At 43.1% G+C, this 142,345-nt stretch overlaps 8 protein-coding genes and 2 long non-coding RNA genes across 10 annotated transcripts in view; 5 read left to right on the top strand and 5 right to left on the bottom strand.

Moving 5' to 3' along the window:
* Positions 1–38,222, top strand: part of LOC115797221 (insulin receptor substrate 1-B) — a 51,755-nt gene extending 13,533 nt beyond the window's left edge. Inside the window, exons 2-4 of the mRNA XM_030753744.1 lie at positions 454–755; positions 1,107–4,290; positions 37,282–38,222. Coding sequence (XP_030609604.1) covers positions 454–755; positions 1,107–4,290; positions 37,282–37,289 — 3,494 coding nt within the window. The 3' untranslated portion in view covers positions 37,290–38,222. The remainder of the gene's footprint in view (positions 1–453; positions 756–1,106; positions 4,291–37,281) is intronic.
* A 509-nt stretch (positions 38,223–38,731) lies between these two features.
* Positions 38,732–41,301, top strand: LOC115797547 (uncharacterized). Its single transcript, XR_004021431.1, has 2 exons — positions 38,732–38,956; positions 40,901–41,301. It is a non-coding gene; the product is annotated as an uncharacterized LOC115797547 (long non-coding RNA).
* A 13,007-nt stretch (positions 41,302–54,308) lies between these two features.
* On the bottom strand, positions 54,309–55,893 carry LOC115796720 (uncharacterized). Its single transcript, XR_004021329.1, has 3 exons — positions 55,775–55,893; positions 55,579–55,640; positions 54,309–54,775 (listed from the first exon to the last, which is right to left on the bottom strand). It is a non-coding gene; the product is annotated as an uncharacterized LOC115796720 (long non-coding RNA).
* Positions 55,894–56,195: 302 nt separating this feature from the next.
* Positions 56,196–57,692, bottom strand: si:ch73-335l21.4 (RING finger protein 227). The gene is made up of 2 exons (XM_030753858.1): positions 57,013–57,692; positions 56,196–56,564 (listed from the first exon to the last, which is right to left on the bottom strand). Exons 1-2 carry the CDS (start codon positions 57,470–57,472, stop codon positions 56,503–56,505), a joined length of 522 nt encoding a protein of 173 aa, XP_030609718.1. The 5' UTR covers positions 57,473–57,692; the 3' UTR covers positions 56,196–56,502.
* Positions 57,693–61,682: 3,990 nt separating this feature from the next.
* LOC115796744 (RING finger protein 224) lies at positions 61,683–62,382 on the top strand. The gene has a single exon (XM_030753164.1). It carries the CDS (start codon positions 61,738–61,740, stop codon positions 62,380–62,382), a length of 645 nt encoding a protein of 214 aa, XP_030609024.1. The 5' UTR covers positions 61,683–61,737.
* Positions 62,383–64,508: 2,126 nt separating this feature from the next.
* Positions 64,509–88,739, top strand: dvl2 (dishevelled segment polarity protein 2). The gene is made up of 15 exons (XM_030754069.1): positions 64,509–64,669; positions 71,980–72,049; positions 76,149–76,303; positions 79,571–79,680; positions 79,930–80,059; positions 80,293–80,383; positions 80,501–80,570; positions 80,738–80,877; positions 81,297–81,373; positions 82,417–82,484; positions 82,571–82,705; positions 83,159–83,290; positions 85,159–85,335; positions 85,686–85,910; positions 87,074–88,739. The coding sequence occupies exons 1-15, from the start codon at positions 64,509–64,511 to the stop codon at positions 87,628–87,630; spliced, it is 2,298 nt and encodes a 765-aa protein (XP_030609929.1). The 3' UTR covers positions 87,631–88,739.
* A 2,556-nt stretch (positions 88,740–91,295) lies between these two features.
* acadvl (acyl-CoA dehydrogenase very long chain) lies at positions 91,296–109,494 on the top strand. Its single transcript, XM_030753743.1, has 21 exons — positions 91,296–91,438; positions 91,680–91,767; positions 91,847–91,916; positions 94,212–94,283; positions 95,643–95,715; positions 95,824–95,888; positions 95,985–96,119; positions 96,219–96,363; positions 96,583–96,712; positions 97,392–97,517; positions 98,011–98,209; positions 100,042–100,146; positions 100,371–100,457; positions 100,716–100,778; positions 103,358–103,459; positions 103,719–103,816; positions 105,242–105,314; positions 105,575–105,647; positions 105,819–105,891; positions 106,114–106,189; positions 108,534–109,494. The coding sequence occupies exons 2-21, from the start codon at positions 91,694–91,696 to the stop codon at positions 108,669–108,671; spliced, it is 1,977 nt and encodes a 658-aa protein (XP_030609603.1). The 5' UTR covers positions 91,296–91,438; positions 91,680–91,693; the 3' UTR covers positions 108,672–109,494.
* Positions 109,495–111,428: 1,934 nt separating this feature from the next.
* On the bottom strand, positions 111,429–115,062 carry LOC115797393 (odorant receptor 131-2). Its single transcript, XM_030753961.1, has 2 exons — positions 114,037–115,062; positions 111,429–111,981 (listed from the first exon to the last, which is right to left on the bottom strand). The coding sequence occupies exons 1-2, from the start codon at positions 114,966–114,968 to the stop codon at positions 111,837–111,839; spliced, it is 1,077 nt and encodes a 358-aa protein (XP_030609821.1). The 5' UTR covers positions 114,969–115,062; the 3' UTR covers positions 111,429–111,836.
* Positions 115,063–118,925: 3,863 nt separating this feature from the next.
* Positions 118,926–133,247, bottom strand: LOC115797562 (cornifelin homolog B-like). Its single transcript, XM_030754162.1, has 4 exons — positions 132,996–133,247; positions 120,894–120,992; positions 120,413–120,561; positions 118,926–119,470 (listed from the first exon to the last, which is right to left on the bottom strand). The coding sequence occupies exons 2-4, from the start codon at positions 120,988–120,990 to the stop codon at positions 119,330–119,332; spliced, it is 387 nt and encodes a 128-aa protein (XP_030610022.1). The 5' UTR covers positions 120,991–120,992; positions 132,996–133,247; the 3' UTR covers positions 118,926–119,329.
* Positions 133,248–137,595: 4,348 nt separating this feature from the next.
* On the bottom strand, positions 137,596–141,546 carry LOC115797475 (cornifelin homolog B-like). Its single transcript, XM_030754055.1, has 3 exons — positions 141,477–141,546; positions 141,172–141,317; positions 137,596–138,122 (listed from the first exon to the last, which is right to left on the bottom strand). The coding sequence occupies exons 1-3, from the start codon at positions 141,544–141,546 to the stop codon at positions 137,982–137,984; spliced, it is 357 nt and encodes a 118-aa protein (XP_030609915.1). The 3' UTR covers positions 137,596–137,981.
* Between the last annotated feature and the right edge of the window lie 799 nt (positions 141,547–142,345).

Below are 142,345 nucleotides of genomic sequence, written 5' to 3'. Positions count from 1 at the left end.
TCCTTTCATAGTCATCATTTTTGTGTTTGGTGTCAGTTGTCGGGAGTTCATTTTTTCCACTCTGGTAGTATGTGAGTGTTGGGATACCTGTGTGGTTGATAAATGAGACCACAGGTATGGAGCCTGCAGGTACAATGATCCGGTCTCACAAGCCGGTGCGTGCTCAGTTTAAACTCAGATCTGTTTCAGAAATCCGGGAAAAGTTTGATATCGGCACAGCTTACGTAACACAAGCAGCTTGCCCTCCACTAACAGCCCTATAATGGAGATTTCATCAGGTGCTTCTTTTATTTACAGTTGCATGAAAGTTATGTCAGTTCTGTGTTGCAACAGCTGTACTTACTAGTGCTCTTCATAAATCCTTACTTTAATAGTTTATTTAATCTCTTATTTTCCTTTTTTTCTATCTCTGCAACCTTTTAATCTCACTCTGTTCCTGCTCTGTCCCTTAAGGTAAGAATCCCTCTGAGGGCAGCACTTCAGGGGACTATGGAGTGCCTAATCCTGGACCTGCATTCAAAGAGGTGTGGCAGGTGAAGGTATGGCCCAAAGGCCTGGGTCAGGCCAAGAACCTGGTTGGCATCTACCGCCTTTGCCTGACCGACAAGACGGTGAACTTTGTGAAGCTCAACTCTGATGCCGCTGCGGTGGTGCTGCAGCTGATGAACGTGAGGCGCTGCGGCCATTCAGAAAACTTCTTCTTCGTGGAGGTGGGACGCTCTGCGGTGACAGGCCCAGGCGAGTTCTGGATGCAGGTGAGCCTGTAATCTACAGTCCCATTTATGTTGATGCTTAATTTCAGTCTCCAAGCCTGCTTATACCTTAGGAGCCAATGATCAACAGAGTGAAAGAAACTGCAAAGTTTGTCAGAATAACGCTTGGTGTAACTGTGTATTATACACTGATTTTGAAAAAGACTGTCATAAATGAAAGAAAAGGAGATTAAACAGGGTTTCCATGAAAATCTTAGATTCAAATGCAGATAATATTGTCTTTAAGGTGTTTAATGTGTAGTACTTCATAACCTTTAATAAATTAAATAAATATAGACGCTACCATATTATGATTTGATTTACTTTATCCAAAGTTTTTTTCTTGTGTCCTAGGTGGATGATTCAGTAGTTGCCCAGAACATGCACGAAACCTTATTAGAGGCCATGAAGGCATTGAGCGAGGAGTTTCGCCAACGCAGCAAGTCTCAGTCCAACTCCGGCCCTGGAGGAGGTGCTACTGCTTCTAATCCCATCAGTGTTCCCTCACGGCGCCACCATCAAAACCCTCCTCCTAGCCAGGTTGGCTTCACCCGCCGGCCCCGAACCGAGCCTCCTGGAGGAGCTAACAGTGGCGCACCGGTCAACTGTGCCAATGCTTCTCCCACGCCAAGGCATAGCTTCCTGAGGTCTCGCACCGCAAGTGATGGGGGGAAAGGGGAGGATGGGACAGCAAGTGTCACACCAGTACATGGCGTGAACTCCAGCCCCTCCACCAATGGCTCCCGCTCCACTACCCCAATCCTCAGATCAAAATCAGCTCGTTCAGCCCCCACCACAACTGCTAAAACTCCTCTAGGGTTGATGCGCTCCATCTCGACTCCAGCTCCTTCCCCAGCCCCAAGTCTCTCTTCTAGCTCTGGTCATGGCTCTGAGTTTGGAGGTGTAGCATCTTGTGCTGGTGCTGGTCCGGGATCTGGAGCCTATAGTCATATCCCCTCTCATCGCGCCTCTGTCTCAGGCTCACCCAGTGACTATGGTTCCTCAGACGAGTATGATTCTAGTCCTGGAGATCACACGCTCTTGCCCTCTCCGAATCTCCCTGCAAGCTCTGTTGGTAGTGTCAGCAGCCAGTCCCTCAGTGAGGATGGAGCCAACTATATCCTAATGCGCCAACGTTGTGGTAGTGGTGCTGGCAACAGTAATCAAGGAAGTGTGACCCCCAGCTCCCAGCCTGCACCAGGAACACCAACCTGTGGCTCCCAGCCCCAAACCAAAAGAGTTCTACGCCGCTCCTCCAGCCGTGAATGTGAAGCTGACCGCAGGCTGCTGAGCAAGCGGGCCTCCTTACCACCTATGGCCCTGGAAAGGCTGGCCCCGCGTCAGCGCAGAGCCGAGGAACCAGCAGATGAAGACTCAGCCGATTATGCGATCATGTCGAGAAGCACCAGCCGAGAGTCTTTTACTTCCACCTGCTCTTCCACACAGAAGGAATCTGGCATGAGTGCTGGGTCAGCAGGGGGAGGAGGAGGGTACTTGGATGTGGCAGGGGAGTTTAAAACAGAAGGCAATGGAGGAGCAGGTGGAAGTTTAGATTTAGGGGTGGACAATGGGTACATGTCCATGCTACCTGGAGTTACTCAGCCTCCAACATCCCTTTCCCAGTCATTGGCTGTTTCGGTTCCCGACTCAGATTCCAAACCTGCTGATGATTACATGGCCATGACTCCTAATAACAGCGTGTCACCTCCACAGCAAATTCGACCTCCACCAACTTCTGATGGGTATATGATAATGTCCCCTAATAGCAGCTGCTCCCCTGACCAGCGTGGAGGTCTCTCTGGTGGGGCTTGGGTAGGCAGTGGCAGTGCAGACAGCAGGGCAGGCAGTGACTATATGAACATGTCACCAATTAGTGCACGGTCTGTAAATGGCAGTCCCCCACCTCCTGAGCACACCTCACATTTGGAGACCAGTCCACAACAACATGGTCCCAAGATGGTGTACTCTTACTATTCTCTCCCCAGATCATACAAGCATAGCCCCTCTGCTGGACACTTTGACGATGGGCCTGGACGAGGCGTGAGGCCCAGTGGGAGTTCTAGGAGGGGAATGGGTGGTGGTAAACCTATCAGAGGGCTTCAGGAGCAACCAGCAGGGGGCAATGCAGTGGTTGGACGCCACCTGTCTCTCTCCTCTTCCTCGTACTCCTCCAGCTCAGCTAGCAGTGAAAGCCTCGGTGAGAGCGAGGACCGAAATACCCAAGCACTGAGTAAACTGACCGGGGGAGCTCAGTCCAAGGATGGGAGTAAGCTCCAGCAGAGACGGGGCTCTGGTGGGTTGTCCAAGCAGGGTAGCTATACTAGAAGCAGACCTGTGAGCCTGTTTGTTGATGTATCCAAAGCTAACACCCTTCCTAGGGTTCGCGAGAACCCTCTGCCACCAGAACCTAAGAGCCCTGGGGAGTATGTAAGCATTGAATTCAAGGGGGAGAAGTGCAATCCGACTGGGGTAGGAGGAGGTCGTGGCAGGGGTCTAAGGCATGGCTTATCACTGCCTCATGGCTCAAGCAGCCAGCAGACTCAACACAAGCCATCCTCTTCTTTAGGGAACTTTATACCCCTTTCCCATAGCCCATCTACCCCCATCAGTCCCCCAACTGCCTCTGAATATGTCAATATGGACCTAGGCCCTTCTCCGTCACCCTCACCCCTCTCTCTTACCCCACTAGTTTTCCCTTCTTTCCACACGCCTCCCACACCCCCAACGCTTGCTCATGCCCCTAAACCCTGTAATGAGGGTAATACTGGACCTCGTGAAGAGGAGGTTGAAGTAGCTGAGGCCTCACTTAGGAAGAGCAGAGAAAGCGTTCCATCAGTGACTGAGTCCGAGTCCCCTACATCCTGCGGAGACTATACAGAGATGGCCTTCAGCTTGAATAACAACACTGTCCCACGGTCATCATCCAGTGTCTCTCCCAAAGTCCCTTCTCCCAGTAGGGGTGATTCTTCTGTGCTGTCACGGGGTCTAGACTTTCCCCTAGCCAAAATCGGGCCCAACCCAGACCAGGGGGCTAAAGTTATCCGGGCCGACCCCCAAGGACGCAGACGGCACTGCTCAGAAACCTTTCTTGCCTCAACTTCCCTCTCCACCTCTACCTCGACTTCTTCCTCAACTGTGTCTCTCTTTCCAGAACACCAATCCGTGGCCCGCCGGCTGGGCTTTGACAGCATGCTTTGGGGGAATGGTGCTGTGTCTGATTCCCCCGCTCAATTTGCCCTTCCTGGACAGCAGTCTCTTCCCACAAACAGTCAAACTTCATCCACAGAGCAAGGCCTTAACTACATAGACTTGGACTTGGCCAACAAGGAGAGCCCCCATCTGGGACTGGACGGGCCCTCGGGAAACCAGGCGCCATCTCGCCTTTTCTCTGTACTGGGTTCTGGTTCTGGGGTGGGGCCAGTGGGTGCATCAGTCAGCAGCAGCAGCAGCAGCTCTAGCCTGAACACGTACGCCAGCATTGACTTCTACAAATCAGAGGAGCTGCGGACGCACCAAAATGGAAACAAGGAGGGAACTGGTAAGCGATGCATTTTTTTTTCTTCTCTCTTCTCTTCTCTCTGTCACCACTTTGTGCATTTTTTCCATCTTCCTTTCTCTTCCTGCAATCACTTAGCTCAGAATGAGAAAGAATATGCTTTCAAGATAATCCAATGGAGCACAGCCTCCCTTTTCATCAATGTTTGTATTCAAACTTTACCTGGCGCCAGATTAAAATGTAGAGACTTGTTTATTTGTGTGTCTGTCTGCATAATCCACAGTGAGAGCTAAAGCTTAGCTGTTCTGACAAATCATGAATTGATTTACATCTCTGGGCCCTGGCGTACACACACTCTTTACCTGACAGGATTAGTTGAGGTGTTAAAGGTCAAACAGCCTACTGGAATATCAATAAATATCGATATCCTGGAAATTGCTATTGACCCCTTAGAGATTTCTTGAATATTGTGCAAGCATGCTCAGTGCTGTTTTTCCCATTAGAGTGTGAGAGCAGACTCAAGAACCGTTTGCTACACGTTTACAGCAAACGTCAGAATCATTCTGCTCCGATTGAGCCATTGTTTCTGGAAGAGGAGAGCTGTCTGAGACATCTCGCTGCAGTGCCACTCTTAGCAAAGGAAAGCATTCATAACTGCCGCTGAAGCGTTCTGCTTCGAGCTCAATAAAGACAAACTTTGACCCTGTTTTCTGTTGACCCGTCAAATTAAAATCCTCCATTATGACACTAGAGGAGATGGCCATGGAGGAAAGAAATTTTGATTTTAATTTAGATTTAAAATGTATGCAGGAAACGTATGCAAAGAGTCAAATGAAGGTTTGTAGATTTGGCTCTGAAATGATTGCATGCTGCAATTTGTATATTACTTAAGCCAAGCTGAAAGCTTTGGATGTTTAAGCTGAGCCCGCTGCAGAGTTAACAAAAATGTTTTGTGACTGTTTCCCTGTAACCACATGCACTTAGAGTGTAGAGTTCCTGCTGTATTTAAAGTCAGCATTTTTCTCTGTATGTTCAATGAGGTCAGTGAGGCTGGATAATTGATTTTCATTGTATTTACATTTTTTCCTCCTGCATAGAGCAATTTTCTAGCTGTGGGGGGACTACCGCAGCTAAACAATGCCTTAACTAACTCCCCGTGAGACGTTTCCTCATAGAAAAACATTCTCTTTGAACCTCTGTCTGCACTAAATTGGCCCGTTAAGCAATGGACGCCTGCAGTTTAAGCAGATAGAGCGGCATTTAAATGGAGATAGGAGATTTATGTGCATCAGTAAAACACTCAGTAGTCTTGTTTAAGCTTCCACAGTGGGTCTCTTGTGATGCATGCATCCTGCCAAGCCTCGCTGCTTATGAAGCCCTGCTCGTTTCCACGGGATTTGTACCGTAGGCTGTGCTGGACTTGAAACCTCTCGGGTTTTTGCGGTAGACATTTCAGAGCTCGGCTCCACCGTTGGATTTGATGAAGAATTTGAGGCATTAGCAGAAATTCATCATGGGATCTTGTGGCGAGCGGAGCTCAGCAGTTGGTTTTTCATAGATTCCGCAGATGGAAACGAACAGTCAGCCTGCATCCATACATCACTGCACTGGTTTTATTGGGAAGACCGTGCTTGTGGAAGATGGTCGTGTTTTCTGTGCATTTTTAGATCAAAATGCTGCAGGCTGCTGCGTCGGGACCTTATGGGATCTGGCTGCTGAGAATGTCAGCGGTGCGGCGTGGGGGAGAAGGTTACACACTGGCTGTGAATGTTGAGATGGGGCCAGTGTTTCGCTCACAGAGCTCTCAAATGCTTCTGTACAGTGTTCCCCCTCCTTTCATCCCTCCCCCCTCTTTCCTCCTCCTCCTCCAATAAATGATCCTTTTGTTTGAGTGTTTTTGCCACGGTGGGCTGGCAGGCCTCAGCAGGACCAAACCCCAAGACTACTGGGCTCTCCTGAAACTTTTTTTTTTTTCCTCTCGCAGTCTATGATTTGCACCCTCCAGCCTACTTTCTTTTCTTATTTTACTCTTTATTCTTGTGTTCGTCTTTCCTTTAGACTGCTTGTCTTCATCCCTTCTATACACTGCTTGTCCTTGTCCCTCATCTTGCTTGATGGATTTTTGAAATTCCTTCCCTCCCTTCTGTTTGCTACACATACTATTGTTCAACAATTTTTTTTTTTTTTTCTGAAGACGTCTCTTGCCTCTCTGCCTCTCTTCTCATTGTGTTTCAGCCCATCTTTTAAAGGCGTGCAGACACGTTTCGAGCTGAGATGTTATTCTTTTGCAGCAGCAGTGTGAGGAGACAGAGAAACAAAAATGAAACGCAGACACAGAGATGATACATAATGTCCAATCTGTCGGGTTCTGCACACAAAAATGCAGTTTTGAAAGGATTAATTATCTTGTCTGTGTCTATCTAATGTGTGTCTGTGTGCATGTGTTTTTAAGGAGTTCAGATCTGCTGTAATTACAGGGCTTCTTTTTTTTTTTTTTTTTTTTTGCTGCAGGCATCAGCTTGTATAGGAAGAGACTGCATATGTCTCAAGGGTGCATTCTTTTGGCTCTGAGGGGCAAAGGCTAAAATTGAACATCAGTAGTGAGACGAGTGCCAGAAACACTCCTTTTGGACTCCAGTTATGTAATATGTAGTGTGTAAAAATAACCCTTCACGGCTGGGGTAATGAGGAAAAGCAGGGTGAGCTACTTCAAACCAAATTCTGTTTCTTAGAAGAAAAAATATAAAAATGAATCAGTTACAGCAAGTTTCCGTGCATTTTATACAGACACGTTGACCATCTGTGCTGCATTTTATGAACTTCAAGCCGCCGTGGTTGAGACGTTGATTTTTGTCGCGCTTAACTGAGGAGTTTTGTAACCTTCAGCAGAACAGAAACATTAGATTAAAAAGCATTAGAAACATTAGATTTTTCTTTTGGGGAAAAATTAAATCAGTGATCGCTCCCACTACTTCCTGCAGGAAAACCATGTGAAAGAATTTTATTATCTGTGCTTCCTCAGAGGCTAATTATTTTATTTCTTAACCATCTGGAGGGGATCTCTGTTCCAGTCCCAAAATAACCCATATAGCTCCTTAAATTCTTGCTCCTTAAGGATGCTGTTTCTTATGGGAATTTCTATGCAGAAATATCTGTAGGATACTGTTTAGCCTAGATATACACTATAATACACTAGGTGAGTAACACAAAGCCTGCCACATTTTGATTTAGTCACCAGGTATTCTGCTCATATTATCCTGAACTCTGAATGAAGATGTCTTGCTGTCTGAGTCACATTAACACTGCTGTTGACAGATCCTACAGGCGAGGCCATTCACATTTGCTGTGGCCTAACTGACCAGCCAAATTAATCAGCCTTGTGAGAAGTAAACTCCTGATGAATGTGTTTCTCTTTCACCTGTGTGTTTTTGTTTTTTTGTTTTTTTTTTGGGTACACTTTGTGCGTTATGGAGGGTGGATAGTTATATCATAATGTGGTGCACTTTAACCTTCTCTGCCAGCCGGCGGTGATGCTGTCAGTCATCGGCGATGTCAGGGGGATGATAGGACGACTGGACCATGGAGTAACTCGCCCAAGCCTAGCACGTGCACACCTTTCACAGTGCATGTGCACAATACGCACAGTAGTATTAGCACGAAATGAGCTTGTATAGCAGAGTTGCTAAATAATCCAAATGAAGCTCACCATATATTTGCCACTGGGTTTGATGAAATCACCGGGAACTATACATGGTGTCATATGTGGTGGAACCAAATTTTACGGCAGTATTTCCTGTGGTTTCAGAATGTATTTCTGGTGGTGGGTGGTTTGGCTAAAGGATTTACAGATGTTTCCTTAATGCTTCACTGGCAGGCAATCTGTAGTTTTCAGAGTCTAGCAGAAAGCATCTTAAATATTCAAACAGCTGTTCCAAACCGCACCTTGCCTTTACACTGTATTTAATTGCTTCTTCAATAATACTCCCACCAAGTTTAAAGTGGATTGGATGGACGGTTGTTGAGAAAAGAGCAAACACAAACACATACAGAGATTTCTTGCATTGCACTGATTAACTTCTCTGTGCTCACCTTTAGTCTGAGATTACACACTAGATAATTTTGCCATGTCAGGACTGGTTTGGAACCAATCATGTTCCAATACTGCCAAAATCATTCACTCATCTGCCTTCACACACATATGAACTTGAGTGACATCCCATTCTTAATCCATCCATCCATCCATGTTGGATGAGAAGGCCTGGTTGGCAGCCTCCGCTCTAATTCATCCCAAAGGTGTTCTATCAGGTTGAGGTGCAGGCCAGTCAAGTTCTCCCACACCAACCTCACTCAGCCATGTCTTCATGGCTGAGTGAGGTTCTGATCTTCACAAAGGTTCTGATCTTCACCAAACCTCACATATATCAATTCCTTCCTGAGTCAGATAGGTTTGTCATGCTGGGTGTGTAATCCAAGCCAGCGCCAGGTTAGACTGACAGCACTAGTAGTGTTATGTAAAACAGACCCACGTGGCCGGGACCACAACCCCCAAAGAGGGTGAAGCTCAGGGCACGGCGTGTATATGTGCGTTTGTGCACTAAGTTGTTTATCAGTTGTGATTTGTATTTGTGCTGGAGGCAGACCGAGCTCCAGCCTGTTCCGAAGAGTTAGTCTCTGAGCACGGTGACACACAGCTCGCCTCATATTTATGCAGCGTGTAACTGCACACAGATGTGCAGCGGGACAAAACATGTGGCGCCTGAATCCAAGCATGATATGTGACTGCAATTCTTAGCAGTTCATCGGGATGATGTTAAGAATGTGAGTGCTACCATTGTTACTTGCTGTGATGTTAGTTAGTTACAGAAATTTCATAATCTCAGATTTATCTACCTCTTAGCCTTCCAGATTCTCCTCTTTGGCATTCCTCTGTTGTTCGGTCAGCTGTGTGAAAAACAGGACTGGGTGGGAGGTTCGCCCGTGCTTCTTATGATTGCATAATGCATATTAAGCTGCAAATTAGCTTGAATTTTTCCACACAGCAAACCCAGCTTTCGTTCATTAGCCTAATTACAGGATAACACAACTGATTTGCCCCCAGGAGAAAATGCAGAGGGGAAAAAAAGCTGTGGAGCTGCACGAGGACATCAAAGAGTCTCCTCTTCAGTTTGAGTGAATAAACACCTTCTTTCTGTGGTTTTTTCAAAATATGTTATTTCTCACACAGTTATTTAGAGTCTTTGGATAACGTCTGGATTTGAAAGGGGTTTTAGTTTGTTTTTGTTTAAGTCAAGGTTGTGTCCTTCTGTGAAGTCCGGTGTTCTTTGTTTGGGTGGTCTGTTCAGGGAGTTGCCGAACTTACACTGCACATAGCAACAAGGCTCCGCTGTTTGGGTTTTTGGAGGCTTGTTGAAGGTTGCGTATGCGTGTGTGTGTGTGTGTGTGTGTGTGTCTGTCCCACTGCACATGTGGATGTTGGAGAACTCCCTCCTCCTCCCTCACTGACTTCAGTCACATTATGATGTCATCTGCGTGCATCGCCATGGTCCAGTTAGGTGAATCCAAAAGCTCGAGGGGTAATTTGGGTTGATTACTAACACATATACTCTCACACAGCTTTGTGACCACCCCTACTCACTATGCAGAATCCAGTGCAATGCGGTAATAGCTAGTGACAATCAGCAGTGTGAGTCTGACAGTAGAAATCTCCAGACTAGCAACAGCGCTCCTTATTTCTCTTAAAAATGTTCCCCTTGGCCTTCTGTGTTATTCATACATTGTTAAATACACTGCTTACAAAAAGTGACTGATGGTGAGAGAAGACTGCAGACCAACTGATGGTGAGGAGTAGCAAATCTAGACATTTGATTGTGAAAGCATTTGGGCTACGTATCCAGATGTTTGCTCTATAGTGAACACAAAGCTTACAGTTTGTATACATAAGTTGTTGGAGGCGCGCACACAGACCAATTTGCAGGTTATTAAAGAGACTCGTTAATAATCAGGGTTTGATAAACCTAGGTAGGATTTGAACTTGTGCTTTTTGTTTCCAGCTGTTTGTAGAAGTCTTTCTGGTCAGTTCATTAAATGCATGCTGCTTTACAGAGATTCCTAGAGAAGCATGATGCACCAATTTGATATTTAGATTGGATATCAGTGGGATCCTGACTCAGGAAGCTGGATCTATCTGCGCCTATGAAAGTAGGTCGATATATAGGGCCGGTGTATTTGATTCAGTTCTGCTGTATGTCATTGCAGCTTATTAATTTAACCCTGGTGTTGGAGTGGTACTGAGTACTGTCAGATAACCCTAAGCCAAGGTATCTGTATCAAATCTCAACTGGAAAAAGCTGGATCAGTCCTGCTCAGAATGATTGTTAACACCGCTTGCGTTGGGTCTAAATTCTAGTGCATCTTGGGAATCAAAAGCCCTGAGACTGAAAGACAATTAGTGATCAATTAGGCTATCTCATCAGATTAAATCAGTCTTTTTTCCTGATATAAGAAGGGCAACATTAAAATAGTATAAATTAAGAGGCGTTACATAAGCTCACTTTTGCCTTCACAGGGGAATGGTGGCAGGACTTTACATTTTGTGTGTTTGTGTGTGCGTGTGTGTGTTGTTTCAGATGTTGCCCGCTGTCCTCCCCGCCACAGACTAATCTTCCACTGAGGTTGGTGTGAGAGAGAGAAGAGGAAATGGGGGGATTTGGTTCTGCAGAATGAATACAGACTAAATCTCTGGTGTATGTGTTGGATATTGTTGTGTGTGTGTGTGTGTGTGTGAGACCATGCAGCCTCTCTCCACACATGTTAAACCTTCATAAAACCCTCAAGTTATTAAACTGAATAACACAGTGCAGTATTTAGAGTGCAGGCCGATCATGAGTTGACCTGCGCTGTAAATACTGCTTTTGAGTGGATTTTTTTTTCTATTTGCAGATTGCGTACATGAGTGCGTAATATTTACAGTCTCTCCTACATATTTGCTTTCATACTATTTCTATTTACCTCGTTTTGACAGACATTAAATAGCCTTTTCAGAAAGCGCTGTTGACTCTCAAAGACGCGAGCCTGGAAAGCCGGCAGGCGTGGAGAATCGATGAGGATGCTTTTCAGGGTGCTTTTAGAGCGATGATGATTAATCCGGAGGGACTCGCGAGCGATAATGAGTTAATTTATTTGGATGACGATGAAATAAGATGAGAAAAATAAGAGATTATGCAATGAAAACAGTTTGAATGGAGCTCAGCTGTTTGCTGCTTTGGTGATTAACAGTAAAGAAAATTAATTGCTCGACTCCTCACCAACACATTATCTCACAGCTGCTTTTGTTTTCAGTAACTCCTCTTCCCAAGACCTTGACCAGGCTGCTGCACACACACACATGCATGCCTGGATCCTGCTCAGTGCGATCTTGCTGATGGAGGCGAAAAAAAAAATGATGTGTGGGTTATAAATGAGTGTGACTTTGAAAGTGTAGCATCAGGAGGTCAGCTGCAGACCTGAGCGGCTTCATTCTTGAGCTCGTCACATGAAGATGAAGTGAGACAGATCACAAGACATGCGTCTCCTTGTGTATGTGTGTAATTCCAGTAATTCCACACGCCCTGTTGGGCTCGTATCGCATTTCCGGGCCTTAATGTAATGGATGCATCCTTGATTACACTTCACGTGTATCAGTTACATACTCTAGTACACGCACCGGTGACTACTGTGTCAATATATACAACTGCAGTACGGCACTAAAGTTAAACACAGATGTACACACTTGATGTGATTTCATTAATTGTGCAAGTGGGTTCACCAAAGGTTGAGAAGGTATTCAGGAAGTCATCTGACTACTCATGGAGGTATTTTGCAAACATGTCAGTCATGCATGACCTACAGTTTGGAGATTATCAGCCAATACTATCACTAGCTAACCAGCTTGGTTAACAAGGTGCATCAGTTTCTCACTGTTTTGGGTAGTAAAGGGAAGGTTTTAAAGAAGTTTGCTTACTGAAAAAAGTGAGCAGGTGATTGGAGTGTCTACTAGTGAACGTGTGAGGGGGGATTCGACTACGATCGGGGGACATCTCACATTTACAGTAGCGGGGTAAAATGAGTATTGGGCCTCAGTTACACAGACCTACAGACTGGTCGGCGACCCCCTGGCAACCTCTAGTTGCAAGGGAAAAATGTCTATTGCCCAACCAGTTGGGAAATATTTTCTAGAGGCTGCTGGCAGTCTCTAGGTCAAATTGGTTGCACAGAGGCTACTGCACCACAAACCTCTTTGTGATTTTAAATGGTAACTCACCAACTACTCGCTGAGTGGTAATGAAGCAGAGAACAGTCGCCTCGTGAAGTAAAAATTGTGCTTTACTGCTGCAACCAACAAGTTTCAAAGGACACCACTTTTTCTCTGACGGTGAATGAGCTCTGACTCCGGTTTGTGTTGCATTTTTCACAGATTCACTACTGCTCAGTGAGCAGTTGGTGAGTGTTTGCAGACAAGTTGGCATCTTCAAAATGACTGAAGCAATGAGCGAGGAGGTTGCGGTGCAGAACCTTCTGTGCGGCCAGTTTTACCTAGCAACAGCCAGCAAACACTAACTTGTTGGGGAATGCACATTTTTGTCTAACAGCCAGTGATTGCCAAGGGGGGTTGCCGATTAATCTCCAGGTCTGTGTGACTGAAGATGTAGTGAAGGAAAACATGCAGAGGGTTGGTGCAACAGAGGAGGATGCTGGGGAGAGAGTGAGATGTCGCTGTGGTGACCCCTAAAGGGAGAAGCACAGATACATTTTAAGCTTAAATGAACAGCATCTGATAATAGCAACAAATTATAGCAAACAAAAAGATCATTTAAAAGTCTGCAAAAATGCAGCATCACAAATCAAACCAGACATCATCTACAATGAGATAGTGTGTGAGGAGAGCATTGTGGCACTAAAATATAAAAATACACAAAAAGCAGCAAGCAAATAACAATTTAAATAATGAAGTATATGCACCAGAAGGACCTAACTGAGATCTGCATTTATAGCAGAGGTTTGAAGTGTTTTCTGGAGGAAAACTGAAAGAAAATGTTCTGTAAAGAAATTTTGAGTAATTGCGTTACTTTTAGGGGGGAAAAAAAAATCCCTCCGATTCCTCATCAATCCAGTCAAAGGCTTAAAGAAAAACTGAAAACTGTATGACACAATAATTTCTCCAGTCCTGCTTAGTAGAAGCGTGTGTTCTTTTTATTCCTGGCTTTCAGAAATCCTGTGGCTCTATGAAATGCTACAAATTAGGGGGAAAAAACATGCTGTTTTTTTAAATATCTAACCGGAGTGGCTAATGAATCTCCTAATTTCACTCATCCACGGAAAGGCTCAGCTTGAGGTTAAATGATTTGCTCAAGAGCAGGGGCAGTTCTAGGGGCGGGGCCACAGGGGCATTAACCCCATCTGAGATCTGATTGGCCCCCTGTCCTGTCACTCATCTGTCCTTTGTCCGAGAGCAAGGATCAAATTATAGGTGGGTGCAATTCCATGCTGAAACACCAAATAGAGCCAAATAGGAATGTCCAGCGTGAATAAAGCTTACAGAAGAAAAAGAAGATTTGAACGATCTCGCGGAGAAAGTTTTTTTTAAGCGACAATTGATGCCAGTCTACATTTTGAGGAGTTTGCTGGTAATAATAAGTCATAAATCCCTTTTTACTCACAGCTGTCACACAGCATAAGTCTGACAAACATTAAGAAGCAAAGTTAGTTAAGAGTAATGTTAACTGAGGCCATTCTTGTGTTTGGATATGGACGTTAGCATTTCACTAATTCATGTAACCCAAATTCATGTACTTCTTTGTAATTTGCATTTGTGTGTTAACATTAACTATAATGTCTGGCAGTGATAGAGAAGAAAAGAAAGGGTCGGTCTCAGGTGGGAATTCAGCAGTTTTTGAGCAAAAGAGTGAGTCTGCCAGCTGAAAATGAGCAGGGTGAGAGGAGGGAGAGAGCAGCAGAACACAATAGACCAGAGGCTGGTCAGGAGCAGGGCACCTCCAGACCCTCTTCATCAGGTCAGAAATCATTTAGGGGGAGCAACAACAGTTAATGCTGTAATGTATGAAATGTCTGATATTGTTATTTAGTGTAATGGCACATAAGTTCACTGAATTCTTACACCTCATGGTGATAAGATTTAACATAACTTTAATGTAATGGCTTTAATTTTTTCTGGTCCGTATATCACCACATCTACCACAAATACTTGGCCCCTCTATGAATACTGTGGCCCCATGATGGCCCCTTACTCAGAAAAATACTAGATCCGCCACTGCTCAAGAGCCCCTTGACAGGACCTTAATTGTGCTCCTTTTTGTTTTGTGTGTGTGTGTGTTATTGGTGAGCTGCCCAGGCTTCGAATGATAATTAGGTAGTAAAATCTTGGCTAATAGCTCAGTACTGTAGTCATGTTTTGACTAACTAGTGCCTTATTCACATGCATTTGGAGCACAGAGGCAGCAGAGTGAATTGTATTGGCAGCGTGGTCAGTCAAAGAGGCGCCGCTGGACAGAGTAAGTGTGTGTGTGTGTGTGTGTGTGTGTGTGTGTGTGTGTGTGTGTGTGTGTGTGTGTGTGTGTGTGTGTGTGTGTGTGTGTGTGTGTGTGTGAGAGCATGGTCTGAGGTCTTCCACCATTGAACCTGTCACTGGATTTGACTGAAGAGCATTTGGTTGCTACACCTGCACTTGCTTGCTTTTCACTTTTAAGCTCTTTAGATACATTAAAAAGTCTCGGTTTGTTTGGTTTACACACATGATTGAAAAGACACACACACAGACACACACAGTTCTCAGGGCGGCCTGCTTTTAATAGGAAAGGCTCAAAACAGATCATCCAAGCCAATCACCTTTCAGGAAGCAGGGATCAGCCAAAATCTCCTCAATTAATAGCTAAAGTAACCTTCACTGACCTGACTGCGATCTATCTCACACATACACACACACACACACACACACACACACTCTCTCTCTCTCTCTCTTTTGTCAATACAGTTTTTGCTCATTCTTTTTTGAACAAAGCCCTTTGGCCCACCATTCCTACCTCTTGTGCGCTCCAGACTTCTTTCTTCTTCTCCTCTTCCTGTCTTTTCTCTCTTTCCCAGCAGATTCTTTGTTTTGGGCTCTCCTTTTATTTTCACACCAGACTTTTATTTTTCTTTCTCACAATCATGTTCCACTTGGGCGTGCGAGTGGCATTTGTGTACAAGGTGTTTAAACAAATGAATGAAATCACCTCTCGCTGAGTCACTGTGGACCCAAGCTATCCATCAGATACAATAGAGTACATGATTTCATTTATTTGGATCAGAGGGGGGATTTCAGTTGGCTTGCAGAGCAGGTCTGCAATGATAAATCTTTTCCAAGTGTCTTTTCTTTTTTCTTTTTTTTTTCCTTTTAGAAAGTTCATGTGAGGATTGTGTTTGTTTGTTTTGTCTCTTGCATATTTTTCATGTGCATCATCAGCAGCCTCCTGAGGCCGACAGAGAAGTTCCCAAAACTGTAAAGTGGCCACTTGAGGCTGGCTCCAAAAAGTGCGTCAATCCCCATAGACCCCCCCTGCTGAAATCTCCAACTTCAGTGGGGAAATTAACTTGTTTATAGCCTGGTACAAAAACATATTTCACTCTGTGTCTCTAATTTCCCCTTCATTACAAGGATGGAGATGTTTTGGTTTTTTTGGGTTTTTTTTAAAAAAGGCTCACTCTATAAAGGCTTAAAGTTGTACATTACACATAGGTCTGGAAAACTTTTAAGGTTTTTTTTTAATAAAGATTTGACTGGTTATTCTTAGACCTTGTGGCCACTAAATTTGAAGTTATTACGCTGCACTCTCCACTACACTGTCTAATTTGAGAATTTTACTTAATATTTGTATTTTACTTTAGGCCAAACAAATCAAATTAAAATCTAAAGTCTAACTTAAATTAATCTAGATAACGCTTCAAAGTCTCTTACATATAGTCTGTGATGCATCACTGCATACTTAAATGGGCTAAATATAAAATTTACTGCTTTGTAAATTGTTTGTATCGGTCAAGTGGTGTTGGAGCAGTGGGGGTGGGGGTGAGGGGGGGTTGTAAACTGTTTTTTATGGTCTGGTTTCTTTTTACACAGAGGAAACTCCAAGCTAGCCAAACTGCGTCAATGCAACCCGCGTCAGAACGCTGAATCTGCTTTTTTGGCCAGATGTGTCCGAGGCGCGAGCAGCAAGAGTAAATACGGGAAGAAGGTGCTGCGTTCTAGACTAGTGGACAACATGAGGAATTTACTCCAAACCTGGGCGTCATTTCAGGCAATGCTGCGCAATAACAAGTGTGTTTATCTGGCCTAATAAGGCAATAAGCGCTTGTCCAGTTGAGCCCCTCAGTTCATTTTATGGCTTTTAGCTTCACATTGTGCGCTCTGCACATCTGTGGCAATCTGCCGCATCCCCAGAACGCAAAAAAGACCTGGCTCAAACTTGCATTTGGAACTGGCGGATGTGAACACAGAGACCATTTTGAGGAGGTGGTCTTGGTGCGGTTGCGATTACTGTGTTCACATCTGCACAAATGAATCCGTCAAAGGGGGGAAATGAACCCAGGGCTAGATTTAAATGGACTAAACAGCTCAGGTGTGAAAACACCCAAAGCGAGCCATCGCCTTGTTCCATCTTAATGTTTCAGAGACAGCTATAAGTGACATCTGCTTATCCAACCTTCAGTAACGTGCATGTACTAACTTGGCAGTTGTTATAAGGAATCCAAAGAGGGTCAAAAATATTTGAACCAAATTTCTGTCAAGCAGTTGTTGAGATGCTTCAGTTTGAAGAGGGGACAAACCGAGGCGGCTATCGTTGGCTTGAAAAATGTGGTTTTAAGCTTAAATTTTAAAAAAGTGGGAAAAAAAAGAAAGAGCACGTAATGCTCTGGAAATTTGCTTCTGGCAGTTTACTATTTTTGATCTTATAGCCAAAATTATACATTAGTCCTGTGATTCTTTTCAGGTTACACTGAGCCTCCTTCACTGTGCAGCTCCTGTTTGTGTGTGCGTTTGCTTGGCGGCGTGCCAGCTCCGTGTATGAGCATGATCCTGGCTACAGAGCGCCGATTGTGTGCTGTGGTATGGGATGTATGCTGAGCTGGGAGAGCGTCGGGCACTGCCTAAAAGAACGAAGCTGCCACCCACCAACCCACTGGGGTTACTGAGTGCAGAGGAGGAGGAGGAGGAGGAGGAGGAGGGAGTGTTTCCCTCCGTTCACACACACTCATTCTTGTTTGCCCCCCCCCCCCCAATACACTCTCCCAGGAAAGCTTCCCTTGGTGCTTTCTTTGAGTTTTTGTGTGGCATTTTCTGCGTTCTTCTCACTCTCGCTGTGTTTCCTGGTCTCTCTTATTTTCTCCGTCTGTCTCCTCCTGCTGTATAAATGTCTTTTCTTCCCTCCGCACAAACATCTCTCTTCTAGCACAGGTAATTGTCTTGATGTCAGCACCTCCACAATGTTTCTCCCCACGTCGCCTCTATGATCTGTATGTGTCTGACTCTGTGTGTGTGTGTGTGTGTGTGTGTGTGTGTGTGTTTTGTTGGATTTGAGGCTGCGGCATCGCTCAGCTGCTACTTCTCTAACTGGGTTTGTCTGTAAAGAGCTTAGTGCCGGTGGGTGCTGGAGAGCACTAAGCTGATTACCCTCTACTAACAAGCCACTTCTCACATGGAGACCATGATTGTACTCCTGTCTGGATGTATTACTGTTTATTTACGTGATTTCAGTGCATGTTTGTGCGTCTGTTGTGAGTCGAGCTGTACTGTGGCCGGATGGATTTAGGGGATGAGGGTTCAGGGGGATGAGAGGAGGTCAGCCGAAGTGCTAACGGTGATAACAGAGAGAGTTTAGTCTCATGCAGAAGAGGTCAAGTTATTCTCAGAGGAGAGCGATTAAATCTTTTTTTTTTTTTTTTTACTCCTCACTTGTTTGGGCTTTGACCAGACTGTTTGAACTGGACCCAACTAAGCCATTTTTCACTAAGTGACTGTTAATCTGTCTGGACAGTGCAGTTAATACAATACCAGACACTTCAGGCTACCACTTGATTTTACTATGTACTTGTATTACTTGAGTTATGGCCATGGTATTAATGGTATATTATTCACACTCTCTGCACAGTTGCACCACAACTGAGTGCACCTGCCCACGCCGCATGTCAAGTTTCATTTGTCAGCAAGTCAAATGTCAAAATATCAGCATTTGAGAACTAACCCTGCAAAATACTTGCAAGTAGTTCTTCTGGAGACGATGAGAGAGGCTTCCTGAGTTAAAATCTGTGGAAGAATTCAGCAATGGCAAATTTCCACGTGTTTTTTTAGCACTTTTTATCAGAGTTGACTGATTCTGCAATTATTATGCCCCAGTGGCCACGGAAGATAAAGATAATCTAGGTAGTGCCTTAAAATAAGTACATAATTTTTTTCTAAAGTGCCCAGAGTGGTTTCAAGATATCAGGTTTTCTTGCACACATCTATTATTTTCAGTTATTCTTTTAAAGTCAACAGGATATATACAGGCTTTATTTACTCTTGAAAAATAAGACACTGGAACCTGCTGCTGTCTATGAGTAACAGTATAGAAAAAAATTCTATGCAAACTAACAGTGACTGTGGGAATCTGCAATTGTAAGGAGGTTTTTGGTGCAGCACCGTATGCCTCTATGTGACCAATTTTATCTAGTGACTATGAGCAACTTTCAGCAAGTACTCAGCTGGTCAGAGAATGCAAATTTTTTCCAAGCAGCTAGTGGTCGTGGTGTCCTTAGCCTCTCAGTCATGTCTCAAAAAAACCAACATCAAAAAGCCAAAAATCCTAAACTGGAAGCTTTAAAATGGAAGTCTTTGAGCCACTTTGAGTCATCTTGGTGGCTGCTTCGGCTCTGATGTCTAAAAATAGTAGATCTTCAAATCCTTACCATAAAGTCATCTTATTGAGGCACAGTGGAGTTAGCCTATGACCTTTGTGGAATCAACTCATAAAGTCATCTGTTCTGAGTTAAATTTAGATATCTCAGAATGAGTAGAGTTGACTGGAGAAATACGTTTCAGCCACCGATGAGGGTGAAAACAATGAAAGAGAGTGAGATCTTGAACCAGCTGACTTTTAAGTAGAGTTAAAAGCAGCAGAAGTTCGCGTGCAGCTGGTCGCAGTTAGGTGTCAGAGTCAGAGACGTTTCTAGTTTATGACAGCAGACACCGGAAACCCAAATGCAGTTCCTTCCTTGTTTCCTAAAGTTAGTAAACTGTGTTGTTCTTGAGAGGAAACTGGCATTGAGCGTAATACTGCAGTTTGTTGCAATGCATAAAGAACACTGAAAAAGACCTAAAATCATGTTAAAGCTTAACGGGAACACCATAAAAAATTAAGGAGGCATCTCTATAAACCCATATAGAAAGAGAAGGAAAGTAAAATCCAGCTTATTGCTGGTAGTTTCAGCTTCGTGATCTTGCCACATGAAGCCTCAAAAGCTTTTTGCAAAGTACACACAATGAACTGAGGATCTCAGTACCAGTTAAGCCAGCCTTTAAACATCATATAGGTCGCTCAAACTAGGCTGCCTATAGGGGAACTGGCTAAACAGCCATCCACACTTGAATTGCGTAATCGAGTTCAATGAACTCAGCAGCTCTGTTCACTGAGATCAGGAAACCAAACTGCGAAAGAGTTCAGCATCTGCTGTCAGCTCAGAGAAACGATATTTCCCAATGTCAACTTATGGACATTGGGAAATGTCGTCCCCCCCCACCCCCCCACCCCCCAGCTGTTCCCCTTACACACACAAACACACACTTCCTCCAACTCTCGGACTCCATCTGCATAGGAAGATGAATTAAACTCCACATGCGGAGGAACAAACAGTCCTTCGACCTGCCTTATGTAACTCCTCGGTGCAGACCGAGTGAAGGAGCAGATTTGTTTGCTTATCACTGCCATTATTGGCTTGAAAGCGGTCGTTAACCTTTAGAGAGCAGTCTCACCTCTACGTCACCTCACCGTCAGCGCCATAACCGGGACTCGGTGGTAGAACTAACAGCTTCCTGTGCTTTGCAGGGGCTTTTTTTGTATTAAATTGCCCAAATTACTGCTGGGAACAGAACGTGTGTGTGTGTGTGTGTGTGTGTGTGTGTGTGTGTGTGTGTGTGTGTGTGTGTGTGTGTGTGTGTGTGTGTGTGTGTGTTTATAGAGGCAGTTAGGTATATGGGTTTTCTGACTGTAGTTAAGTTTATACCTTTCATTTGAAGTCAAGTTTTGCCTTATTGTACTGAACCTTTAACTCATTCAATCAACAGCTGTTTAATTAACGTGTGTTTAAAAGGTACACGAAGTTCAAATTTTTAGCATGTGGTAAAACATCCTCACCCTACCTTACGGGGCCACCAGCAACCTGTTAAGAGGTTGAAGCGTTGATAAATGTGTGTGCATTCCAGTCCTTGCACTTTGGATCGTGAAAACAAAAGCCTCCGAGCTCCTCAAAGGCCAAACATTGCTATTTCTAGAGAGCCGTACATGCTTTAGTGTTACGCAGCTAAATCTAAAGCTTGACGAGCCTGCTGGGACCTGTCACAGTGGTGATTAGGTAGGTTTAGTGAACTGTTGACAAGTTAATTAAAATAATATTTATGTGCTTTCTATTTCTTTTTCTGCCCTTTTGGCTCATGTTAATTTGGTACCTCTAGTTGGGAGAGGGAGCGGATCTTCTGGGTCCCATGAGTTGCAGGGTCTGAGGATTATCGCCCTGTGATGTTAGCGATAACCGATACCTTCACCACAGCGTTTCTGCAAAGACGCAGTTACACTGAGCTCTAATTTACCCATGCACCCAGACACTTCCTTGTTGCAGGTGTAGATTACATGTGGAGATGACCATGTTATACTACAGGCAAGGCACAAGGCAGATTAGATTTAACATTTATCTAAAAATAAAATTAATAATAAAAATTTATTACATTAATGGCTGTGCTTAGCAAGCTTATCTGGACATAATCAGATCTTGAGGTCATCGTCCACTAGCACAACCCTGCTGTGACCTGAGCTTGTTTAGGCACTTCTCGTGGCTGCAGAGTCAGGTTGGGACCTGGGAAGTTTGAGACCAGGTTAACCCATTGAACTCTTTGTTGTGTTCCTCAGGTCATACCTGAGTGATCTTTGCAATGTGGCAGGACATGTCTTGAAATGTCTGGGAAGGGATCTCAAGACTGCTGATAGCTGGTGTCATAGGCCACCACCTCTGTTGTTCACAGTGGATGTAGATGCCCTCCTGGATGAGAGGCAAAACATCTTCAAGAAGTCTTTGAGTTGCCTTTGAGCACTCAAGACTACCATGTCCTGGAAGACTGAGAACCTCCATGGACATCTCAGGAGGCAGTAAATCAGAGAGAGAAATGGACATGATGGATATTTGAGTTTTGTCAGGTCTTAATAATGAAAACTGTGTTAGCCGCAGGGGTTAACACTGAATCACAGACAGGTAGTTCAAGTGAAGACCTGTAGAGTGGATGCAGGTAGGTGAATGACAGGTGAGACACGATAAAACATGATACACTGTCGTCACTGGTTGCATTTAGTTCAGATCCATCAAAGGACAAATTGTGAGTGATGGTGCAGTGAAAACACGTTCATTTGAATTCAGCAGCTCAGCCAGGCTTAAGTCCGGATGTTTACCAGGATTTGTTTTCTTGCCACTCAAGCAGCATGTGCCCTTTTGTGTGCCAAATTTAAATGATGTGGAAACCGCACCCATCCAGCACAAGCTGGCACTGCATCAGTCTGGAAGTTGGTATTTGGCGTTAGAGATTTGAGATCGTCTCCACATGTGCTCATACCGCTCCGCTTGTGCATTAAATGGAGCATCATCCATGTGTTCTTGGTGCGTGTGCGTGCGTGCACGTGTATGTGTGTGCGTGCGTGCGTGTGTGTGTGTGTGTGTGCTTGAGTGGATTGTGAAAATTGAATGTTTTTGTCTTCAGTGAAACTTCTGCTTCTGTCAGTCTGACAAACACCATCTATGGAATCTATAAACCAGACACACACACACACACACACACACACACACACACACACACACACACACACACACACACACACACACACACACACACACACACAGCTGTTAACACAATGTTCTTCTCCACTGCGGGCGTCACAGCACCCAACCAGAGCAGTTAAAGCCTCGATTTGGCAGTGGAGAGGAAATGAAAGGCGCTTAACTCTCCTGTTTACTCATTAGTCATACCTGGCCGAGAACAAACAAGTGCACATGGAAGAGATGGATGTTGAGGAGAGGGGTGAATGAGGGAGGGGATGATGATGGAGAGGTGGCACACGCTCTTTGCGTGCAGTGTTTACTGTTGATGTTCTTGCTGACTTTCATTTGCCATTAATGAAACTGTTCGTATTCATTACCAGTTGTCAGCCACGTGTGCCCCTTCGTACGTGGCTGGTTGATGATGTCTGCCGATGTGTAAGCACGGTCGTCATCAGCGCTTGCGTGTGTTTGCTGTGAGGCAGTTGCTTTCCGCTGTGAGCTGACGATGGTGGATTTTTTTTGAGTTAAGCAGAGTCTGAATATGAATCATCATCACCAACTGTCCAAAACAACACAGGGACACACACACAGAGCTGGTGATCGGCCGTGCGTCATGACGCAGCTCGTTTACATGACATGAGGACTAAATATCCACAGTGATCTTACTTTATACAGGTGGGAGAGAGGGCAAAGAAACACATGAATGCAAAGGCAGCTGCTTCACAATCCTCCAGCCTTATTATTGATTGATTGGGTTGCTTGATTGTGGCAAAACCAGAAAGTACCCAGCATGATTAAAAAAATCAGTTATTTAAAGTCTGTTATTTATTGTTGCCATCCACACCTAGCTTAGATTGGGGTAGTCCTTCTACACAGTGTCGAACCTGAAACCCACCGTCCGTCAGCCCAGTGGCTCATCGCTGGGAGGCTTCCACCGTCTTTGACCCCCAAACGTTGGAGTTTCTGGTGCAAACTGGATTCACACAATCATATTTCACTGGGCTGCCTTTAGCTTTGATGACGGCACCCATTTGTGGTGGCATCGTTGCAGTAAGCTTGTGCAGCATCACATTTGTTTCATTTTTTGCCAAGATCCTGTGTTGATGTTGGGAGAGTCGGACCGCTGTGTGGAGACTTAATGTGGGACATAATGTGACCTAAAACTAGACCTGATCAACTGAAGTGACCCCAGATCATAACACTGCTTCCACGGGTCTGTGCAGGAGGCACCAGGCATGCTGGGTGCATCACTTCATCCACTTCTCTTCTCACTGAGCTGCTTCCATCACTCTGGATCAGGGTACATCTGGACTCATCAGACACATTACCATTTTCCATCGCTCCAGAGTCCAATCTTTGTGCTCTCTAGCAAACTAAAGCCCCTTTCTCCCATTAGCCTCACTGATACATGATTTTCTTGAGGGTTTAATTTAATTCATTTCTTTTTTTTTTAAAGATTTGAGTTCACAAAACATTTACGTGATCTCTGATCGTGATAATTCCAGATTCTTTTTTTCAGACCACTTTTTGTCCTCGAATATGATGGCTCACCACTATCCTTCCAGGTTTTAATAATATGTTAGAGAGTTATTAACCCCTTTTTTTTTTTTAGCAGTTTTCTTTGCTTGGTGCCCCCTTGAATCTTCTGAAGCAGAGTAACGTCTTTTCCACGACTTCTGACTTCTTCTGACATGATTATTTAAGAAATGAGAAGCTACTCACTGCATCAGTTAGAGTTAGATAAGCATCTTTTCCTTTGTACGGCCTTTGTCAGACTGTGACTCCCAGCATGCATCTGCAAGTGCTCACACCAAACTTTAAAAACACTTTAAGTGTTGATTTCACTACATGTTATATATGATTGAGCAATGCAAATGCAAAACAGTGAGGTGGTGATGATTTGCCCAGACTAGTGGGTGTTTTTCTTACAGGGTTACCACAGATCTTCTGCTTGGACGCACCTAGGTTGACCTGCATGTGTCGGTAATGTTGTTTTTCTACTTGTTAGAAGTCAAATCTTCACTGAAAATAAAATCCCATGGATCCCTGAGGTAGTGCTTACGTGGTGGTTAAATTTACACACTGAGAACTGGACATTCAAACAAACGGGCAGTCAGTGAATGCAGAGCACTGTGTAGTATATAAATAGTCGTTTTAAAACACGTCTTTTTTTTTATGAACCGTGTTTCTTGTCCAGTCGGTGGTTGTAATAATGTGCATGTACAGGCACGACTCAAGCCAGCCACCGCAGCTGCATGGCTGCCCAACTCTACCACACACACACACACACACACACACACAGTCTCGCATATGATCACAGACTCATTTCCCAAAACGCTGCAGCTCATTGATTCATACATTACACCCACTTCTGTTACTATGTCATTTGACACTTGCATCCATGTCGACAGTTAGGTCGCTTTAGCTGCTCTCATTTTCTTGTTTCAAGCTGTCTGCCTCAGTCCAAACAGAACAGACTTCTGAGGTGACCGGTCCAGTGGTTTTGCATGTTTCAGCCTCAGCAAAGCATTGTGTAAACCAAGCCGGTGTGACCGGAGTGATTGGTAGGGAGTTGAGGTTTAATTTTGGGGTGTTTACATCCATTGTGGCTCAGCAGTGCATGAGTCCTGTCATTGTCTTCCTGCCGTCCTCAGTCAGATTTGGCATAAACTGACAGGAAACTACACAAGACACCATGTATGCAATTACCCTGAAACAGCGTTCGAGTTGCATAAACTGGCTACTTTGGCTACCTGTTTGCAAGCCAACAAACACATGCCCAAACATAATATCGCTTTATAATTTTTTTAGGGCTAATTTGTCAGCAAGCGGTGGCTTATTTACACATCCAGCAGACACAGAGGAACATAAATTTCAAGTTTCTGGTCAGCTGTTGAATATTAGTCCTTTTAACTCTGTTCTGATCTCCTTTCCTGTGTTAGCAAGTGCAAGGCAGGCCTCAGGATGAGTGTAGCTTATGTTGAGGGGGTGGTTCAAACTATAATGGAGGTGTAGCGCGGAAGGAGAGGATACTTTTACAAAAACGTTTCCTCCTGTGAAGATGAGGAGAAGACAAGAAGTCTCAGTAGCAGACAGTCCAGAAGGTTCTTAGGTAAATATTTGCTGTGCATGCTGGCCAAGTCTGCTGTGTACCCACCGTCACACACACACACACACACACACACACACACACACACACACACACACACACACACACACACACACACACACAGACTCTGATCCACACCTACACTCACATGTGTATCCCTGCACATTCAGTCACACTCGTCTTTGGTTTTTGCACATGCACGCACACACACACACACACACACACACACACATATGCAGTCGCACAGAGCTGCATTCTCTCAATAAAGTTGCATGAAGTAACTTAAAACTGTCGGGGGCTGTTGCCGTACGAAACAGCAGAGGCATCTCTATTAATAATTACACAATTCATCATCAGAGTGGCGCAGCGACCAGGAGCTGTCACGTGCACACACACACACACACACACACACACACACACGGACGCACTGTGAAGCAGAGACTGGCATCGTTCTCTGAACACACGGGACGTGATTTCCAAATGCACTCCAGATTCCACACTGTCAGCCCCTTTTTGTCGTTTTAATGATCCAAAGGTTTATGAGTTCTTCTCTGGGACCTCTGTCACTGCAAAACACTCCTCCTCTTCATCGGGTGATGAAGACATATAGAAGAACTGACTGTAACGGCACCGGGGGATCGAATTTTTAATTTGGAGTCATCTGACACTTGTTTTTTGTGGGGTTTTTTTTTTTTCTTTCAAATTTATAGGGGTCATTTTTGATTTACATCATTTTCAAAATTAATAATGACTCCAAGCCAACTGCAGTGAATTTCTCAGGGGGGGTGGAACATTTTATAAACACCACACCTGAGCTGATATGGCTAACTTATTAGGAAGCATTAAGTTGCAGAATGGAAAACCAAAACAATTAACTTGCATTCATGGGTGAATGTGTTCAAATATCACGGGCTGCTGCAGCAGAAGACCACGCCGGGTGCAACTCCAGCTGAGAAAAGGAAACCGAGGCTACAATTCACACAGGCTCATCAAAACTGGACAACAGAAGGTCGGAGAAATGATCCCTGATCAGTTGGTGGGGTCAGAATTTGGAGTAAACAACATGGAAGCATGGATCCATCCTGCCTTGTATCAGCAGGTTCAGCCTGGTGGTGGTGTGATGGTGTTTGGATATTTTCTTGGCACACTTTGGGCTTTTTAGTACCACTTTAGTTTTATTTAAGCAATACGGCCCACTTGAGTTTCACCACAGTGTACCCCATCTTCTGATGGCTGCTTCCAGCAGGATAACACACAGTGTCACAAAACTCAGATGATCTCAAATTGGTTCATTGAACATGACAGTGAGTTCACTGCACTCAAATGACCTCCACAGTCACTCAACCTTTGGGATGTAGCAGAATGGGAGATTAACATCCTGGATGTGCAGGGGTGTAACCCCGTACTAGCAAGGTGTACCTAATAAAGTGGCTGGCAAGTGTATTTGTTTATTATTTTCTTTTTGCTTTTTCTGTTTCCCTACACATCTGCTTTAGAATGCAGATGTGGGCTGTGGAAACGTGTCCCAACATCAGTACAAATGAATGTCGAGATTTAGAGATTTATCTCTTCTTGATTGTGGCAGTTTTGGCTCAACAATAACTGTCAGCTGTCGTCAGCATTAATTGTGAATTTCTAGGTACAGAGTGGTGTTGGCGGTGATTGACTTGAAGACTAATAAAGACGTCTCTCGCTGAATTCACTCATGTGCGAAACAAAGCAACCGTGCTGGCTGAATTTTGCCGTTTCGACATAGTGAAGCAAGAAAAGACACACATGTGTCAACAGCAGCTCCACAGCGCGGCAGCTTCTCTTTAAGATGGTGCAACAGCTTCTTGTGTTTCACTTTGTTTGTGCGTCCGCATCAGAGAGCCGTCTGCTGGCATTCGGGGAAAAGCCTCACTCAGAAGAGAGGGACCCCCCCCACCTGCTTATGCTATCAGTCAGTATATCAGTTCGCTCAGGATGCCACCACCGTGTGTGTGTGTGTTTGCCTGTCAACGCTCAGTGGGGCCAGGCGGCATTAGCAGAAAGTGGCAGAACTGGCGGAGCGGCACGACACAAAGCCGGAGAGAAATCGCTGGTCTGAATCAGCAGACAGTGGCTGTGTGTGTCTGTGAGAATGAATGAGATAACGCTCACAAAAACCCTTTGGTCCCGTTGGCTTTAGCTGTGCCCGCACTGTCCAGGGACTGGACGTCCCATGTCAGATTTCACTACGGTTGCCAGTTTCTGTTGCACAATTTACACGCTGCATTTAGAGGAACTGAAAGAAGTTTATTCTCAGCCCGGGTTCAGCTTTCTCGGCAATGACTGCTTTTAAATAGCTTACTCCAAAACTCAGAAAACTCTTTTCATCCCCTGAGGTGAATCTGACTTTTGGACCTGCAGTGGGATCATCTGGTTACAACACACTGATGTTTGCAGCATGAGCCGTTTGGAAAAATTAATGGACATTTTATCTTTTACAAGTTGGTCAAAGGTTAAGAAGCAGCTTGTACAGGCCCAGACAAGTTTGCTGTTGCAATAAAAAAGCCTAATTGCTATCTTTGATGACAGGTCCTATTTATGGCTAAACCACATGGATATAAAAAGTAAGGCAGCAGCTTTTTTTCTCTTTGCAGTTGCTCAGAGTTCAAGATGACATCTTTAGAGGCAGGCTTTCTTAATGAAAAAGACTTGAAACAGAGAAAAAGTGGGGCTGTGGTTAGCACTGTCGCTTCACAGAAAGAAGGTCCTGGGTTTGAATCCAGCAGCCGGCTGGGGCCTTTCTGTGTGGAGTCCCACCCTGCAGGTCTGCTGCATAGGCAGTGCAGGCTGGGCTCACTGGTTGGGTAAAGGTGGCCGTAGGTGAGCGTGAATGGTTGGCAACAGACTGGCGCTCTGTCCAGGGTGTACCCCCACCTTTCTAGCTGTGATTGCTGGGATAGACCCACTGTGACCCTGGGACGGACGGATGGATGGATGAACGGATGGATGGATGGATGGAGAAATAGTGGAGCAAACTAAAATTGGAGAAGCTTAATCAGAGGTATCCTGTTTTTAGTAATTGTCTTTGTTCCTCTGCAGATTGGGAACCATTTTAGCTGGTGCATGCATACAGATACAAACTGCAAGTTACATTTAATCAGAGTGATGATTTTTAAAAATTGAAAAAGTGATGAATACGTGAAACATTCATCTTCCTTAATGGCTCTTTTACCTCTTTGGCGCTCGTCCATTCACTGTAGAAGTTGCTGCTATTGTATTTCTCTTAATTCTTCAATACTTTATTAACATTGGCCTTAATGCAGAGGACCACTTTGAGCGGACAGCCTCAAGCATTTAGATCAGGACGAAAGCAGCCAGAAAGTAATCAGCTTTTACTTCTTTACACAGTGCTTTTTTTTTCTCTTCTGATTGGTCTATGAAAAGGTTTAAGCCACCCCTGTGAAACAGAGGCTCGAGTAGCCTCACTGAGGTGTTCGGGCTGCAGATGCTGACTCTGCTGACCTGATTTCCTCAGGCATCTCCTTCCATAGTTTCTGGACCGTCAATGCTGCACCTTGCTTCAGGCTACACACAGGCTTCTGTGCGACTAAAAAGATCATAGAGATCCTACACCGGGGGCAGAGGCTATGACGAGCTTTAAAGGTCAAAAGTGAGATCTTAAAATTCAGAATCATTCAGGCAACAAGTCGTCACCAGCTTAAAATAATGGCCTAAGTTGTTTTTGTTTTGTTTTTTTTCAAGACAAAAAAAAAAAAAACTGAACCAAACACAGAAAATATGATGATTTAAGCAAAAATAAAACTTTCGTTGAAAAAATGACTTGGGCCATTATTTTAAGAGAGATTTTGGATCCTGAGCCTGAGCGCTGAGCTCAGAAGCTGATGATTGTATTTGTCTGAGGCGCAAAGAAGCAGCAGTTGAAATAACGAAGGTGTGATGAAATACACAATTTTTTTTTTTTCTCCCCCAGAATATTTGTTGGATCATAAGAAAGCTGTAGTACGTAAAGGCCGGCATGTTTTCCTGGCAGTGTAACAAACTACTTGTTCGGATATTGTTCAAGGATGAGCTAAAAATACTCCGATGGGCACACGGGGACAGTGGATGTTCCTCTCCCCCTGACTCTGCAGTGCTGCTCTGTCCCTGTCCGTCTCTTCCTGTCCCCACACATTCCTCTGCTGTAACACGCCCACTCAGGCTTTCCCACTGTGCTGCTCCATAATGGAAACTCTCTGGAGCCTCCTTACTTGAATTACACAATCGGGTCAATAAACCCCTCCGAATACAGACACGAATAATAAGCATTTAACTTTTTGAAGCCTTTTGCACTCTCGTCGTCACCTCTGTGTGTGTTTTGCATGTGTTTGGTGTTATTTCCCATGTAATCCTTGCAACTTTACACCACTGGACACATATGTTATGTATATATACATAACACGTGTACATACCTGGTTAAATAGCTTGTTGCATGGCTGCTGTAGCTGCTGGAAGCGTGATTGACGGCGGCAGAGTTAAAGAAGCGGTAGGCGTGAAAATGTAATAAGCGCACACATCAACTTGTCTTTCAGCACCACGCGGTCTGCTCTCCGCTGTCAGCTGCGTGGCGTAATGTATGGAAATTTATAGCTGAGCATAAAAGGGAAATGTTGTGCATTCACGGTGTGGATAAAGGGGATGTTTTGAGGTGATAAAAAGCTTTGACTGGGTGTTCAATGATCCTGATGTTTGCTCAGCACCTTAATTTTCATTAGTTTTAAAGTGGCCACGTGCCCGTCCTGCACTGCATGCACAGCCACGCCGGCAGCATCGTGTGGAGGTGCTCATCCTCGAGCATCGTGTGATGATCCCAAACAATCGCTCCTCGTGTTCCTGTGAACACACGCGGCCGTCTGCGTCCCAGAAGACCTTTTTCCTAGAAACGCCTCTGTTTGTATACAGCAGCAAATGTAGAAAATGTAACTTTTTTTTTGCTGTAAATCTGTCAGCCACAACATTAAAACTGGTTAATGCGGATGTTGCTTTGACGCCTTAAAGTACAACCCCCCACCCCCACGATACACTGCAACAGATTCCCCCGCATCAACTTCACAAACACGGATCTCAATATCCCAGTATAGTCGGGTAGTCATGGGATGCACCAGAAAGCCAGGACCACTCCTAAAGGTCCAATATCCACAATACAGAGAGCATTTTAATGTAGCGGCCTACTGATGACAATGAGTGTGAGGGGCACTCAGTGGAGTGCATACCTCACCCACCCCAAATTTTATAGATCATGATCCAGATCACCACCAAAATTTAATACATTGTTCCTTGCACCACCCCCAATAACTCCAGAAATTTTTTTTATTGAACAGACTGAAAACACAACCTCTCCACCTCTATCAGTGTGCGCGGTGATTATTGTCCTACCTTGTTTGATTTGCCTTTTCTAAGTTCATGAAGCCTATTGAGTCCAGTGGGGACGAGTTTTAGATCTGTACTGGGCGTAAAATCCAGGAAATAAAGAAATGTTTTTTTGCCTTCTAACTTTCTACAAATTTCTTCTCCCAGTTTTGTGATTGTTGGCAGTGGCTCAGTGGATTCTTTGAGACAGTATCATTTACAGTCAAAAGCCGGCGTGAACACTCAACAGCAATCTCAATCTCATATGTTTCCTGTAGACTCAGAAAGAGGCTTTGCACATGTCTTCCTGTAGTTAGCGTGGCTTTAAATCCACACACTGTAATGTAGTGTTTGAACTACTTGTTCATGTTTAACAGCTATTTCTGCCACTAAACCGTCCTCAGTTTGAACAGTTGTCATGTCTCGACTCCTGAAATGCGGCTGTTTGGAGCAGGTTTTAACACTTCTGCCTTTGCACATGTTGACTTCAAACAAAGGAGTTATTTTCTGGGGGAAAGTTTGCCCTTACTCCATGTATTTGCTTCTCCTGTTTCTATTTATTTTTTAATTTCATCTTTCATTTTATTTATTCATTTATTATTTCAAATCATGAATGTTTATTCATTTATTGTATCTATGTTATTAAGTTGTGTGTGCCCGCGCTACAGTATTGCTGTATAATGTTTTGTGGATATAAATCATGTCACTGTGGTAAAATGAAAATGATACAGTGCTTTAATACATGTTATAAACACTTAGCCTGGTGCTTATATGTGACATGGATAAGAAATTTCAGCTGCTTAACCCCAAACCTTTTGTTTCTGTATTGTTTTCCACATTTCTTTCTTTTTTTTTTTTTTTTTTTTTTTCTTTTTCATTTTTATTTATTTTTGATTTGGGCGGTTTTGGTCTTCCGTACCACATTTGGTTTGTTCTTTTCTGTGCAAAAATGACCACAGCACGCTTGCATTGGATACTTAAGATGGTAACACAATTCTTCTCGCAGAAGTCTGAAATAGGGCACGATGAGCTGACTGCAGTTGCCACCCACCATGAAGAAGCAATTTTCAGATTTTCTTTTTCACAACCACCTCTGAAGCCCCCGTGAGCCGAGTGTTAGATACTCGCAAGGACGATTTGGGGTGGAGTATTACTTTTACCAAACTGTCACCCACACGTATGCCAGATTCATGACTAACAAATAAGTACGGTGAAATCAGAAACCGTGGTCAGAGTTCAAACATTAAATCCTTATAACTGACAGACTTTATGGCGTCGGTGGAAGAAATAAAATGAGGTGACACAGGAGCTGTCCTGCTGCTTCAGCCTGCCAGTTTTCGTCTATCCGTCTATATGCAGCTGTCTTTGACGCTGGATCCCGGCTCATGTTGCTCCGTTTCTCCTCTTAGCCGCTCGCCTGCCTGCAGGATAGATGATTTATTAGAATCAAGTATAATAACAGTGCAGAAGGATTTCAAGAGCTCAAGTCGCTGGCTTGAAAAATTGCAGCCATTGTGGAAAAAAAAAAAAAACTTGCATGAGATTTTTCTCATTTTCAAATTCTCTAATGATCTCCAGAAGAATATTCTTGGCTCCCCGTAATGTGTAGGTCAAAGGTCGTGGCTACTTGGCTACTTTTGGAGGTGGAAGGAATTTGCTATCTTGCACAAAGATGTCGCAGCATGCTGGAGGCACGCAGTATGAGCAAACTGGCACATTTTCTGCCCTGAGGCTGATGAGATGCAGCGATAAACGATGGCGGTTTCTGGTGATTTTCAGTCGGCTTTTCTTATGCGATGTTCGAAAGATCCTACCACTGCACATGCTTTTTGCCCCCATGAAGACTTTCATCCACTGATATCCAATATTACTGCTTTTGTTTTGTTCTCCTTTGGTTGTTTTTCCAGTTTTGTACAGTTTGTTTTTCATCCAGCATCTCTTTCCATTGATTGCAAACACATGATGGCATCTTAATACCTCTGGTGTGGGTCTGGCCAATTTCCTTTAACATAAAATATGATTTAAACCAAACCAACTGACCGGTGGACTCAGTGACTCACATCACGTTGCTTGGAGCAGCCCCGTGTCTTGTGGGAGCCTGGGCGGCACAAAAATGACAGACTGACACACTCGATTTACGACAGGAGAACAGGGTGGCTTTCAATTTTAGGCAGCCCTCGATTGAGACATCACGTTGACCCAGACTCTCCTAATTACACACACACACACACACACACACACACACACACACACACACACACACACAGGCGGCTAGAGACCAGTTATTGGCTAGACATGTACTCTGGAGGCAGATAGCCTTGTATAACCTCTTGATTTAAACAGTCTGGGAGAGAAAAGGGGGAAAGAGACACACACACGCACTCACACAATCGCTACTGTGGTCATTATAATATCGATAAGCCAACAGATGGAGAAACGATGCAAGGAAGCGGATGAGATCGATTAACAGAACGCCAAGGGAGGTCCAGGCCGACGGATGGGCCAGCCTGGGGAAAATAAGATATCTGATTAGTGCCACCAGGGAAGGAAACACTTCCCATGTAGCCGCATATAAGAGGCTGTATGTGTAGACAGCTGTTTCCCATTTTTTCCTGTATAATTTGCCGTGTCTGTGCTGAGGAAAGGTCGTTATTAAGTGAATGTCATCCACGCAATTATAGCAGTTTGCGTGCGCGTATCCATGGCAGAGCAGCAGCCACCTCCTCTGGATTCTTCCTTACGCTGCATGGCTCAGTTTTGTTGCTGTTTTTTTTTTTTTTTTTTTTGCTTTTCCCGAGCTGCTCCGCTCTGATTTAGGCAGTCACGGCTTGGCCGGCTGGCGGGCACCGTCTGTGCTGAGGCGCACTAAATATAGCTCACTGCACCAGGAAGAAGACAAACTGGGCGAGAGAGGGAGGGGCGTAAATACAGAGCACCCTCAATTCCAATTAGAGACTCAAGCAATACTGGGAATGTTTTTTTTTTTTAATGTATTTATTTTTTTTTTTTGGAAACAAGACGGGGAACTCTCTCTGAGCCCGTTCTCTTTACTAGCTTCGTGCTTTGGTTATTTTGGCACACAGTGGCCTGAGTGCCTTTAGTGTGAGTCACCTCGTTTGACTGAACCACTTTAGAGGGCACTTACTAACCTTTATGGTCGGCATAATTGTGTTTCCAGTACAAGGTGCAGAAGCTGTGTTTTGCATTTTGCGATCATTCTTTATTTACAACACGCAAGACCTTTTAAAGCAGCCATCCTGTATTCAGGGATTACAGTGCAACAACCTGACATCTGGCTTAGAGGTCCACACACACACTAGAGAAAAACTGCAGTCTTGAAGGTATAATTGCATGTCAATCCGAGTTATCTGTCTAATGCAATCTGTGTCAGATTGTACAACATCAGTCCTGAGGCCTGTCAGACTGCACACTGTTGAGTCAGCCGGTGTTTTCTGCTTCTTTTCATCCCACAGTCTGACTGGTTGGTCCATTTTCTCCATTGATGTTTCTTTATATAAAGAGCTTTAAGCCTTGAATCGAGCCAACCGGCTACAAGGTGACTCATGACCATAAAAAGATTTGATCTGGATAAAACAAACAAGGGTAAACAAAAAGACTGTGTACATAATTACTTTTAACAGTGAAGGAACTGTTCATCCTGTAATGCGTTGCAAGTCCCAGATACTACAGCAAACAACTTCCTTTTCATTATCGTAGATTTTATAATAATAGTTTTGAATATATGTTGTAGTTTGTGTTCATTTCACAGTGTCATAGCTTGTAGTTGGTCTGCTTTGTATGTTCACAACATTGTGGTTCATAATCCAAATCCTCATGGAGAATATGGAATGGGATTTTCACTTAAGGATCCTCACTGCTGAGCTCTTTTGGAGATCATGGTGATCACAGGGTGCTGCTCCGTGGACCGACTGAGGACGCTGTCTTTGACATCACTCCCCAAATTGAGCGTGCTTCAGTAGTAAAGCTGGAAAAGCAAGGAAAACCAGGATTTGTTTTGCTCCTTAGCTTCGTAGACTCATTTATGAACCACTAGCAATACAGCACAGGGCTTGTTTGTTTTGTTTTTTGCGCTCAAAAATAATCAGGGTTGGCGGGGCGGAAGAAGAGCGACTTGAGGGAGCGTTCCAATTGAAAATTCCCGTTGGGAACCCAGAAATTCTTCAATGACTTTAAATGAAACACACTGTATGGCTACATTATGAGAGATCACCTGTGAGCATGCGCGTAATTTCCGGGGGGGATGGGGGGTTATGACTCCCCCACCCCCAATAATCTGATCCAATCACTATAACCCCCCCTCCCAATATAGGCACATCTTTTTGATTTACAAAAAAAACATCTTACACAAATAACATGTTAATTTTCTTTATTCATTATCAATTTTGGGTAAAATACTAGCATGTTTAATCATTTAGTAATGTAACCCCCCCCCTCTCCCCGGAGTGAGTGTAGTTCGAAAAAATGAAAAGAGGACAAAAAGCGGACAACCAACAATTTTTCATTGTTGGTCGACAACACCCCCTTGTAAATGAATGCTTTGAAGCTACCACAGTCTTATATAAATTAAGTCTACAGCTGCAGCTCTCTTGCTGTCTTTAGGTAATTTTGACCTGATTTCAAAATTTACAATGTCATATATGTACATTTAAGCATAATTGCTGAAAATGACATGAAGGGTTTTAGTCTGCTCTTGTTTAATTACTAATGGCTATACTTGTGGAATTGTGTTGTAATTTCTCCTAGCCAAATTATAGTGCGCCAGGTAAATACATACATTTGGAAAATTGAGAAATTTAGGTGTGTCATATAATAGATTCTAAAAGTGTAAAATATTTGTTACTGCTGGAAGAAATGTGAAAAATGTAAGCCTTTTCTTAATTGTTGAAGGTGCAGAGTAAATACAAAGAAAGTTAAATAAATACACAGTAAAAGCATTACAATGTATTTTTTAATACGGTTAACCCAAAATCTCCTGAATCCTTTTAGAAAAGTAAATGATTTAATAAATAAATAAATGGGCAGAGAGCTTAACCCCCCCAATGTTGGACCCAAAGTTACGCCCTTGCCTGTGAGAACAGCATTGGTACCGCTGAGCTGCGTACGTACCAGAAGCTCGACGCTTTGACGCTTACGGCAGGCTCCAGTTGCCTAGCTAACCTTCTAATGAATTTACCAGGTCGTATGTCAATCAGCGGTGTTCTTCACTCTCATTGGTGGCCGCTTCAGTTGCGCTCTTGGGAATTGAGAAACATTTATCTCTGGTCCCGCCCACTTCCTGTCACCAGAGGTTATTTCGTCCGGAGTCGTTTGAAGTTGCCTAATATCAAAATCACTTTTGGCGTCCTCCGGGCGTCATGTCGCTGCCAGTGTGGGCGCAGCTTTAGTGGTTATTTGAATGATGTAAATATATATATTAATAAATAATAATTTCAAATGTAATGTACTTACATTTAAACTACACATAACATTTTAACCATATACTCACACAGTACATCTTCAGTCTATACACTTGAAGCACTTTCTCTACCTCACATTCACAGCCAGTTCACCAGTTAACGTAGCCTTTAAGTATCTGGACTGTGAAAACCCCAGCAGGGGTTGGGAGAACATAAAAACTACACACAGAAAGGCCCAAACCAACCCAGGGATTCAAACCATGAACCTTCCTGATACGAGGCAACGGTGCTAACCACTGCAGCACCCGATGTGCCACAGTCTTATCAGTTTCTTTTGCACCAGAGATAGCATTTACTGGCGTAAATGGATATAGGCTGCAGACTCCCACTTGTATAAAATCAGTTTGAACTCACCCCTGCATTGCAGCCATCATTGTAGACTGACTACAAAAGCTGTGACCACAGTGACCTAACATGACACGGCACACAGAGGGCCCAAGACTGACAGATGGCTTTGGATGCCATGTGATTCTGCTGCTGTCTCTGCTGTGGAGCAGAATTATGCAGCTAATCCTTTCTAACGATCCAAAAACCAGCCACGACTACTGTTCAGATGTGACATTTTGAATAATTGCCGCAGTGACATTTTCCCACATACCTGTGTGCTCACATGTTGGGCATGTGCTCGGAAAAATGTAACAAGGTCTCTGGATTTCTGTTTTCCCTCGTGTGGGCTCACTCTTTCTCTCACACACACACACTTTTTGCCTGTAGCCATAGGTGTCCTCACTTTCTCCCTCCCTGCTGTTCCCTTTATCTCGCGCTTCCTGTCTGAGTCTTTCTTTTAGCCCGTTTAGCCGCACTGTATATTCCATCTGTTCGTTTTAGGGTCAGGATGTTCCAGAGCTGATATCTCGCATTACATATTAACCAGATAAGAAGGAGACACTTTGTTTACATAGCATAATATTTATTTCTTCTCCATATCTGAGGTGTTGTTTATACAATTTGTAACCAAACCTTTTTTTCCTCTGGCTTTTCTTCTAGAGTGCTGATGTCAGTGCATCGTCCCCGGGGAAAACACAAAGCTCCGCCTGTTCATTTTGTGGCAACCTATCGCATCAAGAGAGCAGCTGGATCCGAAGCGGTCTTCAAGCACTTTGACAGAGACTGATGGAAAACTTTCTTTTTTTTTTTTTTCCCCTTTCTTTCCTCTTCGCTTTCATCTGGTTGGTTGTGGAAACCAACAGGGACGTGTGCCAAATGACATTCTTAAAAAGCTATTTGCTGCTCTCATTCCTTGAGTGAAACCGAGTCCGAGAAGGGTACAAAAATGGAGAACAGTGTTTTCTTTTTCTTTTTTTTCTAATTGGAAAAGTTCTAATCCTAAAGAGTGTAACGGTTGATGAAAATGAAAATGTGTAGAATTACACATCTGCTCTAAAAGTGCCTCATTTTCAGATTGCAGCCATTTTACAAAGAACTTCAATGAAGCTTTGTGGGGTGTTTTTTTTTTGTTGTTGTTGTTAGTTTTTTGTGCTTGATTTTAATGTAGTTACAAAAAAAAAAAAAAGCGGGGAGCACTCGTGTGAGCTTTTACTGCATTCATGTCATAAAGGATAAGATTTAAAGGTTTGCTGTGTGTTCACAGCAACTGTGTAGTTTATGATTACAGAGGTGCTCATATGTGGCTGAAAAACATCACATGTTTGGGCTCATATTCCCTGATGTGAGTCTTCTAAGTTGTATAAAATAAATAAAAACATATTGACAGTTCTGTGACGCTGAAATGAAACACAGAAAAAAATTGTGCACAGTAAATCTGATGTGACATGAACGCAGCAATTTCACTAAGGTCGCAGTCACACAAGCCTAGTTAGGGAAAAATGAGTATTCCACAACCATCCATCCATCCATCCATTTTCTTCCGCTTATCCGGGGCCGGGTCGCGGGGGCAGAAGCCTAAGCAGAGAAGCCCAGGCTTCCCTCTCCCCAGCCACCTCCTCCAGCTCATCCGGAGGGACCCCAAGGCGTTCCCAGGCCAGCCGAGATACATAATCTCTCCAGCGTGTCCTGGGTCTACCACGGGGCCTCTTCCCGGTGGGACATGCCCGGAACACCTCACCCAGGAGGCGGCCAGGAGGCATCCTAATCAGATGCCCGAGCCACCTCAACTGGCTCCTTTCGATGTGGAGGAGCAGCGGCTCTACTCTGAGCCCCTCCCGGATGGCCGCACTCCTCACCTTATCTCTAAGGGAGAGGCCAGCCACCCTTCGAAGGAAACTCATTTCTGCCGCTTGTATTCGCGATCTTATTCTTTCGGTCACTACCCAAAGCTCGTGACCATAGGTGAGGGTAGGAACGTAGATCGACCGGTAAATCGAGAGCTTCGCTTTTACGCTAAGCTCCCTCTTCACCACGACGGACCGGTGCAGCGTCCGCATCACTGCAGAAGCAGCCCCGATCCGCCTGTCGATCTCCCGTTCCCTTCTCCCATCACTCGTGAACAAGACCCCGAGATACTTAAACTCCTCCACTTGAGGCAAGAACTCGTTCCTGAGCCGGAGATGGCACTCCACCCTTTTCCGGCTGAGGACCATGGCCTCAGACTTAGAGGTGCTGTATTCCACAACCATTTGGCAAATAGTTGCTGGAGGTTGCTGGCTTTTGCCAGATGAAATCAGTCACAATAAAGGTACTACACCAAAACAGGGGGAAAAAAGTGAGATGCAAACCGAGACTATTTGCCTTCAAAGTAACTGCTGCAGCCAACACGTTTCAAAAGGTTTAACTTTGAAGGCCAGTGTTCTCCATTTCCACTTTGCATTCCGCTTCTTACTGTTTCACTACTGCTTGGCCATCTTTAGTGCCAGCTATGGGCAAATGTGGGATTTACTCTAGTGATTGCTAGCTAACAAAGCAATGGCTAGGATGGTTTTGGTGCTGCACCAATTTCACGGTCACTAAATACTACATTTTTTCCTAGCAACCACTGGTTACCACTGGGGCCACCAACCAATCTCCAAGCCTGTATGAATGGGGCTTTAGCAGTCGATTTCACAGCAACTCCCAGCAACCACTTGCAACCAGTTGAGGAAAAACACATTTTTCCCTAGTGACCGGTGGTTGCCAGATGGTCTCTAGGCCTGTGTGACTGAGGCCTAACGTTAATAATGATAATGGTACTAGCAATCTGCTAGCCTTCCTTTCTACTGTGAGAATTATTAGCGTAGCTGCTGTTAGCTTACTGTTGAATATTTTGTGTTGCTTTTACTCTTTAAAAATATTTCTCCTCCTCCTGACTTTCTTCACTGCTTACTTTCGCTATCCGGTGAGCCATAAATGAAAGTATTGAGCGCACAGGCTTGAAACAAAAGGCACCTACAGCAGGGAGTACGGTAGCCTGCTAGCTAGTTAAAACCGGCTAGATCAGATTAACATATTAGCATCGCGCCAGGACGTAAATTCGCTGTTCTGCTGACCACAACTCAGGGTTAGACACACCCCCCCCCCTCATATAGAGCTAAGCAATCCCATTAGTACTATTGGCTCCAGACACTTGTGTCTCACTTAATCCCCTTCATCTCAGGATGCTGAATAACATACAGTACACAGCTGAGGACAGAGGCCCTATCAATAGCAACGCTGCTTTTAGCAGCTGAGCAGGGATCAGTTCTCACTTCAGTGTTATCAGTATGAAATAAACTGATTCGTTCACATTTTAAGGGGTATTTTCATTTTCTTCCATTTTAAAGTGGTTCAAGTTCTTCGGCCCTGAATCCTTCTTTTCTGCCTCGCCTCTTGCTTTAATCTCTGCTATGCATTAGAACTTAAGTGCCTGTCTGTCCTGTCTCTTCTCTTAGCAGCTAACACTAATATAGATATCCTATCAGAAAAGTATACCGACTATTTTTGTGTCTTGGTTTTATTTTGGTTTGTCTCTTTTGGCTGTACAGTTCTCATGAAAAAAGTTGTTCTGTTTGTGCGGCGTGGCAGTGATCTATCAGAGGATGACTGATGGCCGTGGCTCCAGTTCGAGAAGTTTTGGGTCGTTTCTCTTTGCCGGTAATGGAGGACTTCAACGCTGCAGTGCCAAAACACACACACACACACACACACACACACACACACACACACACACACACAGACAAAAAAAAACTCATCAGTTCTCCTCTCTGATAGTACCTCATGACCTTGGGGGGCTCAAGTCTGGACACATTGCTTTGTTTTTGTTTTAAAAAATGTTAAAAATGTAACCTTTCATCTTCATCCCCCGCTGTTGTTTTCTTTTGCAGTGGGGGTGTGGAGCTGTGACATATCTCACCTCACTGTCTGCTCATTGGGAAGACTTGCATTTGCTTTAACCTTGAATTTGTGAAGGACTCTGACCGAAGGTTTAAAAAAAAAAAAGAAGTGCATGAAGAGGAAGAAAAGGCCACCACACTAAAACAACAGCAAAACAAAACTTAACGTCTAATTCCACAAATTTGGACTCGTGTGTTTGTCCACCTGCCTCAGGATGTTCCTGAACTTTTTCCCTCTGGTCACATGACTTTCAAGGTTTAGCGCACACCAATGTTGCTTTTTTTTTTTTTTTTTTCCTTTTTTGAGTGGTAGGAAACTGCTGGTGATAGAGGATACTCATTCAGAATTGTGGGGGAAAAAGAGAATAATTAAAACCAGCCTCAACGCATGAATCTCAGATGTTTGCTTTCCCCCAACCCCCCCCCCAGACTCGCAGGCAAACACATGGTAATGAGCTGAAATGTTTCTAATGGTATTTTGGAGATGTTCTCATAATGTAACTCAGCAGTTTTCAGCCAAAACTCAAATGCTTGATGATACTTGGAGTTTAGAGAAAAAAAAAAAGCGCACAAACAGAATTGCTTTCAATCTTGACATCATCATCCTGCCATAAAGAGCCCCCACCCCTCAAGGCTGTGAGCATCTGATTATTTCTTTTCTTTTTTTTTTTTTATGTTCTCAATGAACATTTTTATCTTGTCAAACTGCCCGCAGTCAAAATTTCAGCTGCCTGTGGCGACTTACTCAATTGTCACATCCACATATCATGAACTGAACTCCTTTGGGGAAAGCTCAGGCAAACGGGGGAGGGGGTTCAACAGTTTGATTTCACTCGTTGCATTGTTAGCGGACTTAGACGTGTTTATAAAATGTGCAGGAAGGTGCTGCTGCTGTTGCTGCTGCTGTTCTGAATTGTATGTATTCCTCCTGTTCCCCTGAGGGATGGTACTGAATGGGAATATTGTGAGATTTGCCATTGATGTAGGCAGTTTTACTTCTATTGCTTGAAGAAATATAAAATCTGACTAAAAGGAGAAAAAAAAAAGTCAAACAACAAAAAGACTTGTGGTTTCTTTTCTTTCTGAAGCTGGCTGCTGGCTTTTTTTGATTGATGTAATGGGGATAATTTGGTAAAAAAAAAAAAAAAAAGTGACAGAAAAACAGAGCTACCGAGCTGCCGAGGGGAAGACGCTTTAATTTACTGTCTGAAGCAAGTGTGAACATCTGCGAGAAATGCCACAGACGCAGGCGGGCTCATGCCCTTCTCACACTCTTTGACTCACACGCTCACTCGATGAGGCTGCGACCACAGCGCAGATGTCACACTGTTATGTGGAAAAGAAAATGGCCTGATTTTCTTTTCTTTTTTTTAACTGCCTTAGTCACATTCGCCACTTCCATTGATAAGATCGTTTGCACTCAATTTTTGGATGCTTTCCAGTGAAGTTAATCACTCTTCTGACCGGGAATTTAACCAACACCGTGTTTGCTGGGCGAGCTCAAAGGCCTCCCTCTGTCTCATTCAGTGCGACCCTCTCACTCAGCACTCCGGTTAATTAAATAAGCTTTCCTCGGCCCGATAAATCCGTGCTTCTCCCTCTTCTTACTGTTAACGCGTATGGGATCTTGTATCGTCTTCATCCACAGATGGCCAAGTGACTCAGCCCAGCCCAGGTGTGATTGTGGGCTGACAGCAGGAATTAATAGAAATGAGAACACACAGAGAGAAGGCATGCACCTGCACACACTCTCACTTTCCTCACTGAATAAAAATAAGGTTAGTTTGGACAATACAAAGCCTCTAAGGCACAAGGAAGGCAGCGAAACCACACCTGAGGATACTGAAACCTGCTCTGGTGTTTTTTTCTGACACTTTAGTTCTCTTTGGCTCGAGTTCCCTTTACTTTCGTTCATATGAATCTTAAACAAAGTGAGTCCTTAAAATCTAAAACCCTGCTTCTGCACTTTTATTTATTTATTTTTCAGAGCCAAGTTAAAATTTTACTTAACATGAAATTTTGGCTTGTGGATAGCAAAAATGTTCTGTGGCTACATTTCTGCTGTAAATCAGGGGATTTTAACAGGTAAATCTAGGGCCCAGACTAATGCTGCGTACCATCTGAACTCAGAAGTCGGATATCTCGACTTGTGTGTCAGACTTTTGAAGCGGAACCCCCCTCGAGTCAGATTTCCAGCTGGGAAAAACTGCCGAGGTAAATGCAACGCAGCAAAAAGACTGTATATAAAAGATGGGCTATAATTTGGGGGTCAAACCTGAAGCGAAGTTTTGTCGCATTTGTGTGTTGGATTCATTTTTCAGCCCAGAAGCTGATGTTTGAGCGAGTTCTTCAAGGTACTTCAAGCCCTACTTCAGATTTCTAAAGCTACGTCCACGCATACGCAGGTGTCGTTTAAAAACGGACATTTCCCGCTTCTGATGTGAGAAGCATCTGTCCACATAAAAACAGAGGAAGTGTTGTCAAGAGCATGCCACAGCAGCAGGTGGCGCTATAACCCTGAAAATGCTACATTTACCAAAATATCCGCGTACATGTGGACAGTTTAGTTTCTCTCTGTTGTTGTTCTGTGCTTAGACTAACAATCCTACTGGTTTAGTGAACGACCTTGAACATTATCGCAAAGAATGTTCCTGTTTCTCTAGAAAGCCATGACGAGTGAAATCAAGAATGAACAAGTAAGCCATGTTTGTGATGCGCTCACATTTGTTCTCTGCTCGTGAAGAGGCAAATGAGGTAAGACGGAAATCCAGAGCACCATCCGGAGAGAACGGGCGTAGGGGCCATCTGGTTGTTGTGGCAACAGCCGGCGTTGGTGCCGGCCTCGGCTACGATGACGACACCCGTGGTGAAGAAGAACGACTGAAAGAGAGCAGAGGACGGATGCTGGATGGGAGCCAAGGCAAGAGGACACAGAGTTCAGTCACAGGGAGGTGTGCTGGCCAGAAGCCAGTCTGAGTGGCAACAAGCTCGTCGCTGTATGCGTGTATATATACAGGATACTGTATCTTTGTTACAGTTACACAAACACTCCTACATGCACCTGCAGGCACACGGCGGCACAAATAGCCTCAATAACCCTGCTTGTTTAAACAGTGTAGGAATACCTGTGGAGTATCATGTGAATTAATCCAACACAATAACCACAAGAGTCCCTGTGTGGCAGTTCCTCTGGAGCTTTGGATCACATCTCATGAGCTTTATGTCTGGATTTCCCAGTGGTATCAGATTTTTAACATCCTTTACAGGGTTCTAGCCAGAAACAAACTGCAGCCCGGGGCAGGTGGGGGGGGCCGCGCTTGATGGTGAACAGTTAGATCGATAGAGCGATAATTCTTTTTGCATATAAACGAGAAGAGTTACATTTGCATATCACCCAATCAACGTGTCACAGAGCGCCTTTTCCTTCCACTAATGGGTTTGCAGATATCACATAAAAAGCCTCAAACAACAAAAACATTTTAATCCAGATTTTTTTATCGATCCGATCAGCTGCTAACAGCACTTCCTACATTATACGTTAGAATATCTGTTGTCAGCGTGAACTATCACTTTTTTAATGCAAGCCACTAACTACGATAACAGGAAGTGTCATCATTTTGCTGGGAACTGTAGTTTTTCTCCAAGTCCTCTCCCAGCTCCTGGGATTTTATGTTTAATATGAAGCCTGAAATTGTCCCTTTGAGCTCCCTTTTTCCTCTTCTTCCCGCTCACGTTCACACTGGTCACCATTTTGCTTTCTGTAGCCTCAGAAAATCAAGAGTGAACATGACCGTCGCCACATGGCACGTGCACATTGTGAACGGCATGGGCCCTGCTCGGTGGTAGATTGCAAAATTGCGGTGAAATAATACTATAGTGCATTGATTTAGCGAGCAAACCGGTTTGAATTCTCAGCCCAGTGCAAGACGACCTCAGCATGGCGCAGCGCCGGGTGAACAGCCGCTGGCTAGAACCCTGCTTTAAAGTGCTCAACATAAATGTTAAGATTAGCTCCTACAGTGACAGAAACAAGCTACTTAAAGGTGCTTGCAGTGAGATTGTATTGTCAGCTGCTGTTTCTGAGGTCAACAATCAATTTTGAACCGCCATATATGCTCAGTTTTGTTGAAGATATGATTTGGAAGCTTCAGTTTGTTGTAGGTTAATAGTTCCTTCAATTTTAGGCATAAAAATCGATAAAACGACATTATTGATGCCACATATTAAGACAACGGTAGCAGCTGGTATCCTGTACTAGACTGCAGTCTGTTTCTGTAGAATCAAGCGTGATGTAGTTAGTATTATAACGCATAAGGAAAAGGTGTGGAATCTGATGTTCGTGAGATGGGCCCACTGTGACTGGAAAAAGCTCTAGTCAATGTGTAAATGATTTCATAAAATAACTTGCTTTCAAATCTGCTTTAGAGCCTTAACACATCTGCTCAGCACAATAAAAACAAGTCTCAAAGGCATAAATCTCCCATCAGATGGACGTCTTGGTCCCTTTGATAAGGCTAGGAGATCTATTTTTATAGCTTTACACCACTGGTCCCTTGCCTTGCACATCACATACAGTTCGTACTGCTTATTGCTGGCAACAATACAGGAAGTCTTCCGGTCTTTATGACTTCCTCCATGGCGCAGGCTACAGGAAACTTGTTGAATGTAGGACATGACTGAAGTTTTTGTTCCCATAGCACATGTGGGAATGGTAACGTGGGCATTGCTCCATGCTTCAGGATTGCTTCCTCGACATCATTCACGCTTATTTTACTACAGCACTGTGCAAAAGTCTTGAGCCACCCCTCATTTCATTGTTTTGCTTCCAAGGAGTCTGACTTTCTTTGGCTGCTTTTTGCACTCGTTTCAAATCAATTCAATTCAATTCTGTTTTATTTATATTGAACCAAATCACCATAACAGTTGCAGTCCAGTCCTTATTTATTTTTTAAAGACCATTAACATTGAACTATGAATCATTTAAGCATAAAAAAGGCAACCAGCCCAACGGATGAACCAGTTTTATATCTGACATAACAAATGATTTGGCAAAGAATCTGTTTTAAAATGCCTCTTTAGGCACTTTGTTACTAGCAGCCTGTCACAGAAGTACAAAAAAGACCTAAAAACTATCTACAGCAGATCAACAGTATCTGAAAGTCATGTTCTTAAGAAATAGGAAAAATCCAGCAAAGACCTGACACAGGATCCTGAGAGGTCCAATCCAAACCTGAAAATTTCAGTTCAATAAAGGCAGGAGGAGGTCCAACAGTGAGCGTCTGTAGCCACCTGCAAAACACGGTGGAGGCTCTGTCATGGTTTGGGGCTGCATTTCAGCCAGTGATGTTGGAGAGCTTGTCAAAATTGATGGAATTATGAATGCAGAAATGTACCATCAGATTTTGATCCACCATGTAATACCATCTGGAAAGCATTTGATTGTCTGTAGCTTAATTTTTCAGCATGGCAATAATCTGCAACACACTGTCAGTGCAGTAAAAGCATATCAGGACAGAAAAACACACAGTGGAACACTATCAGTCATGGATTGGCCTCCTCAGAGACCGGACCTCAACATTATTAAAGCAGTGTGGGATCATCCTGACAGAGAACAGAACAAAAGGCAGCCAACATCCAAAGAAGAGCTCTGAATGTGCTTCAAGAAGCCTGGAGAACTATTCCTGAAGACTATTTAAAGAAATGACAAGCTGCCTCAGAGAGTTCAGACTGTGATGAAGAATAAAGTTGGTTAGAATTGTACAAACTCTGTTCTTGCCTTTATGCTGTATTTACATGTATGTTTGCAATAGTCTCAAATCACCTCTCCTTTCTTTATTCTGTGAGGAAAATGGGGAATAGGTGCAGTGACGTATTGAGACATATGCACAGTACTATATGTGTCAGAGGTTCTTTTTTCATTACCCCTCCCCCCTTACAATTGAACATAATAAACCATAAATAAGTCATTAAACTCTTTGACTGTAGCCAGAAACCACTGCAAGCTGCTTCTGCTAATCATCCCAACTTTCCTTTATTTTTCCCCGTATATATGGGCTTTATGGCAAAGTTAATCACTGTAGACTCTGTAAAGTAAGCTTACACACAGTCATGGTGTCCATGTTTGTGGGTCCATCCACTTTATGACATCTGAAGTCATCTGAGCCACAAATACCACAGCCGACGCAACCATTTTCTAATGTATTTCCAGTTCTCTTTTCCTCACCGCCCCCTCTTTCACATAGTGTACTTAGCCAAACAAAAAGCCTTTCTCTGTCTTTCCCTCCCTCCCCTTCCTACTCTCAACATCACCCAACGCTTGCTCTCCCTCTCAGCCGCCTCATGAGAGTCTGTTTGCTGTGATTATGGATTTGTCTGGGTTATAGGATGCGTATGAAATTAGCTCTGTCACTCAGTAGCTGGCTGGCTGATCTGAGAAACTGTAAAAAACAAAAAGTGCCACATGGAGGGAGTGAGTGAGGGGAAACGAGGGGAAGAAGAAGAAAAGAGGAGGGAAGTAAGGAGGGGCTGTGAGGCCTCTGTGCTTTCTTTTCTTTGAAAGCTCCCTAAAAACCCACAGACACATGGTACAGAATTCCCCTCACAGTAAGAGTGGGAGGGAGGGCCGGCCTTTGCAAGAAAACACCACACACACACACACACACACACACACACACACACACACATTGATAGAGAATATTATAGGCGAGCATGCAAACTTGGAATTGTGTGAGCCCGACACACAACACTCAGTTAACACAAAAGGCAGCACAGAAAGAGGGAGACTTTGAAGGAGCCGACAGGCCCACGCCTTGACATGCCAGCACATGGAAACCTCCTAACATCAGACAACATATCACCTTAATACCTCTCAGCTCTATGGGAAAGCGGACAGTCCCACTTTCCACGGGTATTGGTAGAAAGGTGGAGGGAGGGGGTGTTAATCCAATATACAATGTGTTTTACTTTGACTGGCAGGTCCCCTCAAAAAAACCCTCCCCACCTTCTGGCTTTGGGGCCCATTCTAGCTTGTAGACGGAGGACAAGTGTAGAACTGGTATTTGGGTGGAGTACTGAGAGAAGGTGAAGGGTCAGGGTCAGGTGGTGCGAATGGACTTGTGAGGAGCTGTGATCTGGATTTAGTGTGGGGCGCAGCGCCTCTGAAACTGAACACTTGATTGGCTTTTTGATAAAGGCAAGGAATAGACTCATAATGACAAATATCTGTGGCAATAATTATATAAAAGTGATCTTTGTAAATTCATTTTACTTAAAAGTCATGCAGTAGGGCATCAGGAAACCCCCAGGATCAGTGCAAAGTCCCTGACTTTAACACTTTAGATAACACAGTGGATGAGCCACGCCATCTAGTGGAACATCTGTGCTCTTGTCGCAAAACCAGATCAGGTCACTCAGTTTGTGCCGTCCATAGATTCGACTATAACTAACAACACAGATAAAATTAGCAGCAGGGTGATGAGAACAGCCGTTTGACCGGAGCAAACAAACATATACCATTACATCTGCATTTCCTTTATGGCTCAATTGAAGACAAACAGACCAAATAATGACGTGCTTTCATGAATCTCACTGTGTACATTTATGAAACGGGTTGGTGGAGTCAGAAGAAGCCCCTCTCGTGCAAAGGAGGATCAAGATTTTTCCATGTTAGAGACCAGACTTCTGAAAGCGTGATTGTAAGCTCAAAAAACAGGAGATGGAAAATCTGTGTCAGCACGCTGAGCGGCCTCTGCCTGCATGGGAATGAGGACACAAGGAATACAGTCCATTTATAAAAAGCCTCAATAATGACCTTGCTTTGTTTTCCCTCTTTCTGCTCCACATTATAGTATGCAAATCATTCGCCAGATGACTCAACACTGACACTCAAAAAAGCCACAATTCACGTCTTCACGGTCAGAGTTGGATCAATTTAATGAAAGTGCTGCGTTCCCATACGTTCCCGGCATGCTGCGCTTTCCAAATCATCCAGCATTCCAGTAAGCATTCTGCTAGTCATCACAAATGACTGGTTTAAATGATACTGAAAAAGCAGGAATGTGGGAGAGCTGATGCAGCATTGGGACAATATGTTAAAGTCAGCCAGTTCATTTAAATATCTGGACAGGAAATCATACATTTCAATTCATCAGTAATAATAGGAACCGATTACAGGGCTGTAACAAATTATCATTTTCTGATGAGATTACTTCATTTTCTTTATTAAAATTAGGCTGGGCAGCATGTTTTTGGCATCGGCCATATCGCAACATCAACATATTGCAATCCAGTGTGATCTGAGTGGGCACTAGACTCCTGCAACTCTGGTCTGGAGTGGTGGCCTAGGGGAGAAGAAGAGGGTTCATCACTGAGAGGACCCTGGTTCAACTCCTCGGGCTGGCATCACTGTGGGTCCCTGAGCAAGCCCACCCCCCCAGGTTGCTCCCCGGGCGCCCTTTGGCTGCCCCCTGCTCAATGCTGTGCTGTGTGTACTACATACTCCATGTGTGTGATGGGTTAAATACAGAGAATGAATTTCACTGCATGTATATGTATGTGACAAATAAAGCTCCTTCTTCTTCTTTCTCTTTCTCATGCACTGCAGCAATCAGTTCAGCTTTGGAGACAAAGTCTGTTTAGTGAGGCTCGGGCTCAATTAGCTTTAGTAACCAGCCAGAGCTTTGACGCTGTAGCAGCTCACACGGCTTACAATCCATCACAATTCACAGGTTACTGTAACGTGTGAAGTACACAAAGAAAGTGATAAGTTTGTCACTGGTGGGCTGTGTATTGGACAAACTAATGAGAATTAAAGTCCACTGAGAAGTCAGGGAGGCTCACAAACTCATGTCCAGGACAAATTAATCTCATTCACCGCCAAATCAAAGTGTTACTGCCAGTATTGGTGACAGGAGGACCCCAACCACACCTTCCTAATGTAGGAGTCAACCAATAGGACCCCTCCCTCCTTGGTCATGATCATGACCATCTAACAGAGGGGTGTGCAATAAATTTTCCCAAGAGGCCACAATTATGGCCTAATTGTAATATCTATTCACACCCTTAGCAGTTTATAAATAAATTTAATATTGAGCAGAGTTGAGTCCAGCTCATTGGTGCAGCCCTCCACAACAGTCTGTTTTCTCCCTTAGTTATGCTGCAATAGGCCTAGGCTGCTGGGGGTTTCTTTTCACTCTCTTTGTGTTTATACACCACTTTCCATTTAATCATTAGTTATAATTAATCTCTGGCTCTCTTTTGAGCATAGAACATGAGCTTCAGCTGGCAGCAGCAAAGTCTGCTGGCTCTGATCTTCACTCAAACTTTATTTTTGTTGTATTTTTATTGTTTTTGTCAAGTACTGATGAATATTTCTGGGGGGAGAAGAGTTTACTGAAGAGAGGAGCTTTTTTCACTGAAATGGAGCAAATCTGGAAGATACCGCCTTATTCCAGCTGAGATAAAGAGGTGTTTTCGTGGTTGCTGTGCTGGTGCAAAGGTGAAGGCTTGGAAGTGGAGATTTAAGTCCTTTCTGCCAACAGTCATCAAGGGAAATGTCAACTCTCCGCCCAACAAAAGTGATGAGCTGGACATATTAGTGAAGACTCAGAAAGTATACCGTGAGTGCAGTCTCATGTGTTTAACTGAAACATGGTTGAACCAAAACATCTCAGACTCTAACGTGGATCTAGCTGGCTCTGTAATTGTGATTGAAGCCAGACTGGACGTGTTGGGAGAGGTGGTGAAAAGATGCAAACTGAAGACGTTAGAAGCCATCCTGAACAACTCCGATTACCCAGTTCATAACATCTTTATGGAACAACCCCCCCCCAAAACAGGAAGACTCCTCCATTGGATAACAGAGATACAGAAAATCTTTCATACCCACAGCCATCAGGCTTTTCAATTCTCATACAAATAGAAGATGAGCTATGTCAGACATATGAATTTCCCCAAGATCAGTAAAGATATTCTTATTCTTCCACAGCATGCCTTTTAACCTGCCCCCCCCCCAAACCGTCAAGGCAGATGGCTGCCCCTCCCTGAGCCTGGTTCTGCTGGAGGTTTTTTCCTGTTAAAACGGAGTTTTTCCTTCCCACCAAGTGCTTGCTCATAGGGGGTTATCAGTTGGGTTTTCTCTCTATTACTGTATGGTCTTTGCCTGCACCTTGAGGCACCTTTCTGTTGTGATTTGCTGTGGTGCTATATAAATAAAATTAAATTGAATCGAGAATCTTGTTAGACTTGGCGAAATGGTTTGAACTGAATATTGTTCAGTACATCAGGAGTGAGAATTTGGTGAAATTGTAAGTAGTGGGCATGAAGGATATGCTGTGAAAAAGAGTGTTGTAATACATCAAATGTGACCCTGACCTTTAGCACAGTTTGCGTGAGGACCCATTGGGTGACCACAAGTTTCACTAAAATTAGACCAATGCTGCAGGAGGAGCAGCGGTCCTTGTGGGTATGCTATGAGCTCATCCTTTGCGGGATAAGCTCAGAACTAATCGGATAGCTTTAGGCCAAAAAAATATTTCTAGCTTTAGACCTTAACCTACCAAAGCTACCTGGTTCAAAGACTAGTCAGTTTACCCAAAAAACCCGCTTTGTTAGCGTTAGGCACAAGAACTGTTTGGCCTAGGAACAAATGCTAATTAGTTAGGTTTTCTTAGTTAGCTTTAACCACAAAGGCTCCTTAATTTGTTGCACCTTTCCCAAGCCTTGCATATTTTGTAGCTTTATGAACAATAAGTACCAGGCTTGAGGAGAGATTATGGTTTGAGTTCAAATATAGTAGACTTAATTATAACCATTACTAGGATTCTCAGTACCACACCACCCAATGTAAAGGTGAGGACATTTCAAATAGTCTCATAAGATCTCTTAATTAGACAAATTAATGAGAGCTTTTATTTAACAGACTAGTGGGTGGCTTTCAGAAGGAGGGCAATTTCCTGTTGCAATAACAGTGGCTATTTTCAAGTTTGTTTGTTTTTTAACCCAAATATACAGCTTTTGTATTACTGTTGTACTAGTATTACATCTACTATTGCAGCTTTAATTTTAGTACAACAGTAAACCAATATTTGTATCTTAGCCCTTTTTAATACATTTGTTGATACAATTGTTATCAAAGTAGCCCAATATAACAATTTTTTTAAAAATACATAGTGTACAACACACCCTGTCCTTGTTTCAAGAATGTGGTTTAGTTTAATCAGCATTTGTAACCCAGCCGTTGTAACATACACACCAGTTCAGTCATTTTGTTTAGAGATGTTTGTTGGCACAAGAACACAATCACAGGTACTTATTCAGCTTTTATTGAAACTGTTCCAACATTTCTATTGTTTTGGTATTTGGGTGAGACAGGTTCGCTGACTTGAAGGACAGGTTTCCAGTGGAAATTTTTAGGTACTCCAACTCCAACAAATGTTTACGGAATGCATGACTTGCTGTCCCACTTGATAAAACTTCAGGCAGGTTCGAGCCTCCACTCCCACTTTCTTCATCATGTAAAAGGAAACCTGATGTTTTCAGTTTATTGTCGGCTTCTTTACTTTTACTCACCTTGTTTTTCTCAGCACTACTGATATTCCCATCTTCAGTGTTTGGCTCAGAGCTTTGGTTTACATTTTGTCCACTGTGTACACCTTCAGAGTTTAAAGTCCAGTGATTCACCATTCTCGGTTGCCCGGTCATAGCCGTCACATTTGGATAATGAACCGCATCGGTTGCCTTGACGCCACTGAATGAGGCATTTCCAAGAACGTCCGTGTATGTGACAGCTTTAACTGCGGCAGGGTGCTTGGGCAGCCTGACTATGGCTACAGTGTGATTGCTGAAAGTAGAATCGCTGAGCTTTTTACTGTTTTTGTGTTTTACCCTCACTCGTTTGGCTCTCACAGAGCGGCTGGTGGAGGTGTTGTGCAGGATTGGCTTCACCACAGCAATGCTGTTTTTGTTGGGTGTTCCTGATGCTGATGTCAGCCTTGATGCAAACCTGAGGCGCCCTGGTGACCTCAGATACGCTGAGGAGACTATGTAAGATGCTGCTGCGGGATCTTGCATTGGGTATTGCCACTGTAATTTGTTGCGAGCCTGCACAGTCGTGTTTTCTGTGGACTTGAATCTCCGGAAAGTGTAGAGCCTGCTGGGATTTTTATCCAGTGTGACTGATTCAGAGTCTCCTGGCTTTAAATGTGGTTTACGGGCTTCACTGCTTGGCTCATTTGGACCTGATGTGGATCCATTGCTGAAACCTGACTCAGTTTCATTTTGAATTCTGAAGCTTCTTGGTTGCGAGGCCCGTGGACTCCCGGCTTTAATACTATCCTGCTGAAGAGTGGCAGATTTGTCCAGTCCTCGAACTGAAGGTTTGGCTCCCTCAAGTGGCTGAGAGTCCGATCCTTTCAAATCATTTAGCATTTTGTAGGTTCTGACCTGTCTGTCATCGGGGTTTCTGTCCATGCCAGCATCACTTTTAGGTGTCAGTGGATGGACTTGCTTAAATCGTGATACGGACAGCGTGGGTGTTGTAATTTGGATTAGGGTGCTGGGTGCAGGTGAAGAATAATATGTGGGGGTCCTCTCAAGCTTTACCGGTGTTGTTGGTGTCGATGTTGGTGGTGTCAGTGGTGTGGTCGGTGTTTGTGTTGTTGATGATCCTCTTTGAAGAAAACTGTACTTTGGGAGCAGAGCAGGATAAATACTTGAAACTTTAAACTTATTGTCCTTCACGTTATCAAAGCTGTACTGTTTGGAGCTGGATTGTTCTTTAAAAGTGGGAACAGCTGACCTCTTCACATCTGGCCACAGAGGATTTTGAAACTCTCTGAAGCCATAGGTACTCTGTGTGGGTCCTCGTTTGTAGTTGTGCACCGAATCTCTTGTAGTTGTGTTGATTGTGTGTACAAAAAGAGGTTTCTCACTTCCGGTGGCATACCCATGTCTGAAATTTACATAAGGTGCAGGGTTAAAACTCTCCATATTCTGGCTTTTTACTGGAGCAGGATGCAAAGTGACTTGAGGGGGAAAAGGTGCTGTGATGTGACGGGGAAGATGTAAGCTGGAGATGGGCTGATAGCTTTTCAAACCTTTCTGCATTTGACCATCATACTGAGCTGCACTGATGTGATGATATGGCAGATTGGCATTAGCCTGCTTGGTCGGATCTCTCACGTTATAAACATTTGACCCAAATCTTCTGGAAGCTGCTGCATCAGAGGGCCTTTGCTTATCTGACATTGTGGCAACGCCGCTCAGTCCACTTAAAAGTTCTCGTCCATCACCTGTAACTTTGTTAACTGAGGTCTGGGGACCCTTGAGAAGATACGCTTGCACCTTTTTGTGTCTTTGTGTCTCCCTGCTGCTCTCTGAATCTGGCCCCTGGGTGAAATCTGTGATGGATGATGTCAGTTTTTCCACGCTTGGGTTTGTTTTAATAACGGGGGTGTTTGAGCTGTCGCTGATTGATGTTACGCGAGGAGCCAGATGACTTCCAGAGCTGAAAAAATTGCTTGATTGACTCCCACTCAATGTGCTCTGTGCCCCGACTGCAGGAGACTCATTTATCTCTTTATAGCCACTGTAATGCCCCCGTGGAGTTTCCCAGTAAGCACCAGTCTGGGATGGAGTAAGTGAAAAATAAAATGATTTTCTAGCAGATTTATCTTCATCCATCTTTGAAGAGTCACTCCTAGCAACTTGTCCTTCGCTGTAGGGTTTTGGAATATATTTCTGGTCCCAAATGTGTGAAAAACTCGAGCTTTGGCGACTGCCAGCTTTTTCTGGAGACGGTTTTCTAATGATCACTGAGTGGGAATCAGGAGAATTTTCAGTTGGGGTTTCTTTCTGAGAGAGAGCGTGGTTATTCTGCCTGGAATGCCAACTCCCTGAGCTTCGCCCTCCGTGCTGGGGAGACGATTGGCTGGTGAAAAAGCTGCTCGCTGGCCTCGCGCCATCTGCTCTGTGACCTCGCTGCACTTTTATTATTCTCCGCTTGTTATCAGGGCTGTTTTGGCTGTTACTGTAGATACCTTGTGTAAACTGGAAAGGTTTTGATTGTTGATCAATGATTGAAGGGGTCCCTCTATGATTCCAGCTTGTCCCAGTTTCATCATTAGTTCCACCGTGGAGTCCAGTTTCTGTTGACAGTGGACCAATAGAGGAGGGACGATGTTGGCTATACAGACTATAAAGTTGTCTCGGCACATCATAAGTCACTCGATTTTGGGTTGCTTCAAGTGAAACAGAAAGCAAATTACGATTAAGTGTTAACAACACAGGAAAACATCTTTCACATATCAACTGTCAGAATAAAAATTTTAGTAGGTGGAAAAGTCTGCGCCTATTACTTAAAGAGGACCTGTTATGATTGCCAAAGTTTCATGATCTCAGGTTTCATGAGCTCAAGTTTTGGACCCCTCCACACACACACACACACACACACACACACACACACACACAGTTTAAATTTTAAAAGAAGTGTTTAAATTATTAAAAGAAACATTTGCATGACTGTATTCATCACTATGCTGGTAATAAATAAACAGAGCTAAACATTAGCTAAATGCACTAATGTAAATTAAGTGAGGACATCGTTTGGCATTTATAGTGTGTGTCAGTGAGAGTGGATTTCCCTCATATGGTCATCTTTGGCACACAGCCACCCTGAGCTCAGGTCCCAATCACCGGCTGTTCAAACCTTCTGTTTGCGAGAGGCATCCAGTCAGAACAAAGTTGGCTTATAGTGCTAAAACAGGTTGTTTCAGAAAGTGAATAAACTGTCATCTTAGAGTAAAGAAATGGAGCTGGAAATTAACATAACACGTCAAAATTGCCATTGCTAAAGATGAAATCTTCTTAAAATAAAAGCCTTATCTAAATGAGCAAGAAACAGCTTCAGTTCTACCACCAGTGAAACAACCAGCCGCAGCTTCGTCGAAATAAATGGTAACCCACGCATCGCGGCATCCCACAACAGCCACTGGGATGAGCATCAGCCCAGCGAAAGTGCATACACCCTCCTGCTTTCGCTCACCTCTCGCAGCATCTGAGCACACGGTAAACAGCATGACAGCTGCGCAGATCGGCACAAAGAGTCTGGAGAGATAAAAATACATCCAAATGTGCTGTTTCAATATACTACAATTTAACCGCCGTCGCAAATAATAACAAGTGCTTTTCAGATCTATCTGCATTAGCGGAAAACCCACAAAATACTGTGTAACATTTACCTTGGGTGGACAGCAAAGTTGCCAAACATGATCAGCAGCTTCTATCCAGCTTTCATTGATTGCTAAAAGTTGCAGTAGTGCTGTTAGTCTGTGAGTTTTACTTGAGCCATGAAGGGGCCTTTGCAGCTCTGCTGGTACTTGTCAGTCTGATTGCAGGCAATATGTTTCACCTGGCCTCATGTGACCAACTTCCTGGAGCCATGAGTCAAGGGTAATTTTTTTTTTTTTAATTTTTGTTTGTTTGTTTTTACCCCATTTAAAGGTTGCAAATTTCTTCCCTAATTTACTCATCTGCTTTTAATTAAGACTACAGTATATTCTAATTATATTTTGCACACACAGACCGGGGTAGGCCACTTTATTCCTTTTCTTTCTTTTTTAAATCAAAAGGTAAGTCACCCATCCACAGAAGGCTTCAAACTGAGCTTAAAAAAATAATTTTATTTTTTCTTAAATATCAAACATTTTAAATAATAAATACATTCATAAAAAAAAACATCTGTACATCACTGGGCCTTAAAAGGGCCACTTTGGCATCATATTTTCCTCTCTCATTTGAGTGGAACAGCTACACAGTGGTCATCACTTAAACAAGGAATCACAAAAAGAAAGAAAAATGTTCAGTGTCCATCATAGTCATCAAGTCCACGTTGAGAAGATCAGCCACTGACGGTAAATACTGCGTCACATTATCCAGGGTATCTGGGGTATCTGGGGCCAGGGGCTGCTCAAAACATCTGGCAGGACATCATGGCGAGGGTAATCAGCTCAGCAGAAGTCATACAGTTTTCTGACAGAAAAACAAAGAGCACGTTAGAAAACAGTGATCACGTAACAGCTTGGATCGTGTTCCTTTAACATTAGGGAGGTCTTCCTAATAGATTCTGTTCAACTTCCAAGATTATTGGGAAAATGCACCTGATTAAGTACCTTAAAAATGTGTAGGGATGGAGGTATACATATGGAGATAGCAGGGTGGTCAAACCAAAATGTAACGAGGCTTAGTTTTAATGTTTTTACTGCACTAATAATTTATTTTAAAAAGTCGCATATGATTTAGCTTTTTTTCCACCCATTTTGGGACAGTCTGCTTACAATTTGTGTTAATTCAACATTTATGCATCGTGTTTTATAGCCTGAACGCTCCCTGGTTTCGCTGATACTTAGTTAAGGTCAAATTCACTTGTAAAAGTATTTATAAACTATTTTCCATAATCCACAATCCGCTTCCTTCTCACCTCTTCTCTGCTGTCTCTTGCCGCTTATCACTCCCCAAACTTTCTTCCAAGACCGCCGGAGCATCCCGCCTCTGGAGCCCGCAGAAGACTCGCTCTCCTCGGCTGGAGTCGCCTCCTCCTCCTCCTCCTCGTTGTTCTGAACTTGATCATCCAGCTCGGGATCGTCGTCCTCCTTTTGGTCGAGGAGTCCCGCAGTCGTCAGCCGCTCCAGTGCGCACTCGTCCACCCTCAGCTCGGCTCTGATTTTCCCCTGATCGGAGATGGATGTGATGTGTCGGCACAGCGGGCAGACGATTAACCTGCCGGCCTGCAGGTGCGCTTCGCCGGGTCCCAGAGGACGGGACAGAGCCAGGAGGCAGCTCTCGCAGAAGCTGTGCTTGCACTGGAGCTCCCGGGGACACCGCCGACCTGCGTTGTAGGTCTGATAACAGACGCCGCACTCGAGTTCCTCAGTGCACATCTCGTTTTCTGATGCTGGCGTTTCTTCCTCAAAGTTTGAATGAATCCAGAGGTGAGTCGCTCCCGGCCTTTTATTACAGAAAAAGAAGGAGGGACTTGGACATCCTGCTGAAACGTAACCTTTATTATCCACATAAACAACAGCCTATGAGTCATAGGCACACGTGATGCAATGAAACAGAAATAGCAATGACGCCCCGAGGAGTAATACCAGGATACACACCCGCAGAAACGTGCGTATCGACACAGTGCGCCCGAGCGACTTCTATTCAAAGCTCAGAGAAACGCGTTTCAGATATCGGGGGAGAAACTTCCTCCTTATCTGCTTCCACACACTACACAACTCAAACACACACTTCACTTTCACAAACGGGTGTGTGGATGACGTCAGCTCTTCCCTGTCCACGGCAATCCCCAAACCACCCTTTTTCCTGTCAGCTAACCCAGCCCTCACTCCTTTCATGGAGATTTCCGCTGCTGCAGTCTAGGCCAAAAATCACAAACCCATAAGCGCCCTCTGTGTGTGTGTGTGTGTGTGTGTGTGTGTGTGTGTGTGTGTGTGTGTGTGTGTGTGTGTGTGTGTGTGTGTGTGTGTGTGTGTGTGAGAGTTGTATACTCTATTGTTCCTTTTGTTTTTCTTCATTTTAGACTTTCCCGCTTTTGCCTCCTACATTGAGAAGTTTGTTGATATGAACCATTTGGCCTCTTTGGTTTTTAATTTTCAAAAAAATTCAAAGTAAAATAGGTACCCGCCAGTAAAGTCTGGATTAATGTGTAAGTACACGTGTTTAACCACAGACATTAAAACATGGACACGCAGCCCTCCAATTACCAAGACTTGAAGCTATTCTGATGATCCAACACGTTACTAAAATACATGCTGGGCTTTAAATTATCACTGATGATTGCCTGTGTGATGAATGAAACTGTTTCTGGCTGCTGCCGTTGCTAATCCTGCCCCAATCAATAAAACACCCCTCATAAATCCATGCTGTAAGCCATACAGAGCAAAAAATGCAGCAGACGTGTGGGAGGAACAGTCCCCACCACTCACCCGACTTTTGATCACCAGTCAATAAATGACCTGTTTACAGTTTCAGAGATCATCTCTCCTATTCTGAGCACACTTTAACTCTTCTGTCCCAGAAGCTTGTGTACCTCTATTATTTCTTTCTTTTTTCTTTTTTTTTTTTTTTGCATCAAACACCCACAAATGGATATTTAGTGTTTAAGACAAACCTGGTACATAGAAAAGAATGCAATAAAGTTAATAATTACACCCTAATCCTTACTCGCTATTTTAAAACTCCAACATGCTGACTGCGTGGAAGCGTAATAACATAATATGTAAGTAGAGTAGTGTAAGGCATGATCAAGAGACTCCAATCTGTCATTTTCTGTCTTTTGTGTTCAGGTTACCTTTACATCACCAAGGGTTTAATTACTGCAAACCACAGAGGTGCCTCACGGGGGGGGCAGACGAGTAAAATCATGTGAGACGGAGGGAAAACAAAAGGTTGCCAGTCAGCCGAGCTCAGGCACTATGAACTCACCTGGTTAATGTGCACAGTGATGGGGAGAGGTCTGTGCCAGCATGAGAGGTATGGTGTGTAATTGTGAAGGAGAAGGTGCTGATCTTGTATCTGGGCAAACAAATTGTACTCCGATGAGGGGAATGCGCAGGTGAGTGGCTCTCTGATCCGTTTCACAGTTGATATGATGGAGCGCTGCCAGTTACTCTGTGCACAGCCACAGCAAACCCACTGACCTAGAAAAGGGTTCAGTTGTGTGTGCAGAGCTGTCTTCTGCATGCCTCTTTCACAACTTGTCTTTAAATTCAGTGTAACTTTTCATTCATTTAAATACGCATTTTGATTCTTAAGTCCAGTTTCTGCTCTCAGTGCACGAATGAGCAGACGACTTATTAAAGGAAAGCTTTCAGGTTGCCATGGAACGATACAAAGGGGACCCCATGTGCTAAGCAACAGTCTCCCCATCAGTGTGTATGGGCTGCCTCGCAGTCGTCCCATGTGAGAATACAGACAAGAAAAGTATCAGTAAAACAAAACAAAACGGGAAAAAAAAATGTTATTTACTTTCATAAATCACAGATCACATGACACTAACAAAAAATTAGAGTATAAGTGAGTTTGACCAAAAGGTTTTACTTCTTAAAGTTGATGTATTATCGGTTTCCTTGTTTCCCGTTTTATACTATTTACAGTATTGTGCAAAAGTCTCAAGCTATCCCTCAGTTCTTTATAGGTTGCTTCCAAGGAGCCAGACTTTTAGGAATTTTTTTAAAGCAGTCTTGAGCAACAGTTCTCCAGACTTTCTGAAGGTCTTTCAAGCTTTTTCTTTGGACATTGGCTGCTTCTTCATTCATTTTCAGGCCAGCCCTTCAGATGACCCATCTAGTGTTCACTGAAGCCTCATCAGAAATGGTCTCAGTGGAAGGGGGGCTGTCAAGGAGCCGTTCTTAATAAAGGGAAACAGGGAGAAAAGACTGAGGTATGCCACATCACACAAGAACTGGACTGAAAATCAGTGGGAGCAACAGGTCTGATGGAGCCATGAATCCAAACTTGGTTCAAGATGTCATCAGTATGTAAAGAGGAGGTCAGGATAGAGGTACAACAGTGAGTGTCTCCAACCATCTGTAAAACGGTGGAGGAGAATGTCATTGAAGAAGCCTGGAAAACTATTTCTGAAGACTACTTAAAGAAATTACTGGTGTTTGCCTGTTTTTGCCTCACAGACTGCATTTCCACGTATGTTTGCATAATTTTCTGGCAAAATATAAAGAAATGAAGCATGACTCAAGATTTTGCTTAGTACTCTATACAGTTACAATTGTGGATGCTCATAGAATGCATGAGCAAAGTTTCAGATATTGAGGTGAGTGTATGTACTTGTAATCCCAGTAAGCCAAAAGCTTCAAACTGCTTTAAACACTCTGTTTCTGACCCTTTTTTTTCTTTTTACTCTTGGCTCAGTATGATTTCAAAGAGAGGGGTTATCCTTATATGGTCATCTCAGGTACACAGCTCTGTCTGAAGCCCCACCCACCTGCTGTTCAAACCTTCTGTTTACTACGAAAAACCAATGAGAAGAAAGTTGGTGTAAAGTGAGGGTGGCCTCAAAGAGAGAGGAGGTCAAATGGCGTGTTTCAGTCAGAGGAAGAACTTTGGGGCTGGATTCCCATCAAGTATAAAAAACATGCAATATTTGAAATTTAAAGTACGCAAAGTTGCTCCAGTAGAGTCCAAGAATAAAAACACAGTGGAAACAAGCAGAATAGTTGCCCTGAATGTGACTTCTGGCAGCAGCCTTTTATTGCACACAATGAATCAATCTCCACGTCTAACTAATGGCAGGAAAGCACAGCAGGGTATTTCCCAGAATGTGTTCTGATTTTTTTTTTTTTAACCATGTCTTCAACTAAACATTTTCTTTGACTCTCACAGATTATGGTGTTAAAATGTTGATGCCAGAGTCAGCAGTTTATTCAGCATAACTTATGAACGGAGTCTTTGTGTTAAAGGTCCACGCGGATGATTTAAAATCACGCTTCCATAAAGTTGCCGAAGCCCAAGGTAGAAGAAAGCAGGTAAAGGTTACCCCAACAGAACACTGTGTGTCACATTGCTCTTGATCCTGAGTTAACCATCACTCATTATGATGTCACTCTTCTTGCACAATACATGCCATCTGTTTCCCCTAAAAGCCTCCAAATGCAGAAATGCTGATACGAACTTTCGTAATGTTTTCAGAATGAAAAAAAGCTGCTTTGAAGGGCTGAGGTGGAACAGGTCTGAGCTGGGAAAAGAGGACGTGCTCCGACAGACGCACACATGCTCTAAAAAAAAAAGAAGGAGAATATGATACAGAGACTTATTACTTCCTTTCCCGATTCTTCTGTGTATTTTTCTCAGACTAGCATGCACTCTAGGGCAGAGGTGATTATGAGTCAGTGATGGGGGGGGGGGGGGGGGGGGGGGGCTGGATGTGTGAGTGCTTAAATGGATGAATGCTATGACTCCTGAGCTGTGGAATCTGTTAATAAATGTTAAAGAAGCAAAGTATCATGTTTGGGAGGGCAGATCCTGCAGTTTATGAGCAGAACTTTGTCTTTCAGTCTCACAGACGTAGACATGAAGTTTTACTTGAAGCTGTTTTCTCTTTACAGAATTTACCGTCTTTAGTTAAAGAACCATCCACGCCTTGCCTCTTACCAGTTCTGCTTCATCCACCCACTCCCCCACCATGCCAGGGCATGTTGTCCCAGCACCCCTGCAGGGGGATCCCATTGCTCCTTCCTCACCCAGCCATGGCACCAGTCCAGGGGAACCCATGGATGTGGAATGTCCCATCTGCTACCAGGAGTATAACCACTACAATAAATGCCCCCGGATGTTGGAGTGTCTCCATGTTTTTTGCACTGAATGCCTCCAGAGGATCCAGCTCTGCCCCACTGACACCCACAGCCCACAAGCCATCCCTTGCCCTCTCTGCCGCCATCTAACCCCACTGGAAAGCGGAGATGCCCTCACCTTACCCTGCAACTCACGCATCCTGTCCAGGCTGCCCGCTGTGGCCTTCCACCTGCCCATGACCATGACCTCTCATCTGGCTACAGTTACTCAGAGAGTGGTGCTCTCCATGGAGGGCAACAACAGGGACGCCCGCTTCATCATCCTGCCCACAGTCAGCCTGCAGGTGCAGCAGATGGACCTGGAGACGTCCTACGGCGCAGCACCCGGCCTGGTGGGTGAAGAGGAGGTCATAGAGCAGAGCAAGAAGACACTGTTTTGTGTGCAGATCCTGGCAGTCATCTTCTGGGTGATGTTTGTGATCACCTGTGTGTTTGGAGTGGTGTTTGGGCCAAATTTCTTGAACAGGAAATTTTAAAAGGAGACAGAATTGATCTCCTCCTTACTGTTATAAAATCATAGTGCACTCTGCAAGAAATCCCAATTACAAGCAAAGTTAAAGTTGAGCGTTACATAAACTGTTTATCCTGTAGTCAAATCATGTTTTTGTTTATGAAAGTCGCTCTCTTTTTCATAAGGGGCACCTCCAGCAGAGAGCTCTGCATTTTGGATTCTTAATGCTCTTCCTGACGCAACTCCAAAGGGATTTGTGTCTCCTCCTGGTCTCGAACCAGGGACTTCTGGCATGGAAACCACTACAAGTGCGTTTTTTAACTCGCTCACTGCGCGCTTAACGTGCAGCGTCTTGCTCTGTGATGGATTGATAAAGAGTGCCCCCTAATGGTTAATTTAGAAACCTACGTAATCGTCTCTATAATTTTCAACAGTTTTCAAAAAATTGACCTTTTCTCTTTCTCTGAGGTTTCTTTTATCACTCACATCATGCTTATTATGTTTGATAATGTTATTTTACAGGATGACTGTACTACCAAAGAATACATTAAGTGAAGCTGGCTTACATAAATCCTTTGCTTTGTGCAGGGTGTGTACATGTTTAGAAATCAGTTAAAGTGGACACACATTAATAGTCTACCTGGGAATGTGAATGTACATGTATTTATTTCATTAACGTGCACTGATTTCTCTCATCTGTGATGTAAAGTACAGCAAACTGAGTATGCAAAAGTTTAAACTATATCTTATTTAGAAACTTTAGTACAAAGTTACAAGTTATGGATGAATGCATCCACCCTTGCTGCGGAATATAATTTCTTTGTGCTTATTAGCTTTTTATATTCGCTTTTGGGAGGGTGTAACAACTCATTTTGCAAAAGCAACATGTTTCACTAGCATTATAATAGGAGTACCCTCTGTGTGTGTGTGTGTGTGTGTGTGTGTGTTAAACATTTTATTTCCCGAGCTGTATGTGAATCTGATATCTTACCTTTTTGTTGTTAATGCTTGTCACACTAAACCTGACTCAGAAGTGAACAATAAACATCAGAAGTGTAGAAGAAACAAGGACTTACATTTTGTGCACTTACATTATAAAAACAGATTAGAAACACTGCTGGCTGAAGACAAAGGAGGAGGAGAGCGGGCTGGAGGGTGTACTACGATAAAAGGCAGGAGTATGGAGGTGAGAGTAAGGACGTTAAATGTAGGGACTATGACTGGTAAAGATTAGAAATAAAACATGAGTGCACTCAGTTGTTGTTTGTCTTTATACCCTGTGTCTAAGCAAACATTGTGTTGATATATATATTGGCTTCTTGTTTGATGTAATTTGGTGAAACTTAAAATATGCTTTGTGTTAATTAAAAACTTATCTTGAGGCCTGTATTCTTCTGTTTGCCACTGCTACCCTATTAAACATGTGATTTGTCCCATTGGTGCATTTTATCTGCTCAGCGTCCAGGTTTCAGTTCATTTACAGTCTATAAGTATAGTGCCCCACACTATTTAACCAACCAATGGGAATAAAAACTAATAATTTAAACAAAACCAAAGAGATTAATTAGAATACATATTCAAAAACACAAAAACGTATGAATATGAGCTGAACGTGAGTGCCCAGCTCTAAAACAGCAGCAGAGACGCTTTTATTTACCTACTTTAGAATAAAAATGTTGGGGAGGTTACGTAAAAAAAACCCGAAGGGGTTACGTGTTTACGTCACGCGCCGCGTTGGCTCGCAACAAGTGGTGAAAAGTTTTCAGACCCCCCCCCGTCCTCCCCCACCTCCCCTCCTGTATGTTTTTGTTGGGGGAAAAGTTGTTGGGAGTTGGGTCGTGTGAATGTAGCTTGTCGGTGTTTTTTCTTCGCCCCTCGGTAACAGGGGGAATGCGAGTTTTTACTTCGGTAAAGTCGAGCTTTCAGGCAGGGTTTTTTTTTACTCCTCGCGTCCTCCGGCTCGGACCTAAAATCTCGGTGGCCCTCCTCATCGTTTCACCTCTGCCGTCGCGTTAGCCACCGAAGCTAGCTCCGCCGCCAGCTAACTACCCCACAAAGTTATCGCTACCTCGCCTCACGGTGTGTGTGTGTGTTTCTCGGAAACTTCCAGGTCGGTAGAAAAAAAAAAAAAAGCAACCGCAAACTGTAGAGATGGCGGAAACCAAAATAATTTATCATATCGACGAAGAGGAGACTCCGTATTTGGTGAAGATTCCAATTGCTGCCGAGAATATCACTTTGCTGGATTTTAAACAGGTCCTGAACAAGCCAAACTACAAATTCTTCTTCAAGTCTATGGACCAAGACTTCGGGTGAGCTGCTGTGATTTTTATATATTTTTTTGTGTCCCCTCCTCTCTAATAGAAGAGAGCTGTGCGCGTTGCATGCAAAATAAGTAGATTCATCATGCAAATGATAATGTAGGTACACAATTTTGGAAAGCAGCACCTTTTTGTTTTTTTGTTCCTGGACCCTCTGGTACTAACATGCATGATTAGTTTGGGAGAAAAGGGAAAAATGCACGGCTGTTTGCGTGTCTAAAACACACGCAATCCCATCTTGCGTGCAGTTGCGGTATATTTGTAGCGGGGGGGTAACTTATAGTTGAGGGACACTTGAACATGCATGAAGCCAGCCGGTCTGGCCCCCATTCAACCCAGCCTGTTCCTTAATCAGAAAGTTATGATGACTGGTGATGAATATCGAAGTGCTTCTGCAAATACTAATGGATGAATGCATCCAGCCTTGGGACATTTATCAGAAAACATCATCATTACAATGGGAGGCATTCCCCTGTCCCTGCTGCTTTTCTTTGCCCTAATCCTCATGGCTCCCTCCCTCCCTCCTTCAGTCCATCATCTGCTGAAATCCTCGCCTTTTCTTTCTTTCTTTCGGGTTTTGCCTCCACTCTTTAACACTTTGGCCTGCCAGCCATCCTTTCACCCCTCCCCACCCCCACCCCCAAAACCTAACCTCCCCCAGAAAGAGCCGTCTCCTCTCTTCTATCAATTTAATCTTGCTGTGTGTTTTCCTTTAGAGGAATGCATGTTTGTGGTTTATTCACCCAGTGAGAGACCCTTAAGGGCTTCTGTTAAATACATTGTAGTCTTGGACAAAGATTTTGTCTGGGCTATTTGCCTCTTTCACTCTGTTGGATGGCACCATTGGAGTCTGTGCCAAGCCAGTCCTAATACCAGCCCAGAGATGAAGTGGATGTGTTGGCTTTTCATGGGGCTTTGACAGAGCTGGTGGGCTGACATTAGCTGTCAACAGCAGCAACATCAGTAACCAATTTTTAGAGATCTGATGTAATAAAATGCTATGCATCTGGTCTAATCACATGTACAACGAAACAAGTTGCAAAATGCAGTTTACTTAATGTAGCTGCATTTTAGAATTTAAGCATATACTGTACTTAAAAGATGGAAAGTTTTTGGATGGATGAACATAATTTTCAGGTCTGAAAAGTGAAGCTAATGTAGAAATGCCTTCAACTTCCATTCTTTGAAATAATGAGCAGGGGGATGATGACTCCTGGTTCCATAAAGAAGTTATGGTTCCCATTTTAGTTAAAAAAGGATACAGCACGGTATGCTTGCTGTTCTGGCCCTTCCGACTGGCTCCATACCTCAAAAGTTTGGTGTGGGTTCTTTGCTTATGGCTTTGACTCCTCCTCTTATACCAGCACTGATGTGGACTGTCTGAGTGGTCACACCTATTGAACAGGAGAATATGACCGTGGGTACTTACACCCTCAGTGCTGGTATAAATGGTATGGAGTAGGGCTGCAACTAACGACTATTTTGATAGTCGATTAGTCATCGACTATTGAAACGATTAGTCGACTAATCGGATTATGAATCACATAATTATGAAATGTCACTTATTTAGATACCAGCTTTTACATTTTGCATAAGGTTATTTAAAATGTGGTAGTAACACATACTTCTTTCAAAAGTTTTAATCAGGTTTGCTGCTGATATAACTTTAACAGTCCATTTTTCCAACCATAAAAAAAAATATGCAGTACTTTTTCGTCCCTGTAAAACAAAGTTGGCACAGTTTCACCAGTATCCCCCCCTCACTAAATGTGCTACTGAATGCTATCCGGTCTTTAAGTCTGACGTCATTTCTGGGTCCAAATGCTTCTAAATAAACAGCAATGGTATAACCAATGACTGGTTATTATTAAAAATGATTCTAACATACCTTATCAACTGCACCCATTTCCGCTTCTCTTTCTCATCGGTAAAATCACAGCTGAGTGTGTTTTTTTTTTTTTCGAGTTAAAACAACCAGGGTCACAGCATTGCGGAAAATTGATCACGTGACAGTTTGGACCCGGAAATGGAATTTACGTCATCACTTAACAACCGGATTGTGCATGTGTGAAGCCCGCCAGAGATAGACGGAGAGGAAGATGTCTCACTACGTTAAAAAAAGATCACCAGTAATAATAAACGACTATTATCGACAATTAAATTTGTCGTCAACTATTTTTATTGTCGATTATTGTCGACAATGTTGACTAATCGTTACAGCCCTAGTATGGAGCTGTTTTTGCACCAAGCGACCAATGTGGCGAGCATAAATGGACCTTTAGGATGGGCCTATCTTGTGTTTAACAACCCGCTGCTGTATGAGTGAGCAGCAGGGCTGGGTGATATGGACCAAAAATAATATCTCAATATTTTTTAGCTGAATGGCAATATACGATTTATATCTTGATAATTTTTCTTTGCAAAAGGTATAAACAATAAGGCCCTTCTGAGTCAAAGCTGCATGTCCCAAATGTCACACAGACACTTTTATTAACATTCAGCTGTAGATGTACATGAGAAATTGCTCAAAATAAACTATTGGCATATTTAAATAATAATGCTCCTCAAATAAATGAATGCTTTTTCCCTCCATAACAAAAGACTAACAGCTGTGCTATTTAAATGTAAACAGAAAAGATACAGAGCAAAAACAGCAAAAGGCTGACTTATTCTTTAAAAAGACTATCACAGCAACAGGCCCAATTAATTTGTTGCTAGTCGTTTTTTTGGAAAAGTCACTAGGGGGGTCTGAAAAGCCGCTAAATCTAGCCACAAAGTCTCTAAGTTGGCAACACTGCCATGCTGTCACTTCCTGCATGATTGACGAGTGAAGCGGTGAGGCAGAGAGGCAGGCGGTGTGAAGCTGGGAGAAGAGAACAGTGAACTGGTGGATCTACAAGTATGATTGTAACATGATGTAGACTATATCAATATAAACGATATTGTCTCATCTTATATCGCGTTTGAAAATATATCTATTTCCTAAAAACTCAATATCGCCCAGCCCTAGTAAGCAGTGTCCCTCAGTCCCTCTGAATTGTGCATCTGTGTAGCACCTACGTCGTAGCCCATGCAAGTTAGTGACACTGTTACCAGTCTTTATACCTTTTGTGGGCTGCATCTTCGGTGATGTGTAGTTACATTTCTAGGGTGCATGTCAGGTTACAGCATAAGGTTTCAGAAGGAGTCGCGTTTATGACGTACATATGGTGTAGATTTAATGCAGAGGTACGAATCCACTGTCAGATAAACCGAGTCACCAATTTTTATATCCAGTTTTAAAACCCTAAGGCCTGATTTAGGCTTGTGAGTCGGTCCTACGTACGGAACCAGAAATCCCCTCTGAACCCTGCACCTTAACCTACGACATAACCTGACACATACCTCTCCACAAATGTAACTACATGTCAGGTCGACACAGCCCACAAGGATTGTGTTTACCACACAGGGTTCAATGGTGATTTCCGGTTACGCATGTAGGCCCCGCAAAGACCTGACGGAGAAGTCTAAATCAGGCCTAAGATGGTGACGACCAAAGCACTCAGCTCCAGGATTCGCGATGAGATTTTACTAACCAATAGGTGACGTCAGAGTGGTTATGTGTATCTTTTATATGAATTGTCTGTCAGTATAAACAATGCTGATGCACACTGGTGAAAGATACACCAGTATGTTTGATGGCCATGTTTGGCTTAGGATTTAGGGCCTATTAAGGTCTGTTAAGGTGATGCTTTCAAGTGCTGTTTAACCAACAATCCCAAATCCCCAGTCCAAATATTCAGTTTGTAATTACTGTATGTAACGATAAGAAAACAACTTGAATGACTTGATGCTCTCCTCACTGAGAGTAATTGGTTATTGTCTGCTGAATTTCCTTTCAAAATCACCACAAACTGAAGCTACCAAAAATATCCCATGAAGTTTGCAACTTTAACAAAAACTGAACATTATAAACGTTCCAGTGTGAGGATTTACTGCAGGCCTGATGTATTAGTTTTAGCTACGTGTACCTAAATCTGTGTGTGTGTGTCTGCAGCTGTTATGTGCACAGTCAGATCTTTAGAGACCTTTTCAATCAGCGTCTCTCTTTATTATTTCATCTTTACTAGACTTTCTAAGTTAGCTGTTAAATTAAGAGCTTGTCCCTGTGTAACCGGGCAGCACATGATTATGTTTAGACCCTGTGTGCTTGTGTGAGGACTAAATGTTAAATGTCTCAAACAAGCCACCCTCTAGAAGCGCTCTCAAAGACTGTATGGCCTGTCTTTAAGTTAAATTGTGCCGTCTGGCATCACACTCTCTCATTTGAATATCTCCAACTGAGTTCAGATGAAAAATTTCAAACATAGCTCTGAGTCAGCTGTCCAATCAAAGCAGGGACGTCTTTTTTTTTTTTTTTTTTTCCTCTTCCCCCTTCAGTCTCCGACCCAGGAGAGGAGTGTGTAATAGTGTGTGTGTTTTCATTTGTCCTGGTACAAGGCCAGCTGTCGAGCAGATCTGTGTGTGTGGCGGTGGGGGAGCTCCATGGAGCAGAGCAGGCCAGGGCTGGTGCTGGGAACCTGGACCTGGACAGGGGCCATTTGCTGGGTGTCTACAGGGAGAAGAAAGGAGAGAAAGAACAGGGTGGTGTTCACTTAGAGTCACTGGATATTCTGCTGTATACAAGCGCTGTGAGAGGGGATCAGGGAGCTGTTTGAGTAAGATTAATTGTTAGAACAGCGATGCTGTGTTGAGAGTGAGGAATTTAATGGTAGCGAGGGACTTGGAAAATGGTAGTCGGCAGGGAAAAGCTTAAGTTAATCCAACAAGACTCTGCATATTTCAGGGTTGTTTGTGCATTGTGGTCGAGGCATTTCAGAGTGTGTGTGAAATGACTTTTGACTGTGGTGTCTTGTTTGTTTGGAGGACAGAGGAATGAAGGCAGTTTTTGCTCTCTGCAGACAGCTGGTGCATCTGTTAGTCTCCTGTCTAGGTGAATTATTGTAGTGCTGACAAAGTGTAATGGATGGAGGAAAAGATCTTTTTGCTACGTCAGTAGCCACATAGCCAGAGCTCTCAAAAGCTGCTGCAGATCCTCACCAGTGCCCACAACAATCCGGCCGTGTGCTCGCACTCACCCTCAAAACCAGCTCTCAACAGCTGCTTACGTGGGCCCAGTGAAGCCTGACCAAGTCTCACACACTTAAAAGGAGGTACGTTGGCATGTGAAGCTGGAAAAAGGAGGCGGTTGAACAGTCAAGTGTCCTCTGTGTAGCACTTATGCCCAGCTCCGTCACTTGGAACTACTGCATTAACGATGCAGGGAGAAAATACGCAGCTGAAGCCGGGTGGTTGCCTCTCTGTAAACATGGAAATCTTGGATGGAGGAGGGGGAAAACTGCCAGACGGATGTGTTGTCTTTAAAGAATTTAGACCATGTTGGCTATTAATGTGAAGTAGCTGCTGTTATCTGTAATGGCTTTGCATGCAAATTTAGTTGACCAGGTTGTGTAATTCACAAGCAGGCACAAAAAGTAAGTGTAGAGTGTGTGTGTTTTAACGCATTGTGGTAAAAGAAGAAATTCCTCAGTGTCTGTGAAGCACATTTGTGATGTTTGTTGTTAGTGTGCTGATTCATGGCTCCATGACGTGGGTGGTATTTTGGAAATAAGATTAGAAGTAGGATCCCAGTGATAAGCTTGTACTTACATTAGTGTGGAGTTTAATTTTAATGGAGGCCAACTGAAGCTAAATGAGTTAATGGCTGCTTTAATATTCATTTAAACCACTAACAACACTGCAAAATTACATTTAGATCATCTTGGGATACATGCAGGGAAACTAAAGTCGTGAAGGCTATTGGCCTTTTTGGGGCCTGCCTTTGTGTACTGCTTGAAAATTTGCATTTTCATGGCCAATCAGCACCTCATGAAAGACTGCACCAGTTGTATTCACACTCTGCATTGGTGAGCATTCGAGCGTCTTGTTAAACTGAAGCATGTTAAATAATTGCCTTCATGTCTTCATTTGGGGTTTGATTTATTTATTTTTTTTAAAGAATAAGTGCATTTCTGTTATTCCCACAGAAGAAAACTGATGAAATTGTGTCAAAGGAGGTAACGGGTAACAGATCATCATCCCCAATGGTCTTTTCTGTAAAGAGCCAGTATAATTCAATACAGTTTAATTTTATATATATAGTGCCAACTCACAACAGCAGTCACCTCAAGATGGTTTTTATTGCAAGATTAAGACTTTACAATAATAGAGGAAAAACCCCAACAATCAGAAGATAAGCCCTGGTGTCCTAGGTTAGATTTCCTCTACCTCTGCTGCACAGTCCATACCCCAAAGTACCCCCAAAGGGGAATGGATGAATTCAAAACATTTTTTTTTATAATACAAGATGCCCCTATTCCGTTTCAGTGCACTGAATGTCTCCACTTTATTTTTCAGTCATTTATGACCACACTAGTTTCTCTTCTCTGCTGTCACCAGACTTCAGAGGTGTTGTCCTGCTAGTTTGGCAGCACTGGTGAGGTAATGTGGTGTGTTATGTATTTAATTCCCTAGAATAACCAAAAACAGATATATTATTTTATCTTTAAACCAGTTTTTTTTTTTCTCCCCTGTATAAAATAATTTTTGGTGCCACCCAGAGAGGTTCCAGCCAACCCTGGAGGAACCCCTTCTTTTCAGATGGTCAAAAAAAACAGGAAAATCTATAGATTTCTGACTCCATTGCCTTTACTCTTCATAGCTATTAGTCTAACTGGCCATTGTAGTCATCCTCTAAAGGCCCATTTTAGAGCTAGAAAAAAAAAAAAACCCCTTTAAACTGATTCTCTTTTTTTTCTCTAGAAAAAAGTACCTCAGGTTCAGTTGCCGTGCTGTCTTTCTTTGCCAGGAAAAGCTTAAATAGGCGACTCATTACTTGACAGCCATCCTTTAAATGTCCCTCTAATGTTTTTTAGTGAAATCATTTTAAATATGAGTGCAATCTGCTGCAGCTGCATTGATGTGGCTGTAAGCTGATCATTTACCCAGATGGTTTTTGGAGCTAAACCTGGCATTTTGATTTGCTGCAGCTGTGTTGTTTTCATAGTCTCATGTATTTTATCTGATGTGTCAGTAATGTAAAGTGTTTACTTCTCTTGCGCTTTCACTTTTTCCTTTATGACTTAATGTACGAGCGTAGTTTTCAGCCTTCATTTCACCACTGCACTGCACCATACAGACCACACAGACACATCATGCCATAATGTACGAAAAGCACGACAGTTCAAACTGACCAAACCTCCCTCTGCGTCTCTGTTCTTCAGGGTGGTGAAGGAAGAGATTTCCGACGATAGCGCCAAGTTGCCATGTTTCAACGGCAGAGTGGTGTCATGGGTAAGAGATGATAAACTTGCTGTATATTTTCTTTTTAAATCAGGAGTGGAAACATACACGTTTCCCTCATAACCTTTTTTTTTCTCCCCATAATTTCCTCTTGAGGCTTATCTGAAAAATTCAAGACTTAACTTTAATCTCAAGAATTAGCCAACAACATCATCAGCCAGAGGGTGTTTGCAGAAACCACCTCTTCTTTTTCCTGTCTTCCCCCAGACCTCCTTCAGGGTTCAGTCTTTTCTAACCAGCAGCAGTAAAATGAAGTAATTCAATTTCAGATTTTTAGCCATTAGCTTTGCATAATTATATGTCATCAGAGAGTTTGCACATCTGGTCCGGGCTTGCTCTTTGGTGAATGTTTGGAAGCTTGGAAATCATCTCCAGAAAAAGTGGGAAACCTGAACTAGAGTAAGTAACTGCCCAGGTGAAAACAGGCGGAAACAGACTCAGCAGATGTATAGGAAAAATGTTCCTGGAGCTTTATCAACTGTCTGAGTCACTGGTAGTTTAGCTGGACTGTTAGTCTCAGGCTTCAATAAGTCTCTTGTTGCTTGAGAATTTTCTTTAATCGAGCGCCTTGATCCTCCCGTTTTCTTTGCGTGATATTTTGTTTCTCTTTTGGAACATTTTAAAGAGATTTCACAAATGATGAAAGCACGAGAGGCACATATGTCTGTGTAGGTTCTCAGTTATCCAGGTCAGAGCAGTCTCTTGGGGCTTGAAAAAAGGCAACTGGACTACTTTAAGTGTCTTGAAGACGTTTCACCTCTCATCCGAAAGGCTTCTTAGGTTCTAAAATCAAATGGTGGAGAAAAACTGAAGAAGCCTTTTGGATGAGAGCTGAAATGTCTTCAAGAAACCAAGTCGCCTTTTTATTCAAGGTCTCGAGACATGAGAGGCACATTTTCTGTCTGTATTATCCGGGGGTTCATCTGGAAAGAGACGTGCAGTAAGGGTGATACATGTCCTCCATACCCTCATAAATATTTTCCATCATAGCTGCCCTTCCATGCAGCTTGAGAGGTGCTTTTTTTTTTTTTTTTTTTTTTTCGGTACCGGTTTTTGCAGGCAACCTTGTTGTGATATTAAGTTAAATAACTGGGACTCTATAATATACTCAGCTGGTACCACCATTACAGTTGTTTTTCAGGAGTTTTAACACCGAGGTCAGTAGAGATAATGTGCTGGACTGCTTTATATTCACAGGTATTTTTAGTGTTGTGCCGTCTGCCCTGTCTGCAAATTCAAAGGCTACAAAATTAGAAACAACCAGTTTATTAGATGAATATAATGTAATCTAGTGCAGCAGTTCTTCAATAAAATTACAGCCTGAAGTCCATCCAGCCATCTTCTGCTTGTTTATCTGGGTCCGGGTGGCGGGAGCAGCAGTCTCAAGCAGAAATGCTCAGACCTCCCGCTCCCTGTCTACCTGCTCTAGCTCTTCCAAGGGGACACCTAGGCTGTTCCACACCAGCTGATAGCCCTTTTCCACCGACACTGTGCCAAGTACTCGAGCTTTTTTTCCACTGCAAACTCACTCGGTGCTCGGCCAAAAAATCGGTTCCATTCCAGCACCATAAACTAGCTGGTCTGGAACCAAGAAACGTGTGACACAAGCGGCAGAAGGGCCAGAAGGACGTGGCTGTGTGTATTACACACGAAAAGCGCATTGCTTTTCATGGCCGTGAATTAGGTTCGGCCCTAAAGCTGAACTTGCTGCTTAGTATCAGTTCATAACAGATTAGAGGAAGCAACGAGTGTACTTGTCTTGTTCGTAATCGCTGTCTGTGGCTATACCTCTGTGCTCCACACAGATGTTGAAGTAGTTTTGTTTGGATGGAAAAATATGTTCTCAGCACAAGAAATAAAGTTTGCAAAAGGGGAGCGTGTTCTGCCATGTTTGTGCCCTTTGGCTTCCATTTCCAGACGAGGAACCGCCCACACCCACATACGTAAATGATCAGCTCGCAAAGCAGTGGAAACGCAGGCTCGTTCTTAAGGGGTTTACTGGTTCCCTGGAACCAGCACTGGCACCAGCACCGGCACCTTGTCAGTGGAAGCGTGGTATGAGTGATATAATCTTTGCAGTGTTTTCTGGGTTTGCCCTGGGTCCTTGTCCTAGTAGGGCATGCCCGAGTCACCTCAACTGGATCCTTTCACTGTGGAGGAGTAGCAGCTCTACTCCCGAGCCCCTCCCGAACAATCCGTCTCCGCACCTTATCTCTATGGCTGAACGCAGCCGCCCTTCGGAGGAAGCTCATTTCCTTCCGCTTTTGTCTGCCGTCTTTCAGTGAGTACCCACAGCTCAGGGCCGTAGGTCAGGGTAGATCGTAGATCGACCGGTAGATCAACAGCTTTGCTTTAAAGCTCAGCTCACTCTTCACCACAGCGGACTGGTGTAGCATCTGCATCACTGCTGACGCAGCATTAGTCTGTCACTCTCACCTCACTTGTTAACAAGACGCCTGGGGCAGTCCACCCTTTACTGACTGAGAACCATGGCCTCTGACTTGAAGGTGCGGATTCTTAAAGCACAATGTAAATAATAAACCCAGATGAACCCTGAGTGTTCATCTTATGCAGTGCTAACAACCCATACTTGGGTTAAGAAAAACTGAGGCTCAAATCTAGATGGCTGCAGGTCCTTATAAAGTTTTTATCTTAAACACACATTTGCTAATAAAGGACATTATTTTTTTTCTCTTCAGTACATTTTGAATGTGTCTTAAATGTTTTTAGGCAACTCACAGCTAAAAGTTCTACCACCAGTGTTGCTATTTTCACCTTATCTACAGATTTATATCCTACAATGTGACTGCATTGTTAAGCTGAGCTATTTTGGAACAACTGGACTCCCAAATTAGAAGGCTGTACCAGCAGGAGAGCATGTATCACAGCTGTTTACATGCAGCAATGAGTGATTTAGCCTTCTGGAAACAGGTAGAACAGTATTAGGTCCAAATTCGGCAGATGTATATAATTTAACATATGCAAACATTTTTAATGAACATGTCAAGATTTAAAAAAAAAAAAAGCATTTCTGAGTTTGCCAAATAAATCATGAAGGCAAATGTTTCTCCGATTGTGTTAACTGATACTTGCACTGACCAGCATGGCTTGTTAGCAGTTACAGCACAGCGAGTTGCCAGGTACAGATTTCATACTTTCCATTTGTTTTGGTAGAAGACCCAGTTGTTGTACTCCACCCTGTGGTTTGCATTTGAATAGAGACAAAACACTGAGACTTGGCCTAGATAAGAAGGGTTGGGGCTGAAGCATCTGTTAAGTGCATAAGAACTAAAAGAGAAGGGGAACAAAGCTCAGGCACCAGAGGGACTGATATGTGATCTGCACAGAGAGGCGGATGAAGGGATGATGAGTGTTTCATAGTTACAGAGCCATCAATGGAGAGGGAAGAGCAGGGAGTGACTCCGAAAAGTGGGCGAACATGCTTGTGGACACCATTTGGTTTTGTTATGTTGACAGGAAATGCAAAGCTTGTTTATATGAAGTCACTGAATGCACCAAACTTCCCAAAATCTGGAGCTCATGTGAAGTTTATAATAGGAAACTTTATGTGTGGGCTCTGCAGTGATGCTAAAAAGCCTGAACTTTATTTCTTTACACCAACATTTCTTCCTTCGCTGTGTTTCTATGGTTCATGTAATTGGAAGCTATATGCCATTCATCCAAATTGTTAGTGTGTGCGTGCGTGTATGTGGACACTTGTTGTATAATGAAGAGAGACAGGTTAAGTGTAGGATAGCATTTCACTTTGCCCTTGAGACGTTCATCTGAAAAGAGTACTGTGTTTGTGTGTCAAAGTAATTGACATTGTACCTGTTTTTTTTTTTTTGTTTTTTTTTCTTTTTCCTGCCTCTACCCTCCACCTCCCTCCTTTTCCTCCTCTCATTCCTCTTTCACCCTCTCATCTCTCTGCCCTCTCTTACTTTCTGCCAGTTTCTCACCACTGCACATACTTGGCTACTTTTTTCCTAATACTTTCCATCCTGCTTCCCTCGACCTTTACCTCAGTTTCTTTCTTCTTCTTCTTTTTTTTGTTCTCTAACTCTTATTTTTGTTCCTTTTTATCCATCAGTTGGTATCTTCAGATACTCCTGCAGCAGAGCCTCCAGTGGCAGTGCCCCCCCCTGTGGAGACAACTACCCAGCCTTTGCCCCCTCCGCCACCCCTTCCACCCCCACCTGCAGAAAGGACCGGGGGCATCGGGGACTCCAGACCACCTTCTTTCCAGTAAGCAAAGCACATGCACACACACACACACACACCTCTCACGTCAATCATTTACAGTATGCTTGCCTGAAGCTTTTGCAACACACTTGTGCTCCTCTCATGGGTTTAATCAGAAACTGTAACTTTACCTGAATATATCACTCTCACAGTATCAGCTTTATGCACGAACACGTAACCTCATTTGACACCGATCTTAGCCGAGGCCACCCCTGTTATTAAAATGAGGAAAAGCTTTCAATCCCAGTGTAGATGGATCTGATTTAAAGCGTTCCCTAATACAGTTTGAGTATGGTTTTGGCATATTCAAGAGCTTCCATTTCAAAGTGCTTTGAAATACTATTAAGTCTGAAATCTGGGCTGCTTGTTTTGGATCATTTGGAGTTACTGCAGCAAACCATAACATCACCATATTAAGTTCATATGGCAAATGTGTCAGCCAACAGTTTCCCAGTCAGTATTTTTGCTTTAACTGTGTTTTGGAAATATCTGCTAATAGCAGTGCACCAGCTGGTCCCTCATGTTGTTTGCCGTCAGGCACTGGGCAGGTATTGTACAGTGGGTTTATCAGAATCTGGGCTGAGACGAAGGCTACCAAAACATTATAGTTTCCAGCTGAAAACCCAAACCAATGATCTGAATGAGGCTTAAAAACTCTTGAGCTAACTGTAGTCAGGCGGTGAGTCATTTCTCACCTCACATGTAGTCGTTTAATCTTTGAAACCCTCCCAAAGTTGTAATTAGGACAGTTTTTTAAAAAGTAAGAATGCAGTTTGAATGTTAAAGTGAAGTAGCTAATAATTATTTGTGTCCAAGTCTTTTATTTACGTACTTGCACACAGAAGCTTAAAGTGTGTTTTGAGAGGTGGGGGATCAGGTGTAAAGGTGCAGTGTGGGATCCAGAGGAATCCAGCTGATTTTTCTGTTTGTGGATTTAGCCAGGTGAATTCAACAGGGTATAAGCAGATGTTTCATTAGTTGTATGACAGGTTTCCAGCATCTAGACAGCATAAAGCTGGTACAAAAGGTAGAGTTCACCGAATGACTCTGATCAGCTTCATCACTTTAAATGCACATTGATGTCTGCTGCCCTTGCTGACCATGAACACCACAGTCTGCTCTGTACCAGTCCAGCATTACTGAAAGCTTCACCACAACAGTTCATCCTTTATCATTACAGATAAGCAAGTATATCTGTCGATACCCTTTTTGTGAGTCATTATTTATCAAAAAAGACTGAGGAAGTGAAGTTAAAAAAAATACTAGAGAATTTAATCATAATAAAAATGCTATGTGGACGTGAATAAAATTAAGAATAAAAAGATTAGAAAAACGGTATCTATTTAAAAAGAAAGGAGCTTTTTACTGTTTTTACTTCTTTAATATGTTATCTGGTGTTAAGTCTGGTTTAGGGGTCGAGTAGTTTCGCTCTCATCAGTGCAGCTTCAGATTCCTGTCATGCGCTCAGATGTCTTCTTTGGCTTCAGGAACACAGCCCGGTGATTTTTAAATCTAATTTAAATTTCTTTTTAACTTTCTTAGATGTGCGGTTTGCAGTCAGTGGAGAATTAACCAGATTATTTTTTTCTTTCCATGATGTGTTTGGAGCTGGGCCAACACCTCACTGCTCACACTTTAAAACTCAGGCAAAATCTTGCAGTTGTTGGGTCTGATAGTGTCACTGAAGAAAAGTCTCAGTGTAACCAGCTGGTGGGTGTGATGGGGCGGTCTCCAGGGTTCTTAATGCTGATGACTCAGTGAGAGTTAGCAGCCTTTATTAGCTTATTGTCAATGGATTATCAGTGTGTATATATATATCAGACCATTAAGCCACGAGAAACTGCAATATTGAAATTCAAAAATTTGGGGAACAGATCTTTAAACATTAAATCCCATAATCTCATAAATCCAGTATTAGTTGTGTTTTGAAGTTTTGCAGTTATGATTTAAGGAGTGAGTGTAGGCAGGCAGTGGGTTTGAATGCTAAAGACAAACTAATTATCATTCAGGCTGACTGTGTTGCTTAAAAAAAAAAAAGGAAATCCAGGTGAATGATGGACAAAATGAAACGCTAACTGTGTCATCATAAATAAAATTACACTAGTTGGAGTGCGCTGTAATTGGACGTGCCGTGATGGAACATTTTGCCTTCCTTTGTGTCCAAACTTTGTTTTAAATGTCTTCACATGAAGCTGTGCTGATACTAGACCAGTGAATGTTTCAGACCGTTTCTCTTTTTAACGTATGTTAAGGTCTGCTGTTGCACTGTATTATGTCAGAGGCCTCATTAAAGTGACCAGCAACTTTAATACAAGCAGCATGAGTTGTTTAGCCCCACTTTTGGTGGGCAAAGAATGCTTTAAACTTGTATTAAGGTATTGAGTTGGTATTTAAAGTGGAACTATTCTGCTTATTTCCAGCTCTATAGTTATATTCTTAGACTGTCAGAGGAAGAGTCTAAGGATCTTATGCTCACCCTTGGTGCATTCAAAGTCCTTCTAAAAGAAGGCCTCACGCTTCCACGGCCATCTTGAAATGTCTCAGGACACTTACTTCAACAATTATACAGTTATTCTTAAATAATTCTTGTTAATAATTAATGTAAATGTGTAAATATGACAGAAAAGAGTAATAAGTTCCCTTTAACTGCAGAGTAGTCTAGAGCTTAAAAAAATGGATGGACTGCTATCAGCTGATTCTGGTTTATTAAACATGTCTCCTGGCAAATCCTGACAGCAGAATGCCTTTGCAGAAATGTGAACAAGATGTTGGAGATAACTTGGGGGGAAAAAAATGCCTCTTTACAAGTTTGTCCAGCAGAAAGCAATGACAGGCTGTCTTTTGACTGTTAAAATACTCTGGAAATGATCACAGCTGATTAAGTGCTCCTCGTTGGTCAACTACTTACTTTATCAGTCATGGAATTTTTTTTTTAATTAACTGGAAGCACTTACTACTTTGCTTTGTTTATTTATTTATTTGGGGCCCCACATGTAGGATGTGTCAGGTTTAATTAGGCCCATTTTAATCTGGGGGAAGCTGTTAGACATTAGGAGAAAAAAACAGCTGAAAAAACAACATTGAAAGAGCAGGTAATTAAAGGAAGAGCACGTACTTTCTAGACTACTCAAGATGCACACATGCATAACATTTAAAAAAATATTTATGTAGTTAGAAATGCTTTTTAAGTTCTAAACAGTGATTACTGCAAATTCAGTGTTGAAATTCAGTCATGCTCTAATTCTGCCTGTAATTGTGCTCGTTTCACAGCCCCAATGCAACAGGCAGCGTGGAGACTTTGGACGACCAGACTGAAACCGAGTCTGTAGTTTCTTTCAGGAGAGAGAGGCCTCGGCACAGAGAGAGCATGGAACAACACGGTGAGAAATGGCGTATCACGTTGCTGATGAAAAACATCTTTTTAACACAGTGTCCTATCAAGATTTGGCACGCCTCCACCCTCCAGACACTGAATACGAGCTGATATAATCGGGGTGGGGCGGGGGGGGGGGGGGTGCTGAGATGTGAGGAATGTTTGTAATCTAGGTAAACTCTGACTCGAGCAAACATGAAAATTCACGTTGATTATTTTCTCTCTCGTCTTTGGGGACTCTCGTGCGACATCCCAGGCCCTCGTATGAACGGCCAGAGTCGTCTGGAGCGCCACCTGGCAGGATATGAAAGCTCCAGCACCGTGATGAGCAGCGAGCTCGAAACGACCAGCTTCTGCGACTCCGAGGACGATGACACCATGAGCAGGTGAGACGGTGATAAAGGTTACTGGGAGAGATTTCCAGTTTACTAAGGAATTCATAAATGTAGTCTGTATCCCACAGTGAAGAAACGGGAGAAAACATTGAACATGGCTGTCATGGTAAATTGGCTGTTTTCTCTCTGTTATCTTTGCTGATTTCAGACAGAAGAGGCGAGCCTGTTAAAGGTTTATGAGCTTTTTCTCTCCTCTGACCTCACACCTTTTGTTGAACTTGTAGGTTCAGCAGTGCAACGGAACAGAGCACCGCCTCGAGGCTTCTTAAACGCCACCGGCGACGGAGGAAACAGCGCCCCCCGCGGCTGGAGAGGGTGCATACAGAACACTTATTTTGTGCAAACTTTTAGGGATTTTTTTTTTTTTTTTCCCCTTCCATCCCTACTGTGTTTAAATATATTGTGGTGTAATGTTATTGTCTCCTTCTGCAGGCCTCCTCCTTCAGCAGTGTTACAGATTCCACGATGTCCCTGAATATCATCACAGTCACTCTCAACATGGGTCTGTACCACACTTGTGTGTTTTTGTTTTTCAGCCTCAGTTTGTTTGAGATGTGCAGACTTCAGTACCACAGTTCAGCTTTTTAAACTCATATCTCAGGTTCTTTTTTTTTTTTTTGACAAGTGTTTACTTCATCTGAACTCTGTTGTGATTCCTCATCCATACAGAGAAGTACAACTTCCTGGGTATCAGCATAGTGGGTCAGAGCAATGAAAGGGGGGATGGAGGCATCTACATTGGCTCCATCATGAAGGGAGGAGCTGTGGCTGCTGATGGACGCATTGAACCTGGTGACATGCTGCTGCAGGTGAGGAGGAATGAAGGCTTAATCCTATATAACTGACAGCGTGTTTTTTTTTTTTTTTTTTTACTTACTGCTTAGGTGGTGTCTGGATTAAGATTTGGCAGTATAGTTGTAGGTTCTGAGATAATCTGGGTCCCATTTCAGGAGCTTTTCCAGTCAGTGATTCCAGTCCAGATCAGTTTGTCCACTTCAGTTGTAATTCTTTCCTTGTCTATATTATTATTATTATTATTATTATTATCATCAACAAGCTGGAACAAGGAAATTACTGGCATGTTTCTGTTTGAAATGTCTTTGATTAATCAACTACCAAAACAGTTGGTTGTTATTGTTCATCATCAGTAACAACAAGCAATTTGAATCCACTTATGAGTCCAAATAAACTCTTTCTTATGCCTCATTATCCCTACCCCTCCTCCAAGGTGAATGACATCAATTTTGAGAATATGAGTAACGACGATGCAGTGCGGGTCCTGAGAGAGATTGTACACAAACCAGGGTAAGCTTCTTTGTTTTTTTTGTTTTTTTTTTCCTCTCTCTTAGATGTTCACAGATGTTTCCAGATGTTTTGTCAGTATGTAAGCATTTATTGAGATCAGAGATGGCAGAAATAGTTTCAGAATTACACCACAGTATCCATCCATTCAAGAAACTGTGCAATAATTATGTTTCTGATGATGTAGAATAAAAAATACTCAACAGGCACCAGCACTTATAAGTGTAAGTAAATGAAGGGTGTTTTCCCTCCTTTTTTTCCAGTGAGCTCCTGTCATTGATGACACACTTCGTAATTTGAAGTATGAATCTACTGAAACAAGGTGTCAGCAGCAGCATTATGGTGCAATAGTAGTGACAGAGTTAAAGTCAAATGTAAGCACAGAAGTAGCCTAGGCAGGGTTTTCCCTGGAAATTAAAAAAAAAAAAAAAAATACCAATAACTAAAATAACTTAACTTTATAACATAACGCTTCAGCAGCTGCACAATATTGTCACATAATAGTACTGAAAATTATTTTTTACCTGTTTTATTTTGGGTTGAACTTCTTAACCAGCTGCTTAAATTCCACCCTGAAACCACATCAGTAATTTCCATCCACTGTTTGCTCCTCCTGTCATATGGCGTGCTCCAGGGATGCTCAATGCAGTCATTTGTTTACATTTGGGTCGTACATCATCAGCTGTTAAGCGTCTTCTCCTTCGTAGCCTGGTTGTAGTCAACAGTGTGTTTTTGCCTCAAGTGGTGAAACGCGTTTGTTGTTTCCACCTTCAGTGGGAACCGTTTCCTTGTGTATTTTGCAAAGTGCTGTGTTTTGTTGACATAACTCCCTTTTTCAGGTACTAAATCGTCATCAGAGGCTGACGTGGGGCTCTCTCTGAGATGTGCTCGGGCTTGTTTTGTTGTTGTGTGCATTAGGGAATACAAACGCATGGCGTTGCTATAGCAGTGATACAATGACATTTTTGTATCCCATAACAGTTTACACCAGTGTAAGATACGCTGTGGCACAGCCCTAGTTGTGATGTTTGCGTGCTCTCTTGCAGGCCCATCATCCTCACAGTGGCTAAGTGCTGGGACCCTTCTCCTCAGGGCTACTTCACTCTGCCTCGCAGTACGTACAGCTCAGCCTCTCACGCAGAGCACAGATCCATGTGTGGGTCAGCAACTGTTACCTAATTGGTTTTTCTACTCATGCAGATGAGCCGGTCCGGCCCATTGACCCCGCAGCATGGGTTAGTCACTCCGTGGCTATGACTGGAGCTTACCCTCCCTACCCAGGCAGCTCCTCCCTCAGCACCATCACATCCTCCTCCTCTGTCACCGAGACTGAACGTGAGAGCCTTTTTCAGTCTCCATAATTACCTCACTTTATATGTGCTGTAATTAATCTCCCCTTTAGTCTCAGCCCTTTCATAGCTGCATATTATTTTCATCAAACTGCATTCTCCATGTCTAAATCTTGTCTAGTTTCATATACAGACTCATGATAGTCACGGCCTGAATGCTGTTCATTATTGTGAAGTATCTTTTTCCCTTCTTCAGTCTATGTTCATCTTTGTCTCCCAACAACACTGGCACAGGAGTCGTTTTTCACATCTGTCTTTCTGCTTTTGTCTCGGCTGTTATGTGATAAATGACGTCTGCTGCTTTCCTGCTTTTGATCTCTTTGAACTTCCACTCCTTACACTCTTGTTTTTGGCCCCGTTCTGTTTTCATCTGTCATGCTTTCGTTCATTTTTTTCCCCTCCTGAGAGTTTCCTTAAGCACTCTCTTATCCCTCTCCAGGTTTTGATGACTTTAACTTATCACTGCACTCTGACATGGCATCGGTCGCCAAAGCCATGGCCTCGCCAGAGTCGGGCCTGGAAGTCAGGGACCGCATGTGGCTTAAAATCACCATCCCCAACGCTTTCCTAGGTAAGGCAAAATCTGGAAACAAGGCAAGAAAGACTACACTCGTTCCATGAACTTTTTGTGGCTCACAGGACTTTACAGGGCAGGCATTATGTTCACAGAATTAAAACCGTGTGACTTGTGGGAGGAAAAACCCCTCAAGTACAAACGTGAATGCCTGTTTTGAATGAAAACATGTGTTAAATTGGAATCGCATGCAGCTGAATCACAAGGAATAATTACTACGTGTTTGTCGAGTTTGTGCTTTTTGAAATGAAAATTCAGTGTTGTGTTCAGTCTCTGATTTTTATTACATTTCCTTAATGTACTCAGACCCAGCAGCTTACAGGCAGACCTCAGGAGTCTATATTTTTCTGTCAGAGGTGTGAATTCACCTGGATCCTTTTGAGCTTGTTGTTTTCCCACTAAATTCCTCTCAAAGATATTGAATTTATAAACAATCAACTGGTTAGACTTGCTCTCAGCTACTTTAGGGATATCAGCCAGAAGTAAATCCAGCATCGTTAATGTTTTAAATTCCCCACACAGATACATGAATCAGTGCTCTGCATACATCAAACCACAAACCCTTCAATTTAAAACAAACGCACAGCAAGCAAATCATCACGATGCAGTCACAGCGAGATTACAGACGTGGGAAAGTTCAGTATAAATCAGTGTATTAGCAATAAAATGTAAAACCACACCCAGCCTCATGCTCTCTGGCAGATTGTCACAAAGTCTTTAGCTGTGTGGTGTTGTATATTTGGTGTTGTTGCTTTTGTTGCTCTTTACTGCAGCTGTTACATATATTTTCATATTTGTTGCTTACGGTGAGAAAAATATATAAGCGACCGATCATATCTCAACAAACCCATGAGGTACCACTGTATTTTGTGTGGCCATCTTTATTCTTCAACACAGCCTGAACTCTCTGAGGCAGCTTCTCATTTCTTTAAGCAGTCTTCAGGAAGAGTTCTCCAGGCTTCTTGAAGGACATTCTAAGCTCTTCTTTGGATGTTGGCTGCCTTTTGTTTGGTCTCTGTCAAGCTGTTCCCACACTGCTTCAATAATTTTGAGGTTCATGCTCTGGGGAGGCCGATCCATGACTGATAGTGTTCCACTGTTGTGGGTTTTTGTATCCAGGTATGCTTTTACTGCATTGACAGTGCGTTTGCGATCATTGTGATGCTGGAGCCATATCCAGACTCTTTCCAGATGGTATTGCACTGAGGCTCCAAATCTGATGGTATTTTTCTGCGTTCATAATTCCATCAATTTTGAGAAGATCTCCAACATCACTGGCCGAAATTCAGCCCCAAGCATGACAGAGCCTCCACCGTATTTTACAGTTGGCTTTAGATGCTCACTGTCTTTCCTGACCTCTTCTGTACACACTGATAATTTAACAAAAAATTTCAAATTTAGATTCATCACTCCATCAGACCATTAATCTCTGATCTTATTTTCAGCATTGCCTTTTACTGTTTATATTTTCTTTACAGATTTTAATCACCATTTTATCATCGTCTGATCATGTTCGATTGAAGTAGGGGCACTCACATGGATTATTTTGTGTGGAAGAAGAGTTATGAAGCGTTAAGCACACACAGAGAGCCTGAAACAGGGCTTACCAAGTTTGTGATGCTCATTATCCCTCACTTGGGTTTTAGGTTTTGTCAACCCAGCTAATGCAAAAAAAAGGCTGGCTGTGTCAGAATGTCCTTTGTAGTAGATCCTTTAGATCGCTCCCTTTCGATATTGTGCACTTTCATTCATGAGTGAATACATTATACCTTTAATTTTTTTTTTTTTTTTTTTTTTTATGAATACCGGGCATCTCTGGGACAAAATATTTCTTTATGATAAATCAAATTCTTTCTCTGCTCCAGGTTCAGATGTAGTTGAGTGGTTGTTCCACCACATCGAGGGATTTCAGGACCGCCGTGAAGCCAGGAAGTACGCCAGCAACCTGCTGAAGGCCGGCTTCATTCGACACACTGTCAACAAGATCACCTTCTCTGAACAGTGCTACTACGTATTCGGAGACTTGAGCGACTGTGAGAACTGTGAGTTCCTGGAAAACCCTGACATCAAACACTGACTTAGATCTGTCTGCTGATTTATTTATTTATTTTTTTATATACTTAATCAGAGTTTGCATACAGGCATTCATTGACAGACTAGTGGTAGAAGGGGTTAGACATTTGACGTCATAGTTATCAAAGGATTCTTTAATGCCGTGCCATCCCTAAAAAAAAGAATCTCAGGAAAGAAGACGCTGTCCACAAACTGCAGCATATTACATGTCAAAGGGTGGCATTTGAAGTCATTCGTTGTATAATGATAATTGTTAGTTGTAAATCTTGAAGGAATACTTTTGCTCTACTCTTCATCCTCTCTCGTATCTCTCATGCAGACATGGCCAAATTGTCCCTGAATGACAACGATGGTTCCAGCGGGGCCTCAGACCAGGACACCCTGGCCCCACTGCCACTCCCTGGGGCCTCCCCATGGCCCATGATGCACACCTTCCCCTATCAGGCCTACCCAGCACCTTCCTTCTCCAGCCAGCCACCTCCGTATCATGAGCTCAGCAGCTACAGCTACGCCCCCGGCAGCACTGGCAGCCAGCACAGTGAAGGTAAGCTGAGAAACCAAGTATACTTAGAACCACTGAGGGTAGTTTCTCAAAGCATTTTGCTCTTGAGTCTGTGCCTTTTTAGTTTATCTCTTTCCAGCATTAAATAATTTTTTTCTTTTTTTAAATACTTCAAAATCTATTTTTACCTGTATTTATTTTTAGTGATGTGCTATAAATAAGTGAGCAAGCTTTTCTTTTTTGAGAGAAGTGTTACTCATGAAATTAAGCCTTTAATGACAGAGCTAAATAGTGTACTCTGACATTGTGTATCATATATCCTGTGGCTCTGGATGGCTGCATTGGGGTTATTAATCATAGATATAATATTTGGAAAAAGGAAAAATGGGACACATGGGCCTGTTGGTTCCATTTCTCCCATTTTGGGCTTTTTCTTGGCTTGGATGGAGGATGACGGTACATCTCTGACCCATGTCCGCTAAGAGCAATGAGTCTGCATTATATTATTTTCTGACCATTTAATGAATACAAATGAAGCTAAGTAAATGAGGCACTATTAATAAAATATTTTACTGTTTTTTGGCTTAAACCTCTTTGGTGTGTGCCAAAAATTCCTCCACAGGAGAAAAACTGCATTAAAAAAAACCACTACACTACCTTGTGTACTTGCTTTGATTAGTTTAGACAAAAACTGTAACTGTTAAGTTTGTTGATGTGTCTTTTCAGCCAGTTGTCCCAAAAAAAAAACTAAAGAAGGGATTAAAGAATCGGGAAAGACCTCTTCAGCCCACTTACTCTACATTAGTCAACATAAGTCATTCATTGATGAAACTGAAACAAGGTTAATGTTAGAGCTCTCCTCCTGGTATAAATACGTTACTTTTTCTTGATGCTAGAATTGAGCGATAATGTCACTCCCCGGGTTGTTTCTCTCTGCCTCCCTCATCTGTGCAGAGGCGCACAATTTCGTCTCTGCTGTTCTGTCTGAGCCATCGCACAATTCAGTACAACTTTAAATTGTTCTAACCCACCTCCACCAGGTGCTGCAGCAGTCAGCTGTGTGGAAAAGGGTGTGAACATGCACGAGAGCATGGCAGTGTAAAACCTTGACATATGCACAGTCTCAGCAAGTTACCGGTTGTTGCCATCAAGGCTCAGATTTGTTTGACATCTCATCAAACGTTTTCTTTCCTGTATTCCGGCAGGGAGTCGGAGCAGCGGGTCGACGAGAAGCGAGGGTGAGCGGCGTCGCAGCAGTAAAGGTCCTGGCAGCACTGTGGGTGGAGGGGAGAAATCCCCCTCCGGTGGCGGTGAAGGCGGCGGGGCCGACTCGCGCTCCGGCAGCGGCAGCGAATCGGAATACTCCACACGCAGCAGTCTGAGGCGCGGCCACGGTTCAGCCGCTCCCAGTGAGCACAGCCACGCCTCCTCCCAGCGCTCACATCATCACCGCATGCCTCATCCACCCCACATGTCCCCCTACCCACCAGGAATCCTGCCTTATAACCCAATGATGGTGATGATGGTACCCCAGCATCCGCACCCGGCCATAGCCGCCCACAGTCTTCAGCACACGCAGCCGATACCGTCGGCTCCCATGCACCCCGCATTACCCCCACCGCCCTCCTCCACTCCCGGGGGACCCCCTGGTGCGCCGCCCACTCGTGACCTGGGCTCCGTACCCCCAGAGCTGACTGCGTCACGGCAGTCGTTCCACCTGGCCATGGGCAACCCCAGCGAGTTCTTCGTGGATGTCATGTAGTTTTCTGTGTGTTTGGTGGCCGTTCATGTGAAGTTAGTGTTCCCACTTGTTTCAACGAGGATCTGACGGTAGCTTATTGAGCTCACATGTGCCTGTCGGAGTCAGGGCACTAAATTTGGTCAAACAGGGTTTTAAAATGAGAAAGACAATAGAACAAAACAAAATTGATCCAAGTACCAAGTGTAGCTTCTCTTCTTCAAACCTACTACAGAGCCACAGCCTGTTTTTCTTTTTCAGGTCTAAACCCAGGAGGTTCTTGTTCTCCTCCTAAAGAAAACTCTCAGTACAATATTTAGCATCCAATCATTGCACTCCTTAAAACACTAAGGAGTGCAAGCCATGTCCCCCTTCAGCCGCTTACCTCCGAGCTGCCGATGCACAAACAGCAGAGACCACAGTTTAGCACTAGAGGGCGCCAGACACATTCAGAGATGCTGTGTGCTTGAAAAGTACATCTGGTTTTAAGTGCCAGATTTATTGGCTGCACGGGAGCAAAGCAAGTCCCTTTCCATTGTTGTTAATATTTCCACACTCCAGGTACAGAAAATAATCCATTTAGTTCCAGCAGTGTTTGACAGCGGGCCGCTCTCTATATATATCTGTTACTCCTATGTAAATGCAACTTTACAGACCAGCAAGCTGTAATGTGAAAAAAAAGAGGTCCAAAAATTTCAGGGGAGCTTGTGTTTAGTAATCACTGTCTAGGCCTAGTCATGAGAACTCTTGTTGTGAGAAGTATGGAGTTTGTTTGTTTTTGGGGTTTTTTTGTTTGTTTTTTTTTTTTGGTATGGGGCTACAGAGACTCGATGGTACTCGTGGTACTACACTTCCACAGTGGTACTTTTTAATTACATGCAGTGTATCTCTACAGTAACTGTGATCCAAATGCCCCAGCTCTCCATGCTTATTTTTATGTTACTGACTCGCATTATTCACCCGTTCCTTTTTGTATGTGTGACCTATATAATTCATGTATAACCCAACTAACTATTAAGGTGCTAAATGAAGAGTCGACATTTCAGAAAGAATGACATTTATAGTGTCACATTGTTTGTTTGATTTCATATTGCCACCTTTGCTTGTGTATTTGAGAATAAATTTGATACGTACTTACTGTTCAGAGGTGTTTGTTTTTAACTGGGGAAAAGTTGGTTTGTGTACATGAACTTTCTCACACAGCCAGCTGAATAAAAACACTGACAGACCCTGGCTCAGGTTTAGACTGCAGAGATACTGTAAGGTATGGGACGCTTGAATTTAGCTTAGCAACAGACTTCTTCAGCTTAAGTTCATTAACAAACAATCAGTTGCTATATTCTCCTTTAGGGGAACCAGTGTTGAAATATAGAAGCTTTCTAGTGGAAATATTTCTGAATTTATTTCAGTGTGAAGCAGTTAGCTCCACCTTAACCACCAAAGAGCATTTGGATCTTTTTCTCAAGTAGCAAAACCAGAGTTAAAGAATCCTTGGACTACAGTATCAGTCTGGCCTGGACTGTTGTAAAACTACTCTTCCCATGAAACACTGCGATTAAGCAGCATTCGGCCAGCCACAAGTTGTTTTTAGTCCACTAAAACATAATCAAAGGTGGTCTGTGCAGCGTGTATCAATTCAAGTGGTTGTCTTTGACAAAGAAACTGTTCTTGAGTCAGTTTGTTCTAACTTTGATGCACCTGCAGCACCTGCCAGAGGCCAGCAGGTCGAACACTTTAAAGACTGTGTGAGCTGTCCATGGTGCTGTTAGCTCTGCTGAAGCAGCGGGAGGTGTAGATGTCCGCTGGGGAGAGGAGAGGGCAGCCAGCAACCCTTTGAGCTGTCTTGCCTACCCTCTGAAGCCTCACCTTGCCTGCCTCAGTGCAGCTGCCGTACCATACTGTGATACAGTACATCAGCAGGCTCTCAATGGATGAGCGGTAGAAGGTCAGCAGCAGGTTTGAGTCCAAGTTCCTGAGTACCCTCAGGAAGTGAAGTTGCTGTTGAGCCTTCTTGATGACAGCTGTGATGTTATCTGTCCAAGAGAGATCAGCAGAGATGAGGACACCCAGAAACCTGAAGGTGTGGACCCTCTCCACACGGTCGCTGTTGATGTAGAGGCGGGCTGGGTTGGGTCTGCGCTTCCTGAAATCCAGGATGATTTTCATTTCATGGTGTTCAGTGCCAGGATGTTTTCTGAACACCAGGCTATCAACTTCAGGACCTCCTCTCTGTGGGCTGCCTCTTGTTTCCCCTTGAGATGAGTCCGACACACTCTATTCAAACCGGACAGGAGGGGGCACTCACATGAACCCCAAACCTGCAGAAGAAGAAAGAGGAGAACCATCGAGGTCCATGGCCCGTTCCTGTGATGCGTTCGCCATATTGGATGTGGCAGATCTGTGCTGTAAACTAAGATATGTTTATTGTCATTGTACAAAACAATGAAATTTTGTTGGAGCAATCCTCCAGGTGCTGACACAATAAATACAAAAAACAAACAACAAAAAAAGGTATATATATATATATATATATATATATATACAAAATTAAATAGAAAGTAGAAAAATATATAAATAAAAATATACATAATAGGATAAATAAGGATCTGGCATTTACAGTGAAAATGGCAATAAACTGTTTATTTACAAAAAAAACTGAGTGCAGTGTGCTAAGGTGGCATAGTGGATGTGCAAGTGGATGTGAAGGTGGAGCTATAGTCTGTAGGGTTTGTTATTGTCAGTGTTCAGTAGTGTAACAGCTCTATGGTAAAAGCTGTTTTTCAGTCTTGTGGTCCAGGTGTACAGTGTCCTGTAGCGCCTCCCAGAAGGCAGGGGAGTGAAGAAGCAGTGTGGGTGTGTGCTGTCCCTGATTATGGCTGTGACCCGCCTGGTGCAGCGGGTCCTATATATGTGCTCTAGTCTGGGGAGCTGGGTGCCGGTGATGCTCTCATACATACAAGTAAATGAACTGAACCGCCTTCTACAACGTTCTTTAAATTAATCTTCTCATTCACACATGCACTAATAGATACAGGGAAACTGATTATTATAAATATTTAATACTCCATGTATGTTAGGGTGCAGGCATCAAACCAGCCTAAATATTTTGGGGTGTTTACAGTTACCAATGTTTGTAACGTTGCTACTGTGATTATAAATGTCTGCAACAATCAGATCCGGACTTGTAGCTATAGCATCTGCAGGTTTTCTGAATTAAAAAAAAAAAAAAAAAAAAAAAAAAATATATATATATATATATATTCAGTTATTCTTATCAGTGTAAGTATTATTAATGCAATCTTTAAGACAAAAAAATGAAAAGTTAAATTAACATTGCAATAGACACTGATCTACTTCATTTTCTTTTAGCAGTGAAACTACTAAAATTATAGATCCATGCTTTAGTGCATATACTAAAATACTGTTAAAAAGGTAAAGCAAAAGAGCTATTTCCACCTTTTGCAAAGTGCTTTATAAATTAAATATTTTCATTACACAATAACAAGGGGGGCAAGAAGCACAAACAGTAGTTTGTAGTAGTTAGTTTCTGTTTTTTAAATGTTGTAGTGGTCAAATACAATAGAAAAAAATAACTGTTCACTCTGTGAAAGGTAAGCCCATGTGATCCAATTTCGGCTATTAAATGAAGCGCCAGAGTGATGCACCTCTATGTAAACCACATCCAATATGGCGGCCACGTTGACGTACGATTCAGCGCTCAATGCTGCGTCTACGTACGTAAGTCTGTGTCGAGGTCCGCTGACGGTTCCTTCAGTCAGACGTTTGGCGGCTGCCTGGACGGAAAGGACGTGCAGTAATCCCACTTAGACAGGTGCGTTATGTACACTGGTGTTTTTGAGCCTCCGTGAAGCATTTCCACAGGCTGTTCCTTCTTTTTCTGGGAGGATTTAAACAGCCTGTCCGAGTTACACAACAGACGACCGTCGATACATTTCTGCTAGCTACCCGCTGCAAACCGCTACGTTGACTGTCTCTGTGCTTCATCGTTTACGTTAGATTTGGCAAGTTGTTGTGTAATATCTTTTTTTTTTCTCCCTCTCCGATGTTTTTAGAACAACATAAAATCATGCTGCTTCGCAGAGTGAGCCAGTCTTCCGGCCTGTGTAACACCATTCTCCGGATTCCTCCCGTGCTAACCGGGTGACTGATAAATTTAGAGCCTTTTGTCCCGAAATGAGTTGTAAACTTGTAGTAACCATCATTTTTGTCTGCTCCGCAGAGGTCAGCGTCAGACCGCGGTTGTGTTTCTTGGGCAAAACGCTCGTCTCTACGCAAGCCAAGCAGCCGAGGTACGCTGGTGTTACATTATAATGCACATATTACACATTCCTCTGTGTAATATGCGTGTTTCCTGCTGTACTACTACATGTGATCGAGACTGTGTCCTTGCTTGGAGTAACCGCAGCATATATAACAATGATATAACAATGGCACCCCCTCCCTCTGAAACTGGGGGAAAGTTCACTGGTCATGTGACCCAGACATTAAAGGTGACACTGCAGTTGCTCAGGCAAGTGTTGGCGACAGGATGACGACACGGATTATGTCATAAGGACACAATGATGCACGCACATCTGACACTGCCTCAGGATTTTTAACAAAAATCCATAAATACGTGTAAGAGTGCCAGGAATTCACCAGATGTAAAGCTGATAGTGCTCTTTGTGTGTTTAGTTTTGTTATTATTATTGATTTGTTAATAGTAAAACACAGAAATCTTAATTATAAATGTCTGCCGAAATTGTTTTAAAGTCTTGCGGGCTGTCATCGTGCCAACTGTGAACCTTTGGCAGAGCAATATTGTTGTGACGCAGCAATATTGCTCTGCCAAAGGTTCACATTGGCCACTCATATCTGTAAATCACAAAAGCCACCAGGACTGAGATACTTCTGGGAACTTTTGAGCAAACGCTTAACCCCTTAACTGGCAGCAAAAAAATCACCTGACAAAAACTACATAACACCCTCTGGTTATTATTGGCTCTGAACAACCCATTTCATAGCCTATTAATCGGCTGCGTCTGGTCCGCGGGCCGAATGAAGTGCATTTATATGGCAGGCAAGACCCGCCCATTTTGACTGACACCTCATTCGGCCAATCATGTTAAGAAATGGGTTTCCCAGAGCCAATAATACTCAGAGGGCGTCACGTAGCTTTGTCAGGTGATTTGGTGCAGCCAGTTACATGATTGGCCGAATGACGTGTCAATAAAAATGGGAGGGTCTAGCCTGCCATATAAAAGGGACTACAAACGGCCCGTCACCGGGCCCTTGCCAGTTAAGGGGCTACAAAAAAAAAAAAAGTGTTCAAAGCTAATTTTTTTAAAAGAAGCACAACGAGGAAAGTTGCTAGCAAAGGTGAAGACTTCATGTGAGTTAACCTTGTTTTTTTTTTCTGTGTTTTTTTTAACTGATGGTGGGAGCCCACGACCCTCTTACAGCGGTGCTAACCACCACTTTAGAGTCTGTTTGACAAGCACACATAAATGTGCAGCCCACCTGGATATTATAGCTAATGCTTTATGTGTGCACGTGTGATATAATATTGATATTGAATTAGATTTCTTGGCCAAAGTTGGAACCACTGGTGTCTGTGGATATGAGAGGGGCTGCAGCAGAAAAAAAAACCCCAACGATGCAGCTCACAGCTCACGATTTTCTTCCCATCAAAACTTTTACTCTTACAAGTTCTGCTAATAACGCTGCATAAAACTAAACTGTGGCTTTGTACCAGCACTGCACTGTGACTGTTCTGAATGCCAGCAGAGACTCAAAGCAAAGCTGCAGTCATCAACATGGTTATTGGCAGTGACTCCTAGTCAGCACAGGATTATGAGCTAGGGTCAAAGTTCATACTCATCTTGTTGATATAATAAAATAAATGTGTGTAAATAAAGACAGCCATATTACAGGTTTATAGTCATTTAGGCTCTGTTTATTGAACAGATATGCTCTGACTAGATGCTTTTTTTTTTCATTAATATTTCATTTTATAAATCTTGTCCTGCTTTAAAAAAACACAAGAGAGATTCCCTCTGAGCTAACAGTGTATTATCTATGTATTCAAATGCAGTACTTTATGACAGCCCTGTAATAAATGCTGAGGCATATTAAATCTTTATGAAAGTAAAATGCAATTCACTGGAAGGCAGTGATAATCAGACTGCTGTAATAGAGTGTTTGTTTTGCTGAAGTTACAATCAGATTAAAAAATAGGAACCACATGCTCAGCAGGCTGGCTCCACCCCTGGCTTCACCTCTCACCTAATTGTGATTTGCGATCAGTCCTTTGGGTGGCGTGCCAGGCGGGTGTCCTGACTGGCATTGGAAAAACTATTGTGTTTTCATTGGCTCTTAACATTAAATCATCAAACAGCAATAGACAGCCAACTGCCTCCTGTTGGCTTCATGATGGTAAACGTCTGCTTTCAGCTGTGTGTGTTTCCGTTCACATAATTCAGCCTGACATTTTGTATATTTAAGCACTGTTAACCAGTTTGCTATTGTGTTTTTGCTCTGTATGTTTTGTAAGCGTTGTTGCAGTTTTGTTGCAATTTTGTCCTCTGCTCTGTTTGCTGTTTCAGGCGGTGCTGGAGAAGCCTGCAGCAGTCGCCAGTGATGCTGCCACCAAAGTGGAAAAGAAGACCGCTGCTGCTGTATGTTGATTATCTGTTTTATAATGCCGCATTTCCACTAGTACCTACTCAGTGCGTCTCCATTCGACTCAGCACGGTTTGTAGGCTTTTCTGTTAGGTCCTGTTACCACGTAACCGTTACTTTTTTAGTACCTACTCAGCCGGGGTTCCAAGCAATCCAAGGAGATCTGAAAACGTGAGATGAGTCATGAGAGCGACTCCTTCACCAGACTCAACTGCACCATTTTTAAAACCCGACAGCAAGAAAATGGAGACACGCAAACCGACAACACCGTGGTCGAATGAGGAGGTGCAGACATTTCTGTGCTTGGTGGCAGATGAGAGAATCCAGAGGGAGATAGACGGAGCAATGAGAAATCAGAAAGTTTTTCACAAGGTCTCCAAGCCAATGTCTGCTCACAGGTACTGTCGCACAACACAGCAGTGTAGACAGAAGCTAAAAATATTGAAAAGCAATTACGATTGTGTTGTGTTTGAGTTGCATACAACTTATGGCAAGAGACTACTGCCCGCGTTGCTATATCAACTCCACCCACACTGATGTGGTCGTGTCGAGCCGCGCTAGTAGGTACTAGTGGAAAAGAGACATAAGTAACTGTTAATTCTTTCTTTTCAGTAGCTGAATAGCTAAGATTTGTCTCAGCTGGTTAAAATTGGTTCTGTTTTTTTATATAGCGCAAAATCACAGCAACAGTCGCCTCAAGGTGCTTTATATTGTAGGTAAAGACCATACAATAATACAGAAAAGCCAACAATCTGAGCAAGCACTTGGTGACAGTGGGAATGAAAAACTCCCTTTTAACAGGAAGAAACCTCCAGCAGAACCAGGCTCAGGGAGGGGCAGTCATCTGCCGCTCATGGTTGGGGGTGACGGGAGGGAGACAGGATAAAAGACATGCTGTGGAAGAGAGCCAGAGATTAATAATAACTAATGATTAAATGCAGAGTCACGTATAAACACACAGACAATGAAAAGAGGTAAAAAGAAACACTCAGTGCATCGTGGGAACCCCCCAACAGCCTCAGCCTATTGCAGCATAAGGGAGGGTTTGGAGTCACTAACTATAAGCTTGATCAAAAAGGAAAAACGCAGATCGTTTCAGTGTTTTCATTCATCAGCAGGTGGCAGCAAAAAAACACAACAATGCAGCTGCAAAGGCCAGCAAGCAAACATGGATGTGAAAACTGCAGGTAGATGCTTTGAGGAGGCTTTATGAGGAAGTCACTGACACACATTTTTAGGCCTTAACAGCATTAAACTCGACTTCTCTTGTGAGTCCACGGAGCGGTTTTACCTTAGTATTTGTTTTCTGTGTTTGAATTAGCTTATATTTTACTGTTTGGTTTAACTTTCTGCAGGAATCCAAATCATTTGCTGTCAACATTTTCAAGGGGCAGATTGCAACTTCACAAGTTTTTCCCTTCCCCAAAGGTAAAACCACGAGATGCTCAGATTCTCATTGTATTTTTTTTTTTAAAAAAGCCGGCATCTCAGTGATGAGCTTTGTTGTCAGTGTAATTGTTTCTGTCTGTACCGTAGTCCTCAATGAGGAGCAGGAGCAGTTCCTTCGAGAGCTCGTGGGGCCATGCAGCAAATTTTTTGAGGTAATTCTTAATCTCTTAGTCTGACCTCACGCTCACAACTCCTTAATAACCGCCCCACTCGCTGCTTCTCCCTCCACGTCTTCTCCCCATGGACAGGAGGTAAATGATCCTGCCAAGAACGATGCCTTGGAGAAGGTGGAGGATCACACCATGGAGGGCCTGAAGGAGATGGGTGCCTTTGGTCTGCAGGTGCCAGCTGACCTGGGCGGCGTCGGTCTCACAAACACTCAGGTCGACTAATTTATAACATTAACAGGACGTACACCTGAATGCATCTCGTGCCTGACAGTTGAGTTTTAAAGAGTTCGATGTGATTTATCCGTCCAACAGTACGCTCGGCTGGTTGAAATCGTTGGCGGTCACGATTTGGGCGTCGGCATCACTCTGGGCGCGCACCAGTCTATCGGTTTCAAGGGAATTCTGCTTTATGGGAATAAAGAACAGAAGGAGAAATACCTCCCTAAGCTTGCCACAGGTAAGAAAATCAGCATCAGTGTCCAGATGTAGAGTAAAATTGTAGCTCTGGAGACGCTCTGTGTGTTTGTTATTGACAGCAAAACACATTATGGTAGAAGAGATGCTTGAAAACAAAAGCTTAGTAATTTCTGTTGTGAGTTTTTGCTTTTGACTGTGTGTGTGTGTGTGTGTGTGTGTGTGTGTGTGTCTGTGTGTGTGTGTGTGTGTGTTCCTCCAGGCGAGCACATCGCTGCTTTCTGTCTGACTGAACCAGCGAGCGGTTCTGATGCTGCCTCTATCAAAACCACTGCCGTCCAGTCCCCCTGCGGAAAGTATTTCACTCTCAATGGAAGCAAGATCTGGATCAGGTGAGGAGTCTTCGGGAAGTTTTTCTTGACTAATTTACCAAATGGTAGAAAAAAATTCAGACTTAAAAGAAAAAAAAAAAACTGAGTGCAGTCTGATGACTGAGGTTAAGTGTTGTCTGTAGAGTTACTGCATGTACTTCAGAGCCATCCTTCCAAATGCATGCAAAAGTCTGTTGTGGTGGTTTTGTCAGTTTACTCTCCATACAGCCTCTCACTTTCTCCATCAAAGCGCTGCAGAACCACAGTGGTTTGTGCAGCTGCCACCTGCCTCACTTTCTCTCACTCGTATACAACTTCCTGTTATACACAGATCGAGGAGCACACACACTGCTTTCTGTCATTAATGGCGAGTTGCTGTGTGACAGAAGCAGCAGTTAACTGGCGTCATACACAAAAACAGTATTTTAAGGGACATGTATATATTATCTTATGAACTTTGTTTTTTTTTACTCATCTTTTATTTTTCTATTCAGATCTTTTTTGTGGGGTGTGTGTTAGTGTCTGAATCACTGTTTAGTCCTTTCAAAGTGCTCTCTAAGTGAAGCTGGATTGATTGACAGCTGAAGCTTTTTCATACTTTCATCACAAGGAGGCATAATTGCACAATACATCCAGTGACAGTAATGTCTGGTAGCTTCTGGTGTGTTTTCCTCCATCCTTGATCATTTTCTCTTGTCAGCAATGGAGGTTTGGCTGAGATCTTCACCGTGTTCGCCAAGACACCCTTGAAGGACCCCAAGACTGGTGAGGTGAAGGACAAGATCACGGCTTTTGTTGTGGAGAGGAGCTTTGGAGGAGTGACAAAGTGAGCATTTCTTTTCTTAAACCTAGCAGACTAGCTGCCAACTTTTTACTAAATTTGCTACTTCTTGGTCATTTTTGTTTGAAATCTTCTGAAACTTGCCACAAATACTCTTTGGGTGAGGCTCTGCAAAACAGGGGAGGTGGACTTTTGATTTTTGACCTTTTTGATTTTGTTTTTTTTAATGAATTTTTGAGAAATACTCTATGTTGATGTTTACCTTTAATCCCTACTCCTCCCTTATTCTCTTATGCCGAGCCTTTTGAAACTTGGCGTGAGTGCAAAGTTCTACAAAATGCTTCATTTTTTATCAATTAAAAAAAAAAAAATTTTTTTTTTTACACGTTTTGGAAATTTTGAAGATAAACAGCACATTCATGTTTAACTTGAACTATCGCCAAATTAGTTTCCATTCCAGTATATCCCATAATGTAACAGACCAACAGTTTATTTCTTCCTTCCCATCATCATCATCACTCCTGCCTCTCCCTCGCAGTGGCCCTCCGGAGAAGAAAATGGGCATCAAGGCTTCCAACACGGCCGAGGTCTACTTTGACAACGTACAAGTGCCGGCTGAGTGCATGCTGGGCGAACTCGGAGGAGGGTTCAAGGTGGCCATGAACATCCTGAACAACGGTCGCTTTGGCATGGCGGCCGCCCTCTCCGGCACCATGAAGGGTGTCATCGCCAAAGCCGTGAGTGAATCCCCTTCAAGCTCCATAAGTGCAGGCAGGAAGGGAAGTGGGGGAAGTGCGAGAGCGGAGCTCTGCTCTCGAAACCTATGGCTTTTATTTATGGTTTTGTTTCTATATGAGCTGTCAGGTTTCCCACTTGCTGCAGCGTCTTTTCTGTATTGTCCGTGTTGCATCATTGTGGGTTAGTGGGAAATTCCCCTTCTCTTTGTGGCCTGCTTCTGCCATGCAGCTTCACGCTGAGCTTAAAATGTGCTGAAGGCCTCTGATTTTCTTTACTCAACAGAAGCAGTTCTGTCAGGTTTTTGATTTTTAATCTAACCTGTTAATGAAATGTAGTGTTTATTAAAGCACTTGGAATTGGTACTGATAAATATAAACCTTTAACTAGTAAAACTCAAACCGGTGTTCATGGTGTTCAGACTAGAGGGACATGGCCACAGCGACATCACGCACCTCGAGGTGACCGTTTTGGCCGGGGGTCATTTTGGTGTTGTGAAACTGGATGTGTGAGCGACTGGGCACTTATTTTGATCGCAGCTGGTCAGTCACGAGGAGCCGTTCCCTGAAGCATAACCTCCTTTATTGCCTGTGTTACTTTAAATGTAACCATAATTGACAAAATGAGCATCGAAAACAACGAAGAACATTCACGTTGATGAAACCAGAAATCTGAAGAGCTGACCCTTAAATATTTAATGAGGCCATTAGAAAGAATTCAGGCTCTATCCTTTAATTAACATGGGAATCACAAAAAAAAAAAAAAAAGGATGTCGACAAATTAGATGATTGGTGCAAAGTGATCACCTTTACAGCAAAATGTAGCAGTAGTAGTATGGATTGTTTTTATTTATTCGCCCTTTGTGTAAAGAAAAGACAAAAGCATGTAATGGTATATAACACTTTGAGCTCTTCACACTATCTTTGGATAAATGCAACACTCGTGTAACACACCAGATAAACGCTGTTCGCTGCCAACTGTGAACACCCTGATATGCAGCTGTCATATCGCTGCATCCCTGCTTCAGTTTGCTGGTCTTTATCTTTCCAGTTGAAACCAGTGTCAAACAGAAAATGTCACATTTGGAAAGTCTGGGACCTTTAAAGATTTGACATTTTTAATTCAGTTTCAGTATCAGAAACCCCCCCCCAAAAACCATGAAGTCAGGGTGGACGAGTACCTGCTGAAATAGGAAAGCGAGTTAGTGCAAAATCAGCATTGTCCTATTATCCTGCTGCTCTTAATGAGATTTATTTGTGTAGAAAAGCTTTCTCGCTTTTTGGGGGGCTGGGGTGGGCATGGTTGTTTTGTTTGAGTGGTTCCAAAGTCTGGAGAGAAACCTTAAAAAAGTTAATGTGGAGTATTTTTTTTTATTGAGGGAGAATCACATTCATTCATAGCAGGCACAGGGAGCAGGATCTCATGTGCTGAGAGAAATGATGCAGTACATGCATTTTTAATATCAAAAACGACACGTGCCTGCAGTCCACTTATTGTACCATCTAATTAAACGCTTGACAGCACAGTTCCTTTTTCTTTGTCAGTTTTTTTTTTTTAATTTTCAAGTCTTGTGGCAGTTTGACTCTTTGCCACCAGTTTTGCACCTCACCACAACACTGATCACGCTTCTTATTGTGGTGACCTGCAGCCTCGCCAAACTTCCTCTTTTGATACAAAAAAAAAAAAAAACACTAGACAGCAACAACATTTCAGGGTATTAAGAAAGATTGCAAAAAAGTTTGCAAACGGTGGTTTCGTCACATCTGAAGACTCTGAAGTAAAATAGTGAATTGTGGTGTCATGGCGGCCTCTGCTTTTCCTTTTTTTTCATCAGGTGGACCACGCAGCTAACAGAACCCAGTTTGGCAACAAGATCCACAACTACGGGACCATCCAGGAGAAGGTGGCTCGCATGACTGTGCTGCAGTATGTCACAGAGGTCAGCACAGCACAACACTTTACTCAGCTCCACCATCTTCTGCTGCACCCTCCGGCACGCCGAGTTGTCGGATGCAGGTTTTGAGGGAAATTTTGTTATTATATTGACATCCTGGGTGATTTCCTGTTTTGCTGTCAACCAGTATAATCTACCAGCCTGATCACTGGTCTTTATTTAACACGGAGCAGAGCCTGAGAAACTACTTCTGTGGTGTGTTTTCGCAGTCAATGGCCTACATGATCAGTGGGAACATGGACAGCGGAGCAACTGATTTCCAGGTGGAAGCTGCCATCAGCAAGATCTTTGCTTCGGTGAGAACCTGATGTCATTTTCCAGGATTATTTCAGCTTCTGTGGTAACTTGGAAGGATGTTTGTCTTCAGCTTTTCTATTAGCACACATTAGTGGGAAATGTGGCACTTATTTCATAATCTTTGTGAGGTTCCTCATTTTGTGGAAGTTGGTAAATATGGGGAAGTAGATGTCTCCTGGCTGATCTGAGATGAAATATGATAAGCTTGTTTGGCAGAGCATAACCCCTTTTATATCTCTGTTTCTTTGCTGGGACAGGAAGCAGCATGGGCTGTGACAGATGAGAGTATTCAGGTTATGGGCGGCATGGGTTTCATGAAGGTGAGTGCTCAGTCCACATCCTGTCTCGTACAAACCCAGTAACACGAGATGCTTTTTAGGACAAATACATCCGAAAAACTCAAACAGTTCCTGTTGTTGAAGAGTAAAAATTAAGCATTTAATTTCCTGGTGGAACAGCGAATAACAACAGTTTCAGGAATTTGACACATGGTTTCTTGATACTTTACGTATAGTCTGTTTCTACTGCAGGAACTTATCCAAGAAGCAAGAAATATTTCAGAAGTGTTTAAACCTGCAGCGCACTTTCACCACAAGGACCAGGGTCCAAATAGTTCCTGATTTATGGGACCTTTGCACACCTGAAAGTCTGAACCGAGGGTCATGTTTTTCTTACAATGCATACATTTGAGCCACTTAGTTTGTTGCAGATTTCATTCATGTTTCCACACCAATAGTATTTGACATTTAATGGTTTGTAGACAGCCTGACGTTGGTGTGTTGTCTTTGCAGCTGGCAGCCGTCTGTCACTGATGACAGTAAAAAATGAGCAAATTTGATGGGCAGTTAAGCCTTAAAAATTCTTAAAATGACTTAAATGTAGTTGTCATGTGTGTTTATATAAAAACATTAATTGGGGGACCTCTGGGCTCACCTGGTTGAGCAGGTGACCCATGTACAGGACCCGTGTCCTGGATTAAAGTCCAGCCCAGGCTGTTCTCTGTGCTCCTCGTCTTACTCTGAGGTGTCAGTGAAGAAGTGATGATGATGATGGTAAGAACTTGCTTGTAGCTTGCTCATTAGCCTACAGAAATGGGAGGATGTACATTTATGTGTAAATGGGCAGAAGTCCTTAAGTTGAAGTACAGATACTTGTGTTAAAGAATACTTCAGTACTGGTTCAACTTCTTTACTCAAGTAAAAGTGAAAAAGTACAGAAGTAAAGTACAGATACCTGAATTTCTTTTTGCTTAAGTACAGCAACAAAGTATTTGTACTTCATTACTTCCCATCTCTGTACTGGTCGTGCTCTACATCAGTGAAATCTTGGTCTTCCGATGAGCTGCTCTGGGTGCTTTTTCCTTTTTCCCGTTCTTGTCCACACCATCCAGAAACGGAGCGAGCCACGGCTGAGTGTGAACTGATATCACCTCTTTTGGTCGTTCTGTGGTCCGTGTAGTTTCAGAACGCTTATTTCTGATCACATTATGAAAAGGTTGTGGGTGAAAAACCGCTAAAAGCTGGTGATTCCAGAGATGTTGCTGTGCAGGGGTTTGGTGTTTTTAGCCAACTTTTATAACCTGCTGAGTTTATTGTTTTAGTTTTGCTTTAGTTTTGTGAGCCACACGTGTAAACGCTGCTACAGCTTTTGTACGGCGGTGCCGGTACTGAGACTGTGTGTACACTTTGGTTTTTGTTTAATGTATGCTGACCGGGGTCACATGCCAAGTTTCCTGATAATTGCGCTCATCTTTCGGCTCCACGTCTGTTTGTTTTTTATGTCAAACACTGCTGTCAGAAACCTGTGAGGTGTGGTGTGCACGCAAACAAGGATGCTCCAAAGGGAATCATATTTCCTTCCTGCTCTATTTACCGTTGACATATTCATCCATACTAGAATAGCTTCAGAGTTTTTATCTACTTCTATAGTTTCAAACTGCTCATAATTAATGATGTAATCAGGCTTTACACTCAGCCGTTTTAGAGGCAGCGAGTTCTCAGAAGTCACTGCAGCGTGTACGTTGGCAGGTACTTGCTGTTGCGGTGTTGAGTCAGATAGTTGCAAGATGCAAGACGGGATTCACACTCAGAAAATACTGACTGATGGTTTCTTCGGGTATAAAAAAAATCATTCAAGTTCACTAGAATAGAGTGGAAACAACCAGCTGCAGATACGGGGGCGAAGTATACCTGTGTAAACAGTTGAGCTTAAAATAAACCAGATGATGAAAAAAAAAGTGTGCTGTTCTGCTTTGTTTTTAATTCGGTGGAAATTTGTTCTCGGTCGAGGAGGAAAACAAAACAACAAAACAATCTGCAGTCTCAGAAATTCCCAGAGAGTCGACTGTAAAGCTGAATAGAAGTACTTATAGAATGTTGTGTTGCTGCGAGTAGAATTAAAATAATTCCACTTTATGTTTCTCACAAGTGGATTGTGAAATTAGTTTTGCAACGTGAGGCTGAAAGTAAGACGAGGGGGGGAAAAGGACGAATGCGGCAGGCTTCGAGGCGGTTCTGCTCGCTCTGCGTTTTGACTCACGGTTTCACTTCAGCAAGGAAACCAAGTCAGAAGTGTGCTGCTGTCCGTTTTCATTTCTGTGCTGCTTAAAATACACACACTGGCTTTCATATACACAATTCAAAAAGCACTGATATCAAAAGTCTCTATTCCTCTTGAAGCTGCTGTTTCATTACCTTATTTCAGCGTGTAAGATAAACACAGTACGAAAATCCATGTTTGAGAAATCGTGCCAAAGACTTAAGCCAAGAGTGCCAGCCTCAGAAAGTGTAACAATCTTTGCTGTTGTATTTGAGGGTTTAGTTGCTGTTATTGCTGCTTTATTAGGATGGAGTTGAGAAGCAGAGTTCAAAGGTGAAATGTGGTCTGTCTGTTTCTGCAGGACGCTGGAGTGGAGAGAGTGATGAGGGATCTGAGAATTTTCCGAATCTTCGAAGGCACAAATGACATCCTGAGGCTCTTTGTGGCTCTCAATGGGTTCCAGGTAACACAAAAATCTCCTCTGTGCGTGTGTGTGTGTGTGCGTGTGTGGGTGTCTGTGTGTGTCTGTGTTTAAAAAAAAAAAAAAAGTACAGAGGAAGTGAATTCTGCTTGCTGTCTGAAATTTGCACAGTTCCTATGTCCTGTGATAAGCAGCATCTGCTTCCCTCCCTCTGCATAATTTACATCTGAGCTCTGTCAGGCCCGTCTTCTCTTTTCCTTCGGTCTCCATCATGCGTGTCTGTGTCTCTGCGTCCCTGCAGAACGCTGGAAACCAGCTGAAGAGCCTACAGAAAGCCTTGAAGAGCCCCATCAGCAACGCCAGCATGCTTGCAGGAGAAATCACCAAGAGAGCCAAAAGGTTTCATCGTCTTCTGAAACACCTACTTTTTTTTTTTTTTCACTTTCTGTCTAGAAGGTGGTGGGTGTGAAATGGGGGGTGCCCCTCACAAAAAATAGAACGTGCCGCAATCAAGTGATACAGTTTCCAGGCTGATGTCAGTTCCCTTCTTTAATGTGTGCCAATCGACACTAGTTATTTCGTCAGATTAATATTATGGGCTATATATTTTAGACACTCTTCTGCTTTCCGAGAAATGCCATGTTGTGAACATGATTTTCATACATTTGTGTAATTGCAGCGCGCACACAGGAGTCAGAAAAGCACAGTTTCCGGCTCTCCTCACTTTAATTTGATTTAAGACTTCCTTTTAACGGTTCACTCGGCGCTCTCAGAGGCCGTCTGAGTGCTTTTGTAGCACAGACGCAGAGGCTCGGGTAACCGTGCTGCAGATCATTTATCCTCTTTGCCTCTCCGCTCCTGCTGCCCTGCTAAAATATCGAACTCTAACACACACTGAAAACTGCTAATGACAGTTCAGCCTCGCACGTCTGCAGTCTTGCTTCTACATTCAGGTGTTAGCTACGGTAGCGCACAATGATGCTGCGTTACGGTGCAGATGATATGACACCATGAACGCCTCACAGGAGAGACGGTCTGATACTGGGTGCTTTTAAATGTGGTGGTTTTAATAAGGCATTTTTTTTTTGCGTCAGATGTGGTCACACGTCAAAAAGTGCTCTTCTTTACAGGGAGAGCTTCAGCGGCAGGTTTCAGTCAGACAGCTCATGCCTACACAGCTGTTTAATAGCTTATTTTTTATTCTGTATTTAATTATAAACACAGTTAATCCCACAGCAGGACTGGGCCTCAACTATAGACTGTATATAAATGATGGTCTTAGCGAACCGTGATGTCACTAAATGACAGCTGAACTGGGAATTTTGAGCGCTCTGCATCAGCTTTTCCTGCCAGTTAGTGCCGGGCAGCATAGAAATACACGCCTGCATTTCACTCATCAAAACTGGAGCACAAACGTCTTTGATTGGCTGTGTCTGAAATTCCATTAAAAAGGCTCCAAAAGGAACCAGCAGCACAAACCCTGAGAGGTCCAGTCCAGTGATTCAGGCTCGTGGAGCGTGCCTGCAGAGGTGCAGTCACTAAAAAAAAAATGCATGAGATATTAAAAAATACAGTTGTTGAGAGAAAACCGTTTCAGTAGCAGGCTGTCTATAAATGTGCGTTGCCTCATGGGAATCTGGGGGGATTGACTCGAGGCCTTTAGAGGGTGCAGTTTCTGGCTTCAGTTTTCAGCCCTGAGGCTGGCGTTCGGGATCCACAGATCTATTGTAGACACAGACGGATGGCTGAATGCTGCTGTCAGTGTGGTCCAGAAGGAGCATTGTTGTGTAACGGGGCCTTCTTCTCCTTTTTTTTTTTTTACAGGAGGGCAGGTTTGAGCACAGGTCTGACGCTGCAGGGAACCGTGCATCCTGAGCTGGCGCAGAGCGGTGATCTGGTATTTGATTTTCTTTTTATTTGCATATAATCGACGGTTATTTATAAGTAAAAACCCGTTCGAAGGTAACTAGTGTTTCATTAAGGGACTTGCCCAAAGCAAGGGCTGAATGAGTGGGTGCCCGACAGTTTTAAGAGAACCCTTTATTTGCTAATGGAACAATTCCTCCTGGGTTGCTGCAGGTTTCTGCTTTACGGTCTACATGTTACCAAACGCTCTGTGTTATTATTTTTGTTTGTTTGTTTGTTTCTGCTTTCCAGACAGTTAAAGCCATCGAGCAGTTTGGAGGGGTTGTTGAGGAGCTGTTGATCAAACACGGCAAGAAAATCATCGGTGTGTGTGTGTGTGTGTGTGTGTGTGTGTGTGTGACTGCAGGTGTTTCAGCTAACTTGAAAGATTTGAATTTATGGACTGTATTATTAGTCATGTCTGAAGCTTTGACAGTGGCTTGTTAGCCGGTGGTTTATTGTAAGTTATCTAAACTTGTGCGGTTTCATTTTTCAGATGAACAGTTTGTTCTCAACAGAGTCGCAGACTGCGCCATTGACATCTACGCCATGGTGGTCGTCCTGTCGAGGTACGCATAAATGCAAACTACAGATTAAACAGTCGATTAAACAGCTTCAGTTTTTTTTCCTTTAACCGCCCGTCCTTTCTGTCTGTCTCTGTTTCGCTCTTTCTGCACCTTCCCTCCCACCTTCAACCCTAAGGTCTTCTTTTATTCCACAAACAAACTCCTACGCAGCCCAAACCGACATTTCTTCTGATTTTTTTTTTCTTTCCCGCCCCCTCTCTGCAGGGCTTCACGGGCTCTGGGTGAAGGCCACACGTCAGCTCAGCACGAGAAGCTGCTGTGTGAGACGTGGTGTGTGGAGGTAAGATCCTCTTCACAGCCAGACACAAACATAATGGTGCTAGAATGACTATTTTATAATACAAATGAAAGAAAAAATAAAACCCACTATGTAAGGATGTGTTTGTAATAATCTGAATTGTCAGGCAGAGTTGTTGTGTTAAGTTGTAGGATAGAAAATGAGATGTTTACAGATGGGAGATTAACCTGGATAAGATTGAAAGGCACTATTTATTCTGCACAGCATTAAATACATGTATTTATTTATAAATAATGGTAACATCTAGTAGTGGAAGCTCATATTAAACATGGCCAAAGTGACAAATAATGAAGTCAGTGTAAGCAGAAGTAACCCCTGTGAGCCAAAAGCTTAGACTGCTTTAAAAAGGCTCTCTTTGATGTCATAGAGGGGACAAACTCGTATGCTCACCTCGGCCCAAGCGTTCAGGCCTTCTGCTTACGAGGGGCAGCCAATCAGCAGAAAGTAGTCTTAAAGGGAGAGCAGCTAAAGCAGTTTGCTTTAGACAGTGGATGAACTGAGGGGCTGCGCTGGAGTGCAGTACGAGATAACAGGGATATTTTTAACTGTGAATCTTACAAAGCTGCTCTACTGGAGTCCAGTAGTTCCCATTTACTCACACCAGTGACAGGATCACTTCTGCTTCCTGTGTTTCCTGGACAGTTTTTCTGTAGGGTTCATAAAGTTGGCTTATAAAGGTTTTGTGAGTCAGGTGTGCGAAAAGCTTTACTGTTTTGTAACGCACAGCTGTCATGAAAACCACGCCATTGTTTATAATAGAAACTGATAAACGTGGAGTTAAACATCGCTCTGATTGCATTACTCCATCCCACCTGATATCTTCTCCAGATTATTGATTATGTGGTTGCCACATAATATACTAACATACACTGTAAACCCAGATTTTGATTCGACTTAAAAATCCATATTACTTAAAATTGCCTAGAATGTGAACATTACTTGTTAATGCTGAGTAGACTGTACTTTTTGATGGTCTATCTTATTGTAATTATGTGTTTGAGTTCAAACAACTTAATATCATCAGGTATTGCACCTGCTAAAAATCTAGTTTATACCGGTTTTAACAGACTGGATTAATGAGCAGCAGCATGGTGGTGTGGTGGTTAACACTGCTGCCTCACAGCTAGAATGACATCTAGAAGGTCTGGGTTCATTTCCGCCTTGGCCCAAGCCTCTCGCTGTATGAAATAGTAGATATTTAGTGTTTTTGTTTGGTTTTTGTTCACCCTCTGGTTCTCTACTTATACAGTTTTTTTCATTGTTCCATGGACAAATGTTATTTGTAAATGTTAATGTACCACTGTTCAGCAGGGCTGAGTTTGATCATGTTTGTTTATTTACCAAATTTAAACAGACACAGTTCAACACTGTAAAAAAATATTTTTGTTACTGTGCAGCACGGTGGTGTGGTGGTTAGCACTGCTGCCTCACAGCTAGAATAGCTATCTAATAATCTGGGTTTGATTCCCGGGCCTCTTGCTGTGTGGAGTTTGCATGTTCTCCCTGTGTCTGCGTGGGTTTCCCCCACAGTCTGGGGTTAGGTTAATTGGTCACTCTAAATTGCCCACAGGTGTGAATGGTTGTCTGTCTCCCTCTGTGTCAGCCCTGCAACAGGCTGGTGACCTGTACAGGGGTGTATCCTGCATCTTACTGCCTTGTCAGCCGGGATAGGCTCCAGCCCCCACCACCCCCACACAACCATGAACAGGACAGGGGAATTGATTAATTAAAAGACATTTTAATTTTTCACAAACTATAAAAGAGAAGTTTGGTCAATTAGAACATAGAATTTAGTTCAGCTGGTAATGGAGTAGTGCTTACTTAACGAGCTGAGTTAAATAAATGTTACTGAAACTCTGTTATTAGTACATTCAACTCAGATCTTCCACTCCATTCCAAAAGGGCCTCAAGTACATTGAACGTAGTCCACTGCACTTATTCAACTGTTTCATTACTTAGAAAATTTAAGGCGATGAGTTACCTTGTTTTTTTTAAGTAGATTCAACTTATCCAGGTTTACAGTGTAGAACAGAGTTGTCTCTGTTAAAGGAGACAGCTCATAGCACATCACTAATCATTGTTCACTATTACAGCAGTTAGTCCTGTATATTAGTTCTAGATTAGTCTGTATTTCTGTTTCCTCACCTGATGACAGACTCATATATCTCAGTCAGGAAGCAGCATCCAAGGACTCGAGACCTTATCTGGTCTCGAGTCCCTGGAAGCTTCCACGCTTCACCTCTCGGACGGTCTGTTGCCATCATGATCGGTTTTGGGGATGAACCGTTGTAACTCGGTCCCCTCTCTTCCTCTGTCGGTCCCACAGGCTCATCAGAGGGTCATGCGGGACATCAAGTCTCTCCGCTCCAGTCAGTCCAGGAAGCTCTTCAACAACATGCGATCCATCTCTGCAGCAGTGGTGGAGAACGGAGGAGTGGTTGCCCCTCACCCCCTGGGTTTCTAAACACCCTCTCTGTTTTCGGTTCGATTTTACTGAACATCTCGTCACGTATGCCAAGTCCTCCCAGACTTTGAGTTTTTGCCACAATTCCTCCGTCACACATCCGTGCCCTTTCATTGGTATTGTATAAGAAAGATTTGATGAAGTGAGATGCATTTAGAGCCTCAGAAACTGGATTCTTATCAGTTTTGGTGCCTCTGTAAATCGCTTTTTCTGTCATTTATTTATTACATTCTGCCTCTTTAAGTTTTGAGCTGGACTAAATCAGCCAGCGAGTCAGAAAAGTCACACAGTGCAGATTCAGTCCTGCGTGTGTCTAACGGGTGAAACGGGCTTTGAAATTGTATCCAAGCCTTCATGACATAAGCCCTCATTGTTTAATCTGTTAACGCATCAAGTTATGCTTCTTTTTTTTTTTGTAATTAATAATAAACTCAACAATAGCAATGCAACTTTAAGGCCGGGAGCTCAGCCGATCAGACTTTAAAGGACAGATTTTGTGTGTAAATGTGTAGAAGAGTGTGATGTTTGCTCATCAGAGAAACATAAATACCAGGAGTAAAAAAACCTTTTGCCTTACAAACCGATCCAAACAGAGAGAGCTCTCCTGGTAACGCTTCACTGTGTGCTCTTTACTGATGATCCCACATTACGCACTGAAGTCTGTTTCCTCAGCTGAAGGTGTCACTAAACTGTAACTGTAGTGAATGTACCATCATTTGGATAACTTGTTTTAATATTTTTTTTCCTGCCTTATCGAACGTTTAACAGTAGAAGTCTGTACTGGCTGCTTTTTCTCAGTAAAGTCCATTTTCTTGAAACATTTCCTCACCCTGTCTTTGTGATTTTTAGCACACACAGCAACACTGACTTTGAGAAGTACTTAAAAAAAAAAAAAAAAAAAAAAGTCCCATCACAGCAATAATTTTTTTTTTTTTTAACCCTTCTTGCCGCCAAACGAGCTTCCTATTTCTGATGTATTCATAACAACCTGCTCACTCAGTTTCACTTCTGCAGCTCCGCTCTTCAAGGGCAGAAGCCTTACAGGAAAGCCAGTAAGTGTGTTTGCCAGGAGTCAGCAGCGAGTGTGTATACAGGTGAAAAGCAAACAATAACTCCTTCCTGTCTTTGAGATGACAAGCGTTAGTTATGCGGGTGAGAGACTGGGCCTAATAAGGGAGGTGTCGGTACTGCTGAAGGCCTGTGGTTTCTGATGCTGAGAATTCCCCAGTCGGTCCTCGCTGAGAAGCAACTGACAAGCTCAGCAGCCACCGAGTAGCAGCCTGAACAAACCCCATGATTTCCTCCTTTTTTCTTTTTTTTTTAAACAGTGGTTAGCATTATTAGGAAGTACTCAAACAAAGACCAAAACAAATTGCAGTTTGGTGTTTAAATAAAGATCTCAGCACCAGCCTCGCTCTCTGCTTAACACTCTAAAAATTGAGTTTGCAAAAATAGTAAATTATCACTGTGGAGCATTAACCAGAGATCATACAGAGAACTGCGTCAGGCTCTCGAGGCTGTTATGGGATGTGGTTAGTTCAGGAAATAGGGGATCAAAATCTACCACCAGCATCTTCATATTTCTCCTGTAATTACGGAAAATGCCACATAAAAAAAATCACTGACTCGCTTCACTGCAGCTTTTATCACAGGGACATGTACCAGTTTTTATTTTAATATATCAACACACAATAACCCCCCACTCTGTTGAGTTTGGGTCTACCTAACACAGGCCAACCTAACGCAGAGCTGGGGAACATTGTGTGCAGGGAAACTGGGATTTTTGAGCATATTCTTAACATTCTCTGTCAATTATTTAATGGCATCTTTAAAACGTGAGGCTCATAAGAGAGCTCAGATTTACTGTGTGGAGTAACAAACAGCGGCGTTATGTTAGGCGCTCAAAACGACCCACTGTCGGTAACGTAGCTCTTAGGGACCAACGCTCCTGATGTTTAAAATAAAGCATTAAAATTATAAGTACTGTTTATGCCAGAGAAAAGCTCAATTATAACCAGAACGTACACATTAGGTCAGTGTGACCTTGACCTAATGTGACCTTGAGCACACAAATTAGGCAATCACTGTGTGCAAATGACACTAAAATCTGACCACTACTCCAGGAGGAGCAGCGATCCTTGTGAACTGTGGACAGACGGGTGCTCATCGGTCCTTCAGCCGTGGCTAGAAATGACTGTGAGATCAAATTTGATCTGTATAGGTGTTAAAAGCTTAGTTCTGAACACTGACCGCCTACGTTTTATGTATTGTTATAGTTTGTGTTTTGTTTTGAGTGCACACAATAAAAAAAAAAAAATCTCCTTGTTATGATGAATCATGACCTCTGTAATGTATCACAATTTTCTCACAAAGCTGCCGTCGCCTTGTGGGCCAAAGAGTGTACAAATCATGTTTCCAGTATTATAAGCAGCTAACGTGACCAGTTTGCTACACATTTCTCTGCTTAGTTAGTCACACTTTTTTTTTAAAGACATGCCACAGCTTATACTAGAAAATAACTATTAAAAGGGGAACAACACAAAGGAAATGGCTTGTGGCAGATTTGAAGCCAGGCCTACGCAGTGCAGCCATGCTGCTACCGATTCACAGACAGATGATCGTAGTGCAACATGGTCAGTGGCCTTTTGGACACATTTCTTCTTACTGGGTTAATTGCTTGGATGCTGTCTCCGTGACCCCCGCCTCTACTGACTTCACAGTGCTGGAATTAGTGGATCAACACCATTTAACTCACATTTTTAATATCAATATTAATAATATATGGAAACAACATTCATCAGACCATATATTTGAGAAACTCATCTATTCCAGTCATTAAACTCCCAAATGACGCAGATCTGTGTGCAGCCTGGAGGTCGGAGGAGCTTAACTCTGGACCGGCCAGGACAGAGAAGGGTCCACTCTGCCCGCTTTGCAGCTCCACTGTTAGTCAGCATGTGGTTCACCAGAAAAAAAAAGGACCAAAAATAGACAAACATGTTGACGTTCCATGTTGCTGCCGGATTTTAATGTTCCCATATGAAGATAAATCCTCTCCAACTGATGGGATGATGTAAAGGGTGCTTCCTTCAGTCCCTTTAAGGCCAGATCTGAGAACATGTTCCTGTCACAGTTAAAATCCCAACAACAGCCGTGCTTTTCCCTTCAGGCATCGTCCATATCACCTTGGCATGAGTTCTCGTCATGTGAGGAACTCCTGACTGCCATCGGCTGAGTTTCCTCTTGCGGGACGTCTGGGACTTGCGATGCTTCCAGGGAGATGATGGTTTGAACCGTCAGTGTTCTCTCCCTGAAGGGCACAACAGAGAAAAGAGAACAAAAATGAGCTCACTTTGCCCCATCTGAAGAACTGTGGTCACTGGTATTTCCAAATCACTGAAAAGGAAAGTAGTTAATACTCGCAGAGCAGTGAAATCACACACAAAGTGTCCACATTAATCCCTCAATTAGTCACAGTGTAGCAACAGTAGTCATAGTAATAGTGAACCTAGAGCAAATTAACTTATTTTACACGTTTTTCTTACTCGTTAGTCACTCTTCTTCAGAAAGTTTCCCTTTCTGATTGTTGCTAATATGTGGATATTTATTTGCATTGTTTTGCATACACCGCACACTCAGCTTTACGGAGAATTGCCGTGAACTCTGCACGGTGATGAGCAGATAGTGAAGTGAATCACGTAGACACTATGACCCTGGGTCACTGCGTTTTACTGTAAACGGTCTATTTCTTGACTGCAAGGCAAAAACGATGTAAAGTTTATTTTGGAACGAGCACCGTCACATATGACTTCTTGTGACGGTGTCGTCTGGTAGATCTTTTTTCCCCCACTGGACATTTATTTCCAATCAAAATGTCTATTTTCACATGAAAGCTGGATAAAAAAAAAAAAAAGTAAGGTGAGGATCTCGGGTTATCCGTCACCGTGAGCTGCGTGAGTGCAACATTAATGTTTAGCCCTTATCGGCATGTTATTACAGTTACTGTCTGATTACCAGACTAGATAAGTGTTATATAAAGTTAGGCGACAAATTAAAGGAAAAGGATCGGGCTAAATGAGTGAAGCTCGGTGGTGCAGCGGGTAAACACTGCTGCCTCACAGCAACAAGGAGTCTGACTTTAAACCTCCAGAATGGCTTTCTGTGTGCAGCTTGCATGTTTTCCCCGTGCCTGTGCACTCCGGCTTCCTCCCACAGTCCAACGACATGCACCTTAGGTTAGTGGGTTATTCTAAGTCTGCTGTAGGTGTCTGTCTCTCTGTGTCAGCCCTGTGGTGGACCAATGACAGGAACAGTTGCCTCCAGCTACCCCTCTGTGGGTAAGAGGTTAAGAAAGAGGATGGATGAAGTAACAGAGCTCGTGCAACTGCTTGTTGCGTGGTGCCATCCATCCATCCATCCATCCATCCATCCAACCATCCATCCATCCATCCATCCATCCATCCATCCATCCATCCATCCATCCATCCATCCATTTTCTTCTGCTTATTCTCGCATTTACGCAATTAACATCAACAATGCTCTGCGGCAGTCGGTCCTGGCTTTAGATGAGGGCGACTTTGAGAGGTGCTGAGCGCAGATGGCAGCAGCTTCACTCACACAGACTCGGAGCTGCGTTGAAAGTGCTCCGTGCTTTTACACAAACAAGAAAGACATCAGCAAATGGGGTTAGAAAACTGTGGTAATTCTGCGGCGAGGAAAGCTTGAGCATGTGTGTAGGCAAACAGATAGGCAAACTTGTTCCGAGGTGAACGGGAACAACACAACAACAAGGGTGTTATTGTTGAACTGCAGCTCAACCTTAAAAGATAAAGGCACATCTGAAAGTTTGGTGGTGCACTGGTCTACTGCAATGCAGGAGAAGGTGCAACGACCACAAGGGTGATCTTTGCCCGTGTTCTTGATAAGAGTGCAGACTTGACCCGTTTTGCAGGGAGCGCAGCAGTTAGCACCGGGGTCAGATCCACAGGCTTTCCCGGGTGGACTTTGCACGTTCTTCCCGTTCCTGTGTGAGTTCTCTCTGGGCACTGTGGCTTCTACTCAAGGGTCCACGTTAGGTTGGTGACTCAAATCAAATCAATACAATTTTGTTTTGACTGATGATCTTTAACCTATATGTGTCATAATGGGAGGGGTCTCTTCCAGGACGAAGGTGCCCCCATCCAACGCAGAAAGCTAGTACTGATTGGAGAATCAGTACCAATACCCATAAGTACTTTAATTTGTCCGACGTGCACATCATCTATAGAAGCGCACTTTACAGAAAAGTAGTAACTCGTGGAGTAATAAATGTTTTGAGCATTAAGGACTGGAAATACAGTGAATGAATGGATCAGTTGGGACATACCTCGTCCTGTGGGGCGCATGAGGCCAGTTGGCGTGTACAGTCCATCCGAGGACGTTCTTCAAATATCGGGAACAGCAGGGGAATCTGTGACTCAACTGTTCCAAAAGTTCCTCTTTACGCAAACCGTAGACAACCGGCGCAACGCACTGCGCCAGGCTGAAGAAAGCGAAAATGACGACGGCCGACAGCTCTTTGGTCTCTGGCTGAATAAGCCCCCGTGTCTTGAGAATCGACAGCACAAAGTTCACAAAGTTGGGCAGGAGGTAAACGGCCAGCTGGGAGCCATGAAGGGCGATCGTCCTGCACCCGGCCCGGTTTCGCCGATTGAGAACTCCAAGCCGCCGTCCCTCCACGAGTATCCTCACATAGCTGTAAAGTATGATCAGCGTGCACAAACCTATAAAGAGTACCTTTTGTAGCTCGCCTTTCTTCAGCTGATCCCGGCCACATTTATTCGGATAAGGGTCCTTACTGTTGAAGATAAAACTGAGGGGGATCGACAAAGCCACCAGCCAGGTGAATACACCCAGCAGCCAGGGCCAGCGCCCAGCGTTGCACGCGGAGCTGTAGCGCAGCGGGTGGCACACGGCGATGAAGCGGTCCAAAGCCATCGCCGTGAGCGTCAGGAGGATGTTGGATGCGCTGCTGATCAAAATGGTGATCATGGCCATGCACGCGGAGTGGCTCGGCCGTGCGTCCAGGTGGATCTGGTAGTAGAACACACTGCTCATGCCCAGGTGAACCAGAGCGGACACCAGCAGGTGGAAAATCAGCGCGAAGCGGGCGTGACGGCGGAGCCGCTCATCGCGCACTATAGTCCAGTTGATGATGAGGTTGAAGAAAAGCAACACCGAGAAAGAAGCGGTGGACACATAAAAGCGCACGTAGGTGTAGTCGTTCAGCTCTGAGTCCGTGGTGTTGTTCTGAGACATTATTCCTCATTTGGTGGATTTATAGGATAATGATGAAGGCAGCAGTGGAGCCGATGGGAAAGAAAGTTTGTCCGCTGCATGTTCCTCCGTGTCTGCTCTCTCACTGAAGACTCAGACAGCCGCTGCGCTCTCCCTCCCTCCCTCTCCCTCTCTCTCTCTCTCTCCTCTTCCCTCATAGATAGGCTTACTTATGTCACGTGACTGTTTGAGGTCCCTCGGTAAAACCATAAATTCCCAACAGGCCATATTAATCACCCTCACAGTCTTCTCCCTAACTCCACCCCCACTCTAACCTCAGCATCCAAACTTAAATCCTGCCGCAGTGTCGTTACTTTGGAAACACAAGCCCCGCTCACGCAGAAGCCAACCGGTGTTTTTTTTCCAGCAGTGGCCCTGATTTCAATTTTTGCAGAAGCCATTACCAAATAATTCATTCCACTAATATTAATGCAGTGTTTTTACTTTGTCTTTTGAAATGACAGAGTAACTGAGTTTTAAAGAGGTTCTGCAGAAAAAAAAAAAAAAATCCTTTTGAGACATTTTGTAATTCCACTCTGCTTCTGCTTCCGCTCGCAGTTTCCTGCGGTAAAATTAACACGCATGTCACGCGTGCACGCATGCACGAAGTTTCCTCTTCTGTTAGAAAACACGCAGCTTATCATGTAAACACAGCCGCGAAATATCTGACAGCGAGCTGCTGCCACCTGCTGCTGGGCGCAGACCAGACCGAGAGGAAAGCTCCGTCTCATCACGCCACTGACGAGGGATCAGTCCACGGTGACACCCGTGGACTTTTCCCAGAGCCCTCAGAATGCCCACGAAGTGAAGGCACAATCACACAGGTGTTTTCACAAAAATCTGATATTTTTGCTCCACAATTATGAAAAAAGTTGTAGGAAAAACACTCTTTTCATGCTCCACCTAAACATTAATGACAATAATAATACTAAAAAACTCATTTTTATTCATTTTGAGCCCTAATCGCTCAGAAACATCCCTTTCTTTAATCTGACCCTGCAGCTGCGCAGAAGCTCGGATCATATACTCAGATGTGTGAGTACAGGCGCACCTACACTCCGTGTACGAAGGCGTGTTTTTAAATTTCTTCCTTCACAAACGTTTTTTTTTTTTTACGATCAAAGTTACCAGGTAAAATCTTCATTTTTTATTCACTACACAGATTGTGTCACTACTTTTACCAATCTGAAAACAAAAACACACATTTTTTTTTATTACATTAAAATCAGTAGCAAATTAAAATTTTTTTGCACACTCAATTTTTTTTTGCACACTCTATTAGGCGCTTGCCTTGCAGCTGGAAGACAAGACACTTAAACCACATTGCCTAACAGTCGCGCCGGTCTCTGGCTGCATGACCGCAGATGCTCGTCTCTGGATGAGTGATCTGGAACGATCATTTCATTGTGTGCCTTGTGCGCACAATGACAGTGAGTTGAATCTAACATCTAACATCTAAATAAAAACGTAAAATTATTGCAAAATTGTAAAAAGGTTAAACACAAGTTTCAAATGATATGAGGCTGTGCTAACATCTGCTCTGCTGTAGAGGGCAGTGTTGGTCTGTACAAAGGAGCCTTTTTACTCATTTATATTTAATGGACAGATTAATAAACCTCTTCCCTTTTTTTCCCCACTGCTAATATCTGAGTTTTTGGTGCGTCCGTTATTATGCGTCTAAATGTTAAAAAAAAGATGCTCAATACTTTGAATCAAATTCATTTATTATGTCAGCTTCATGTGTGATAAAATAACAGAACAGGCCCCTGCTATGAAGCAGCCCATCAGTCAACTGTTCATTCTGAGCCTCTGATTATAGGGCTGTGTATATAAATAAGTTTCAAAATTAAAGTTTCAATCACATTTTGATCATTTGATTTAAAATCCACTGTGGGGCAAATAAATGATGAACATTTGAAATTTCAGATTAGTATCTTGAAATTTTAACTTACCTAGAAGTGTCTCAAAAATCTAAAGCGATAACCTGAAATTCTGAGTTAGCTCACAAAAAAGTTCCACGGTAAACAAATTTGAGAAAGTACACACTGCACTAATGTACACAGGTGTATACTACATAATGTCTTTCTATTTATATAACCTGTAACAATAAGCCAGATGTAGTATAATGCATACTTACAAGGTATTCACACCATATCATACTCATGTGTGTACAGGAATATTACTGCATAATGGGCCCATATTACATAATAAGTTTATATCAATGCATTATGTATACCATCACTGTAATCAGAAGGCAACCACGTTGTTTACATTTGAGCAATATTGCTGAGCAGTATGTAGGGCTTTAATATGAGTCATATTCTGTACTATTATAGCCATGAGTCATCCCTCACCAACATGTTAGATAATGCTTAGCATCACAGGCTAATCAACAAGGCTGCAGCCAAGAACTGATGTTACTATAAACAGACTGGCTATTTGCCTGGAAATTTGGGATTCCCAGTTTATCACTATCAGATACTGCCAGCTGTTCAGTGACCTAGGTCAGCTGGTAGATATGGGGAATCCTCACTTTCTCCATTTCTGTCAATAAGAGTCAGATAGGTACAGCCAATCACACGGCACAGTATGATGACATGATTAGGCTAAGCCAGTCAGGTATGAGAAAGAAGCTGCATATCATTAGCATATATTATCATAGCATTAGCAGCCTGAAATTCTCCATGTTGTTTATGCTCCACTTCAAAGTGTCCAAAGGGCACTAAACATCCAGGAATATGAATATTGTGTTGAACACCTTTGACGAGTGAAGAACACACGTGGCAGATTTCATGGTTCAGCTCCTTGTGGTTTTGGAGTCTATAGACCGGAAAGTTAAGACCTCACAGACAGATGCACAGATGCACAGTATGACAACAACATCCTCCTGCTTTATTTTGGGTGGAAGGATTAAAAAAAAAAAAAAATCTGTATTTTTTAATGTAGAGAAACAGAAATGTATAAGGCCACAGGGTTTGACCCAGGGTTTTGTGTTTTTGTGGGTTCATCATTTCTTCTTTGCTCTTATCTGTGGTTTTAGTTCCTTGCTTGCTTTAAGTTGACAACAGGTTTGGTACTTCCCTTTTATGACGCCATTCTGTTCCTTCATTCTTGCCTCTGTGTTTGTCTTTTTGTCTTTCAGTGTCAAGTCCGTATGTCAGAGTCATTATGTCAGTGTCTCAGTGCACTAAAGCTGATTTTGAGTTCTCGAGTCCTGCATCAGGTTCCAAATCCTGCCTGCCTCATAGCTGTTATACAACACAGATATTTCTTGCAGCGTTGTGGTTTATAGTTTTTCCTGTCATATCTACAGTACAGAGCCCCGTGGCACTCCATAGGTAACTTTATGAGCATTTCTCATTTACATTAACAAATTGGTATCTGATAAGTTAAGATTTAATCCAAGAGAGGGCAGCAACTCTTATCCGTCGCTTTTTAATCCCTGTAAGATGCTGTGATCAGAGGTATTAAAAGCTGCACTAAGATCTAACAGAACCAGGACTGAAACCAGGCCATTGACTGCAGCTAATAAGAGGTCATTGGTGACCTTATTAAGGCTGTTATGGTGGGGTCTAAATCCAGACTGAAAGATTTCAAATAAATTATTGTTCTGCAGGTGGCTGCATAGCCTTCAATCTCAGAAAATTGGTTTGGTTTCAGATTTAATTTTCCACAGCACCCAACCAGGTTCCACCATCACACACAGTCTTTTCATTTAAGTTTGCAGGTATTTTGTGAAGCGTTATAGGAGCGGACAGCGTGCCCACTATAAGTCCCTGAGGTGCCCCACTCTTCAGGACAAGGTTGAGGGTGATGCTCGCATTGTGGTGTGTTTTTTTTTTCCTTCTTTTTGTGTCAGTAATTAAATGTATCAAATCTGAATACATATTATTGGTAACTGGCTGATTAAGACAATACATCATAATAGGTGAACGTCAATAGTTTTTATTTAAACATATGTTAAACTCATGTCAGGTGACGATTACAATAACAGCAGTCATGTAATTTGAAACAGAACGATGTTAAGATTAAACCTATACCTGAGATAACATCCAGCACAAAGATACGACAGTGAAACTTAAAACATCTGGCTTTAAAGCTGAAGTCTATAAAACAGCTAACATGGGTGTTACATACTGCAGAGCACTGCATCATACTGCACAGTGCTCAGCACTGAGCTGTGAAAAAGAAAGCAGACAAGGTGCTACGCTACTTTGTTTGTCTTTAACATAAGAGAAACAGAACTAATCTTTTCATGCATGTTGTATTATTACAAAATTATGACAAGTTTTATTAAGAAATCATGGTATATGCCCTCAACCCACAGCAAAAATGGTTGTATCTTATTCATGGATGACCTGTGTGGTGAACATCATCGAGGTGGTGGGCTGCAAGTTTTCCCTGATATTCAGCTCATGATGCATCTGGTGCCAAACACACGGGTAACACCAACATATTTTGCAGCAGTCATCACAGAATGAGCCCTGCAGGATGGAGAAGAAGAAGAGAGAGAGGATCAGGCAGCGGGAGTTACTGTGGTTTAATGTGTAGCTGTCATGGTTGTAACAGTTTAAAATGTGGGGAATACTACAGCATCAGCAACAGCACTGAAACAAAATGCAGAGGGCCTGTAAGTGTTGGTTTAAGACTGCTCACAGTGACTCTTGATCACTCTGGACTGCCCACTTGGTGACTGTGGGCCAAATATTTCTTCAACTTTGAGCTCTGCTTTGTCTCTTTGGCTGCTAAAAGCTCCACTATATTCACCAACTGTCAGCTATGCATGCTGGGCAGGAACAGCTACCTGCTACACGGTTGATAAAATCAGGAAAATAAACAATAAAGCTGTAGTTCTTTAAAACCCTGTGGAGAGTTGGGTGACAAAACATCTCTGAGTTTGGCAAAATGCCCACAGCTGCAGTTTTCTTCCCCACAGTGATAAATAAGAGGGTTACAGATTTCCTCCTTTTCTACTTTATGGTACTTCCTAAAATCTTTAGTCTTCTTTCTGATGGCACTGCCTGATATGATTACTCTTCATCACTGCAAACAAAAACCGTAAAAGGGTACTGAGACAGCCGGGAGGTATTTGGGAACTGAGGGGAACCCACAGAGGAACTTTACATTTTCTTTTATAGTGCATTTTATATGGCTGCCCCAAAATGCGCATTAGAATTTATGTTACTTACATAATGTTAGAGCCAAAAGACAAACATACACATTCCCTAATAAGGCAGTGGATATAAGGATCAGCTTTGGGACTTTCCGGTATCAGTCGGTATAAATTGGCAGTATGGCAGTGACCATAAAGCTGAAGTGGAAGCTTTAAAATGCAGAGTTCAATATGAGTGACATCACAGCAATCGCAGCCATGTCTTATATACAGCCAGTAACATCCACCCCCTCCATCCCCAACCCAGCCTCACAGGGATGTTGTAACGCTCTCTGATGGACTTGCGGAGAAAGCAGGACACCACACCACAGCAAACATCCAGGAGTAGCAGGGCACAGCACCATCCGTGTTTACTGGCTGTCTGACACTGCATGCAGGGGAAACACCAAAGGGTGCAGCAACCTTGATGAAGAAAAATGCACACAAATACAATATCAGAGTATCAGTGTTTATTATTTTTTATTATCACAATGCATCAGATGACAATGTGAACAAAATATATTTTGAAAGAGGTCCTTTGTTTTTTAACCCCCCTGCATGTCCTGATCGGTGTACTTGTCCTCTTTGCTTGGTTTTCATTGTGCGGTTCACTGTTTATCCTGGAATTTTAGTTAAAAGTGGCGCAGCCTTTCTTCCCGAGTTCACACACTCTGCTACTGTACTGCAAACAAAGTCTGAGGAGACGGTTGATGTAGAAATAAATGCTGTTTGAACGGATTGCTGGGTTGACTTACAGGACTTCATATCAGAGGTGCAATCATAGAGGTCAGTGGTCCACTGCTCACACATGGTGTCTCTCATCACCTGGGTGGACTCCTGTAGGAAAGCCATGCCTGGAAGAAACACGACAAAAAAATCAGACAGAGTGAAGGGTTACAGTGGTCGTAGCTCCTGCACTGTAAAAGAAGTTCGTAAAAAATACAGTGGACTGAATGTGTGACAGTCATTTGTGTGAGTATGAATATATGATTTGTGTGTGTGTGTGGTGCATGTGTGTGCGTGTGTATGTGTGTGGTAAATGTGTGTGCGTGTGTATGTGTGTGGTACATGTGTGTGCATGTGTGTGAATGTGTGGACAGCAGGGCCTGGGCCTGTGGTTTGCTGAGCCTTGGCACCTGTGGGACATGGTTGCGGAGGGTGGGAGTCACCCCTCCCTATCACTCCCTATCGCTTCCTGCTGCTTCCTGCTGGTTGCCACTGCTGCCCCTGGAGTGTCGGGTGCCCGTGGGTCCCGGGGTTAGCGGCCGGATGTGTTGGCGTGGTTCTTGGCCCGCTCCCTTGGCGGTTGTGGCCTGGGGGGTGGCTCGGGCCTCTTTGGTGTGGGGGGTACTCTGCTGGGTGTCGGGCGGTTCTCGGGCGCCTGGGGCCTTGGGGCCGTATTCGCGGCTCGTGCGGGGGATGCCGGCCTGCGGCGGGGGATGGCTGCTCATTGCCTCTGGCTGTCTGGACTCTTGCCGTTTGGCCTCTGGGGTGTGTGCGCAGTTGCCATCGGGATGTGTGGCCTCTCGTCTTCTGATGTCCTGGTGGGCCGTGGATAGGCCGCGTCCCCTGGGTCCTTTCCCGTTCGCCTCTGGATCACGGGGGGCATGATTGCAGTTTCTTGCCTCCATTGGTGAGTACGTTCCATGACAGAGGCACATACTGTACACACATTACTTGCAAGCAACAGCAGGATTGTGTGTGTATGTGTATGTATGTGCATGTGTAGATATGTGGATATCATTCTTTGATTATTCTTTTCTCAACTTTGTTTTGTTTTTGTTTTTCTTTCTCACTCTTTTTTCATACCCTTTCCTTTCTGCCTGTCACGCCTGGTAAAAATAACTAAAATTAAATAAACAAAAAAAAAAATACAGTGGAAAACTGTCAAATGGCAACAGCAACAGACTGTAAAATGAAATAGACCAGAAACATGTGATTACCATAAATAAAAAAACCCCAATACATAACTGTAATTTTAACTGTCATAATATGTTGAAATCACACATTTTCACTGTGAAAATCTTTCTTTCCTGTACCTTCAATTTTTGACAAATTTTCGACCTCCTACCAGAATATTGATATTTTATTCCTTAATGGAGACTTAGCTGGATTGGATTGCTTTGTCCACCTACTACAGCTCCACAGGCTGTGGTGGGGGCACTGCAGCTGTTTAAAAAGCTGCTTTTCCATACGGAACGACTCACTGCGGGTCAACTTGACTCGCCGCGATTTGACGGCATTTCCATTAGAATCAGGTACACTTTGCCGGTCCTTTTTCCGTACTCACTCACCTGAGGTTCTAAGCGATCCGAGGCGATACAAAAATGTGACGCGGAGGACCAGTGGCGGTTTCTGATATGGGCGACATGGGCAGCCGCCCAGGGCGGCATTCCATCTAGGGCGGCATGACCGCCCCCCTCCCCCCAACGCATTGCGATCGCCGCAGCAACGCCTACCGCACTGCTCCACTTGTGGGATAATGGGCGCCCTCTGCTTGCTGTGTATTGCATGTAGCTTTCTGCCATGGTCAGACAGGTTGTAACAGAAGAAAAAGGGCAGGCGGGGGATTCTCTCTCTGTCTCGCTGTCACTGCTTCACTCGATCGTCACACACACACAGCGCTGCCCCGCCCCCTTCTCCTCTCAGCCTGGGGTGCGAGTCGAGTGAAGCAGTGATGGCGTGAGAGTGAGACTGTCAGCCGGGTTCATTCATTCATGCCTGTACAGTTTGGGCCTGGTTACAGCCAACAGTAACCGCTGAATTATAAATAAAGGCGACTTTTGCTGGCAGTCTCTCGCCAAACCTTTCATCCTCACGGACACTGCCATATCAAGATTAACGCGAAGTGTATGTCCTAATATTGAAAAGTTTTGCGAGATCTCGCAAAAGTAACTCAGGATCTCGCAAAACTTTTGCGAGATATGCAAAACTGACTCTTTTTTTTTTTTTTTTTCCTCCCATGTTCCACAGAATGAATCTGTGCGTCTAATAAAATTAGATGCACACAACTGATAGAACACAAAGCCAATTTCATTTATAATACTGTAAATATGGTCATTAAATCACAGTATTTGTGTGAACCCGAATCCTGATAAAAAAAATAACACAAATACGAATCTAGACAGTTTGGACAAATGTTGGTGGATGGCGCAGTGTTGCCAGATTGGGCAGCTTGTGAACACATTGGGGTGGAATATTATATAGATATTTCTATATAATTATAAAATTATATAGATATATAATTTTACAATAAAAACTTCCTAAAAACCTACCAAATATGGTGAAAAGCAGCCAAAATTTTAACAAGTTACCCAAAGCTTGTATATTTAAATATATATCACACCTGGTGCTATTAACATGAGTTTCAGTGGAGGTTTTGTTGTGTTGGGCTGGCAACTGTCAGTCAGATCTGACAACCCTGGGGATGGGCGGTGGTGGTGGCGAATTGTGGCAGATGGAAAGGAAAAGGTCAAAGCCATCAGGTGCACAGTTTAGGAAAAAGAGAAAAGAAGAAGAGGAGAAACAAGCAAAGATAAAGGTAAGCAGAAGCTGTGTAATATTTCAGTTTCTTCCATGTTTTTTCAAATAAAAATTTAAAAGAAATTCTGAGTGTGCCTGTGATGGTGGGGGGACCTTCTGTTAAAGCCTGTCTGTCAGACCATGGCAGAAAGCTACATACACCACACAGCAGTCGCTCATTACCCCCCCAAGTGTAGTAGTGCGGCGATCGCTATTGTGTGTGTGGGGGGGGGGGGGGGCGCCGGCGGGGATGCTCGCCCAGGGCGCCAAACAGGCTAGGACCGCCACTGCGGAGGACAGCATGCCACTGATTGGCCAGTCCCATATTTCAGAGTATCTCTAGTGAACTGTGATAGCAGATAGTAGTTACGCCTGACGCATCGGATGTCACACATCATCGTACATGTTCTTCTCATTACTGTAATTTTGCGAAGGTTTGACAGATCGTAAAAATTCCTGAAAGCTGAGAAACAGGGCTACACAGCCATAATAGGATCATTACGGTAATTTCACCCCGACGGCTTCAGGAAGCCTGCGAATCAGGTCCTTTCTCCTTACTCCCCCAACACAGAAACTTCTTCTTTAGAGAGGAGCGGAGAAAACAAAGAGCAGCTCAGAAACACAAAATATCAAAGCAAAAGAAAGATAAAAATGTCTATGAGACAATCCTCCCAACAGGTGAAGCTACCAACGCCATACAAAGACGCCTTGGAGGAACAAACGGCAGCAGAAGGAGAAAAGTCTGGCGACGAAAAGTAACGTTAGATCGGCTGAGTTTCTGGACGAACGAAACTGCATGTCTATATGGAGAGAGTTTAGCTTTGTTATTACTTTGTATAGGTTGTAAATGTATGTGTAAGCTTGATTTGTGTGATGACTTTTTAGTGCCCTATGGCAGTGAGTTTGTGCGATGTTTGTGTGCATAACAAAATGCATGGCGAAATACGCTGCATGCATTTTCTGTATGGCTTTTTCAGCATAGTGTAAGCTTCCAAGTCATATCTAGGTTGAATGGCCAGCTCAGTTTATTATTCCACTAATTTCAGATTGGTTTGTGATGAGGAGCAGCCAGCCACAAGTAGGAGAGCCAGGAGAAGTAGAGGCAGAGGTGAGAGAGAGAGAGAGAGAGAGGTCAGGAGGAGGCTGGAGGCTCCGGTGACTCGGTCAGGGACTGCAGCCGCTCCCCTCATGAACACAGATGGAGGAGTGAGACTGAACCTGATGTGGGAGTACCGCCACCGCCAAGGTTCACAACAAAAAGAACACCTGGTGTCCAACCCCCCCCCCCTCAATATGGGGAACCCTTCTCCATTGGAGATATTCTCCAATTTCTTTGACAGAAGTGCTCAAACTCCTGTGTCACAGCACAAATAAAAATGCAGCTGAAAAACTTGCGCATGGTAAGAAGTTCACTTGGAGGGATACATCTACAGAAGATATAAGAAAATTCTTTGGTATGCTGCTATTCATGTCTGTTGTGCACCTCCACAAACTGATTTTTGGCGCAAAGGCGCTGCTTTCCATGTGCCATTCCCTGCCACCATCACGTCTCAAGACCGGTTCATGGCCATTTTGTCATGTATTCACACGAGTGACCCAGAGGAGGACAAAATACATGAGGAAAAAAAGAGCACAGAGTATGACCGTCTCCACCGAGTCAGACCACTTATGGAGTTGATCTGCATGAGGTGCAAGGCCATTTACCATCCAAGGCAGCACCTTTCGGTGGATGAGAGGATGGTAGCGACCAAGGCCAGGCTCGGCATCAAACAATACATGAAGGCCAAGCCCACAAAGTGGGGGCTGAAGTTTTTTGTGCTAGCAGATGTAAATGGCTATACAATTGACTTCCAGCTCTACAGAGATAAGGCAAAAATGGCTTCTGGACACGGGCTTTCCTGGCTTTCCACGGGCTGTCACTGGTTTGGTGCAAAAATCCTACCTTGGGTCAGGATATATCATCTCTATGGACAATTTTTACACCAGTCTCCTCCTCTTCCGACATCTTAGACAGCAGGGTTTCGGTGCATGTCGGACATACAGGCAGGGGAGATTCGGTGTCCCCACAAACCGTGAAAATTCCCTCACCAAACAATCCCCACGGGGCAGTATCCGGTGGATCAGGGACAGGGATCTCCTGTTTATGAAATGGATGGATACCAGGAAAGTCTCCATGTGCTCCACTGTCCACTCTGTGTACAGTGGGGACATAGTGGAGTATTGGCAGAAAAGCTCAGATGGCACAAAACAGAAGGTTTCTCTCCCCAGGCCCACCACTGTCACCGAATATAATGAACATATGGGACACATCTGATCAAATGATCTCACCAACATCAGTCCACAGAAAAGCCATGAGATGGACCACCACTGTTTCAACATCTCATTGACATAGCTGCGACAAACTTTTATTGTGCACAGAGAACCATGTGGCACGATGCAGCAGAAGCCAATGACATGGCAAACTTTCACAGAGGAGCTTGCTGTGTCCCTCATGGGAGCTCCTTTGAAACTTGAGCCCCAGAAGGCCCCAGGTGAGAAACACCTCCCAGTTCCAATGAGAGGTGGTCAGCCAACATCCCAGAGAGCCAGCACGGGGCGACGCCGCTGCAGAATTTGCCACAGAAACACTAAATGGGAAGTGTGAGACATGTGATGTGTCCCTTTGTCTGCAGCCAGATAGGAATTGTCACTGGCAGTGCCATCAGTAGGAGAGAATGTAGGGATTGTGTTTGAGGAAAATGGTGGAAAAAGCCGTAAACGGTTTTAAAGTAAAACACCACAGCAGCTGTGGTTGCCAGTATTTTACCGAGAACCTGTTTACGGTATTTACCGTAGATCAGTTTACAGTGAAGTACTGGCAACCACAGCTGCTGGTATTTTACCATAAATTCAATTGTTTTTTTTTTTTTACAGTGTGTGTGTATGGAAAAATGCAATCCTGGAATATGAAAAAGGTAACAGGCTGGTTTGAAACATTACTGTCCACAATGTGGCCATTGTTACACGTATAACAGAGTGTTTTCTGTTGTGTATGCAACAAATCACATCAAATTTACACATATACATAAATGGCGTTAAAAGAAAAGTGTCCTGTAGCAGTCTGTGTACGTAAATGATAAATAAACTGGTTCTTTTATAGCATTTCCTACCCTACATGAGCACTCAAAGCACTTTATACAGTATGTTTCATTTACACACACATTCATACAAGCCAGTTTCTACATCTAAGTATTTTCTTTTTTTTTTTTGAACATTCTTTATTTAAGAGTATGTGTTATTATGAACCCAACATATGTGCATCTGTACATATTTACCTGCATACACATAATACAACAGAAAAAAGAAAACAAACACACAAAAAAAAAAAAAAAAAAAAAAAAAGGAGGGAAAAAAAAAAAAAAAAAAAAAGGGGGGGGGTTAGTGTCTCAGCAAACAATTAACATGCATTTCAGCAACTGAAATCGATCAAAATGGTCCTTGTGGACTCACATGAGGGGTGGGTGAACCCACCCGGCGTCTTCCATAGAGAAGAGGAAGAACAAAACCCACAAAAGGGACTGACACAACTTCTTAGAACCTACATCTTCATCTGTGAGACCATCCAAAGTGGGAGATGGCTGGGGTCCATACTCTTAGAAAGACGTCCATTTTTACTTGAAGTGTTGCCGTTATCTTTTCCATTGTATACACCCCTTTCAGTCTTTCTTGCCATTGTTGAAGGGTGGGGGGCAAAGGCTTGAACCAGGACAGAGTTATCATTTTCCTTGCAACCAGTAGAAGAATCTGTAGTAACTGAACTTCCTTTTTCCCAATATTTCCTCCTGGGGTCAAGCCCAATATGTAATGCAGTGGGTTCAGCGGTAGTGTGAACTTAAAAATTTTTTGAACTTCTGTCTGCACTCCCTGCCAGAATGAGGTCAATGCTGGGCAGTCCCAGAAAATATGAGTGTGATCCCCTATCTGGTTACAATTCCTCCAACACAAATTTGTAGCATTCCTGTCGTATTTTGAGATACTAAAGGGCGATTTAAAGAATCTCATTTTCAATTTCCAATCAAATTCCTTCCACCCTGGGCTATGGGTGATCTTATGACCATTTTCACAAACCCTCTCCCACTCTTCGTCTTCAATAACAATGTTCATTTCCAGTTCCCACTTTTGTTTTATATCTAAGGAATTGTCAGAGAAATGCATCTGTAAGTGTCTATATATATTAGACACAATCTTCCTCTTGCTATTTTCCTCTACGCATTTTACCATAAACTTTTCCAGGGGTATTATATTTTGTTTCAAAGTAGGCCATTCCTTGTGTGATAAGAGAAAGTTTCTTAATTGTAAATATCTATAAAAATCTTTAGAGCATAATCCATATTTGTCTTGTAGCTGCTTAAATGACTTAAGGGTTTCTCCATTGAATAACTGGTTGATTCTTATTAATCCCTGCTGTGCCCATCTCTGGTATCCTGTATCCAGTTTGTTTGGAAAAAAGTCAATAATCTTGGCTATTTTCACTATGCGTGATATTGTTAAAGGTGCTCCTATTTTTTTCCTCACCAAGGACCAAACCCTGTGCGTACAGATAATCCACTCATTTTCAACTTTTAAATCTTTCCATTTCTTTCCCTCCATAAATGGGATCCCTTCAAGAGGTACCAACTGGCACGCATTATTCTCCAGGCCAATCCAGTTCGTCTCCTCATCTTGTACAAGCCATTCGACCACGACACGAAGTTGTGCTGCCCAGTAATACAACTTCAAATTAGGCAAACCGAGACCACCTCTTTCTCTTGGGCTGAATAGTAGTTTCTGCCTAATCCTTGGCTTCCTCCTCTGCCAAATAAAGTTATTAATCATTTTATCTAAAGTTTTAAAAGCAGAGGCAGGTATCCAAATAGGGAGTGCCTGAAATAGATACATTAATCGTGGGAGTAAATTCATTCTCACTGTTTCTATTCTGCCCAATAAGGACAGAGGAAGAATCTCCCATCTGGTTAGGTCCGACTTTATTTGTGTGATTAGTCTACCATAATTTCCATTAAATAGTTGCGAGGTTTGTGGTGTAATCATCACACCCAAGTATTTAAACCCCCTTTTGGGCCAATTAAAAGTGGCCTCTTTATCTAAACCTTTTGGCCATTTGCCCACCAGCATCATAGCCTCTGACTTGGTTTCATTGATCTTGTAGCCTGAGATTTCTCCAATATCTCTTAAACCAGTCATGAGCCTGGGGATCGAACTCAGAGGGTTAGAAATATACAAAATAATGTCATCCGCGTATAATGAAATTTTATGAGTCACTCCTCCTGCTGTTACTCCATGAATTCTAGAGTCTGTCCGTATGCTTTCCGCCAGGGGCTCGATACTAATTGCAAATAGTAGAGGCGAAAGAGGACATCCCTGCCTAGTCCCTCTTTTTAAACTAAAATTCTTTGAGGAATATCCATTCACCCGTACTTTGGATGTGGGTCCAGAATATAACACAGTAATCCAATTAATAAAATCTCTATGAAATCCCATTTTTTCTAGTGTGTGTCTCAGGTACTGCCAGTCAACCCTATCAAATGCTTTTTCAGCATCAAGGCTGAGAAGCATTGAAGGATCCTGTTTTTGTTTTGCCACAGAGATCACATTTAAGGTTCTCCTAATATTATTTATCCCTAGACGTCCCGTTATAAATCCTGTTTGGTCCGGTTTAATTATTGTGTGGATACATTTTTGAATTCGATTTGCCAATATTGTAGTCAGAATTTTTAAATCACAGTTAAGCAAACTTATTGGTCTGTAGGATGAACAATTTGTGGGGTCTTTGCCTTCCTTGGGAATTATAGATATTATTGCTTCTGACCAAGACTTTGGGGGATCCTTATTTGTGAGGGCATAATTAAATACCCTTTGTAATAGGGGTGTGACTTCTGTTTTAAAATACTTATAAAATTCCCCAGGGAACCCATCTGCTCCTGGCACTTTGTTGTTTTTTAAATTTGTTATGGCTTCCTCAATTTCCTTTTTTGTGATTGGATCCCTCATTGCTCTAGCGTCATTTTCCATTAATTTTGGTAACGTAATTTTACCCAGTTCCTTCTTAATCTTCTCTATTTTATTGTCTATCTCCTCTGATTCATAAAGCATCTCATAGTAAGCTGAAAAAGCTTCTGCTATGTCTTTAGGATGGGACAGTGTTTTCTTTGTAAAAGGATGCATTATCTTTTCCACTGTGCGATCTGCCTGTTTCTTACGCAACTGAAATGCTAATAGCCTGCTAGCCCTATTACCTGATTCATAGTACTTTTGGTTAGCAAACCGTAATGCACCCTCAGCCTTATATGTCAACAAGTTATTTAGCGTTTGCCTGTATTCGCTGAGAGATTTTAAAATAGTTTCATCATTTGTCTTTTTATGTTCTTCCTCCAATTGCTGAATGCGGTTTTCTAATTCTACCTGTTTTTTATTGCGTTCTCTTTTAATTTGGGATGACAGAGAAATGAGCTTGCCCCTCATTACCGCCTTTGCAGCTTCCCAAAGAGTAGACACTGATACTTCCCCATTATCATTTTTTTCCATATACTCGTTCCAATCTTTTTTAATTCTTTGAACTACTTCTGGGCAGTTCAGAAGCGAAACATTCATTCTCCACTGTTTTGGTTGTTTATCATTTTCTAAGTTTATTGTCATGACAACTGGACTGTGGTCTGATATTGTTATTGGTTTGATGTGACAATTTATGACTTTATGTACATCTCTCCTTAAGACAAAAAAGAGATCTATTCTGGAATAACTTCCGTGAACCTTTGAAAAAAAGGTGTAATCACGCTCCCTGGGGTGACTTTGACGCCATACATCTATCAGCCCCAATTCTTCAATCAAACTAGGCAATATTTTAGCCTTCTGGGGCACTGGTCTTTGTTCACAAGGATGTTTGTCCATTCTGTGGTTCATCACACAGTTAAAATCACCTCCTGCTATTATAAATCCCTCCGCTTTGGTTGTCAAAAGGGCTGAAATATCCTTAAAGAAGCTAGGATCATCTTCATTAGGCGCATAGATGTTTAAGAGGGACATTTTCACCCCTCTAATTGTACCCACAGCCAAGATGTAGCGTCCCTTTTTGTCTTCATACATGTCTTCTAAGGCAAAACCTAGTGATCTGTGACACAAAATGGCAACTCCTCTCTTTCTACCCCTTTCACATGAAGCACTATAAACCTGCCCCACCCACTCCCTTCTGAGTTTTTTATGTTCTGTCTCATTAAGGTGGGTTTCCTGAAGCATTGCAATAGAACAATTCAATCTTTTCAGCTGGGTCAGAATTTTCTTTCTCTTCACGGGATTATTTATTCCGTTTATATTATAAGTGATTACTGTTAATGTATCCATTTTTGTAGCTTATCCCTTGTAACTGTACTTAATTATAATCAGAGTGAAGTCAAAAGTTGCAATTACATAGAAAATATTGTTTGCTGAGAGACACAAAATGGTAAAGAAACAAAAAAGTTTTCCTGAACATGAAAAACAACTGTGAGCTTCCAATAACCCGGTGGTTTGCCCCTGAAATGAGGTGAACACAAACACAACCCTACAACTAAAGTCAGGGGGTCCCCACCCCCGATCTTCTTTGGGCAGAGAGATGGGGCTCTCTGGGTGGTGTGCACAAAGTGCCTGGGCGATGGTCCTCCAAGATGTCCCCAAGGTATCGTCACACCGCCATAATCGTAAAATTTGCTTCATCCAGTCCTCCTCTTCCTCCCTTCCCCACCGTCCCGTAGCTTATTTTTCAACACTTCTTTTATAGCCTGAATCTATATGTTGAAGTCAATATTTTATGATAAATGACACTCCCTTGCATGTCTAGTCTTATTTACTATTATTCTATTGTTATTGTCTATTATCTTCCTTACTGTTCATCACAAATTTAGCTTCTATTTACCTCTCATGCACTTCTAGACTTGATATGGCGATCTCATTCACAGGAAGGGGCTCTCTTCTCTCTGTTATCACCTTGGATAATGGCTCTGATCTCAGCAGGGTTCAGCTGTTGGCTCTTTCTCTTCTTTCCCTGAGTTGTCCATCCGTCTCGTGTCAACTCCTGTTCCAGTATCTCTCCGTCCTCCAAAGATGATTCAATGCCGAGTTCTTTCAGTGTAGAATGCGCTGCTGAAAGTGAGGGGAATAATTTTGTGCCCTCGTTCAGGAAGAGTTTCAGCTGGGCTGGGTATGGTGACTGGGCCCTGATGTTCTTTTCTTTTAGCTTTTTTATTACTTCTCTGACTTTTTTCCTTTTCTTCTGCAAGTCCGGTGAGTAGTCATGGTCGAAATAAATCGTGTGCTCTTGGTACCGTATGTTTTTTTGCTTCCAAGCTTGTGAAAGCACTTTTTGTTTTACACTAAAGTCCAAAAACCGGGCTATGATGGATCTTGGGGGCGCCGCTGCGGCTTTAGGCTTCGGACCTGGTGCTCTGTGTGCTCTTTCTAATTTAATAACAACTTCTTCTCGTAACTCTAAAGAGGTGCTCAGGAGGTCTGTGATAAAGTTTATCATGTCTTCCTTTTCCGCTCCCTCTGGAACGCCATACAGCCTGATGTTATTACGGCGGAGTCTGTTTTCCATGTCGTCACATTTAGCCGTGAGGAGAGCTTCTCTTTCCAGCAAATATCCCAGTGCTCTCTCCTGCCGTATGCTTCTGTCCTCCGTTGCACTTACTCTGTCCTCCGCTTCAGTCACTCTTCTGTCCAGCCCCTCCATTCGTTTCTTCAAGTCCTCCATAGATGACTCTACCCGATGTAAAGAGCTCTTCAGCTCCCGAAATGAGTCAGTGTTTTCCTGCCGAAGTTTTCTTAATTCCATTAGCATCGCTGTTTCCCCGCTGGCGTCTCCCATAGCTTTCAACGGTGTAGCTTCGGCTAACGTTAGCTGCTTGGAGCCTGTTATAACGTCGTCTTTTCTACCTGCCTTCATGTCGTTCTTTTCTGACTTCTGACTAGAACTCCGTATTCTTGAGCCCTTTCCCTTCAGTTTGGTACTCATTTATCACTTTTCATTACTTTGTCGGCTATATGTTGGTGGGTCTGGTGGAACTGCAAGTTTATGCGTCCGTCCTCTTCATATCCTTCCCGGAAGTCCCATCTAAGTATTTTCTATCCAGCATTCACACAGTCACACTCCAATGAATGCATCAGGAGGAACTTGAGGTTCAGTATCTTGGAAGGCTCTAAAACTGCCTTTATTCACAGCATCTTGTGAATAAAATTACCATTACCACAAGTATATTAAACTATGTAATAAGTTCACAAAGATTGCTGACTGTTTTAAGTTGTTCGCTATTGAAAGTTTTTCTCACCTTTTCTCTGGTTCTTCAAGCTTTCAAGAGAAAAGTAAGACAAAGCGGAAGGCGCAGCGTTTAACTACAAATCAGGGAGGGGAGGGAACACATACATGCGCACTAGGTGGTGCAATTCAATTTCTAGATCAGAAGTCAGGACACAAAGTTTCTGCAGTCAGTCGCCACGGCCCACCAAACTTCATGTGGCCTTGAAATTGCCTAAACGTGTGTGTGAAGGCAGACGAGCAAACGGTATTCCGGACTTCGCGCCATTACCCATAATTCATAGCGGAAGCCGGTATTTTACTTCTGCTTGCGCTGTTGTTTACGGTTGCGGGCTTACACACTTGCCGTTCATTTAAACATTTTGACACTGCAGTTTCTTTTACCTGGCCTAAATGGTACCACATCGGAGGTGGATACATTGCAAGGATGTTTTAAAAAGCAGCGAGGTAACAGTGCCTCACCCATCACTTCTCACTCACTGGCTAGATGACATGAAATTATGGGCCGAAGTCAGCTACATCCACATTATCAATTATCTTGTTTTTTCCGAAGGTGTTTATGTCGAGGAATCACGTAGTTATATGAGCACCAGATTACCTTCAAAGCAATAAAATCGATAAAGTCATGCTGAACAAACAAGGCAACTTTATTTTCTTTAAATCAGCTGTAGAGCCGAGCCACAGCACTTAGCATGAGTCATGCTAAGGGAAAGTGGAGTGATGGAGACAGTCAGCTGCTCCTGTATGCTGATTAGGAAAATCATGTAGTGATGCTGCAGCTATTCCGTGGAAGGTATATCACTGATCTGGATATGAGAGTGTTCAGACCACTGAAACAGGAACACTGAACTGGCTGAAGGCTGTGATCGAGGAGACGCACACACTGTTAAAGCTTTGTGTAGGCTGTATGCTGTAGTGTCACACTATAAATAAAATAGCATAAAAAAATACAAGGCTGTACCTTAAAGAAAAACTTAAAACATAAGTAAAAATACAGTAATAGGATGCGCAACTGGGTAGTATAATTTTGGGGAAAAAGAACAAATTTACAGAATAAATTAATTTGAAAAAATGTACAGACTGATGTAGTGACAACCGACAACAGCACAAGTTGAATCCGAGCTCATGTTCCAACTAATAAAGCCGCCTGTTACAGCACAAAGTAACACAATTTTGTCATTAACTCTGAGTTTGGGTAACCGGAAGTATAAACCGTATAGCGGAAGTAACCGTCTGTCATGGCAGCCTACGTATACTCTTCCAGAAACCCGTGGATATGTTTGTGTTTGAACCGCTGACAAATTCCTTTCTTTCCCGAAGTAAAATATGTTACGTGGCACGTGACGGTATAACGTGTGCCTGCTTTGTGCTGTGACAGGAGCTGCACTCAGTCAGCTCGCATCTTTCATGAAACCCCAGCACTAGTGATGAGAGTGTGAAACCGAAGCCTCAATACGCGTTTCGAACCCCGGGCTTACATCTCCAGAGAACCACTGCTTCGTAGCTTGCTTCAGAGCGGAAAAAAAAAATCACGTGACATATGACGTCCGAAGCAGCTGCTGCTTCGTTCTCGGAATGAATCAGCTGACTGGTTCAGGTGATTCGCCGGTTACGAGTGAAGGAGCGAGAACGAGACAGTCAGCCAGGTTCATACTCGCACAGTTTTAGCGTCGTTATGGCCAACAGTTATGAATTAAAGACAACCTTTGCTGGCTCGTCCTTTCAACGTGATGACGGACGCTGTCGCTAAAGCGGTAGTTACACAAGCACATCTGGTTAATGCCATGTTTTCCCAGCACTCTGCTCAGTAACACAACACACACATTCATCCATCTTTATCTGTAAATAGAACCTGATATAATGGTCATAACGTGTGTGCCTCAGACAGTGCAAAGATGCTTCAGATCATTGAGGTGTGTGAGCGTGTGCATGCAGGTGTGTAATTGAAAACATTGCACTTTTCCAGGAGAGGGCGCTATAATTGAAGCTTCGAGTGGTTCAGTGCTTCACAAAAGCTTTATTTTCTCATCAGTACCCAGCAGGAGAGAAACTGAAACTAAAGTATCGATCTCATTACACTGGTATTGATCAATATCAATACCAACTTTGGCATCAATATCATCATATTTGGATCGATCCGCCCACCACTAGTGTCTCGCCCTTCACCTCTCCTATGGTGTGCTGGCTGGGCTGTTGTGTTTGTAGCCCCTCCTGATGAAAAACGGCTCTCAGTGCAGAGCCAGCTGCTGTCATTCACTTCAAAGAGCCAGCTCTTAGAGCCGAAACCTTCGCGACTGATCATCACTGTCTGCACCTGTGGCCGCGAGAGGAGCGGCGCGAGCGCTGCTGTGCTTCATTGGGTAAAAACAAAGAAACAAACAAAAAACAACAACGGGAAACCTCCCGATGGCCACCACGCTCCTGGTGACGTCCCATTCTGTTTATGGGAATCTTTGAGCATTCTTCCAGAAGCACGTGTGTGAGGTCAGACACTGATTCACTGAGCTCCTGAGAGCGACCCATTCTTTCACAGATGTTTGTAGGATCAGTCTGCATGCCCGTGTGGCCCCAGAATGAGACAGTAAGAGTCAGACATCTTTTCCCGGGTCCTATCAGAGGGGAGATTGGGCTACACGCTGACCAAGGCTGGGCGAGGCAGTTATGTGAATTTATTGACTTCATTAGCTGCACGATAACAGTAAACAATATGTACATATATGGCTGTTAATGAAAGGTTTTGAATCAAACACAGCATCTTGTTCCTATTCCAGATTATTAAACCATCAGGGCTTTAAGTTGCAGTGCAGCATTTCACCTGACTCTTAGCCATCACTTAAGTGCAGCATTTCTAATCAGCAGGAAATACGCCAAAATAAAAGCCTCATTATTGGAAGCCAGTGAGTCTCAGTCAGAATTCATCACAGTACTGAAACAGCATTAGTGAAGGTTACAAATGATCTTCTTATGGCCTCTGACAGTGGACTCATCTCTGTGCTCGTTCTGATAGACCTCAGTGCAGCTTTCAGTACTGTTGAGCATAACATTTTATTACAGAGATTAGTTTGATTGGAGTGGTTTGATACATTACACCCTTTGGTAGTATTACTAGAAAGAATTGCATACATTTGAAGATTATATGAAGCCAGATAATGCACATGGATTAATTAAACTGCAGGAATGTCTTAAAGTCATAAAGGCCTCGATGACCTCTAATTTCCTGCTTCTAAATTCAGATAAAACTGAAGTTATTGTGCTTGGCCCCATAAATCTTAGAAACATGGTGTCTAACCAGATACTCTGGATGGCATGACCTTGGCCTCCAGTAACACTGTGAGAATTCTTGGAGTCATTTTGGAGCAGGATATGTCCTTCAATGCACATATTAAACAAATATGTAGGACCGCTTTTTTGCGTTTGTGCAGTATTCCTAAAATTAGAAACATCCTGTCTCAGAATGATGCTGGAAAACTAATTCATGCATTTATTACCTCAAGGCTGGACTGTTGTAATTTATTACTATCAGGCTGTCCTAAAAGCTCCCTGAAAAGCCTTCAGCTGATCCAGAATGCTGCAGCTAGAGTGGCAGATGACTGCCCCTCCCTGAGCCTGGTTCTGCTGGAGGTTTCTTCCTGTTAAAAGGGAGTTTTTTCCTTCCCACTGTCGCCAAGTGCTGCTCATAGGGGGTCGTTTTGACTGTTGGGTTTTCTCTGTATTATTGTAGGGTCTCTACCTTACAATATAAAGCACCTTGAGGCGACTGTTGGCCTGATTTGGTGCTATATAAAAAAAGTTTAATTGAATTGTGTCAAAAAGTAACAAAAAGAACAAAAGCATGTAGAAAGTGAGCTGACTTATTTCAGACCTTGTTAAAAGTCATTCTCACTATCTGCTGAGCTGGTAACAGGACTCGCTGTTACACTTATAAAGTAAGGTAGTAAGATTTTTTTTTCATTTTTATTAAGCATTTTTTGGCTGTGTAATCACAACGTGGGAAAGGAAGAACTGTGCTTTGATATGTGATTTAAGAGTACAATGGATATAATCAGTGGATACTTTGTCGTGCACAACAAAATGACCTTGTATGGAAGATGCTGAAACATTGTTTGTCCTTTCCTCTGAAATACCACAAAGTACTTCAAATTATTTAGAAGAAAATTTGACTCCTTTCCTATAAAATAGCTTGAGTTACACGCTACTTAAAATAACACACAGTATGATTTTTTTCTCCTTTACTGTGAAACCAACATTTTGAACTGTTTGAATGCTATGCACACCTCAGTCTTAACACCACTTAGTCTAGTTCCCTAATGCCAAGGAAACAACAGACAGATTACCCTCCCAGGTTCCACGGTCACACACAATTGTTTAAATTTCATCTGCAGATATTAGTATTTTGTGAAGAGTTATAGGAGTGGACATTGTGCCCATTACATGTCCCCGAGGTGCCCCACCATTCAGGACAAAGTGGGGGTGATGCTCACTTTGTTGTGTTTTTGTGTCTGTATCAATTTTGAGTACATATTATTGGTAACTGGCTGATTAAGACAATGCAACATAATCAGTGAATATCAATAGTTTTTATTTGAACACAGGTTAAATTCAGATGTCGTGAGGATTACAATAACAGCAGTCATGTCCTATGAAACAGAAAGATATTATTGGTCAGTTTAAACCCTTACCTGAGATAACATCCAACACACAGATATGACAGTGGAACTTAAAACATCTGGCTTTAAAGCTGTAGTCTATAAAACAGCTAACATGGGTGTTACATACTGCAGAGCACTGCATCATACTGCACGGTGCTCAGAGCTAACGGTTAAATACTGGCACTGAGCTGTGCAGTGCTGTGAAAAAGAAAGCAGACAGGGTGCTACACTACTTTGTTTGTTTGTCTTTAACATAATAGAAACAGAACTAATCTTTTCACAATTATGACAAAGTTTTATTAAGAAATCATGCCATAATGCCCTCAACGCACAGCAAAAATGGTTGTATCTTATCCACGGGTGACCTGCATGGTGACCACTGAAAAGGTGGCGGGCTGCTGGTTTTCCCTGATCTTCAGCTCACGATGCATCTGGCACCAAACACACAGGTAACACCAACATACTTTGCAGCAGTCATCACAGAACGAGCCCTGCAGGATGGAGAAGAAGAAGAGAGAGGATCAGGCAGCGGGAGTTCTTGTGGTTTAATTTGTAGCTGTCATGGTTGTAACAGTTTAAAATGCGGGAAATACTACAGCATCAGCAACAGCACTGAAACAAACTGCAGAGGGAAGTGTTGGTTTAAGACTGCTCGCACTGATTCTTAATTATTCTGCGCTCAAGTCAACACGACTAGAGAGGGAAACACACACAGGTGGTTTTTCCTGTGATTTACTGAAAGTGCTGCATTAAAATTTCAGGTCTCCACATTTAAATCTATTTTACTAACAATAAAGATGTAAATGACTGCAGTCTCTTTAGCTGCTGAAAGCTCCACTATATTCACCATTAACCGTTTGATACTGTGCAGGAGCAGTAACCTGCTGCAGCTGGAAACTGGCCTGATGAAAGCAGTGAGAGTAACAAACAATAAAGTTGTTGCCCTTAAAATGCTGTTTAGAACAAAATATCTGTGAATTAGCCAATAGATGCAGCCACAGGTGCAGTTTTCTCCCCCACTGTGATAAATAAGAGTTACAAATTTGAATAACTTTCCATTTCCTCTTTTCCTGCTTTGTGCATCTCCCTAAAAATTTCCATCCCGGTCAGTTTTCTGATGGCATTTCCTGATAACTTGGCATAACTTGCTGTCATAAACTAATAACAAGGCTACAGAGACAGCTGGGAGCTGTTTGGGAACTGAGGATGAGGAGGAAGGATCTGCACATCGAAGACACTTTAATTTTTCTGTTGTGTTTTATGGCTCTTCTAAAATGCATATTAAAACTTATGTTATGAACACCAGTACACAAATATACTTCTTCATTCGGCTGCTCCCTTTAGAGGTCACTACAGCAGATCATCTTCCCCCCATCTCATTCCAACCCTAGCATCCTACGCTGTCACACCAACCCTCTGCATGTCCTCCTGTACTGCTCTTCCTTGGCATGAAGCCACACCACTTGTGTGTGGCTCATCAGCTTTATCTCTCAACTTCCGTCAAGCCAAAAGTTTTGAGAATGACACAATTATTGGTTTTCACAAGGTCTGCTGCTTCATTGTTTTTAGATCTTTTTTGTTAGCTGTTTCTATGACATACATCTATTTACAGGCATTTCACAAGTTTCAAAGGCTTTCATTAACAACCAGGTATTTGTAGTATTGGTCCTTCTGCAATTCGCTCTGGCATGCTGTCAATCAACTTCTGGGCAAAATCCTGACTGATAGCAACCCAGTTTGTCAGAATTTGTGGGTTTTTGTTCTCAGTCTGCCTCTTGAGGATTGACCACAAGTTACTGATGAGTCATGGCCATGGACCCAAATTTTCAATGTTTTGTTCCCCGAGCCGCTTAGTTATTGTCAGCAATGAACTGTTGTTGGTTGGACTCGCTTTTTTGGTTTTGTTTCATGTGTGCCCTCATGCTCAGTCAATTCAAGTTAAGTTTAAAATGAGTTAGTATCTTGTGCTGCTGGCACCCGACCAGCTCTGTTATGTCTTTTGTTTGAGCTAATAAAGCTAAGTTTAGTTCTTGCCTCCTGAGTCCTGCATTGGGGTCCTCTGCCTGCCAGCCACAGCAGTTTTATGACAATGATCACTTTTGCATTATGGCAAAAAAAATGCTCCATCATGCTGGAAAAGGTATTGTTCTTCACCGATCTGTTCTTGGACAGCTGGGAGAAGTTGTTCTCAGAGGATGTTTTGGTGGTGATCTATATTAATGGCTGTGCTTTTAGACAAAATTGTGAGTAAGCCCACTCCCTTGGATCGTGCACAAGTGGTCTCAGGATTCTTTACTGTTGGCATGGCACAGGACTGATGGTAGTATTCACCTTTTCTTCTCCAGACAATAGTCTGTCCTCAGCAGTCCAGTCCCTGCACTTTATGCACAATATCAATCCGTCCTTGATGTTTTTCCTGGAGAGAAGTGGCTTCTTAGCTGCCCTTCTTGACAGCAGGCCATATGCCTGCTCCCATTCCTGAGCAAGCTCTGCACTGGTGGTGACCCAATCCTGCAGCCGAGTCACCTTTAGAAGACGGTCATGGCACTTGCTGGACTTTCTTGGGCACCCTGAAGCCTTCTTCACAATAACTGAAGTGCAATAACTTGATGATCTGTGGTTGATTTAGGTGTAATCTTACAAGCAGCTATACCCATGCTTGTGAAGCTCTTATGCAACACAATGATGAATGGACATAAACACCCTTGCAGGTAACCATGGTTAAAAAGGATGAACAATGATTTCAAGAACCACCCTTCTTTAAAGCATCCAGTCAGCTGTTCAAGCTTTATCAGCATGACAGAGTGATCTCCACCTTTGTCCCTGTCAACACTCTCACCCGTGTTAATATCACTCAAATTATATCAGTAGGTCCTTTTGTGGCAGGGCTGAAATGAAGTGGCAAAGAGAGACGTTGCAATTATTTGCGATTCATCGGCTCACCCTTCATAGCATTCTCGAGTAGATGCAAATTAACATCATAAAAAAATAAAGCAGCAAACTTTGTGAAATGCAATACTTGTGTAATTCTCAAAACTTTTGGCCATGACTAGTTACTACAGCTCTGCTTGTTCTTGAAAATCCACAAAAGCACACTGCTCCATTCCACAGGTATCCTCTCACTCTCCAAGACTGTGTTAAACAGTCTGGTCAAAAAGTCCACTGTCCTCTCTATACCTCCACAGGTACGTTATCTTGACCAAATGCCATCCTACTCTTGATCCTCTTCAAAGCTGCCCTCACTTCCTCCTCACTAATCCTCTGCACTTCCTTGTTCACTAGCTGAAATACATTCATTAATAAGGGAGTGGACACAAAGATCAATCTTGGGACTTTTTGGGAATAATCACTATGAATTATCTGAAAACCCCCATACAGATTGTAGATGCAGCTTTCTAATGTGAGCTTTTAACTCACCCCTCCACCCTCCCTTCCAAATATCCTCTGGTTTATAAACCAGTGGGTGATGTCATAGTGGCCACATCCATCTTTTAAATGTAGTCTATAACATATTGCCCTCCATCTCTAATCCAGCCTTACAAGGATGTTGTAACGCTCTCTGATGGACTTGCGGAGTAAGCAGGACACCACACCACAGAAATCCAGGAGTGGCATGGCACAGCACCATCCATGTTTACTGGCTGTCTGACACTGCATGCAGGGGAAACACCAATATCCAAAACAACCTATATATATATATATATATATAAAAGAGAGAGAGATTTGCATTTTATAAGGCAAAGACTTGCTTAAATTTTCACTGACTTTAGACAGTCTGCTACGTTAATGCAAAAATAATTTGAGGAGACAGTTGATACAGAAACTGCTGTACTTGATTGACTTACAGGAGCTCATATCAGTGCAGCAATCACAGATGCCAGTGCTCCATTGCCCAGAACCGTTAGTTGTGGCCATACCTGGAAGAAACAGAAATGGCACAAACCTGAAAACTGAAGGCTCTGCCTCCCATTCTACTCTTAAGTATCGTAAGAACCACATGCAAGCCAGCAGTCTGAGAGCAAAGTGCTCTATTGGGGTGATATGGGACTGTAAGGTCTTTGAGATAAGATGGTGCCTGATTATTCAAGACCTTGTATGTGAGGAGAAGGATTTTAAATTCTATTCTAGATTTAACAGGGAGCCAATGAAGAGAAGCCAATATGGGAGAAATCTGCTCTCTCTTTCTAGTCCCTGTCAGTACTCTAGCTGCAGCATTTTGGATCAGCTGAAGGCTTTTTTATGGAGCTTTTAGGACAGCCTGATAATAGTGAATTACAATAGTCCAGCCTAGAAGTAATAAATGCAGGAATTAGCTTTTCAGCATCACTTTAAGAAAGGATGTTTCTAATTTTAGAAATATTGCATAAATGCAAAAAAGCAGTCCTACATATTTATTTAATATGTACATTGAAGGACATATCCTGGTTGAAAAAGACTCCAAGATTTCTCACAGGGTTACTGGAGGCCAAGGTAATGCCATCCAGAGTATCTGGTTAGACACCAAGTTTTTAAGACTTGTGGGGCCGAGTACAGTAAGTTCAGTTTTATCTGAATTTAGAAGCAGGAAATTAGAGGTCATCGAGGCCTTTATGACTTTAAGACATTCCTGCAGTTTAAGTAATGTGTGTTATCTGGCTTCATAAATAGAAGGAGTTGGATATCATCGGCACAGCAATGAGAATGTATTAGAATGTGCTTTCTAATAATACTGTCT

Source organism: Archocentrus centrarchus, chromosome 18, assembly GCF_007364275.1.
Source record: "Archocentrus centrarchus isolate MPI-CPG fArcCen1 chromosome 18, fArcCen1, whole genome shotgun sequence".
Taxonomy (NCBI): Eukaryota; Metazoa; Chordata; class Actinopteri; order Cichliformes; family Cichlidae; genus Archocentrus; species Archocentrus centrarchus.
The sequence above is the reverse complement of the archived record's forward strand: the minus strand, read 5'-3'. Positions and strand labels throughout refer to the sequence as shown.

Coding starts and splice junctions, on each gene's coding strand:
- LOC115797562 (XM_030754162.1), bottom strand. CDS start 120,990: ATGGCTTTCCTACAGGAGTCCACCCAGGTGATGAGAGACACCATGTGT. Junction 120,562..120,893: donor CACCTCTGATATGAAGTCCT/GTAAGTCAACCC, acceptor TTCTTCATCAAG/GTTGCTGCACCCTTTGGTGT. Junction 119,471..120,412: donor GAGAGCGTTACAACATCCCT/GTGAGGCTGGGT, acceptor TCCATCCTGCAG/GGCTCATTCTGTGATGACTG.
- LOC115797475 (XM_030754055.1), bottom strand. CDS start 141,546: ATGGCCACAACTAACGGTTCTGGGCAATGGAGCACTGGCATCTGTGAT. Junction 141,318..141,476: donor CTGCACTGATATGAGCTCCT/GTAAGTCAATCA, acceptor ATATATATATAG/GTTGTTTTGGATATTGGTGT. Junction 138,123..141,171: donor GAGAGCGTTACAACATCCTT/GTAAGGCTGGAT, acceptor TCCATCCTGCAG/GGCTCGTTCTGTGATGACTG.
- dvl2 (XM_030754069.1), top strand. CDS start 64,509: ATGGCGGAAACCAAAATAATTTATCATATCGACGAAGAGGAGACTCCG. Junction 80,384..80,500: donor GCCCCCCGCGGCTGGAGAGG/GTGCATACAGAA, acceptor CTCCTTCTGCAG/GCCTCCTCCTTCAGCAGTGT. Junction 80,571..80,737: donor CACAGTCACTCTCAACATGG/GTCTGTACCACA, acceptor TCATCCATACAG/AGAAGTACAACTTCCTGGGT.
- LOC115797393 (XM_030753961.1), bottom strand. CDS start 114,968: ATGTCTCAGAACAACACCACGGACTCAGAGCTGAACGACTACACCTAC. Junction 111,982..114,036: donor CATGCGCCCCACAGGACGAG/GTATGTCCCAAC, acceptor TGTGCCCTTCAG/GGAGAGAACACTGACGGTTC.
- si:ch73-335l21.4 (XM_030753858.1), bottom strand. CDS start 57,472: ATGTGCACTGAGGAACTCGAGTGCGGCGTCTGTTATCAGACCTACAAC. Junction 56,565..57,012: donor CAAGAGACAGCAGAGAAGAG/GTGAGAAGGAAG, acceptor TTTTTCTGTCAG/AAAACTGTATGACTTCTGCT.
- acadvl (XM_030753743.1), top strand. CDS start 91,694: ATGCTGCTTCGCAGAGTGAGCCAGTCTTCCGGCCTGTGTAACACCATT. Junction 96,364..96,582: donor CCTCCCTAAGCTTGCCACAG/GTAAGAAAATCA, acceptor GTGTTCCTCCAG/GCGAGCACATCGCTGCTTTC. Junction 103,460..103,718: donor TGGCTCTCAATGGGTTCCAG/GTAACACAAAAA, acceptor GCGTCCCTGCAG/AACGCTGGAAACCAGCTGAA.
- LOC115796744 (XM_030753164.1), top strand. CDS start 61,738: ATGCCAGGGCATGTTGTCCCAGCACCCCTGCAGGGGGATCCCATTGCT.